Raw genomic sequence first — 144,179 nt, forward strand, 5'->3', positions numbered from 1 at the left:
CTTTGGTATTTGTGTATTCTATCCACTTTTATCTGTCTTCTCTCTTCTCATCCATTGAAAGCTGCAGTTGCCTCCTCCAGAAAAAAAGAAGGAGATTTGCCTAAGGTCACACAGCTAATTAATGGTGACAAGAAGGTGTTCCCAGGCATTCTAGCCCTTGGTGCAGTGGTGTTTCCTCATCACTCTAATGTAATCGTACTTTATTCAGAAAAGTAAAAAATTAATTATGGTTATGCCATTTGTCATCAAGATGTCATTGAGGAAAAATAGGGTCATGTGAGGTCCCTGTAAGCATCTTCTTTTGAGCTGGCAGTATTAGAAAAACAAGGGCAAGATTTCATGGGTGTCCTCAGAAGACCTTCCTGAGGACCATTCTCCTGGGAACGTAACAAAAATTAAGCCTCCAATTCTCTCCACCTCAACTGGGTAACAGAGGGAGCCGGTGACAACTGAGGAAGGAAGGAGACAAGCAAGACTCAAACTTCAAAGGCTCCGCTGCAACTGTCAGCAAGAGGTGAGAACAGCAGACAAGGCAGCAACACTCCCTGAAATAATCAATCTGTAAGGACTGTCATGTGAAGCTTGGAGCAGGCTTGTTCTGAGTGGCTCTAGGAAACAAAATAAGACTCAAGAGGAGAAGCTACTGATAGACAAACTTCAGCCCAATATGAGAAAGAAAAAAACAAAAACAAAAAAATAAATAAAAACGTTGGAACTGTCCAAGGTGCCAAGAGCGGGACTGGGCCAGGAGGGACACTTACACCTACGCTGTGTACCACTTTCTTATGGGTGTTGTCAAAGAGAATCTTGTGCTGGGATGAGTGACATAACAAAGCAAGATCTGGTTTTCATACCAGACCTCATGGGTAAGAGTGCTCTGCGGCTTGGCCTTGTCAACCACACTAAGAGAGCAGTACACAGGTATTATGCCCTTGTTACAGAAGTGGGAATTTAGGCTCACAAAATTTAGGTAAATGACCTTGATCACACAGCAAACCACTAAAGGGTCTGGGATTTTACTCATCCACTCAACCTAACTTTATGGAACACTATTATGTTGTACAGGCTGTGATAGGCATGGTAGATAGAGACTGGAAAGGTCATCCCATGCCACCAAGGAGATGATGAGTAAAGAAGATGCTCATGTAGGCCCATTAACATACAGTGAGTTGAGATGAAGATTAGAAAGTCCAAGAGGCTTATTGAACACAGAGGAGGAACACCTAACAAGCCAGAGGAAAGAAGTGGTCAGAGGATGTGTGTCCAGAGTCAAGTCTTGAAATATCAGTGCATAGAAGTAAACAAGGTGAATGGGGATGGCTGGGATGCTAGTGACGCTAGTGGTGCCCTGCCCAGATCTCCTTTCCCAAGACAGTGTGCCCCTTGTTGGCTCCTGTGAGGGTTGGCCATTACAGTTCACAACTTCCCCTTTCTCAGGACAATTGCTCCTGGCAAATGGGAGGCACTTCACTTGGGAGGTTATACCCCTTGTCTACAGTAACACGCTACATCCAATGGCTGACTGGCATAGGGTACAGGGACCCCTGTCTCAACGTGAGACAATCTCCTTGGTGCAATTCACACTCCAGAGCTCCCTGAGGGATCCAGTGAAAACTCATTTTCCCTTAGCTCGCCCTACCCTATCCTGGTTCCCTCCTTCCCCTTCTCCTGAGGCTACTCCCTTAATAAATTATAAATCCATGTCTCATCTCTGCTTCTAGGAACCCAACCTAAGTCAAGGGGAGGGGTGTTCTAGGCAGAGAGAGAGAGCAATGCGTGTGAAGCACAAATGTGTGCAAGCATAGTGTATTACAGAACAGCAGCGGGTTGCAGCAGGCAGTGAACTGTAGTGTGTCATAACATAAACTCAGGCAAGTGAACGAGGGACACAGTCCTATTTCCAGACATCTAGCCCAGTTACATTCAATCTCTCTATACTGATCTCTGATATTCTACACGGCTCTAAGCTGACCTCTGTTATTCTACAAAATTGAAGAAAGTTTACAGAGGAAAGCATTACAAATAAATTCCTTGATTTATTCAGTAGCATTTCACCAAGCAGGAACAAAGACGAGCCCCCTGGAATTTCCTTATTCTCAGACCACATTGCCTCTATGGAACTCACCACAGACTCCGTTTGAGGCAGAGCAATTATCTCAGTAGGCTATTTTTGTCCTCCCCAGAAATGGCAGCCTCCTCCTGCCCCTTTCACTGGCTCCATCTGCTTTTCTTGTTTTCCTTTCTGGCCTCTATTCATAAGGGTCTTGCCCCTGGGCCTCTGTTAGTACTCAGTTTTCATCCTAAAACTTTCCAAAGCCAATGAAGCTCTTTAATCACAAAGTTGGGCTGCCAAGGAAAGAATGCTAATTGGCAACTTTTATTTCTAGAGGTCCTGGAAAGTTTAGAGATGGATATTTTTCTTTTGTCTGTCATGCCATTAGCACAGAATAGACTCAGGAGAGGCAGAAAATAAAATGCTGTCCCTAAAATGAGAAATTAACTCAAGAAATAATACAATTTCGTAAGCAAATGAGAAACTTCTGGATTTTGAATACCAATGATAATAGCCCTATTGGAGGCTTCTGAAACCTAGTTAAATTTTCTTAGGAGGCACAGGACTGGACAAAGGTAGAGAGAAAAAGACTCTGAGTGCTGAGGCTCACAGTGAGGGTCAGGTCCCAAGCAAGACCCAGACCCTTCATCACTGCACAGATTCAAAGGATAATCTTACCCTGTCACGGTCACACAGGTAACCTTCTATGTCCCAAGCCCCTTGCTAGTCCCTGGAACCACAGATAAGAATAAGACACAGTTCTTTTCCTCAGAACCTAGAAGGAAAAACAGATATGGAAACCAGTATTCACAGCAGAGTTGCTTAAGAAGAGAGAAGAAACATGTTACTGACTCTGGGGTAGGGGTGGAGGGCAGGATAGACTTTCTTTTCATGGACTATAAAGAAGAAAGGGTCTCATTCCCTTCCCAGACATGATACCCACCCAAAGTCAGAACACCAACCATGTGTCAAGATATCATGCTCTTCACTGTTTCCTTGGTTATACCAACAGAACAACTGTGGCTGACTTAGGCCAAAAAATAATCTGTTTGAAGACTCTGTGATGGCTTACAGAATACAAGCAATGGTTGGTTGAAGGACCAAACTTGGACAAAGTTAGGACAAGAGAAACATTGAAGATGTAGGTAGCAGATGTTACTACCAGCTGCTCAGAGTACCACTGCAGAATTGATGGGCTCCAACAGATTTTCCCTATTCTTACCTCACTCTAGGAAAAATAGCAACTGATTGGATGAGCTAAAGGCATAAAACCAAGGATTATGCCTTTGTCTACTCCACAAAATGAATAGAGTTGTTCTGAAAAAGGAAGTGAGATGCTCTTGCCAGGGGAATGGAGGGTGGATGCCCTCAGGTTTCAATATGGGGCACACAGATTACATGGACCTGCCTGAGAATTTTAGCCAAGAAATGCTTTATCAGTTTCCAAAGGCAATTTGTAGATCTAGTACATCAGAGGAGCTCTTATTTAAAAGGTAGAAACTCAGCCCCTTTGCTGGAAACAATGACTCAGAATTTCCTGAATGCAGCCCAGTAATCAGTATCTTAATAAGCAACGAAGTGGTGAAGTGGCTCTACCAACAGAAGGTCAGTGAAGCCAGACCATCTCCTGTTGAGGTCAGCCATCAGAGCTGTGTAGCAGCCACCACTTGGGATGGGCTAAAAAAATGTTTGGTTCAGAACCAAAATGCCACAAAAAAGATGATTTTTTTCCTATCCTTTCTGAACTGCCTATATTTAAATTCATTATAATCACATTACAAGACTTGAGGAAAGCAGGGCTGAATGCCTTCCTACACTTGCCTCATCCTGGAATATCACCTAATTTAGGAAGTATGAGCACAGGGATATGACTGAGTCTCCACTGTTACCCGCAAAGATCCTTACAGCTGCCTGTGAGGACTTCTAGCCATAACCAGCAACACTTGGAGGGCCTTGGTTTCAGAACAGACCTAAGAGTGATGTTGCACCCAAACCTGTTGGACTCCCTGCTACATGTCCAGCACCTAGAACAGTAGCTATTTCATAATAGAATCCCTGCGTATTTGTTGAAGGAAGAGAGGGAAAAAGAGAAGGAGGGATGGAAGAAGGAAGGCAGGGAGGTAGGGAGAGAGAAAGGAAATTTCTGAAACACCTTCCAAAATTCAATTAGAGAATTAATTTGCTGAGTATCTTTTTACCAGGACCCAGGAAAGGCAAGCCAAGAAAACCAATACATCTGGCCAAAACAGCCCCTGACTTCAGAAACAGTACAGTATTTTATTTAACCTGTGAATGTCAGAGAGGTCATATTACTCTTTGTTAATACAAACAAACAAACACAAATGCTTTGTGCCTGAAATTCTTTTTAAAAATGGGCTGGTTCTTTAACAAAAAAATTCAAAACCAATCAGTGCTAGATTATTTATGGTTCATTACTGCATAAGGAAGGGTTTGGTGTTTAAGAAAACATGTTTCCGTATGGTCCTCCCTTCTGATTTAAGCCACAGTGTAAATTGGGGGGCAATTTTAAGGTTTAACAATACTATCCAGCTGATCTTTGCAGGATTGCAAATAAAGGAATTTGTATCCTCCGGAGTGCTATTAGCACTAAGGTCTCTCAGCTCCTATTGTTAAAGAACATTCATTACCAGGCTCTCATATAAAATCCTGAGACGGAAGCAAATATGAGTCTGCAATGTTCTCAGTAGTTCTTATGCAATTGCCTCTTGGGGCTAATTAGAGCTGCTTTTGTAATTCACCAGCTATAAATTCCTTCCAATGCTCTCATAGCACTGGGAGATTGGCCACCCCAAGTCAGGGTTTTGTGCTGATACTATGGACTACCCAGTGACCTGGTGTTGGTGGCAATCCTTTTGATGACCAACTTGTGGTCAGTAGCCCTCAGACCACCTGGGAGAGCTATCCAATTTGTTAATTGTTTTCCTGTTCTCTGCTGCTTGGGTTAAAAGATAACTTTGCATAATGTGTTAGGCAGCACCTGCCTTATTCTCAGCTAATTTATTTTAAATTGGTTTAGTACAGACTTTTTACCCCATGATGTCTATAGAGCTTTAAATTCATTTCCTCATCTGCCCTCTTGAATTTGATCAAGGAATGAAAATGGCTGTAAAGCTTTATGTCAAAACTTTGAAAGAACAGACAGAACCTAACCCAAGCTAATTCCAAAACTGGAAAACAAATATTTCAAAAGGTTCTTGTCTATGGTGGGGAAAGGCAAGACAGGTAGTTACACATAATCTAACATCTGGTGATGTGGAAGAATATATTGTACTCATTTATTGAATTTCTGTAAAATATCTTACCCTTTACATATTTTTTCCCTTTTCAAGTAATCCTCCCAGCAACCCAGTGTGGGTAGATATCTATTAATTCTATCACAAAAAAAAAGAAGAAAGGAAGGAAGGAGGGAAGGAAGGAAGGAAGGAAGGAAGGAAGGAAGGAAGGAAGGAAGGAAGGAAGGAAGGAAGGAAGGAAGGAAGGAAGGAGAAAAGAAAGAAAGAAAGAGAGAGAGAGAGAAAGAAAGGAAGGAAGGAAGGAAGGAAGGAAGGAAGGAAGGAAGGAAGGAAGGAAGGAAGGAAGGAAGGAGAAAGAAACAAAGAAAGAAAGGAAAGAAAGAAAGAAAGAAAGAAAGAAAGGAAAGAGAGAGAGAGAGAGAGAGAAAGAAAGAAAGAAAGAAAGAAAGAAAGAAAGAAAGAAAGAAAGAAAGAAAGAAAGAAAGAAAGAGAAAGAAACTAAGGCTTAGGGAAGTTAAATAACTTGCCCAAGATTACAAAGCCAGTAAGATTTGAACCTAGAGCAATTCAACGCCAAAGCCAGAGGCCTTTCTACATATTTTGAAATCCCTTGGCTTTGACCTACCAAGCAGCTAAACCAGGTGGTGATTTGGGGTGTTATAAAAGGATTCTTTACTTTCTAAAACGATTTGCAACAGGGTTCCTTGAAATAGCCAACTCCCCTATTGTGCTGAAAATATAATTCAAGCTACAAAATTTCTATTTACAGGAAACATTTCTGTACCACATCTACTGTGGAAGCAGAGCAGGGTTTAACAGAGGCACTTTTTTTTAATGGAAGAACCAAAGATGTAGGGCCAATGAGGTCAAGTATCATGAAATAGTGTAAATTTGATGATTAGCATAATGTGTGGCACAAAATAAACTCTCAAAAATGTTATCTGCCATTGCAATACTTTTTTTCAGATGTCTCAAAATGCAGTCTGATAGATTTCAAAAAAGGCCATAAATTCCTTCCCTCCCATCAAGAAATGGAATCTATTTCTTCACCCTTTGAATATCAATAGACCATGTGATTTGCTTTGGCCAGTTGGACATTAGCAAATTTGACGTAGTCAGAGGTTTGAAAGTGCTTCAGCATTCTGGCTTGCCTACTTGCTGAACTTGGGACCCTGAATTCATCATGTGATTCAGTCCAAGCTAGCCTGCTGGAGAACTGAGGCACCCCAGCCAACAGGCATCCAGACCCTGGCTGCCAATCTGCCAGGGACATGCAAGGGAGTCCATTCTAGATCACCCAGCAGAGCTGTCAGCTGATGGCAGAAGCATCACAGACCCAGCCATCATCAGCTGAGCCAGCCCAAGACAGAAGAACTGGACTGTCCACAGAATAGTAGACTAAATAAAATGGCTTTTTTTTTTTTTTTTGAGACAGACTCTTACTCTGTTGCCCTGGGTAGAGTGCAGTGGCATCATCATAGCTCACAGCAGCCTCTCCTGCCTCAGCCTCCCGAGTAGCTGGGAGTGTAAGCACACACCACAACGCCTGGCTAATTTTTATATTTTTAGTAGTGAGATGGGGTCTCAAACTCCTGAGCTCAAGCAATCCTCCCACCAAGAATGCTAGGATGACAGGCATGAGCCACTGCGTTGGTCTAAAATGGCTTTTGTTTTAAGCCACAAAGTTAAGGAATGATATTTTACACAACAAAAATTCACCAACACACAGGCCTAATATGTTTTTTATCTGTTGTATACCTAAGCTGTACAAACAGATAAGAAATCTATAGAATGGCAAAAGTAAAAGCTAGCAAAGAAAGAGAACAAGGTGTCCAAAGTATGAACGAAGTCATTGAAAAGTTAAAGGACTCAGAAAATCACATTCATGGTTAACATTCAGCCCTTTTCTCTCCCAGTTCACTGATCTTTCCACTACACCAATCTCTTTCTTTGAATTTTTGAGCCTAACTGAACCAATTCCATGCTGCCATTGTAGTCTCCAGCCCTGGGGGAAGCAAGGCAATTGGAGTTTTAAGTTAATAATAAATGAAGAATTTTTCCAGTATGCTTCTTCATTTCTCCTTCTCTCTTCAGATCTCTTTTGCAGGTTACTCAAGTCAGCTAGGAAACTAGAGGGGAAAAGTGGATAAAAGGAGAAACAGAAGCTACAGTGATGTTGTATGACTAGAGGGTGTTTTTCACCTTCAAAGCACATTGACCATAAATTACAGGATACACTTTCACAGTTCACATTTTTATATAATGCCTACTTTTGAGTTCCCTAGCAGAGGAGAATATGTTACTTAAAAAAAAGTGTCACACAAGAATGATGAATGATGTGTTCCCTTCAGTGTGAAGAGGAAGGAAGTGAGATACTAAGGAACTATCAGTGATCATGGTCAAATTAGGCGCTCCGCCTTTCACGCTGAGGAAAGCTGAGAGTCTACTGTGCTAAAAGGTGAGAAGTTGGCCTATCCCCTCCCTCAACCATAGTAACCTACACAGTCCCCCCAAAATCAGTTAAGTTTTTAGGTTCAAGCAATATAATTCAGTATCCACCTCCAGAAGCTACTGTTTAGGGCTGGAGCAGATGTGTAACCAGAGCTAATACTCAGCAGGTACTCACTGTTATAAGCTATTCAAATATTTAAATACCTCCATTTTGGCCAGTAAATAGTAAAACTCCATAAATGGTAGGATTAATTAATAATGTAAATTCTAGTACATGTGGTTTATCTCAGAAACCACACATTGCAATGTCAGGACACTCTTTTATTTTGAGTGCTGTATCTGCTGCAGTCCATGATTATTTTTTGAGAAATTTGTCTCCTGGTTCAAAAGCTTTTGGGTGGGAGAAGAAGCCACCTGGACAAGCTGAGGAGGATCTATTTATGCCCACCCAGAAGAAACAGTTAATGCTGCCGGGCTTGGGTAGCAGCAGAAGGGATGGTCAAGACCCATGGGCCTAGACAGACGTCAATGTAGGACTCTCAGGTGAGCTTGGGGAGTCCTACTTTATTTGAAAACCCATCCCTCAGTACCAGGTGGCCATTCCTGGTACTGTGAACAGTCTTGGAGAGGAACTCTGCCAAGGACATCCCAGCAGGTGGCTGTGTCAGCCCCTGTGCCTCCTCAAGCAATCTCTGGGCAGAGGAGCCCGATGTCACCCAGCATTTCTCACCCATACTTCACACTCCCCAGGGCCAAGTGAGACAACCCAATACTAACCCCATAATAACCATGGGTCATCTTTCTCTTTTGTGCATGTTCCTTTTTGTCCCTCCCACTCTTTGTTCTCCTTTTAGAGAGCACTCGAATTAGTTGCCTTCTTGTCCACAGTGCCCACTGTCTTGTGATGGGCCCAGCCAAGCCATTCAGTTATTTGGAGTTCTCTCCATGAGAAAAGCAAACCAAAACTCCAGGTCCTGGCTCCTGCAACCAGGAGGAGCCAATTTGCTCCTCACTTGCTATCCTTTACCCTGCCTCCTTCTCTCTGCCTATGGTGATCCATTTGGGTCCCTACCCTTAAAGAAGCACCTGGCATGGTGCCAGATAGTACCAATCTGACTAATTGTGGGCAAAGACAAGAGAGAAAGAGAAGAGGGAAGGCTGGAGACGGTCAGAAAACTCCATGCTAAGATGGGGGCAAAGGCACAAACCCCAGTCAGGTTCTGACAAGAATCCTAATCTCCCAGTGACAATCAAGGTCATGGGAAGGGTGTTGGAAAAGTCTGATGCAGTTGTCAAACTCTGGCTCTTACAGGGTACCATTTAGCTAGTGAAGTCTGCATCAATCAAAAGGGCATTCTGACAGTTTCAAAAAACCAAAAATACCTGGGGAATGATATTGATGAGATAACATATGGCAGTTCAAAAGAAGTTTTTAGGTTATATAAAGTTTAGTCCAGGAGTGGGGAACCTTTTCATGTTGGAAGGCCACATCAATTTAGCTGTAATCAAATAAGGCCACATTCAAGAAACTTCAATTACATATATTTAAAAGTGTACATTATTTTGTAAAAATCTACTATGTACTTAATAATTTCAAAAAAAATGAAACCTATTTGTTAATTTTAAAGTTAACTGACCTTTTAATGACTTTGTTGTCTCTGCTTTTTGTTGGAAAGCATTTGAGTATTTGGTTGTAGCATGGAGATCCACAGTATCAGTTGATCCTCTAGATGGATATCAGTTATCTGTGACCTTAAGGGCATCTTAATTCGGGTTAAGTAGGAGAATGTAGATTCCCAGCAATAAGTGGTTGAAAAGCAAGAAAGCATTTTTTGGGCATGTTGCTAATGGTGTGGGTTTAGCATTTTTCCATATTGCAATTGGATCTTTCTTAGCATCAAAGACTTTAAAATGTCATCTACTGAGAACTCAATCAATTTCATCTGTAGTTCTTTAGGTGCTTTGGTGATATCAACTAGGTGAGGCTGAAATGCTAATTTGAGTGTGATGTCATGATTCTCAAAGTCAGCAAACCTTTCATTGTATTCTCCAATTAACAGGTCTATAACAGCTGCATATTCTTCACATGATTTGCATATATCATCCTGCTTGTCAGTGACCTTTGCTAACTGGGGAAAATGTTCATCCAAAATATCCCTTTGAAGAAGAAGTGTTTTGAGAAAAGATAGCTTTTTTTCAAAATACTTAGATTTTTTGCGTATCCTATATAGACTTAGTTTTACCTTGCAAAGAAATATTTCAGTCATTTTGATTTGACACGATATCACACAGAAATGCTGCATTCCTATAGAAATCTTCTTTCAATAATTCTTATTGCTGATTCTGTTCCTCATAAAATTTAACTATCTGCTCTTGCAGAGATAAAATTTTGACTAACACCTGTCCCTGTGATAGCCAACCCACATTCCAATGAATGGCAAATCCACACTGAATAACTCATCATTCAACTTTAACGTGTTAGAAAACTGACAATGCCCTGTTGCATTTGCATGAATATAGTTAACAATACTTATAGCTTGTTGCAAAGTGTCACTTAAAATAGAAGGTTTAGCACAAAGATTTTGCTGATGCAAGATAGAATGTAAAGAAATAGAGCATCTGGATCTATTAATACTTTTTTAACCTGTGCAATAAACCCTTCATGTTTTCCTTCCATAGAAGGTGCACTTTCTGCATATACACTCACTAAATTTACCAAATTCAGTCCACCTTCACAACATTTCTCTTGAAAGTTGTTGAAGATATCTATTCCTCTTGTTCTGTTCCCAAGAGTGCCCGAACCAAGTGACTCTTCGTAGCAAAGAAAATCTTCTGTTATGACCCACAGGAAGTATAAAACCTGCACTGAGTCAATAGTATCAGTTGACTCATCCAAAGTGATTGAATAATATATATTTTCCTTTTGAAGTATTGCATGAGGTTGTTTTGTTAAGTTAAAGGCCAATTCATGCTGCCGATCAGTTATGGTTCTCCTTGAAAGAAGCAGTTGTTTGTACTTTGAAAGATTATTGGGCTCTAAGCATCCTACAACTTTGACAATGAATTCTTTCACAATTTCTACATCACTCAATGGCTTCACTTTTTTCCCGACTATATAAGCTACTTTATAAGTTGCTTCAGTGGCATTATTTCCAGGTCTTATTGCTGCTTGAAAGAATTGTCTTTGCTTTTGCTTTTCATCTTTTAATTTCTGCAATACAACCTTCCATGCCTCTCTTGCTAATTTAAAATATTTGTGGTCCTTGTGAGTGCTGTAATGCTGATGAGCATTGAATTTTTTCAATGTTGATACTGTAGTATGACAAAGCAAGCAAATCATCTTATCTTTAGCAGAAACAAGGTAATATTGCAATTTCCAATCCTCTTTTTTTTTTTTTTTTTTTTGAGACAGAGTCTCAGTCTGTTGCCTGGGCTAGAGTGCTGTGGCATCAGCCTAGCTCACAGCAACCTCAAACTCCTGGGCTCAAGTGATCCTCCTGCCTCAGCCTCCCAAGTAGCTGGGATTACAGGCATGCACCACCATGCCCAGCTAATTTTTTCTATATATATTTTTAGCTGTCCATATAATTTCTATTTTTAGTAGAGAAGGGGTCTCGCTTGTGCTCAGGCTGGTCTTGAACTCCTGAGCTCAAACCATCTGCCCGCCTTGGCCTCCCAGAGTGCTAGGATTACAGGCGTGAGCCACCGCACCCAGCCCAATCCTCATTTAAAAAATCATTTTCTTCCTGCCCTATTCTCTTGCTCTTCTTTGATATGATGAGTTCTTAAGCAGACAGAATTCAAAAATACTGTCAAGTTGTGTAACTATTCACAAATTACACTTCAAACAGAAACACAGTGCGCTATTGTCAAAAGCTGGTAACAGATTGGCATACTTGGCCCCCATATACTCTTACCAATCACCCTCATGCCTTAGTGGCGCCAGTCAGGCAGGGGAATTTAGAACTAAATCATGAGTGTAGCAGCTGTCAATTTAGCCCTTATGGCTCACCAATGTTCTATCTGTGCTGGTCAGTCTGGGAGGATTATTAATATTTTGTTGAAACTTATTTTATTTTTTGATATTTTAAATACATTCATTTTTAAAATAAATTAAAAAATATAAAAGATGAACAAAAACATTTTACTAAAAATAAAAGCATTTGCTCTACAAAATTTGGATTCAGTCAGAAGGCCACGCTTAAGGGCTTAGAAGGCCACAGATTCTTCACCCATGGTTTAGTTTATCTAGAGTACATATACTCTATATAGTAACATAAACATAATATAGAATATGTAATAATACTATAGCACATAAGTTTATATAATATAGTAATATGAATACACATATAAAGCATATATAGATATAACAGTATATATGTTATACATAGTTTAGTTATAGAAGTAAAGGGTAATATATTTAATTTTTAATTTTATATTATATACAAATTTTTAAATTTTTTAAATATCTTGGTATAATTAAACTATCTAATTGATAATATATAAGAGATAATGAACTTGTCCCATCACAGGTATGGAACCTTTATTATCATGGTGACTAATTCTCCAAAATTCATTCCAAATAATTAGTCCAAGCCTATCATGGTAATTCCATCCTCTTACCACTTAGTAGTTAGGGACTGGGCATGTATTTCAATTCTAGCCAGTGAGAAACAATATAAGTCTCCTGGGGAGTCAGGAAAAAGACTTCGTCATGTAAAGAGAAAGCCACAGGACAGACAATCCTTCTCCCTCTGGTGCAGTGGTGGCTGGATGACCTGGAGCTGCTGAGGCCACCAAGCCCCCAGCCTGACGACAAGGCCAACACCCTGAGGAAGGCGTAAACTGAAAATTCTGAGAAAGCCAGAGCAGAGCCATCACAAGTGCATCTCAAACTGCATCTACAGGAAATAAGGTTTCCTTCTTTTTTAATTGTTTATGTCAGGAGTTTCTATTCTTTGGTGCCAACGCATCTAATCTGATGTAAGATCCCATCCCTAGACTCCCATGGAGGCCCAGGTAGCCATCTCTTTAGGAGACCAATGGTAATTCCTAGAACCCCACCTTCACTCTTCCTCTTCCTGCACTTTAAGCCTCCTTCCTCTTCCCAGTGTGCCACTTCTCTTGATTATGGCCTCCACCATGGACGGACATCCTGGCCTGTTTTCACTGTTGTTGCTGGTTTTAAAAAGGGAGAAGCTCCATGTCGTGAGGTAGAGGAGGAGGGAAGAGGCCATCACTTGGGTGTGATTTGAGTGTGGAATAACCAAAGCACACCCAAACAACGTCATGCTGTGGGGAGTGACTGTTGCCCTGCTAGCACACCTCATCTACTTGATTATGCTAAAGACAATGTCTGACTGCTTCTTAGGCCTGAGTTACCTTGAAAAATGCTCTCTTACACTTCCTTATCTCTGGGTGGGGGCAGGCTAGTGGTGGGAGTGGAAACAAGGGGTACCATCCAGACACACAAAAAATGAAACAAAATCTACCTCTTTGTGGCACTTCCTTACGAATATCTCCAGCTAGAAATTATCAAGACAGTTAAAGACATTTAATATCGGTCTGTTATCAAGTTCTATCTGTCATCATTTTTCCCTGAGTTATGTATTCTAGTAAGAAATTCTTGCTTTCCCCAAATTCTCCAGAGTCTTGGCACTAATAGACCCTAAAACAATGTGTTCAAGGGACAACTGGAATGTTTCAATGGCATATACAACAGATGTTTTGATTCCTGATAAAGTGAAAAGTACCATTTGAATCTTAACAGCTTCAGGGATTTGTTGTCACTAACATAGCTCTAGCAGCCACTAATGAAGTAGAGACCATTCAAGGTGATCTACATGAAAGGGATGTTATTTCCCAATTTCCCCTGGAAGATTTTGTACATGAGGATAATCAATTTGAGAAGTTCAGTGGGAGGTTACAAAGCTGGAGTTATTTAGACATAATATTTTTAAAGAGGATACGATAGCTGTGACCTCTCCTGAGCAATATAGCTCTCATTGCTGTTGGGGAGCATTATCGTTGAAAGGCGATGAATGCTCAGATGACTTTCCAAATAATAATAAACAATATGTTAATGGAAAATATTTGGAGAGTCATGGGATGTTCTGTTATAAATACCCAAGGAAATCCATCAAGAGTAAAAGGAGATGCCTCTGTCTACAGAAATAAATAGCATTCAATTCAGTCTGAATGGTGGCATGGTAAGTTAGAAATGCTGAGACGTATGGGTGTAAAAGTGATAAGCCCTAGCATCTATTATAACATACTCATTTTCAAAATCCCCAACAGTTGAGTTGTCTCATGCCTACTCGCTCCCACTGTAGTGTCAATCTCCAGAAATAGGAAGAGGGTCATATCTTGAAGACACCATTTGTGGGCTGCTGCGTAGCACACATGCATCCTTCCTGCTTCCAGCTTCTTCTGGGGGAATTGGAAAGAAGTAGGAGTGTGGAATCACAGAGAAGTTAAGCATTTAACCTAGTTCTCAAACCCTGCAGTCTATACTAACAGGGTCATGGACTACTCTGCCCGCTCCTTATCAGGTCATCCTCGGGGATATTTTAATAAAGTGAGAACTGGATTTCCCCAGAAAGAGATGTTTCCTAACTTATTGTCTTTATAGGCTTTGCTTGCAGCAGCAGCAGTGGAAGGATTCATTTCCCCAAATCTATCCAGCAAAACTGTCCCCAACTTTCAGATTTAGAAAGACCTCTAGAAACATTGACAGGGCACGTAAACTTTTTTCAACATTAGTGTTAAAAAATAAAAAGAATTTCACTGCCACCAGGTCCCTGCCAGGACCTTCCACTGATAAACATGAGTAAAAGAAGGAATAGCTGTGCTGTCTCCCCAAACACAGCTTTCACTCAGCAGCTCTGACTTCTGAGAGCTGGGGAGATCCTCACTCCCCTTACGTGAGTAAAATTTTGAAAACAGTCAGAGGTAATGAAGCCACTGCAATGAACAACTCTTCAAGAGAAGAAGGGTGAAAATAAGGACAGGGAGATGGTAGGCCCTGGTGGTCAGAAATCTCATCAGAAAACTAGCCCAGGAACAAACTGCATTGATAAATCAATCACGGGAAAAGAATACTGCTAGATGGTAGTTAGAACACTCCCCCTCTTGCCTGAGAAGCCCACAGGGGACAAGTCACTCAGAGCAGATACAGGCTGACATCGGGTCTGATTAGTGTAAGCCGTGTGCCTTACTCCCATTTAAAGGCTCACAAAGTCCTCAGACCTCAGAACCCCACTGAGTTCTCTACAGTGGAAACTGTAAGATTCAGGGCACAGATATTAAGCTTGTGACAATAAAGTCTCCAGGGATGATGGCCTGTATCATTTAGGGTAATACTAGCTGCTGTAACAAATAAGCCTAAAAATAAATAATAGAAGCATAACAGAAGTTTATTCCTTATTCACATAACAGTTCTTGGTAGAAAACCACTTGTCCTCTCCATGGTCATTCAGGGAGCCAGCTAATCGTGGATCTGAAACACTTGGCTTCCAAGATCACCCTGAAAGTTGTCTCCATTTCCGGCAGTTAGAAAGGATAAAGGGCATGAAGGAACTTGCCTGGAGTTTCATGAGCCAATCGTGGAAGTGGTGTGAGTCACTCCCCGCCAAGTCCGTTGGCTAAAACTCAGTTACATGCCCACACGGAACTGCAGGGAAAGCTGCAGAACGTAGTCTAGCCCTGTGCCAAAGAAGAATAAAAACCATTTTCCTACATAGTTGGTGGTCTTTGCCTCAGGACCAGTCCAGAGACAGTGATCAGCTCAAAACTTCCTAACAGTCTCCTTTCAATTTGGGTGCACCCATCAGAGGAAATAATGCCCTATATAGTCATTTCAGAATCCAGTTTCATATGACATTGCATCTCCGTAAGAGGGGGAGAGTATAACGGTCCAGATCTTTCTGCCTTGGCATCACCTTGTCCAGTGTTCCTTTAAGTCTATTAGCAAGTGGCTCAGGGGTTCAAGTTTCTTTTTGTGTCTGCAGAGAAATAATGTAAAAACATAAAAATATTTTTTCATAAGAAATGGAAAGGTACTATAAAAATGTACATTTCAGAATATGGCAACACTAAAAAATAAAAAAAAACAAGCACAATAAATGGGCATTGTTCAAACATAAATATAATAATGGTACTTATCTTTCAGGCAGACACTATAAACCTGCTATATGTTTGTCATGACAGAAAGTGGAAAGGTCAGAAGGAACATTCTTTCCACTGAGACTATATAGCTTTTTTTTTTAAATTTGCAACATGCTGTAGCGAGAAGAGCTTAGATTTTGGAAAACAGACTAGGCTCTGTGAATTATCAGCTGAGTGACTTCAGCCTTCCCATCTGTAACTATGGGAGTAAAATTAAGACAAATAGGATATTATGCTCGACCCATCATCAACTCCGTGGTGGACCCAGGGAAGAATGGTCATGAGAAGGTCCCTTCTTTGGAATTTGACAAGGTGTGGAAGTGTCGGGTAAAACAATTATACTTAAATTTCAAGGCAGGGAGCAGATTAGGTATTAAAATGAAAGATTCTTTCCTGGCCCCTTTTTCAAATGACAAATTCCTATTTGTCTTTAAAATTCAAATGTCACCTCCTCCAGAAAGCTTTTACAATCCCACGAAGACAGGGCAGGCACCCCTGGGCTGTAGTTCCACAGCCCACTCTCAACCCATGTCTGTCACTGACATTCCATTCATGGAGAGGGAGCCCATTTCGTTTATTCATCTCCACAGTGAGGTCACCTTAGGGCAGGATTGTGTCGTGGTTATTACATCCTTGTCACCTTGCAAAACATCTGGCACTTAGTAGACCATCCGTGCATAAATGAATGACTGCCCAAGCCCAGTGATGCCCCAGTGACATTTAGGCAGTTGTCAAGAGGAAGATGTTTGAGCTCTGTGCAGCACAATTTTCATGCCCACTAACCCTGTTTCTGTCTAAACCAGTCATTAAAGTCCCCATCAGAAAGCTTTTAACCAAGACTTCTGACAGTTTCCTCCAGGATACCATGGAGTAAGACCAGGGGCTGGATTGAGAAAAGCAGGGAGGATAAGAAGGCTGCTGTTCCTTCTCATTGACACTATTGAGAAAGATGCTGGTTCAGTGAAGAAAAAAGATGTATTTATCTTGAATGGAGTTAATTTTTTTCCTTTTCACTCAAAACCTAAATAGGGTTATTTTCTTAATAGCTTGTGGCAGCTTGTTTTCTACAGCAGCTTTTTAAATTGAGTTCATATGGTAATAATTTACTTCAGAGTAACTGAAGTAGTTGAAAAAAAATACTGGATAAGGAAAAAGAGGAGAAAGGCAATGGGCAGAAGAGCTGGTTGGATTTTTCCTCCCTCTTTCTGAGATTATTTATTATTAAAGCACAATATCTTTCTTTCTGACCTGGACAATTCAAACGAAGACTAACAAATCACACAGAAAACCAGCAATTACTCCATGCTAGAAGGTTTATTTCTTATGGTAAATGTGATTTGAATCGCTGAGGTTTTTAAATTCACTTCAGGATACTCCTGGGCCATGCTGCCAGTAACAGGAAAATTCCAAGCTATTTGGTATTCTCTCCCAAGTGAACTGGGCATCATTATTACATGATCACTATTGTTATTTAACACGCAGTGAATATCCGCGGGAGTTAGGCACTGTTCAGATTCACTAAGGACAGCTCCTGTCTTCAATCTGTTTGCATTCTGGAATGATAAGAGAAAGAAACACAGGAAGTGAAATATGTCTTAGACACATGTTGTGATCTTTGCCTAGGATCCTTGACATGGCTTGTGTGCTTGGGTGGGCACAACAACTTCCACAGGGAGAGAAATTTCTCTCCCAAAAGACAGGTGACTCCAATACTCAAGCCATTTTATAGGTGAGTACAAGGGGCCAGGCAGGTAAAGCATTGTCACCCCCAGAGTTATTATAAGTTAGCAATAGGGGAATATCTTGCATCACTTTCATTGTAGAGGCAACACTTGCTATTTTTTTACTTTTCCTTCTGGCAGATAAATGACCAATTAGATTGAGCATTTTGTCAATAGAGACAGCTAAACAAGGCAATCTAATGAAAAACTAAGCAGAGGATAGATGGAATGCCAGGCTCAGGCAGAGCAGGAGAGCCTGGGCAACTTGCATGGGTCACACAACTACTTAGTGATGAAAGCCATCGAGGTTTAGAGTTCATAAACAGCTACTCTTCCAATTTCCAACCTATAGCTCTCCACTGATAACACTTACATTCTAACACCCATACTTTAAATATTAACTAAAAAAGAAATGACATGAAAATTAGAAACAGAGTGAGGGAAGAAAGTAGCAATCTGGAAGACTTCATCCATTTGTTTGCATTTCCTATCTGTGTGGCTCTCCTGAGATGGCAGGGCCATATTTGGTCTCTGGGGAGCTTGGACAAAATGAATTTAGTCTGTCCTCTGTTAGCTTTACCTCATTAAGAGCCAAAACTGGTCTGGGACAGGTGTTTCTGGGTCTCATCTCATTAAAAGTCCAAAATTATCCAGAACAATTGTATCCATCTAGACTTTATCTTAGTAAAAGCCCAGGGTAATCCAGAAGGGAGTAGCTTGGGAAGAAAAGTATTTTCAGAAAGCTATGAAGAAATAGTTTGTCCCACTGATACATTGATAACCATTCTATTGTAGAAAAGTAGAAAAATAATGAATGATACTCAAGGGGCAAAGTTGGAAAGAGGAAGGCAGTGGGCTTCTTTCTTGTTACATAAAACTCTGTAGCATAATTCTCAATTGGGAAAGATATCTCCAGTTGTAGGGTTTGTCCTTCCTTTTGGTATCTAGATATTAGCTGAATTCACTTTGGTTTTGAAAATCAGATAAAATTGGCTTGATCCCATCTCACATGCTATGGGAAATCCACGCCCTGCTCAATATTTCACTGAATTCCCTTGCAGCTTTTGTTCTCAAAGTCATATGAACCCATGTCAGCTGGTGACTCTCCACCTACACATTGCACACTCTCTACTTTCCACTGCTTTCTGGCTGCTGCAAAGCCAGGGGTGGAGCACCTTGACTTCTTCAAAGCACCATTCCCACAACATTGGGTGTTGCATACTTTTACTGATTCTTCAGAGTACAAGCAGGTAAATGTTACATCGCATCAAAGTTCAAACTAGCAGACAAACCGGATTGTTAGACAGCCTCATGCTTAAAACAGTGCCTCAGCAATACCTGCTGCACGTCCAAGACCCACACACCTGCCACATAGGGTTTCCTCCTCAAGCACATCAGACTCTTATTCAGTGCTCTTTCTTTTTCCCAAATTATTTTTTGCATCTCTCCATTTTCAAAGCTACTTCCAACTCCCCAAACTCCTTCTCTTTTCTTTTTTTTAAGCTTTATTGAAGTATAACTGATATATTAAAAATTCACATATTTAACATATACAATTTGATGAATTTGGACATATGCCTACATCCATTATACTGTCATCACAATCAAAGTACTAAGCATATCTATCTCCTCCAAAAATAATTTCCTTGTATTCTTTAGTGGGGTGTGTGTGTGTAAGAACACAACATGAGATCTATGCTCTTGACATATTTTGAAGTGCCCAATACCATATTGTTACCTATAGGTACCATATTGTACAACAGATCTCTAGAACCTACTCAGCTGTCATAACTGAAACTTTCTACTGCATCATTCGTTTTCATTTTTAACACAGGGCAGTTAAGCTGCCTACAGCTTTGCCCTATCACACCTGAGGGCTCACTGGGACATTATTTTTAACAGTTCCTAAAGCAATAAATTTTTCTCACAACCTACAATCTCCAATCCCCAATCACTACCCTAGTGCAAATTTTCATTACTTCACGCCTAAGCAGGATTCTTCCCTGCTTCCCGTCTTTTCCCCTTTTAATTTAATCTGATGCTAGCAGATGTATCTTCTGAAAACCTAATTCCATGTACACCTCCCCCTCAGAGACACCTTTAGGCATTCCTCATTGCCACTCACATTTTCAAAACTTGATTTTCTAAAGAAAAATCTTGAAAGGCATGAAAAAGAGTCTCAATATATCACTACTGAAAGAGAATTAATGCTGATCAAAAAATAAAGCTACAATTAATGCACCATTAAACAGGAGCTGTTAGGTGCTTAGAGGTCAAGAAATCCAGTTATGTTTCCCATGCATAATAATAATTAATAACACAAGATATCTGTGGCACTTCACATGCTTGGAACACTTCAGAGATAGGCTAATTAATTACTCAGATAAAGATATTGCAGGTCTTTCTTTTGATATCAGTGAGTTCATTAAATTCCCCATTTGGTTAACAAAGTAATTTCCTGTACTTCTGAATTCCTGAATAGGGGGAAGGAAAGGAGAGAGCAGCAGAAATGTCAAATAAGAGTTAGCCTTTGTCCTTCCTCCACCTCCTGGGAATCTGTAGGAAAAAGTGTATGAGGCACCCTCAGCCATTGCTCTTGGGGAAGGGGATCCAGCTTTAGCCAACCTCTACTTTCGAGCCCACAGCTGCCACCCTGACACCAAGACCTTGGTGGGGGGCACACCTTGTTCCCCAGAGATACCCCTGCCCAGTATACCATAAAAGGGGTAGAGGTCTTCCCATTTGGGCAATGATCCAGGGTTTTTCTGAGACCGCTCCACATGCCCTGGTTATCAAGTAACTCCCCAAAAGAGAAAACACTGGGACCCACCTGACAGGCCCCAATCCCATTCTATTGCTTTGCCCTCATGGATTGCCTTCCTGCCCATGCACAGTCCTGTGCTTGCACTTTTAAATTCTTCTGTGAGCTCACTCAGGAACCTTGGGTCCAGATGGACAACTCTGGATGTCTAGTTCTGCTGTGACCCACAAGACTGGGGCCTCTGGCCATCCTTGGGAGCTAGGCCCATAAAGCCTAGTTTACCTATTAGACTAGCACTGAAACACTGCACATTCCTAATGAAGACTGTTGGAGACAATCCCCTGCCACCTTTGCCTAATTACAAAGCAGTGTAACAAGGCTTATGCAATGTCTATGCAGTATAACAAAAACACCACCAATGTGCTGCAGGTAGGATCATCACATGAACTTGGTCAAATCATAACACCAACTTCTATATAAACCTAAGAGCCAACATCATATTGTAGAAAGGCTTGAGTTCTTGTAGCCATCTGACACTAGGTTCAAATCAAAAGTCTGCCAAGATGAAAGGAATTGACGAGTTTAAAAGTGCCTGGCACATAGTAACTACTAGGTGGGGTATTTGCTTAATATTAGTAAGTCAGTTGCCTTTACTACTACACTAATCAGGACTATAATTACAATGCCTGCAGTCCCAAGGTAACACAAAGTAAAACAGAGACTTTTGGCTGGGTGTACTGAGAACTCACTTTACTTTACTTCCATGAGAGACAGAGGAAACGATTTCAACATGGTCTTCTCTAAATTGTCAAAGTCAACCCTAACTTCTCCTGCAATTCTACTCTTTCCCAAACAGCTCCATAGTCACCCCCATGATCTTTGGATGTTCTCAGAATGACAGAATCAGACTCTTGGACATACCCTTCCAGGCTTCTTTTTCTCCCCTGGAGGGAGAAATGGCTATTCTTTACCATCCCCTTGTACTCTTGACTACAAGAGACCACAACTGGATTGAATGTCTATTTGTCATTTAGCAGGAAAGGGATGGCATAGAGAAACTTCATTCCTCTTTAAAGTAACAATTCCCAAAGAGTTGCTGGAGGTGGAAGCAAAGTCTCCAAGTTTTCTTCCCCTTGTGAGTCCACTGAGAGTTACAGATTAACACAATGTTGGACTGCATACCATGACAAACACTACCCCTCAACATCACAACAGCCTTATGAGACAAGGTTCTTAATTCTTGTTTTACTGTTGGGAAAACCGAGGCCCAGAACAACAAGAATTCAAAACAGATCTGAAGAGCTTAAAGCCCAGTACCTAACCACTAGACCACAGGGAAATAGTGGTTATTTTTCTCCTCTTCTCTCCTTGAGAGAGAGCCAGGTACCATCGGAGTGCAGTTCCTGACCTGGTGCAGCTGTGGTCCACGTGCTTAGGACTAACTGCATTCAAGGAAGGAAAGGATGAAGCAAGAGCCATGAGTAAGGCCACGGGTGAGCACAGGTGCTGCTGATAAATGTTCTTTCCCCATTTCCAAGCCCTGAGCTCCCTGGGAGAGATCACCCAGCATAGACAAAGGAGCTAGTGGCAGAAACAGTGCTGTGTGTTCACCAAGCCTGTTTCTTTCCTTCTCAGAAATGCAGCTAGACTATATTTCCTGGCATGCCACTGCAGCCAGGCGGAGCCATGCAATTGAGTTCTAGGTGGACAGTATTTATATATGCTACCTCCAGGCTCGATCCGTAAGACCACACTCCAATTGTCCACATGCTCTCTTTCTTCATCTCCAAGCCAGATGCAGAGGATACAGTGAATGTCTGTGATGTCCCTCAGAATGGAAGAACCCTGTGTTCCTGAACAACTGCCTAGAGCAGAGCACAACCCTCCCCCACCTGCATTGGACTATGACATGAATGAGGATAAATATACACTGTGTTAAGCCAGGGGGATCTGGGAGTTGTGTGTCAGAGCACCTAGCACATCCTAATGCAGACCTTCACTCTTTATAATGTTACCACTTAGGCAGGGGTTTGGGCCCCTCTAGCCTTTCTTCTCATCCTTCCAATGAACCCTTATTGTCTTTCCACTGCTCATTAGCACTTCTATCTCAGCCCACATTGAAAAAATTTAAAAAGATGAAATTTAAATCAGTCAATTTTTTCCTTGTTAGCAGCTCTGGTCTTAAGAGAAAGCAAAATAAAAAATAAAAGTTCAATGGACTCAGAGAGGAGGTTAAAATAATTACAGAAGATGAGGCTTGAAAATCATCTGTGGATTTCAGTTTTCTGTGCTCTCTCTTCCCTTAATTAATCAACAACTGGCTCTGTTGCCAGGAAGCACAGTGCCAGGAGGGTCACTCCTGCCTACACATTTGTCTGCGCTCCTTCTGGGTGGTCTGAGTACACATTCCCCATGAAACCTCCCCAGCGTGAACACTGACAGCCTCCAATCATGAGCGGATGACTCCACATGTCACTCTTCAAAGCAGAGTGTCACAGAACGCCATCAATGATGGAAGTGCTAGAAATCATCTAGTCTTACTTAGTCATTTTGCATAGGAGTAAACCAGAGGCCCAGAGAGGGGAACTAATTTTCCCCCAATCACACAGCTATGTATAAGACCAGGCCAGCCTCCCAAGTAAAAGGTTAAAAATATATATTTCAAAAACTTTACAGGAGAGGTGATAAAATAACTTTAATATGCTTTAAAAAGCAGACAAAGAATGTACTAAAATATTAGAGAGGGTATAGAAAAGGATCAGGCATCCCTGAAAATAGCATGGTTCAGACATCATTAAAAAAGAAAAAAAAAAAAGAAGAAGAAGGAAGGGAGGGAGGAGGGAGCGAAGGCAGGAGAGAGGGAGGCAATAACTCTCTGATTCCCAGAACAACTATTCATGTGAAGTCCTGGCCCCTGTGTCAGGTCCCCTGTGGCCTTTGGCAGGTGCACCACGAGGTGGACCTTCTCATGTGAACTTTGAACTGAATCTAGAGCCTAAGAGCCAGGCCCAGTTACACTGTGTGGATTTTATGGTCCTCAAAATTATTATCCACATGAAAATTGACATATAGTGCATCTTGAACCAAAATGACACTCCAGAAGCACTCTCTGTCAGTCACATATAAAAGGAGGACACCATACTCCACTCCAAAGTGCAGAGTTGGCAGGTCGATATGGAAATGGAGAGAACAGTATTGAGTCCTGGGTACTCTTGGTTAAGAGATTTGCCTCCTTCCATCCTTGAGTCCTTCCTCAAGGGCTAGCTCTGGCAGCTGGTTTTAACCCAGGAGAAACCACTTAAATTAAACCCACCCTAAAGACATCCATGATTAGGGTTAAGATCTTGGAGTATCAATGGATCCACTTTAACTGGCTAAATCTCCAGTCAAATCCTCCAGTATTTAGAACCTCCTGCCCAGGACCAGATGATACTGCTCCAATCTATCCCACTCATCCTCACATCCAGCTCTGGGGACACATATTGGGAAAGTGACTCTCCCAGGCCCCCTTTCACTCTTGGGTTCCATTTCTTTTCCAGGGGAAATGTCACTTACCCATTTGTTTGAAAGGGACAAGAAAGGAGGATTGCCTTTAGGAAAAGATTGAACTAAATAGAGTCTGGCCCTCTAGGGTCTCTCTAATCTTTCTCTGAATCACCCTAATTCTCATTTCCCATCTGGATCCCTAAAGGCCCTGAGCCAGCCAGGGTCCCATGAGGATTCCAGACTCATTTCAGATGGCTGAATCAGATAAGAAGACTTTATGAAGAGCCCACTGACAGAGAGAAGTATAGAAAAAGTTAAGAAAATAAACAAGAAATGTTGTAGCATTCAGAGACTTGCAAAGCAGAACACCATGACCCATTGAGACAGTCCATATAGATCAGCACCCCGGGGCACAGAGCAATACAGAGTATGGGAGAATACATAGGATGGCAAACAAAGAATAACTAGCTCAGCTCCCCACCTCATTGTACCTCCCAGGCTTGTCTTTCCTTCTCTTTCCAAATTCTTCACGCTCCAGAATTATCTGTTTCTACTTCTCCAATATAAAACTCACTCTCCTCTTGAAGTGAAGGACCCCACCTGTTTTGAAGAAGAAAGTGACTAGTTCAGACTAAGGTATGAATATGCTTCAAAGCATATTTCAAGTAATAGTTTACCTTGTTCTCAAAAGCCATAAGTGCATACTGTACCATTGCTTCCACCTCCAATTCTCATTACAGACATCCCTCATCAAGTACAGTCCCCTCTCATTCCAAGAAAGTCTGGATACAGCATCAGAATCCTTCCCAACACAGTACTCCAAGCAGTCACTACTAGTCAACAAAGTTTGTATTTGAGTTTAAACATACCTACCTAAATATATCTCTTATGGGATTTTAGGCCCTGTGTTAGTAAATGATTTAAGTTTGTGAATGAAACTTACTACTGCTTGAAAGGAGAAGCTCAGTTTTCAAGGACTCCTTGGACAATGGAGAATGGCTCATTAGACAAAGATCAGGGGAGGACACCTTGTTCAGTGTCCTCCTTTCACCACCACCATTTAATCTTAGAAATGCTTCCTCCCTCACAGCTCCTTATGCTCTCTTTTCCCTCCCGAAACTGCTCTCCCCTCTCCCCAAGGATTGGACTACAAATAACTGTGAGGCATTGATCCAAAATCTCCACCTTCCCCTGTCTCTGTCCAAGAAAACCATCTTCACAGCCAGCTCTGTTCTGAGAGTCCTAAATGTCAGTGTCTCTGCATTCCCCACTCCCAACAGGATATGAGCAGATAACAAGAAGGATCAAATCCTGTGACCAGAAACTTGCTAGCTGCTCCCCCATATGTATGTCCTCCTTCTGGGCCCACAGCTAGACCATATCCCTGCATCCCCCTGCAGTTAGGTATGGACATATGGCAGAGTGACAGCCAGTGGGAACATGAGTTGAAGATGTAATCCTGGCTGGACCCATAAAATCACCCAAAGCATAAGCCTACACTCTCTTTCTCACTTTCACAGCCATCTTGGAAGACCTGCTGAAGAGGGCAGAGCCACAAGAGGCAAGGAGCTCCCTGAATTGTTACTTAGAGGAGAGTAATCCACCAATTATAAGCATCCATGAATGAAAAATAAGCTCCTCTCTTGTTAAGCCTGAGACTTGAGGGATTTATCTGTTATAGCTGCCAATGTTATCTTAACTAATGCAGACTACCTTCTCAGACACAGACATGTCAACCAGTGAAATTCTAGCCCCCTATACTCTAATTTCATGATATTATGCCTGAAAAGCACAATCAACTTCTCAGGAATTAAATATTTGAATAGTTTTATAAAGGCTTTTTGTTTTGTTTTGTTTTGTTTTTTGTTTTTGTTTTTGTTTTACTTCAGCTCTTCATGGGGGTACAAAAGCTCAGGTTATATACATTGTCCATGTCCCACCCATCCCCCTGAGTCAGAGCCTCAAGCGTTTGTTTTCTACCCAGAATTTTTAGGCATCTCAAAGCCAACCCAACTGAAAACACACAGACTTTTAAGAGAAGTAAATATTTTATCCCTGTGATGGTTTTGGTAGTGGCCATTTTGTACAGCCTCCCAGTGTTGGCTTCTTCTTTCTTCAGGAACAGCCCTATTAGTGGGTAGCAGTGGCAGAGATGGCAGTAGGGGACAAACAAAATCTATTCTCACCAATTTCAATTTACCTGACCTAGGGGCTCCACCCTCACTCAACTGCCAGAGGGAGCACGTACTCAAGGCCTAAGCACTGGACACACTGATTGTTTCAGTCGGAAACCTATGAGCTAAGCTGGTTCAATCGGATGGAATCCTAAGACCTGCTGGTAGTGCTGAGAGAAACCATTTCCTTCTTTTCCACTGGACTGGGCCTTATAATGGTGTGAGCCATGGGCCTCTGTGTGGAACTGAAGAATTGAACCAACCCAGATGAAGCAGCACACAAGAATGGTCCTGGTAACATTAGTTAGTTACCCTCAGCCCTGAATCAAAGTGTACCTGAAGACTCTTTAGTTATAGTAACCAGAACTTTCTCTTTTCTATCACCAGTTGAAGTTGCATTTTCTCTGCCTGCAACACTGCAACAGAATCACCCTAAATAACTCAGGTGCCCTCCCCTTTTGACCAGATATCATCCTCTACTTGGCAAGTAGAGTCAAGCTGAATGGCTCTTGTTCTGATTACAGCAGGTAAACAGTTTCTTAAAACTGATACCTGGAATCCGCATTTGTTATTATTGAAAAAATGTCATAATATTGGGCTAGGAAAGCCAATTTCTTCCTTATTATAACTGTAATTGACAAAGGAGAAGGAGTAGATTTACAGAGAAGTTGTCAAATGTCATGGGTCTATTCTCTGTCCTGTGTTGAGAGCTTTACATAACTAATATAAACCTCACAAAAATCTAGTAAGGCAATTATTATTATACCCATTACGTGGATGAGCAAATGGAGCTAATGAAAGATCCTTTAGCTAAATTATTCATTTTACAAATAAATAAGCACTTTATTTATTTGTAAAACAAATACTCAACACTCAGGGTGAAAGGAGGCCTGAATAGGAATGGTTTTAATTTCAGCTATTTTTGTTGCTTCAACACCAAAGTGGTCCCAGGCCACTGCCCTGCCACTGGAGGTGGCTCTTTGGAAAATATAATAGAATGATGTATGTGAAAGGAAATTTACAGTGACCAGATGAAAAACAGGAAGGAATGGGGATATTTAATAATATGTTCTGGTGGCACTAACATAGAGAGCCAGGATATGATGAGCTCTTTCATACCCCTGTCTAGTGAGACACTATTCTGGAAACAGCTTTACAAATGCTGACAAAGGAGGACAAAGTGAGCCTTATCTCCTCCCTCAGCCTCATCACGGGCACACACATACAGATGGTTCCCACCTCCCAGGTTGTCTGTCCTTTTGCATGGAGGAATAGCAATGGTGCAGTAAGGGCAGACCTCCATGGGTTTGAAATCTCTTCTCAGAGTACTTCACAGATTTGTTTAGAGGTGCTTCTCTCAAGAAGGGGAGGACAATCTAGGGGAGCCACGCAATAAGCAGTTACACAAAAATATTATGACAGCTACCCAGCCCTGGCTGGGTGTCTATCTGGCAGACCTGGCATGACTGGCTGGAATCAAGAGAATGCTAGCTGCTCTTAGACTAGTTGAAGCGTAAGACTTACCACACTAGGGAAAAAGAGAGTGAATAGTGGAGAGCAGACAGAACACATGAGTCAATACTCAGTCAATGTTAAAATAGGACTTTCAAGTTCCTATCAAGGCAATTATCATACTGAGAGCAGAAGAATTTTTTATATTTTGTGGGCTCCCAAGAGCAGGGAGTTGAATTGTACCATGAGTCAAGGGGAAAGAGGAGAACTCATAATATAATAAACCTTCACCACATGGGAAGGTCCAGACCTTCTAGGTTTATGCTGAGTATGAAGAAGGAGATGGAGAAGCAAACAGAAATGTGTGTCCTGGTTTCCCTCCAGGCTGAAATCCCAGAGAGCTTGTGCATGGTAGTAACCTTGCAGTTGGAGACCATCACACTAGCAATGCACTTCCTATATCATACCTTGAGAAAGAGCCCTCCACTCGGCATGTCACATAGTCCAAGCTGGCTAGGAAGTGACGGTGCAGCTTACGTGGAGGGATTTATCTAAATACACGGCCTGAGGTGGCAGCCTTGACTCCCTAAGATTGGTGCATGGTAAGCAGGGGACACAAAAGAGTTTGTGTCCTGATGAGGGAACATGGAGGTTCACTCAGCTGGTTCACTAAGAACGCTTGTGAACCAATTGAATCTGCTAAGAAAAAGGGGTCATGGAGAACCAGGACTTTGCAATAAGACTTCAGCTTTAGGTGACAATATGTACCCTGGAAGGTCAGACGAGGCACCCATAGCCCAGTAGACACTTCCCAGTAGCTCAAGAACCAGCTAAATCATCAAGTTCATGGAAGAGGGCAGCAAGAACCCAGAGAAAGCACAGGGATCTCTACAGATGTGTTTGAGAGCCTCTCTCCCCAGCATCATGAGAATACATAAATCTCCCCCCCAAAAAATACCTACATATCATCTTGGGAAGGACAAAGAGAAAAGAGAGGATTAATAGAAACTGACCTATTTCCAGAAAAAATACTGAGTTACCTCAAAAATATAGTTTAAAGCAGAGACTGAGAGAGGATATCTGACAAGAGTATTTTGTATTTAGCAATGGATTGGGAGAAGGGACAGGCACTCACGATTAACATTAGAGCCATAACAGAGAAAGGAAGAAGCTGCACTCTCTTTGCATATTTGTGTCGAACTGTGTGCACATTTAAATCCACTACTGATGTCGCCAAACCTCTGCTGCTTAAAGGTTTCCAGCATCACAGAGGTTGCATTGATTCTTTTCATTATGTTCCAACTTCTTCATTCATCTGCTACTATTACATGCTTCTCAAGTCATTTTCTTATATTCTTTTTTATGTCTGAGGAAAACACTTTAAGTAATTATGTTTAAATTGACTACATAGGTAGTCAGTGTTTTGAGTCCTTGACTTCTCAAAAATATCTTTAATTGAAAGTTTGGATGGAGGCATATTCATAAAATGAGGTGTGTCATTTTCTTCAGAAAGAAAAGATATTTCTTCACTCTAGCCAGTGAAAAATCTGATGTCAAGCTGATTCTCATTGCATCACAGGTAACCTGTCTCTTATTTACAGAAACTTTTAGGACATTCTTTTTATCCCTGGAGTGTTCGATTTTAACTTGGTTGCTTCTAAGTGTGGATGTTTTTTTCTCAGCATGCTGCTCAGTGTGGTTCAGAGCATTACACTCTGAAAACGCTTTCTCACTGCACCTCTGGGGAGCTTTCCTCTATTTTCCATTGGTTTCCTCCACTCCACTATCTATGTCCTCTTTCTGGAACTCTTCATGGATGAATGTTGAACTTATTCCTCAATTGTCTATATATTTTGTTTTTACTTTCTTAATAGTGAAAACTGGATACAACCTATACTTCTAACAATAGGAGATTGATTGAATACATCATTACACATTTCCTGGTAAGACATGAAGTAGTTTTTAAAATGATGATTTATAAAATGAAATCTAGACGGATATGCGATTTAAACAACAACAAAAATTAAATCACAAATGTACTACAAGCAAACATCAGGAAAAAGAAAACTGTAATGTCAGACTAGAAGGACTTTCTGAATCTGATACAAAATCCAGACCATTAAGGATAAATTGGTAAATTTGAATGCATGGAGTTGTATATTTGCTTTACTTTGTGGGGAGTAAAATTTATGAAAGTATAATATACATAGAAAAATGTACTCAGCTGTATTTTCACAAACTGAACAACCTGTATTATCAGTACTTGATCAAGAAGGAGAATGCTTCCAACACCCAGAAGGTCCCTCGGGCCGTTTCCTGTCACCACCACCCGGAGTCTCCTCTTGACTTTCCTGGCTTTTAATACCATAGAGCAGTGCTGTCTGCTTTTGAGCTTTGCATATATGGAATAATGTGGCATGTGCTCTTTGTGGCTGGCTTCTTTTGCTCGTTTGTGTTTGTGAGATTCATCCATGTCATTGTGTGCAGTCATAGTACGCTCCTTCTCCTTGCTGTCTATGTTCCGCATGTGAACATACCGCAATTTATGTCCATTCTCCGTTGATAGGATGATCTCTTTTTGTTTTTCCTTATGGGAGATTTCCTTGACTCATCCCTTCAGTTTTGGTCTTTAACCCTGGATTTTCTATTTCTCAGTCAGTCCTTTGATTTCTTGTTTCAGTTGTATTGAACATATTTTTAGTCTCCAGGAATTTCTTTTTGACTAACTGCTTGATCTTTCTTTTTTTTTACATCTTGTTCTTTGTTTTAATAGAAACAATATCCACCTGCTTCTTTTTCTAAGGATATTAATTAGAGTTTTTAAGTTCTTTTTTTATTTCTCAATTATTTCTGTTTCTTCAACAGAACAGAAGGTTCCTGGGTTTTTTGGGTTTTTTAAAATCTTGATCTTCTGAATTATTGGTTTTCCTTAGTGTCTGATAATTCTTGTTTGAGATCTCATATTCATGAGTAAAGAGCTAAATTTCCTCTGCAGTGAGGTAGGTCTGCTTCCCTCACAGGCTGCTCCGTAAGGGGACAGCTGAAGGCACGTGCTGTGTGGGGGCGAGGGGGGTGCTAGTGACCAGCAGACTTCCCCGTGGGGCCCGTGGGTGGGGAGCTGTCTGCAGGCTGAGTCCCACACAATTGCCGTGTAAAGAGGGCAGAGATTTCATAATGGAATGCTTTCCTGGGTGGAGTTGCTTTGTTCTTGACATCCTTATTTCTCTTTCTAATGTTAATTTTTCTGGGTTAATTTCTGATCTATTCAGCTTTTCTTCAGATCCCCCAAACGACAGGAGGATACCTTCCTACAAAAATCACACATTTTCTTTAGAAACTAGTTCCTAGATTTTGTGCCATTGTCATATGCTCTGTGTATAAAAGGAAGTGGGAGAAAGAGGGACACCCTCGGGGAACTCAGCTGTCATAAGTTCAGTTTTTTAATTAATAACCGTAGTGATCACTCTATAACCAGCATTTTATATATGTTGACTTTGACCTCAGAGCTTTATCTGCTCCCCCTTGGAGAAGACTGCTCTCATTTCAGGTGTTTCAGGCTGCAGTTTCTCCCATTCTTTAGTCTCTGTCACACTGATCACATCTGTCTTTTGTCATCCAGCATTTCGTTAAACTTACTCTTTGGCTGTTGGCTCCTGCCTTTGTCTTCCAGAACTATTGTGTTTACATTATTGTTCTTAAAATTCTCCCTTTGGCCTTTTAGGGGGCTTTTGGAAGACAGGAAGGCTAATCAGTGTGCCATCTTAAACCTGAAACCAGATCTGAATTTTTATAGGTCACTCTGGTGGAGGTGAGTAGAATGGGTTAGGGAGGCACAAGAACAGCTCCAAGAAGACAGGACTGTAATAATCCAGGCATGATAAGACAGGTCCTTAAATTAGAATGGGGCAGTAGCACTTTAGAGGAGTGGAAAGATTTAGTAACAATTATGGAAATGAAAGCAACAGGACTTGGTAAGGGATTAGACATGGGAATTGAGAGTAAAGCTTCAAAATTACCCTTAAAGGCTGGTGCAACCAGTGGACAGAGATTTCTATTAATTGAGGAGGCACTTAGGGAATATTGTAGTTATTGTTGCTACTGTTGTTTTGTTATTATGAAGAGGTGACATTCTAATGCATAAAAACATTCCTGATTACAGTTTAAATATTCCCATAAGCTGAAAGGTGCAAAATGTCCAAGTTGAACCCAGTACAACAGCACTTGCATTTCTGGAGTCATCCTTGCTGATGAGATGCAACTAGAACTCACTGGAGATTTCACCAGTCAGCCTCCAGAAATAGGCAGCAATAACTTCCAGAAAGCTCAGGCCTTTAATTGTTTCTTGAGCTACTAAACTATTTAGACTATGTGCCCTGAACAAGTTTTACAGTAACTTGCATGAATTTTGAGAAACGGAGTATCTTGGGTAAAAGTTTAATCTTTTTATTTCCTCTCGTGTACTCCAATATAATTAACTTCATGTCAATAAATGCTATATTTTTATAGCATACAAAATCTGGGCTGTTATATTTTGATGCTGTTGGCAACCCGTATGGAGGCAGTCTTCAGAGAGAATGCTAATATCTGATTTCAAGTGGAAAGGAAGGAATTAAGAGTGTATTTCCAGAAGCAGGAAAAAGTGAAAACTGAACTCAGAGGAGGTAGTCTCCAAACCTAGAAGTCTTGGCCCCATCACCACATGCTCCCATCCTCGTCCTTGAATGCCTATCAACTCCTTAATTGCTGTGTGATCACAGCAGACTGAAGGGTGATTTGAGGAAGAGCAATTCTACAGTACCAAACATCCCGTAAAAGAAATGCTGAGCACTTGTGGGATATTTGCAGAAAAATGCCAAGACTTGTTTGCAATATCTTGGTAGCAACAGCACAATATAATATTGCAGAATAAGCCAAAGTCAAAAGACTGGAAACATTTTGTTTTCTGTGTTTCAATTCAGGTTTGGGGCATCTAGGATAATTAAAGTATTAATACTTATAAAATTCCAGCCACATTGTAGCATTATTAGATCATATCTATACCTTCTTTTTGGTCAGATTCAGGAGGAAAGTGAACTCTATGAGAGTCAGAGTACCTCAAAGAAGTTATAGACAAGAGATGAGGCTTTGCTGACAGGGAAGAAAAAGGCATCAAGTGCTTGGTTTGAGAAAGGAGAGAAGGAGGGGGAAGTTTAACAAAAGGAGAAAGGGATGCTCAAGACCAGGCCTGAGGCCCTGGTACATGATACCTGCCTCTCTCTTCAGCAAGCTATTAGCGTAAAAATCACTTGCACTTAAATAATTTTATCTTTGTTTCCTGGGACAGGAAAATAAGCCAGAGATCTTAAAGGAAAATGCCCAGGGTTTCACAGCTAGCAGGTGAGGGAAGCCCTCAGGACTCCCAAATCCCAGCTTTGTGTTCAGTTTCCTGCTTTCTTTCCTGCAGTCTTTCATAATTTTACAGTGGCCACAATCATTCAGGCAGGCCAAGAAGCAGGCTTATTGATGTTATTCTCTGCTAAACGAAAAACAAACGATCAGTTCAGTTCAATCAGTCTAATTTAAAGTTGACTTTGTGTAAATGAGGAGGCAAGGAGACAGTAATTTGGATTTCCAGCTAAGATGTTATGGTACATTTAAAATTGCTTTCTAATCACACTGCATTGATTATACCAAAGTAATGTCCACAAAATAATGAGACCCAATGTGACATGAAATTCATAACCATTGATCTGTGGGTCAATTTGTTGTTTGTATATGCACATAACAGAAGGTTACCAGGATTGCCCTGTCACCTCTGCCAGGCTGCTTTGGTTATGGTGTAGATGAGAAAGAGTGTGTGGTGACGAGGGTACATGAGTGAGTATATGTATGTGTCTGTGTATGTCTGTGTGGGTGTGTGAGGGTGTTTCAATGTGCTACAAAGAAATCAATTTTGAGTCTAAAACCATCCTTCTCTAAAATAAAAGGTGAGCAAAGAAAACAAAATAAGCATATAGCTTGCTGAAGTTCCCTAGAAGCAGAGTCTGACACAGCAGTTCAGGAGCTTGAGATTTATGGAGGGGGTGATCTCAGGAGAAAAGGAGTGAGAGGATCAAGCCAAAGTCAGGATACCTGCAATGAGGCCCCAGAATCTATGGTTTTAACGAGCTCACCCAAGTGACCTGGTTATGCAGCAAAGTTTGGGATCTATTTATGGAGACAAGTCAATTTATGGGTCAGGAAGTTGCTGAGCAAGGTTGTGGTCTCAGCTGGAGCTGTGCTGCCACCTTATCCTCCTGGGAGGTCTGGAGCATGAATTGCATCACCAAGTCCCACGGTGAGTCCCACCTTGAAGCAAGAGGACTGGCTTTCTTTACTCCCACATCGTTCAGTCACTGGCTTCGAGCTGTGGTCTGTGGGAAGGGTAAGGTGCATAACATCCTCGGCCAGGTCTCCTGCTTGACTCAAAGCTAATTTTCCAAAGAAGGGGCTACTATGAGCCAGTAGCAGCCAAAACTAACAGCAGCTGGGAGAAAGGTGTGCCATCCCAGTAAAGGGGGTTAGGAGGGCACCAATAGTGTTCACTAGATATTACATTTGTTTTTATTTTTTGAAAAGCAAACTGACCCAGAGAAGAGTTTGTTTCTACTGCATTTTTTTCTTCTGCATATTTTGATCACCGCTATTGCCCCAGAGGTCAGAGATCATTTTGATTAAGAACCAATATCAAGGCTAAGTGAGGTTTGTAGGTCCACTGATGGCTACATACTTTAGCAAAAAGAGACTGGGATAAAAACTGGTGAAATCCGAGTATGTTCTACAGTCTAGCTAACTGTATTATGCCTATGTCTATTTCCTGGTTTTGACGGTGTACTATGGATTTGTAAGATGTTACCACTGGGAGAAGCTGAGTGATGGGTACACAGGAACTCTTTGTACTATTTCTACAATTTCTCATGAGTCTTTAATCATTTCAAAATGAAAAGTTTTTCAAAGGCATAAGATCTGGAGTCAGAATATGAGGTTTGAGTCCTGGTTCCAACAGCAAGGAGCTATACAACCCGCTATATTATAGATACTTTGAGGAAAGAGTTAGCACGCTTTACTCTTCTCTGTATTTCCTATTATATCATTGGGCTGGAGCCCTAAGAAAATATATGATGAAAGAAAAAATTACTCAATGATTCAATGAACAAATAAGTGACTAAATAGTTTACCTTAAACAAATTACTTAAGCTCCCTGAGCCTCAGCTTCTAAATCTATCTCTGGGGTAATTGCAAATATCAAATGCATTCACATACAAACAGTGCTCTGAGTGACCTGAAGTTGTTCTTTATACTGTCATCAGGACTCAGCAGGTGCTGGTGGGTTCAGAATCACCTGGGGAGCAGCTCAGAAATGCAGTTTCTCAGGCCTAATTCAGGATACATGGTGGGAGCTCACCCAAGTGACTGGGTTATGCAGCAAAGTTTGCGATCTGTCTATGAAGAAGAGCCTAGCAAGTTATTAACCTACTAAGCCAGAGGGAAGAAAAAGAAGGTGAAGAAGGAGAAGGAAGGAGAGAAAGAGGAGGAGGAAAACACAAGGAGGTGATCAGAGGCAGAAGTGTTACTTGAGGTGGGGAGCTGGCAGCATCTTCTCCCGCCTTCCTGGGTCAGATCGCCGCTGGCCTGCACCAGGCAGGGTCTCCACAAAGGAACCGGTGAAGCTCTCTGCAGCCCAACTGCCTACGAGCCCACTGATGGGAAGATGATTGTGGACCCCTTTCACCTACCCCCAGGAGTAGGGGTGTCCTAGGAAACTGGGGATACCAGAGTATCCTGGGAACTTACCGGATACAAAATGACTTAGACTTTGATTCCAGAAACATGTTTTTTATAAGTAGGCAATGTTGTTCTCTACATAAAAAGTCTGTCGTTAAGGAAGCATGTCTCCAATAAAGCTCCTTCTAGCAAAATAAAACTCCTCTGCATTCGCCAGCATCATTTCAGAAGAAAAGAAGGAAAGAATGTGTGAGAAAGACATTCCTGTAAAGCTATGGGGGGAAAGATTAAATTTGCGGTACCTTCATACCCAGAATGCATGCCACGGCCACACTGCTAGGACTCACCAAGCAAGCCTTTCCCACCTTCCAGCAGGCTCTAAATCAGACTTCTTTTGCTTTACAGAAAAGTGGGGATTAGCCTTTGAAAACAGCATTTTCCTTTTTTCATATAGATTATAGGCACTTGGTAAATGGTAATTAGCTGTCAGGTTCTTCTGGGGTGTCTGTGTGTCTGTGTCCATGTGTGTGTCTGTCTGTGTCTGTGTCTCTGTGTGTGTGTGTGTGTGTCGATGTCTGTGTTGATGTGTCTGTATCCTTGTCTGTGTGTCCGTGTCTGTCTGTGTGTCCGTGTCTATATTAATGAATGGCTGATTGACCCATAGAGTGAGAGACCATGGCCCCCTCATTCTCTTTCTCTCTTTGAGAAATGATCTCTCTGCTCCAGGACTAAGATCTCCTAACTCTGCTTCTGCCCTTTTTATCCCCTGGGAGGCCTGTTGGTACCTGCAAGAATGTAGCAGCGTAGCCGTAGCCCTGGGCTTGGAATCCGAAGATCTGGATTTCAGGCTATGTATGATGGTGGACAAATCACCCAGCCTTCTCACGCCTGCTTTGGAAACATTTTACCTGCCTTGACCTCCCCAGAAGGAAGTTATGGGGACATCATGAAAGAATAACTGTGTGCTTTTTAAACTCCAAAGCAGGATGCAAATGTCCGTTGTTTTTATTGCTGGACGTGTCTCAAAACTATTACCCAATGTTCCTTATCCTCAGTGACAATTTGGGGAAACCCTCTCTGTGCCCCTAGGTATCACTGTACATAGGATAACTAGTCAAGTCTGGAAAGCTCTGCCTGCCAGGCACTATGCTAAGTGCTTTGTTTGTTTACCCTGGAGGTAGGTATTATTGTCCCATCTTTCAGAAAGGAAATTGAGATTCAGGGAGAGAGAGTCACCGTCCCCATGATCACATAACCAGTGAGCAGCTGAGTGAGTGGCGATCCATGTGATGTGATTCCACAGCCTGTGCTGTCCCCATAAAGCATCATTGTCTATGTCTGATGTACCCTTTTTGTAGGACACTTTCTGGAAGCTTCATTTGCCTTTCCATGTCTCCCACTTGACCTTTGAGGGCAAAATCAACATATGTGCCCAGTTAATTTTATATCATCCAATTTATGAGAAAGAGTGCATTTGTGAGCTTCCACAAAGATCCACCTTTTCATTGCCATTTTCCCCCATTCCAGTACATTCACAATGTGATGCTAAATGCCTTTCCCAATGCAGTCAAAATTCTCAGGCATGTACTTTCGTGTGTGTGTGTGTGTGTGTGTGTGTGGGCATGCATGCACGTCATCAGACTCATTACTATGTTCATCAAGGTCATTGATTCTCTCTCTCATTCACCCAACAATTGATGTAAGATTCTAAAGAACTGCCCTTTTGTTCTAGAAACACAATATAAGAAATCTGAAAAACGCCATCATTTGCATAGTGTAAAACCTAAAAATCTCTGTAATCAGTGCTAATTTGACATGATGACATGTAACACTTTCCATCTCAATGCTCTTAGAAAGAAAATTAATTACCAGTTAATCTAAAATTTTAGAGCATTATTTATTTATTATCTGTGCACTCTGAACTCAGAAATGTTTCTATTTAAAATGTTTCTATTTTTCTACGACTGGTAAACTATTCTATGATTTTTTTTAAGTGGAAAAAAAAAGAGTTCCAACAATTCTCAGAGAAGGACAGATCACAAGTATCTTGTCAGTGAGATGAGACTCAGATTATTATGAGAACTGTTAGTATCTCCCTGGAAAACGCTACACAAATATTCAGTTGGAAGTCTGCTGAAGGAATTTCTCCAAAGTCATGATGCTAATCGGTCTAGAGCAGTGAGCTCTGACATAAGAGAGTGAGTGGTTCTGCCCTTTCTTGCAGAGTCCAAAGAGCTTTTATTCATAGCTGCCCCCTGAAATAGTGCATGGTGGAGAGGAGGCAAATTGGATTGTCCTAACAGGCAAATGAATTATTAAATCAGAATCAGGGAGCAGCAAGGGGAGGGAAGGAAAGAAGGGAAAGAGCAAGGAAAGGGAAGAAAAGAAAGAGGGAAGGACGGTAAGGGGAAGAAGAGGAAGAAGAAAGAAAAGGAGAGCGGGAGGGAGGGAGGTTGCATGCAGTTGGTTTGAGATTAAAGGGACAATGCTAAAAGCATGGATCATATCTATAGAAGAAACATAAATGGCAAAGACTTACTAGGTCTTAACTTTCATTTTAAGGTATAAAAAATAAACTCTTTTCCAAGACCATAAAATGAGCCAGTCAGCTAGTGCCTCATCTGAAACAAGCCTCTCTTTAGCCCCACCTGGTGGTCTTTCTCCTTCAAACCACAAGTTAGTCTATAAGCTATAAAAATTTGCAGAAAATCCCTCAGCTTGGGGCACACAATTAACTGGGAAGATTTTTTTCTAGGGACTGATTAGAAAACACATTTGTCTAGAATTAGGTGTGAGTTCTCTCTCTCTGTCTCTGTCTCTCCTCTGCCTCCCTCCCACCCTCTCTCTCTCTCTGTCTCTCTGTCGCCCCCTCCTTTTCTCCCTAACCTCCTCCCTTTTGCTACAAATTGCGGTTACAATTTATTTCAAAGCTGACAACACAGCTAAAGCCCTGGTGACACCCCTAGACACCTCCCTGTGGGAAGTGGTGCGGGCTGAGCAGGCATGAATTCCTAGCACAGCAGGTACAAGTCTGTCATACGCAGGCTGTAAAAAACCTGCATTTCCACAATGGTGGGAAGCAAACTGGCTGAACAGAGAAATAATTTGGACTTTGAAAGAGGAAGATGGTACATTCTAGCTCTGAGACAGAGTACTGGGACAGTTTTCAGGCAGGGGTGTGTCTTAGCAACAGTAGCTTCCGGGTTATTAGGGTTTTTTTTTTTAGGCAGACATATTGATTGATTAATATTTACCCACAGGGTCTGTACTGTAGGTAGGAGAAAGGACGGAAAAATTCATAAAGTATTTCAGAGATGCCGTTACATCCAGAAATATCAATATCTTATTCTGTGTAACCCTGGACCTCTGATGGGTCCTGGATCTCTGAGGACAATGTGAGGGTGTGACTGCTGGCTATACAAAGCTCTCCGGCTTCCCACACTGCTGCCTGACCTCTGCGTCTCTGGCAGCGACCCTGCAAGCCCGCTTCTCTTTGTGCTAGGGCTCTGTCGGCAACACTTCTGTGGAGCGGGAGCTGGCGCAGCAGTGAGCTGACAAATATCATTTTAAATTAAATAGTATATTTTAAAATGTGTTTCACACGTTAAAGGCACAGATGGTGAGGCGTCCATGCCTTAGGAGACAGCTGTGCCGAAGAGAAAACAGCTGTGGATTGTGGTTCATCATCACACCAGCTTCCTGGCATGATTTCCTCTGAGCAGCCAGTTACCTGATCCGCCTCCGCGCCCCTGGGCTGGGGAATCTTCTGGCAAACTCCAGCCCACCTGGACTATGCCACAGGAGTTCCTGGTCTTGAACTGGGGTTTCTTCCAACTAAGAACACTGTGCAAAAACATTTTACAATGTAAAGGATACATTTTTGTCTTCTTTATTTTTTGTATGGCTATTGCTATTGTTTAGGATCATTTTTGTTGTTGTTTTGATGGTTTTTCTTCCCCCTGCCCCACTGCCGCCTTTGCTTTGGGTAGTGTTATAAGAAGGAGACAAGTGAAAGAAGAGTGGGAGCAGTATGGTATATATTGCCTTTGATCAATGCCCAGATTTTCCAGAAATCCCCAGCCTTTGGGAACCACTGAAGAGCCATGTTCCCCTCCACATTTAATCCTCATGTTGACCTCAAGCAGTGGTTCTCAAAGTGGGGTGTCCCTGGATCTACAGCACCAGCATCACTGCCAAACATGTTGGAAATGCAGATTCTCAGGCCCTGTCCTAGACCTACTGCATCAGAAGAAACTCAGGCATGGGGCCCACTCCTCTGTGTTTTAACAAACCCTCTCAGGTGATTCTGATGCTCATCCAAGTCTGAGAACCACCAGCCTAGGATAGCCACTGCAGGTTTGTCCACGGGGTGATAGTGCCCTGGTCTGGCCTAGTCCAACACCCTGCGTTTAAAGGGGTCTATTTCCTTTTGTTAAACTCACATGGTACTTACTGGCTCAGTTCCCAGGTCTCTTGGGAATTCCTTGGTTTCTTTCTACCCCTGGAACTCTGGTGCATGGTTGGGTCTGGATTTCTGCGTATGCGGAAGGAGGGCCAGATATGAAATTGTGCTGAGGGTACCAGGGTAATGCCATCTTCTAACTCTGTCCTCAGTGTCGTCTTCCCAACTTACCCACCAGCAGGTTCTGTGCTCAGAGAGAACAATGAGTCAGGTTTGGCCCATGGCTCAGTGGGAGTTCACAGTACAGAGGTAGAAACAGCCTTGGAAACAGATCCTTGTAACGCAAACTGATTCATGGTATAGAGAAGCCCGAGCCAAGTGCCTGGGCACATGAAGCAGCCTCAGGGAACTCAAAGGCTAATTCTCCAGCCCCTAATTTCTCCAGCCTTGGCAGAGACCCAGCAGCTCAGGCAGAGAAAACACACAGAAAATAAAATATCTTCCCACATGATACTGTTCCCTATTCCTTCCTTATGAAAGCACAGCTACAATGCCTAGGGTACGGCATGCCTGCCTGGACTCCTGGAAGCAGGTAGGAGAAGGAGGCAGGTGGCCTCCCTAGCCACCCCAGCAGTGCAATCTGGCTCTCTCTGAAGCTCCAGGGCTTGATGGCGGCAGTGCTAGTGGTGGTGGTGGTGGTATGAGTGTTTATGTGTGTGTGTGTGAGAGAGAGAGATGGTGCTTACATTTACAAGGGAAAGCCTGTCTGCCTATCTATTCCTTTCATACCCTTAATTGTTAAGAAGCAACAATTGAAATTAAATTTCTATAATTCTATGACCAAAGTCCTCTCTGTTTGAAGTTTTGCCACTTCCCTTTTGGGGGAGTATATTTCTCAATTAAGTATTCATTAATGGTACCATGATAGTAATGACAACACCAGGATCCCAACCCTTGCTAACCTCAGCAGAGGGGACTATCACCACCATTCTGACCTCTGCTAAAAGCCAGTGGAGCTTTCCTCTGTCATCCGCATTGACTCAATCACCTGCAAGTGTCCTACACCCAGCTCCACAGAACTCGGGCTGGGAACTCTGGGTCTGTAGTCTGGAGAGCTGGACTCTTTCCCATCCTGGTTCCACCTTTTATGAGCAAGGTCCTTCCCCTATCTGAGCCTCCCTGTATCTGCACTGAAAAATGGAGCAGTCCATCCCTGCCAAGCTAGGGGGAATAGGGTGTGGACACAATGAGACATCTACAAAATGGAGGCTGGTCCTGGTGGGATTTGGTAAATGATAGTGTTAGGAAAGCAATTTACAATGTGGATGTTGGTCTGAGCCTCTCCTTTGACTAATTTAGACAGATTCAATGAATCATGGCACTGTGCTTTCTGTTTCCAATGCCAAGTCTCTGGTCTCTGCCTGATGTTCACCCAAGGGTTTGCTGCTCCATGACCATAAGAATCCACAAGTCAGAGCAAAAGCACTAGAACTGGGGAATGGTAAGCCAGAAAAGACAATGAGCTCAAAGAGTAAAAGAAACTGTCTCTGACTGTGGCGTGGGAAGGCACCTGCTTCACTGGTTTCATCTCACCACCAGTGAAGAGCACAGGGCTGCACTTCCGCTTGCACTGGCTGAGTGGAGGGTGGGACCTGGCTGCCTAGCCACTTTCTGACCACTGAGATTCATTAGTGTGTTCAGTGCCCAAAACATCAAAGTGTAGAGGAATACCAGGAGCCAAGAGGGGACTTCAGGAGCTGTGGCACCATCTTCTGAGCATGAAACCCCATCACAACTCCACAGTGACTAAACCAAGATTGACTAAGGCTTCATAGTCGCCAAAGAGACAGTGTATCTGGGGCCTGGCTGGAGGCAACAACCCCGTGCTAGACACAGACCTTACTCCTTGGAGCCTGGAGGATCAGGTTGTGACGGAAAGAAACCACAGACTCCACAGTCACTCAGGGAACTCCACTGGAAAGTTACAAGGGGAAGCAGGAGAAAACAATGCACTAGGGACCCTCCTGTGCTGAACAACAATATTGTCCATTATCCTCATTTTACACATGAGGGAGCTGAGGCAATCACTCAAGGCTACATAGCTGGCAAGGGACAGAGACAGAACCCTGTGTAAGTTTCTTCAGAGACCACTGAACCATCCCTTTTCCTACTGCACTTACAAGAGAGTCGGGAGGAAAGTCATGGCTCCTAGCTCCACTCCTCTTTTTAAGAGAAGGCAGCCCCCAGAAATACTAGTCAGTGTCTGAGCAGGTAAGACTGTGCATGCAAGATGGATTAAGGAGACAGGGTGCCCTGGGCTTAGGACCCAGATCTGCTACTTACATTCCTCATTTCTTGGGTCTGCCAGAATGTCAGAAAGTTTTTCATAATTTTTTCACCAGTTTTTCTCACCCTTGACCAGCTTCCCTCAATACATGGGCTATAGCCCATGGCCCTCCTCTTCCAAAATTCTTGAAATGAGCAAGATTTCCCCCCATTATTTCTGAACTCATCCACATCTCTACTTCTGTCTCTCTCTCTCTCCGCTCCCTCGATGGTTTTCTTTGTTCTTCTCTTTTCTACCTCCATCATCTTCTTCCCACTATCTCCTTTCCCTTGCTTCTCTCTTTTGCTCTTTTGCTACTCTGTCCTCCACTTCCTCTCCCTCACTTCCTGCCCTGGTTTACTCATAAAACCAAGAGCTAAAATGACAAGTCAAAACAACCCACAGCGTCTCAAATGACCTGGAGCGCCTCATCCTCGCACATAAGCCCTCAGCATCAACCTGGACCTGGTGCCTTACAGCTGCCTGATTAAAGCACCAAGGGAGGTTTTGTCTGGAGATGGTTTTATAGTGTTTGCTGAAGGGGGTAGTTGCATTTTGTCTCCATGCCAAAATCAAGCAAAGCTTTTTGGAACAGGAAGTAGAAAATAAAAATCCCCAGCCAGCCCCTTTTAGTATTGTTCAGTGTGCCAGCAACTTGATGCTTTTTCAGTGTGGGAGGAGAGTAACTGCAAATGCCACCCTCCACGCTGGCCCCGGCTTCCTCCTGGCCAGCGTACTCCTCAGCATAGGAAGGGCCGTTTTGAACAGGAGACAGCAAAACAATGGGAAAACTGGGCTGGGAGCCTCGACCCAGACTCAGAGGCTAAAAATGACTTCTACCCACATAGGTAGTGTTATTCAGCATAAAGGGGACAGGAGGGAGCCGAAGCCTTTGTAAAGATGGCTTAGGAAAGGGGAAGGAGTGAGCCAGGGAAAATTTTTATCTATTCCTGCAGCCCACAGCCTTAGGAACCGCCCAGGGGAACAAGAAACAAAAAGAAAAGAGATGTTATTAGCATTTGCAAATCTATTTCAGAAGATAGAATTAAACCCAGGTCTGGGACAGGCTAAGAGTATCTGGTTCCAACCCTTATCTTTATAGACGAGGTGACAGATCCAGCAACTGCAGGTGCATCACCCAGGTTGCCTCCATCAAAACAAAACAAGAGTAGCCACATCAGGCCCTCTGTCAGCTCCCTACCACCTCACACCTCTGCTTTGCAAACAGATGAGCAGTGTCCCTGGCCCTTGGAATGGTCATCAAAAGGTGCTTGAAACTCAGGCCCACAGATCTTGGGGGCCCCAAGGGGGCAGTGGCAGCCCATACCCCTAATGACAGAGTGCGTGCTTTGAAGAATCTGGATTCTTTTTCATAAGATTGGCAAGAGGTTGAGGGTATCTGTCTGTCAGTTCTATTGCATCATTACCTCCAAATATTATACTCTCAGACTATGTTCTTTAATTCTGGTCTTCATATGGGTAGTTGTTGGGAGTATTTTTTCCCCAAATCTTTTATGAACTTCTGTCTCCACCGTTTTCCGAAGGTAAAGCCTAAGACAAGGATTCTGGTGTACACAATATATGATGCACGAACTCCCAGGAGGAAAGGAGGAAGGGAAGCAGGCTAAGACAGAGGAACGGGTGGAGCAAAGATGTGATCTCAGATAGAGTGTGGCCTTGACTTAATCCACAGGAGTTCTGGAGATAGATAAATTACAATGCAAAGTTTTCCCCACCTTTGCATCCAACATTTGGTGCCCCACTATGAGTCCACCATTGACTTTGGGCTTTTCCAGAAGGGGGCAGGTGCAACTTGCAGGACCAACCAGCTGAAGACAATTCTCTGGAGAAGGGGTGTATCTGTGAGCCTTCAGCAGCCCCTGCTCCCAGCAGCTGGGGGATGGGTACTGCAGTGTGATAAATGGTACCTGGACAAGGTGCCAATAGCATCCACTATAGCTGGCAAGCCTGGAGTTAGAAATCTTCACGTAGTTTTTGATGGATCCTGCCTCACAATGCTCTCTACTATACTCCTAAACCAAGCAGAAGTGAAATGCGCCATTCCTTTCTCTCTGCCACCCAATGCCAGACTCAGCAGGTCTTGTCTTCATCTCTAGGGGCCACTGCCCTAATGCAGATCCCACCATCTCTTACCTAGACCAGTTCATCAGCCTCCCCATCAGTTTTTCTGCTTCTGGTCTTAACCGTCTCTAACGCATCCTCCCGACAGCTACCAGGAAAAAACTGGACAATTAGTGCCTGTCACACTCCCTGCTTAAAACCTTTCAAAGGCATCCCATTGTCCTCAGAATAAACCCCAAACTCCTTAACATGGCAAATAAGACCCCTCACAGCTTGGCCTTAGCCTGCGACTCCAGCCAGATGGCATGCTCCATCCTCCACGCCCCCACGCTTTATTCTCCAACCTTCCTTCCTTTCTCTTTCTTTTTCTATCTGTTTTCTTTCTTGTTCTCTCTTTCTTTCCTTCTTTCCCTCCCTTCCTTACTTTCTTTCTTCTCCAATCCAAACATGCATAGTAGATTTTAAGTGTTCTCACCACAAAAAGATAAGTATGTGAGCTAATGCATATGTTAATTAGCTTGATTTAGCCATTCCACAATGGGTGTATATATATATAACTCAAAACATCATGTTGTGTCCTATACATATATACAAATTTCCATTTGTCTATTTAAAAATCAAAAAAATACTTCCTCCTGCCTGAAGCCTTTTCTGACCTCACAAGCTATCATGATACCATGTGTGAGCCTCTATATCACAATCTCTACATTGTGTAGAAGTTATTATTTTATTAGTTAATAACCCCCACTGGACCATGAGTTTTCTGAAGGTTTGAACCATGCCTTATATTTGTCTCCCCTTCTACTTCAATGCCTAGGATATGGTAGGCATCCACAGATCTTCTTGAAAAACTGGACAACTTTATACAAGGACCTGAATATTTCATCTCCATATTTCACCACCAATCCTGAGGAGTTAGGAAATAAGTTTTCTAGGTGGTTGGCATCCTTTTCATGGACTCTCATGATTGAGTGGTTTTCTAATTTCATGCTAATCATACTATTCATAATCATTCATGTCTCTCAGTCATTGCTTAAATGTCCCAAGGCCTTGAAACATTATTTTTTTCCTCTATCCAAACCCTATGCATTATTGGGTCATAGTACAACAGTTATCCTACCAGAAGGGTCCCCCTACTAAATATTAAATATGTGATGTTATTTTCTTTCATTAAATAGAGAAAATTCAAGTGGTACCACCATCTTGGTGCAGAAAGCAAATCTTTTTTTAATTGCTGGAGTAATGTCCCTTTAAACAGTGGGTGCAGAGTGAGTAGTCCCAGTTTTTCTGTGAGAAGAAGACTAATGAAGTTATTTTCTTTTGGAAGTTGTGGTAAATGGTATCAGTGTTCACCAAAACCCACTTCTGAGGACCTGAAGGATCAGTTTTCACAGGCTCTTGCAGTTATCTGGGCCATGCAACTAGATCCGGCCTGTGACAGAAAAGCAGAGATGAAGTGCATCGTCTCAGAGCAGAAGCAGGGAAAGGCCTGTGCATCATCATCCAGCCTCTCTCTTCCCCAGTTCCCATTATCCTGGAGGAGGCCTTGTGTTGAAAGCAGCCTGATTCTCTGAGTCACTGCTTGGAGAAGGGCTGCCTTAGAGAATCACCTGCCCCTGCAGCCAACTTTGCTGTAAAGATAGATAAACTTCCCTTGCATTAAGCCACTGAGACTTTGGGATTGTCTGTTTCTGCAGCCTATCCCTTTCTAACAGGACATTTGGGAAAGAAACTGCCCCACTACCTGTGTGGACAGGATAACTTTGAGTCATAGAGTGGCTAATCCCAGCAGTCATCTTGATCTAGTGCTCCCAGACTGGCCGTGTCCAATGAATGTATCTGTGTATGAAATAGAAAAGACCAACCCTGAAAACCACAGATTCAGGCATCCAAGGGTGTTACGCATGCTTATTCAAGTGTGGCATGGAAGAAATGGGATTTGTTTTTCACATGAAAGACCATTGGTACCTGTGCTAGAACCTGGACTAATAAAAACTCATAGCAGGAGTGAGCAGTTACCTATTGGATAGGCAGGATGGGCAGTGTGGCTGATTCACATCAACCTCCTTGAGTCTGCAGGACAGCCAAGCTTCCCCAATATAAAGATATACTCCATATTTTGTTTTCAGCCCTTGAAAAACTAGAAAGTCCAAATCATTTACATCCTTGGGGGGCTGGAAACATCTCTCTTCAGCATGTTCCTGCTGACCACTTGCACATTGTTCTCAGGCCTTAGAAGATCCTGGATTCCAAAGTCCACCAAAGATCAGCCCAAACTCTCAAGAATTGCAAGAGAAAAGCTGGTCTTCACGGGGTCTGGGAGTTCCAGATCATGCTCTGCCTCTCCACACTGTGGAAGAATCATAGCTCTGAGTTTGATCAGAAGTAGACTAACTCTGGAAACTGTAATTCATTTAACAAATTTTTACTGAATGACTGATGTGATATAGGCAGCATTCTAGATGTTGAGAATTCAGCACTGACCAGAGACATAATCCTTAATGTCATAGAGCTTACGGTCTGGGGTTGGGGAGACCCATAAGAAAACAGATGGACAAATGTTCATATCAGCTAATGTCAGATTGTACTAAGTGTCATGAAGGCCATAAAATGGTGGTGTCACAGAGATGGAGTTGAGTTAGGGATGCCTGCTTCACATTGAGTGGTCAGGAGAGGCCTCTCAGAACAGGTAACTTTAGAACTGACCCTAAATTATGATAGGAATAGCTTACAACGACAAAGCGAAGCTGGGCATGGTGATGCACACCTGTAGTCCCAGCTACTTGGGAAGCTCAGGTGGGAGGATCACTTGAGCCCAAACATGCAAGACTCCATCCACTTTCCCAAAAAAAGGGTCCAAAGCATGTTATATGTATGAATTATCTTAATCCTCTCAACAACTCCACAAAGTTGGTACTATAATTTCTATTTTACTGATAAAGAAACTGAGGCAGACAAGGGCTTGGTTACATACTTAACATCACAGCTAGAAAGAGGGGGAAGCAGTCGTCTAACCCAAGCAGCCAGGCTCCAGCATCTGCTCTTAACCATTATACTACACCGTCTCTTAACAAATGCTGTAAAAATTATGGCCTGAGAAGATTTCAGTAAGAACGCCAGGACAGAGGGTAGAGCAAGCAAAAAGTTCCTGTTTGGAAAGCAGACTTCTGGCCCACAGCAATCTCTGTTGAGACTACTCAGTCATTTCTAATTCTGGCCAGATCCAAAACAACTGTTAAAATCAGGGTAATTTCCAAGGCCTCTCACTATGGTGCCTGATAATCTCCAACAAAATATCCCACAAAGAAGATGTTGCATATTTTACATGATCTTGATATAAAGCCCAACATAATTACTATTTAAAATATTAAAACCCTGCTATCTGGCTCCCCCAACCACCCGGGGCCTCATAAAATCTTATTTCATCTTGGCAAAGCTTCTTGCAAGATAAACACAAGCCTATTCAAGGAAGTCTTAACTCAGTAGCATTCAAAATATGTCGGCAGTTGATCAAGGCAGACCTAGAGGTTTGACAGAGGCTTGATATGCTTTGAGCACATCCATTCAGCAGATATTTACTGAGTAATCCTCAGAGTGCTAAAGCCATGCTGGACACAAGAGGAATACAGAAATAAGGATATTGATAATAATATTCAGGATCTCGACTTTAAAGATTACAATTATAGCAATTGTTGGTGCCCTGCTTGGCCTGGTGAAAAGTTACCCCAAATTACTAAAGAGGGGACAGAATTTTGGAGCTGGAAAATGAGGGAAAGACTGGTATATACTCTGAACCTCAGATCAGGGAAAATACTCAAGACTATTAGAATGTTCAGAAATATTTGAAAAGTTTTTTTCTCTCCATTTTGGCAAAACACAATCATTTCAAAGACTAACAGTATATAAAATACAAAGTAAAAGGAAAAGTACAATAAAGTTTATGCCCCATAATCCAGATGCAGGGCTGTAGGAGGGCTGAAAGCAAGGCTTCCTCCTCTACAGGCTGAGGCCTTGCCAAGTGCTAAACACCACAGGTGTTCGTGGGCTTGCACAGGTGAGAAGAATAAAACACTATCACTGGGACATGATAAAGGTTCCACGACAAGGTGGTCATCTGCTGGGGATGTGGGTAGAGATTTCTGCTGATTTCTCAATCTCAGGCAGGTGGGCTGTGTCCAAAAAGCAGGCCAAATGTGAGAGTAGATAATAGTAATGAGAATCCAGAGTCTTTTGACCAGTGCTTATCAAACTTGCATCTGCATCTAAATCACCTGGAGGGCTTGCTCAAACACAGATTCCTGGGCCCACCCCCAGAGTTTCTGATTTAGTAGTTCTGGTGAAGCCTGAGAATTTGCATCTCTAATATCCCAGGTGACACTGGGACTCACCACCAAAGACCCTGCTTTCCTGAAGAAGGAAGGAAGTCGTGCCTAGAACACACGCTGTGTGCAGGCACTATCCCACGTGCCTCCACAAGAGCCATTTTACTTAATCCCACAACAACTCTATGAGCTGAGCATCATGTTCCCATTTCAGATGTAAAAACCAAGGCCCTGAGAGGGAGACAGATGAATCAGAATTCGAATCTCTCAAACACAAAAGGACAAGCTCTTTCCTACGGCACATTTAGCATTCAGTCGCTGTCTTTTGTGACATTTCAAACGGGCACATCAATAAAATACTAAGGAAAATTACCAAGATAGTTGCAATGCTCAGTAAACAAGGTCCTTTCTGGTAAGTGGACTTGTTTATTCAAAGCAGCAGTGCTTTAGGAGGCTGCTGCAGTCTTGAGGACTATCAAAGGGTTGCTTTACTGGGTCCCTGAGAGACTGCTATCACGAAGCTAAGGACAGGATGCCAGAAATCTTCCACTCAACCATGAGGATCCTGCCACCACCTTCACCTTCACTGTCAGTGTCAGCCCAACAACCACTATGGGGTGTGCCATCCAGTAAAACTAACGAGTAGCAACCAGGAGCTGCTATTTCTACAACACTAAACCAGCGCGCACGCTCACACACATGCACGCACCCCTTACATAAAGCACTGGCTTTGGCCTAAGCTTTTGTGACACAGCCCCCCCTTTTATCTGTTTATGGACCCTGGGAGAGTTCTACTGCAGTGCCTCCTCCCCTGACCACTGCAGGATGGTGAAGGGCATGAGCCTCACGTGAGTACCTATAACTCATTTTTGCCCCTTCAAGCTGTTCGAGTCTGTTATGCCTTACAGGTTCACTTAAAGCCAAATGCATGTGTGGCAGGAGATCCATCATTAAGTAAAATGACCTGGACACATCACAAGTGCTCCATGGATCAGGGGAGATGGGCTCTGGAGACCATCAGGGTTCTGTTGAGCAATGCTCTCTTCTTGTCCCTGTTATACTGTTTTCTGGGGCCTTTGCCCCACGTGTGGAGTACAGTAAACACAGGAAATCCTGAGGATGGAGTCCTGATGGTGATGAAGCCTGTGGAGTCCCATTTCAGGGATGACTCAGACTTCCGTTTGGAATATTTCACAGTTTTGCTAAAACTGGGGGCTGTCACTCAGAAATGTCCCTAACTATGTGCTCTTTGGGCAATCTAAGCATGTGGTAAGTATTTTTCCAATCATGATTGGCAGGACTCTAGGTAACAGGAAAAGTTTGGGATTGGCTTTATTATAATGACCAAAAGAGTTGGCATCATAAGTGGGCAAAGGAGGAAATGCCAAGATTTGGGGGGTGTTTATATGTGTGCTCAGCTACTGTAATGCGTTTTTGTGGGCTACCTCACCCCACCCTTTCCCAAGGGCATACATAAACATATTTTGACCCATTATTGTCTATTAAACAAATATGTCATAACATTTAGAAGTCAACTTGACAGTGAGAATCTAAAGCCTTAAAAATGTTTATATCTTGGGGTCCAGTAATTCCATTGGGAATCTAGCCTGAAGAAATAATTCTAATGCATGAAAAAGTTTTCTGCACAAAGATATTCATCATAACAATGAATCAATTGACACAAAATAAATATCCAACTCTAGTGAAAAGTAAAAACCTGATATTCTGAGTTTTTGGTTTGATCTTGTTGGGAAGAAATCCCTAAAACTTGTGTATCTAAAATTCCCATACTTGAATATGGAAATTAAGGTACATCTGTGCTTTGAAGTGTGTAGTCAATAAAACTGTTTTCAAAGTGTAATAACATGAAACATGCTTACAATGTTACAGTAACATTACATAAATTGAGAAGAAGGTCATTTTCCTGGAATGATTAGAAGCTGCCATATTCTCAAACAATAATCATTTGAAATGTCCAGTATAGTGAATCTTGGGAAAATGATGGAAACTGGAAATAAAGATATGCAGACAACTCTGCATAAAGATGGAAAATTGAAAACATCTGATTTTCTTCCTTTCCAAAACCCCACTAAAGCTATGGTGAAGGTTTTTTTGTTTGTTTGTTTGTTTGTTTGTTTGTTTTAAGGTATAGTTTCACTAAGATGGAAAGAACAGGGGAGGAGATAGGAACAAAATGTTTAAAATTGCAAAGCTAATGGAAGATGAACAAGGGGTAATTGACCCTATAAATGTAGAAATCTGAATTTTAAAATGGCAGCAGAGAATCCAAAGTCAACTGGAGGAAGACAGCAGAATCTTCAAAAAGCTTAGGTACTATGAGCTGCAAATATAAGTTGATAATCTCCAATCCAAAAATTCAAAATTCCAAATGTTCCAAAATCCAAAACTTTTTGAGCACCAACATGATATCACAAGTTACCCCAAACACATTATTTTTTCACTGCCCTAATGGTATGTCTTATTTTTTACTGCTAAGTATTTATGTGTGGATAAGTGTAAGAAAATGATTGCTTAACAGTAGCACATAAATCAGAATCAGGAAAGGTGGTGATGTCAGCAAACCACAGATTGTCCATGTGTGTGGCTGAGATAGTGACACCTTTGCTTTCTGATGGTTCAATGTACACAAACTTTGATTCAGGGACAAAATTATTAAAAATATTACACAAAATAACCTTCAGGATATGTGTATAAGGCATACATGAAACATAAATGAAATTCATGTTTAAACTTGAGTACCATCTCTCACATATTTCATTATGTAATACATAAATATTTCAAAATCTTAAAAGGTCTGAAATCCAAAACATTTCTGGTCCCAAGAATTTTGCTTTTTTGCTTCTTTTTTTTTTTGGAGGGGGAAAGTGGTGTTCAATCTATATCTCTGGAAATGATGGGGTAAGAGAAAGAGAAGCTGAATGAAAAAGGATGGATGAAAGCTGTTTAAGAAGCAGTTAGGCAGAAGTCCCTGCACTGGTACAGATGAGGGTGGGGAACCATCCAAAAGTAGTGGAGTTAGGTAAAGTTATGGATACTGAAGGCAGAGGCCAGGCCCCTTTCCTCTCTCAGCTCTCAGAACATGGGCAACCATGACTTTATCCTTGGCCCAGCCCAGGAAGCAGGACCTAAAGACAGTGACATCAGGGGGTCCCCTCTCTGCTACCCTACAGTGATACGTACCATCTTCAGGCAAACTCATTTGCTCAGGGTTTCCAAGGTTTTTAGTCCACATCTCTCATAGATGAATACAACCCAAGAATCACCAGCCTTCTAAGAAAACCTCTAACATAAAATATAAGAATCAAAACAAATAGGGGAAAAAAGGCAACTCAAAGGAAACAAAACCTCTGCAAAAAGAAAACACTTCCAGAAAATATATATTGTCAGTCATCTCAGAGAAATGAGAGAAGACAATGCATCTATGAAACAAGAACAAGATGTTAAAGAAAAGGAACATCTGAGAACAAAGATCATATAAATAAAAACTCATGAGCAAAAAGTTAAAATTCCACAGAAGAGTTGAAATACAAAGTTGAGGAAATATCCCTGTAAGTAGATCAAAATGAAGTTATATGGAAAATAAGAGAGAAAATATGGGAAAATTAAAGAACCATTCCAGGAAGACCAATAACCAAACAGAAGGGAGGAAGGGAGGGAGAAAAGAAAAAACATTGAAAAAAGAGGGAGGGGGTAAAAGAAGGAAAAGAAAAAACAAAGGTAAAGAATCATTAATGGAATCAACAAGAAAAATTTCCAGAAATAAAGGACATCTAAAGGACTACCAAGTGCCCTGCATTTCATTGTGAAATTTCAGAAGACTGAACAGAGAGAAGATCCTATGAGCTTCCAGAGGCAGCAAAAACAAGTCACAAACAAAGGATTGAAAATAAGAATGGCTTTGAATTTCTCAACAGTATAACAGAAGCAGGCAAACCACAGACTGGTGCCTTCAAAACTCAGAGGGAAAATTATTTCAAACCCAAATTTCTAGTTACAACCAAATTTTCAATCACATAGGAATATAGAATGAAGAGGTTTTCCCTTCAGAAAAAAATAGGCCACAAATGACTAGTGAGTGCTAGCATGGACAGCTTATTTGAGCCCTTGATTTCAATAGGCTTTTCAAAGCTTGGAAAGGGACTGCCTGAACCATAGAAGAGGGCACCACAAAAAGACATGAAAGATCTAGAAACATAAAAGTGGAGCATCAAAGAGCAAACTTGGTAGAGTTTACCATTTTTTCCAGGACTTCCTTCCTTTTTTAACTCCTTGACTCTGATTTTGGCCGTAATTTAAATTCTAGAAGCATAAGAAGTATATCTTTCCTATTCTCTGTAGGAGCCAGAGTCCATGCACACACAGAGTCCAACATTCCATTGTTGACAACACTACAGCTACTCTAGCCAGTTTAGGCAGGATATAGTCTATCAAAAAATACTATGTAGATACAGGTATAAAGCAACTAGAATGCTCATTCAAATCTGTTATATGGTATCTACTGAGGCAAGATCCAGTATTTCAGATTCAGTTCTCCAGAAATAGATGCTGAGATGGGGTTTAGCATTCAGGCTATTCATTAAATTTCACACCATGAAAGAAAGTGGAACAATAAAGGATTGAGCTGACGGAGAAGGTGGGATGCGTTTCAGACCCAACAAACCCTTGGTCAGCCCCATAGATGCTCCAGAGCATGTGTGGTGTATTGCAGTTGTTCCCTCACTACACTCAACCGTAAGGGCTATGCCTTAATACCTCCACCTCAGTCAGTAACTATTGTGGATTATCCCAGGGAGGGCGTGGCCTCTCCACAGCTGAGGCAGACCCTGAAGAACTTGACAGCTGGGACAACAAGTCTTCCCTTGAAAGCAATTCTGGATGGCTCTTCTCTGTGCCCACCACACCTAGAAATTCCACCCCAGCAATATACCCAACAGAAATGTGTATGTGCATTTTCAAAAAGAAATGTACACAGGCCATGCATGATGGCTTACACTTGGCAGGTGGATTGCTTGAGCCCAGGAGTTTGAAAAACCAACCTGGGCAATGTAGCAAGACCCCATCTCTAAAAAAAAAAAAAAAAAAATAGAAATGTACACAATGTTCACAGCAGTGCTATTAACAATCACCCCAAGCTGAGAACTACCAGATGCCTATCAACAATAGAATGGATAAATGATTTGCGATATACCCATACAATGGAGCACTGTATAGCGATGAGAACAAACAAATTAAAACCACATGCAACAATATGGATGAATCTTACACAGTGTTGAGCAAAAGGAGCCAGGCATAGAAGAACATATAAAGTATGATTCTCTTTACATAAACTTCAAAAATAGGCAAAACCACTCTAGGGTGTTAAATGTTGGAATAGTGGCTACTCTTAGTTAGGTGGTGACAAGAATGAAGCACACCTCGAGAGCCTTCTGCGTTTCTACTTAATCTGGAGGCTGGCTACACAGTGTGTTCTCTTTGAAAAAATTTGTGGAGCTGTACACTTATGACAGATGTACCTTTATGTATATATGTTATATATCAATAAAAAAATTAAACTTACTGGGAAGGTCAGAAAAAAAAAAAGATAAGATGTAGTTCACAAAATCTCTACCTCCAAGTTTATTGTAGATATAACAACATGGCAGAATCCAGGTCACGTAAAATCTTAGATGTGAGGGAGTCTGGGAAATGTAGTTTTTAGTTTTCCAATCTCTATAGCAAGCCAAAAGGGGAATGGAGCGGGTGCTGATGAGCTTGTCTCCATTATTAGCTACAAATGGTGCTTTTACTACCATGGTAATATCACTCTTTTGAATTAAATTCCACCTTTAATAGTTTTTCACCCCTATTACCTATATACATCATCAGATCAAACTCAAATTCAAATTTCACTTTTCCCACAGAAAATACAATTTAACTTTCAGCAAAGTCAACCATAATCATGAGAGAATTCTGAGTATAGTTAAAATTCCCAGGAAATTTTTCCTGATTCCTACCTTCTAAGAAAATTAGCACCCATTGGTAAAAAAAAAAAAAAAAAAAAAAAAAAGATAGGCTTTTCTGATTCACTATTTTTTTTCCATTGCCTTTTGCATTTCCTCCTCTTTCAGAAGACTTCCAGGAAATGCAAAAGACTTTCTAGCTGAAAAAAAAAAAATGTGTCAATTCCTACAAATTTGGAAGACCAGCTGACATGACTGTGAAATATAAATGTGGTATAGATGGAATATCAGATGTTTGTTTCAACAGGTAAAAAATGATCCTTTTTGAATCAGCAAATCCAGAGGAAGTGAAGAGTTTTGGCTGTGGCAAAGAACAACTAGTAACCGGGTAGCCTTGGACTCCTTTCTTCTCCAGCCCTGCTCTGTCCCAGAACCCCCAACCTGGTCTTGCTAATCCTGAGTCTGTCTGTACAAAGCCACAAGGTGTATGAACAGCCTTGGCCGTGCCACTCAGTGGGGATCTAGATTTAATTGTGCAGCCAAAGACCTAAAATATAATGACCCAAGGATGAGCCAAGGCTATCCAGGTCATCACAGAGCCATATTTTCCTCTGACCATGCCATCTTTGCCCTGAAGACAGGCAGAGGTGCCTGATTCCACTTGGCCATTCCTGCTAGAGCCCCAGCTCTTTTGGCTTACCCACACGTCACCCCCCTGCCCACCCTCAGCTGCTTCCCGGGGTCCGCTCATAGCTTCTGGTTAGCAGTGTGATGTTAGTCCCTAGCCACATCTTAAATATCATTCGGCTATTATCATATCTTGCTGACAAACTGAGTCACCCAAACCAAAGCCACTGCCTTGAAAACACTTTGAGATCCACCCCTGCAGCCAGATCAGACACTAAACTCTGATTTCTCCTTCTTCCTCTTCCCTATGAACCCATGAAACAGAGGTCTCAGCAGCCATTTTGAAGGACACCACTTGACTATAACAATAGAGTCATTGGCTCCACAGGGACCACATCTGGCTGGAATGGAGGAGGTGTGGGGTCAGTACGTGACAGATTTTCACCTATTTCCTTCCCTCATGTTAAATAGCAGCAGCAGTAATAGCTCCTATTTAGAAACAGTTAGCTATGTGTAAGGCACTGACTTAAGCGCTTCACAAAAATCAACCCACTTAATCCTTGTGACAACCCTGTATGGTTGGTATGATTGCCCCTCCATTTTACAGATGAAGAGACAAGATCCGTGAGGCCAAGTGACACAGTCAAAGTCACACCAGAAGTTGAAAGCATTTTTGTGAAACAAAACCACACCCTGAACCCTATGTATGCATCTCTTAGATGACCAGTAGGTACATTTTCTGTAGTATATTGACAGGATTTTCACAGTGAGCCTTGCAAAGCCACTGAATTAGGGGTGTGCCCAGGAAAAGGGGTCATTTCTCCCCACATCCATTTCCTGAGAAATAGACGCATCCTCACATAAGTAATAGAAACCGAGGAGTCAAGCTGGAGGCAGACAGAAGCTTTCATGTCGCTGTTTTCTCTTGGACCTAGACTGGATCATTTAGTAGAGTGTGAATGAAAGAGGCGGCTTCTTCCCCTGCTGCTCTGCACAGGAGCACTGTCTTCCTTCCCACCTCATTGTGTCTTTCTGCCTACAACAATCTCTATTTCCTCTACCTATGGAAAATTACTTCTTTTGAGAAGCCTGATCCACCATCTCCCTTGGCCTTGGAAGAATTAATCTTTTTTTTTTTTTCCTTTGTGCTCTGTCAACACAGTGCTATATTATAACCAAGCGTTTACAAAAAAGCAATGTCATATTGTGGGAAAAGCTTTGAAACAGGAGTTTCATGACCTGGATTATGGGACTGTCACTTACTAGCTCTGTGATCTTAAACAAGGCTCTTGTTCTCATCTGTAAAATGCAGATAACACTGCCTCATCTGCTTTGCAAACAGGGCTAAATGAGATGTTTGTGGAAATGCTTATAAATTCTCAAGCCTAGTACCTGGGTTGGTGTTTTTTGTTTTTGTTTGGGTTTTGTTTTGTTTCATTTTGGTTTTTACTTCTCCTTCTAGACTGTGAGGGTGGAGACTTGTCTTAAGGGGCTTTTTATTCCACTTGGAGCCCACGGAGAGTCTGCTCGCTACAGTGCTCAACAGGAGTGGGTTTTAAATATGTATTTATTGAAATTAAAATAATACAACTGTGAAAGATGGGATCTCTCATCCTCAACACACAAGATTTAATGTCACCACACCTCTCTCTTTCCTTCCCTGCATGTGTGAGTGTGAGAGTGTGTGTGTGAATGTGTATGAGTGTGAGAGTGTGTGTGAATGTGTGTGTGTGAGAGTGTGTGTGAGTGTGTGTGTGTGTGTGTGTGTGTGTGTATTCCTGATGTCATCCTTTTTTCTGAGCTGTGGCATTCCAGCCCTGCAGAGAAATTCTGAGGCTGATTGACAGAGCCAGACAATGAGTGTGAAAAGAAGTCTTTCTCCATGTTTCACACTGCCAGCGGGCTCTTCTTGTTGTTATTGTTCATCTGGACCCACTGTGCCCAGCCCTGCACCTTTTAAACGGGGGCTCTGGAGAGCAGCACAAGCAAGACCTGAGGTTCATAGCCCAGCCATGTGGGTCAGCTCCAAGCCAGATTCCATGAGCCTCAGCACAGCCTACACATAAGGCTTCTGTGCCTGAGAGAAGTCAGAACGCACAAATAAGACTCAGTCATTCATTTCTGACATTCTCTTTGGAGTGATATGGAGAAACAGCTGGCACTGTGCAAAACAGAAAGTTTTCCAATTCAGGACCAAGTCACAACAATAATTCCAAGGTCAGTCAATAGATGTATAGGTGAGAAATCTGCAAGATACAATGTACAGTTTTCTGTATGGATGACTTCAAGACATCAAGGATGATACCTCTCCATCCCACTGATCCAGTTTCATGGTGAGGAGAAAGAAAAGAAAAGAAAAAAAAGCAAGCTACTGAGACAGACCTAGATTCTAATATTAGCTCCACATGTATGTTCTTAGCTGAGTTGTTTAAGCTCTCTTCCTCCCTCTCATGTCATAAATGTTTATGAAATATCTTCCACAAACTAATTATTCCAGTAAACACTGGGTATAGACTGGAACAAGAGAGGCCCCAACAGGAAGGTACCCAGAGCCTAGTGAATGACTGTCTGTAAAAGTGTCTAGCTCTAGACACATAGCAGGTGCTCATTCTATGACAGGTTTTTTTTCTTTTCATCCCTGTCTCCTTTATTACAATCTCAAGCAGATATCTGATACATTACTATTAAAGCTTTATTTCTTTAATTTAGGAGTCTAAACTTTTCATCATTCAGACTCATTTTTAATTTCCCCCATGAATCACATCTCTGATGGATTTTTGAATAACAAATATTTGGAATTTATAAATTATTCTTTAGCACATGTTAACTCAAATGACCACACTGAGTTGATAGAATTAAAGTTCAAACAAAGAAACTATTTATCTGCTAAATGGCTGTTTCACGGGTAAGTGTTTTTAAACTTTGAAATAGTTCAAGGATCTCCTTTAGTATTCACACAGAATCTCGGGGGCCACATACCCTAGGTTGGAAGCCACCACTGCCTGTGCCTTTGTTTCCTGGTACTACACATTCATCCCTATAAAAAGCATTTCTTTCTCCAATTAGTTGCCTACGTTTTGGTGTGAATCAGTTTATGATTCTTGCCTGATAGCAAACTTTGAGAGGGCAAGAGAGATTATACCAGTTTAGGAGCCAGTAGTAACTTCAGAGTTCTTGTAGTAAGGAACATAACAAAGAACTGGCAGTGTACTAGTTAAAAACAAATTTTACAGATCTTAATTTTTCCCGCAGCCAGCTCTGAGAACTTACTAAAGGGTTTTAGATATTGCTACCCAGATGAGTTGCTTATGCTTATCCAAAAAGTAACTACAATCACATTTACCACTCTAAGTTGCCTATCACAAAAAATCCTTCAAGAGAAGAACTTAATGTGCATAGGAAAAAAATGTAAATGGTTCTGTGTTTATTCATATATATTTCTGAAGCCTATCAGGGAGCATATAATCCTAAGAATGAGGGTCTCCCTGCCTAAAACATCATCACCCCATCACACCACCAACAGAGTGACAAATACAAATAGTCATTAGATGAAGTTTCCTTGAATGTTAATGGTCTAGAGAATGCAATTTGAAAGGAAGTGAGAAAAGATGTGCAGAGCCCACCTTTCTTCAGGATAATTTTATTTAGAGACTTAATCCCCCTTGCCCAGGTCATAGTCCAGTAAAGATCACCCTCTCCAATGAAAAGCCTAGAGTTCCACCCAACACCCCCACAGAAAGAAAGGTGGGGTTTGCGTTAACCATGGAGTTCATTTCCCTATTATTAATGTTTTTACAATGTCTTCTGTATGGAACAGTAAGAATGCCTCAGTTAGCTACCTATATGTAATAACTAGCCCCTTGTTGTTTCTACTTATGCCCAATAGGAGAAAGTGGTCTTTTTTTCAAAGACAAAGTAACCAACTCTAAGGATCTGTACAGCCCAGTTATAACTAATGAGAAGCTCAAGTGACATTGGAAGAAAACAGGAGAGAGATAAACCCATAATGTACTGGCAGGGTCAATATTTGAAGCCCAAACTCTGAATTCTCCTTTTACACGTCTGCGTATAATACCTTATGCTATTGAAAATCCTGAATTAATTTTAGGGTCTATTTTAATCACATCATTTTAAAAGAAACTTCCATTTTAGTTTCTCTTGCAAAATACAAGTAATGTGTATCTATCAAGCTTCTTTCTTTGTTCTCTTTTATCAAAACAATACCTGACAAAGAAGTATAAAGATTGGGCTTGGGCACAGCATATCCTTAATATTTTTTTTTAACTCTATTTTCATTGGAGGCATTTTCAGTGAAACTATTTTCAATAACATTCCACTAATCTTTTCTTCTAATTTCTTTTCCCTTATAAAAAGTTTTATACTTCAGCCAAAATGTTTGTGAATGTCCTTTTAAATTCAAAGAAAATGAAGTCAGGCATTTTTGGTGCAGAGAGCAATTCCAGACTCAGTAGGAGAGCGCTTATGACTGAACAAAAACTCCTCTCGCACACAAAATGTGAGCTCCCTGCCTGGGGTTCACACATTAATGACTGTATGATTCATTATTATATATACCTCCAAAGCTGAGGTTCTCTCCTCTGCTAACCTGCTCTGTACTGCAGATGTGGAAATGTTAACTGTGGGACAGCAGGTATGGCTGGAATTGTTTTTCTTGAGGTCTTTTGTGCATCCCTGCTCCGAGCCCTGTGATCCAGCTAACACCAAGTTACAAGGTTACCCAGAAGTTTCAGCTGATACCTGGCATAAACTCCACTCCCATTAACAAAATCATGATTCTTCCCAAGGGTACCTCTTTCACCTCCTTCTATCTTAGGGAGCAGTTGATAGTAGCTCTCCAAATGTCAGACGGCTTATAACTTCTGGTTCTGTCTCTGATTTTCTTCTATGAGCACTATGTGTTTCCCGAGGGCTGAGCAATTATGGGGTTTGGGGGGGGGAAATTTAATGTGAAGGAGTAGAGTTGGAAAAGTATAAACTTGCTGTATAAAGAGACCTAGTTTCAAACCCCAATTAAGCCTTTAAAAGGTGTTTGATGGTGGGCAAGTCACTGAAAATCCCTCAAGCTCAGTTTTCTCATTATGAAGTAGAAGGAAATTGATTTTGTGTAGGTATTCGGGAAGTGGGAGATATGGACAACCTGTGGAAAGGACTTGACATGGTACCTGCATGCAAGAAATACTTTGGATAGATTGATATTTTAGCCCCACTTTTTCCTCCCTCCCTGATTCCATCTCTTGTGTGATTTTTGCAGTCCTTTCTACCTGGGGCAGACTATCCTTTATTCCTTGATTTGGGGCTAGGTCACATGGCTTGCTTTGGCTAAGGAAACCTGGGTCCAGGTGTGTCAATTCCAAACCTAAGCATTAAGAAACATGTGTTTCTTCTTCTTTTTTTTTTATTTCAGCTCATTATGGGGGTACAAAAGTTCAGGTTATATATATTGCCCATCCCCCCATCCCCCCGAGTCTGAGCTTCAAGCGTGTCCATTCCCTAGACAGTGCTCATCGCACTCACCAAGTAGGTATACACGCACCCTTTCCCCCCAGCCCCCACTTCTGTCCGATACCCAATTGGTGTTATTCCCAAATGTGCACTTAGGTGATGATCAGGGAAACCAGTTTGTTGGTGAGTACATGTGGTGCTTATTTTTCCATTTGGGGGATACTTCACTTAATAGAATGGGTTCCAACTCTCTCCAGGAGAACCAAAGAGATGCCATATCACCATTATTTCTTATAGCTGAGTAATATTCCATGGTATACATATACCACATTGGTATCTACCCAGAAGAACAAAAGTCATTCTATAAAAAAGACACCTGCACCCGAATGTTTATAGCAGCACAATTCACAATTGCAAAGATGTGGAAACAACCCAAATGTCCATCAATTCATGAATGGATTAGCAAAAACATGTGTTTCTCTTATCTCTCTTGTACCTCTTTCATCACTGAGAAGAGCTTTCCTAGATATTCAGCTTGGGCTCTAGAATAAACACATAGAGAGCAGGCGTGAGCCCAATCCGCAGTGAGAACTTAGCCCAGTCAGACTGACAAGCCAAGCACAGCTGTCCACCCAAACCCAGCCTAGGCTAGTTGATGCTTAGCCAAACAAATAATCAATAACATCCACCATTTTCTTCTAGAATTCTTATAGTTTCATGCCTTAGGTTTAAGTCTGTTATCCACCGTGAGTTGATTTTTGTGAGAGGTGAAAGGTGCGGATCCTGTTTCAGTCTTCTGCACGTGGCTATCCAGTTTTCCCAGCACCATTTATTGAATAAGGATTCTTTTCCCCAGCATGTTTTTGTCTGCTTTGTCAAAGATTAGATGGCTATATGAACAAATTATTAGTATTATTGTAAGTAACTGAATTTGGAGATGACTTGTTACATGGAAATAGCTGCATGATACAATACTTACAAAAAGTGAGTCTTCTGGTTTAAAATCATATTTGGCTAACAGCTCCAATACATGCTTTCTCATCTATCTTCTCACTGAAATACCCATAAAAATATAGCAAGAGGTAAAAAAACAAACAAAAAAACACTGTCACAAAAATAGGCTAAAAGGCAATCCATGAATCTGGAAAGAACAGGTATAATCCAGAGAAAACTCCATATAAAATTAATAACAACAGAACTAAAAATTGAAGAGCAATCCTTCTCTACTGCCTATCCCCACTCCCAACTATTCTATAATGAAGGCAGAATATTAGCCCCCCTTCACTACCCACTCCCCAAATGCTCCATAACCATGCGCTATTTTCCTACATCCAAGATAATATTGTAATACTCAGAAAGTACCTGAACAGGAGTTAAGGCAATATGTGTTTAGGTAAATTGCCTATCTGGGGCCACGTGAGCTCTATAAGAAAATTGCTGTAGGCAGGTACAGAGGCAAGGAGTGCCCTGGGGGCAGTGCATTCTAGGAATTGTAGATTTTCACATACAACATTCAGGGCCCAATAGTGGGGATGAGAGACAAAGGCACCACCCCAACAGAGAAAGTAAAATCCTGCGAGAAATAAGAACGCGCACTACCAACTATGCATATGTATCCTCCCTTTAACTGAACACCTGTGATAAATTCAGCCACTGCACAAGTGGATAGAGAATGTAACCAAAAGCTTAGCTGTTGAAAGAGCCCAAGTCTAGCCTGATAGAAAATATAACATAAAAATAGGATTTATATTACAACAACAAAATCTAACAAAATTATATAAGCATTTTCCTTTCAATTCACCAATCCCATATCTCGGAATCTACTCTAAAGATATTCCTCCAAGTACTAGACAGTATGTTTACAAGCTCATTCAGAGGACTGGTTAAATAAATTAGGGTATCTCCATGCAGTGGAGTGCTCTCCTGCCATGTAAACAGAATGAGGAAAGGTTCTATGCACTGATGTAGAGTAATCTCCAAGATAGATTATTCAGTGACAAATGCAGGATTCACAGCAATATCTAGAGCGTGATAGCTTTTGTGTAAGAAATAAAAATAGGAAATAACACACATACACATGATCATTTTGCCAAAAGAAACATTGGAAAGATAAGCTACAACGAGTAAAAACGGTTACCTATAGAAGTCAGAGGTAATGAGAAGAGTAATTCAATGAAAGGGAGAAGGGTGGAAAAAGAAATTCCTGAGTATTTGCTCTCATGTATTTTAGACTTTCGAACCATATAAATGTTTCACATATTTGAAAAGAAATAAAGTTAAATATAAAAGGAAAAATGCAATGTGTGAAATTGAAAATAGAGACAATAAACAGTTCAACTGACATTTGAAAAGAGTCTTCAGACTGCACATCCTATAAAATAATATAACAACAAACTGTAATGTGTGGGCCTTTTTAGGATCCTGACTCCAATAACTCAACTTCAAAAGAAAATTTGAGACAACCAAGTAAATCTAAATATGGAATAGAAATGAGATAATTCTAAGAAATTATTTTTGTGAAATGTTGTAATGTCATGGTGGTTACATGAGAAAAGTTCTTAGAGATGCATAATGAATTATTTAAGGATAAATTGATGCGATATCTGAGAATTGCCTTAAAAGTTGTCAACAAGGAAGAAATTGTTGTTGCAGTACGTTGAAAGATAAGTAGAACAAACAAAATTGGCAAAATATTGACAATTGCTAAAGCAAGATAGTCGGTACATGCAGGTTTACTTACTAATGTACTTTTATGTATGTGAAAATGTAATAAAAAGTCTTGCATAAAAATGTCATAAATTATGGAAGAATATCATTCTTAAAAAGGAGATACTAAAATGCAATATGTAATATGTGAATCTTAATTCAATTCTCTCTTGAAAAAAGCAGCTTTAAAATATATTTTGAGGATAACTGGGAAAATATGAAGTACTAGCTCATAATAGGAAATTATTCTTAATTATTTTAAGTAAGATAATAATGTTGAACTTATGTATATATTCTTAGGAGAATTAGGCCAAAGTAGTTAGCAATGAAGTGTTGTGATATACACAATTTAATTTCAAATGGTTCAGCAAACATAATTATATTATCAATCTTTTCTATTTGGCTTTAAAAGTTCATAATAAAAATTTTGGGAAAATATTAGTAAGCCTAACAAGAAATTGAAAACAATTTTAAAACTCTCAGAACATAAATATAGTATTAAATAAGTGGAAAGATATCCATTGTGCAGGGATAAAAAGATGCAAAACTGTAAAGATGCCAATTCGCCCCAAACTATTTTCCTATGCTTCTAAATAACATTGGTGGTGCTTGTTGTTGCTATAGAGATGGGCATTTGGGGAGCAATGGGATAGGGAACCTGGAGAAAGTGATACTCTCTTATAAGCTGCTGGGGGGAGCATAAATTATTTCAGCCATGTAAGAAAACTATTTGGCAATAGCTAGCATGGCTGAAGATGTATGTGTCCACCGCTCAGCAATTCTACTCCTTGAGAAACTCTGAAGTACATACACCAAAAAGAAATATTTAAGAATGGTCATTACAGTAGTGTGGACAATAAAACTTTAAAAAAAAAAGATCTGGAAACAATCCAAATGCCCATAAATGGAAGATATAAATAAATTGTGATGTATTTATGTAATGAAATATAAATAGCAGTAAAAAGTTAACATAGATACATATCATAAACATTGAGCAAAAGCACCAAGTCAAAAAGAATTCATTCAACAAAATAATTTATACACAGTTCAAAAACAGGTAAAGCTAAACAATTCATTGTCATATGTGTAAACATGTTTTAAACACAGGTTCAAAATAGTGTTTACATCTAGAGCTGAGAGGAGGGGACATACAGGACCTGCTAAGTGATACTTCTAAGGAATGTTCTATTTCTCAGGATAGTGGCATCACAAGTGTTCATTGATCATTATTTATTACTGACACTTATGATAAAATATTAATTTATTCAATCTTTAAAATCTTTTAAAATTAATTTAAAATTAACTAATAAGCAAATGTATATATTTAACTTGGAAAATAATTAAAAGTATGAGTAATGAAGGGAAATAGACATACTAGTGAAAAGAATTATAAGCTGTAGCAATTTGCCAGTACCCACCAAAGTGTAAAATACATGTGGTCTTTCCCAAAAGTTTCTTTCCTAGAAATACATCCAGAGATACACATCACATATACAGAAAGTCATGATGGCATTTATCACAAAATTTATGTTACAGAAAAAATTGTACTACCAACACCTTAAAAATACTTGAATCTTTGACAGGAGGGGAATGAGTAAATAAATTTTGATTGATTCATATAATAGAATTCTATGGAGCTGTTAAAAACAAATGCAATAATTCTATTTGTACTGACATGGGAACATCTTCAAAATATATTTTTAAATGAAAAACAAAAAGGAGTGAACAATGTGAATAACATTTATCTTATTTGAGTAAAATATATGTATTTATATGTATGTGCCCTTGTGGATGCATAAAATAACTTTTCTAGTGTATACCATGAAACTGTTGAGAGTGGTTACTACTAGCGAGGGGTTAGATTGTGGAGGAAGAGATTCACTTTTTATTAATATTTTATACTACTCTATACAGCTTGATGTTTAAGCATGTGAATATAGCACTTTACTAATATAATTTTTAACATGTAACTTTTAAAAGAACCAGCAAAAGGATAAAAAAGTGATTCTAGATAAGTTTTGTTTTTGTAATTATAAATAAAGAGAAAGATAAATACAAAACTATTTTTAAAAACCTATAGAAAAACAAAAAAAGAACACTCAGAAGTTGCACAATGTCCCTAGAAATAATCAACCAGACAGTTCAGAATCAAATTTCCTGTAAGTGTTCAGTGACCATAAATGGAGAAGGTGGAGGAAGCCTGGACTCATCATGGAGTGAGAAAAAGTTGCAATCAAAATTAGCAGCAGGATGAAGTGCGGCAGGATGAAGGGAAAGATGTTAAGAGAAGAGCTTGTTTCAAGATAACTCAATAGAACTCAATAAAAAATATTGAAGGCAGCAAGGAGGAAAACCAATGTTATAGGAATTGACTCTGTGCTACAAAGGACAAACTTGAGAAGTTGAGAAAAAATCCTGAAATATAGAGGGAAAAAAAGATAAACAAATATCAAGTATACATCAACATAAATGAAATAGAATATAGAACAACTCACTAACTACCGGAAGGTAAATAAGATCTGCAGTCGTTAAGGGATTGTGTTAGAAATTCTATATGCTACAGTAGACTGATTTGCTAAAATGGTAATAAGTACCACCTTCTTTTATGAATCCCTCTTTGCAATGTGACTTCACAGCATCTCCCATTAAGAGGTGGAGTCTATATCTCCCCTCCTTTAATCTGAGCTGGTTACCTCAGTCCCTTGCTGTGGACCATAGAACATGTCATACTGTGCCAGGTACAAGCCTGGACCTTAAGAGACTTTGCATGCTTTCGTGCTTCTCTTGGAACCCTGCCCACCTGCCGTATGAACAAGCCTGAGCTAACCTGCTGTAAGATAAGAGTCCACAGAGGACAGACCCACTTCAGATGAGGCCAGACCCTAGACAACCTAGCAGCTAACCACAGACGCATGCATGAGACCATCTAGACCAGAAGGACTTTCCAGAAGACCTCAGCCCAAATTGCCAACCTGCAGAATTGTGAGCTAAATAAATGAGTATTTTTTGTCACTAACTTTTTAAAAAGTGTTTTGAATTGACAAGGAAAAGTTGTATGTATTTATGGTATGCAGCAAGGAGTTTTGATATATGTATACTTTGCAGAGTGGTGAAATCAAGCTATTTAACGTATGCATTACCTCATATACTTATTATTTTCTTTTTATGGTGAAAACACATAAGATACATTAAAATTAAAAACTGCTCTCTTAGCAATTTTCAAATATACAATATATTGCTGTTGACTGTAGTCGTCATGATGTACAATAGATCTCTTGAACTTATTCCTCTTTCTAACTGAAATTTTGTGTCCTTTGACCAACATCTCCCCAATCCCCCTGCTCCTCCAGCCTTTAGTAAGTTATTAACTTGTTTGTTTGTTTGTTTGGTTTGGTTTTGGTTTTGGTTTTTTTTCTTTTATATGTTTTTTTTTTATTTCAGCATATTATGGGGGTACAAATGTTTAGGTTATATATATTGCCTTTGCCCCACCCAAGTGAGAGCTTCAAGTGTGTCCATCCCCCAACAGTGCACACTGTACCCATTAGGTGTGAATATTCACAACCCCCTTCCCCCTCCCACCTGCCCAATGCCCGATGAATGTTATTACTATATGTGCACTTAAATGTTGGTCATTTGTCAGTTAATACCAATTTGATGGTGAGTACATGTGGTGCTTGTTGGTGTGAATGCTGAGAGACAGGAACACTCATACACTGCTAGTGGGACTGCAAACTAGTACAACCTCTGTGGAAAGTAATATGGAGATACCTCAAAGAGATACAAGTAGATCTGCCATTTGATCCAGCAATTCCATTAGTGGGCATCTACACAAAAGAACAAAAGACATTCTATGAAAAAGACATTTGCACTAGAATGTTTACAGCAGCACAATTCACAATTGCAAAGATGTGGAAACAACCCAAGTTCCCATCAATATATGAGTGGATTAAGAAAATGTGATATATGTATACTATGGAGTTCTACTCAGCCACAAAAAACAATGGTGATCTAGCACCTCTTGGATAACCCTGGATTGAGCTGGAACCCATTCTACTAACTGAAGTATCACAAGAATGGAAAAACAATTCATTAACTTTTAATATGGCTTTTTAGGCATCAATTGCTAATTGATACATTCATATTCATCCTTGCTGTCATTTATGTGGGAATATAAAGAAAGATAATCTCAGGGATAAAAGAGGCCTGAAAATATATGCTCTTTAAAAATTATTTGAAGATGGACATAAACAATGGAGAAGATAATGCAAAATTAAAAGGTCAAAACAGGAAACATCACAGTATGAAGTTATTAGTAGAGACTAGTGACAGCAGCCAATATAATTTGGCTAAATTTTTATACATATGATTTAAAACAATACAAATAATAACATGCCCATGAAAATATATAATGTATTAATAAAAATATTTATGAAATAGAAAAAAACTAAATTAAAATGTAAGTTTGTATAAATAAATGGAAGAGAAAAAAGAAGGTAAGTAAAAATATGCTCAAATTTTAATTTTAAAATATAAAGGGGACTTGACACCAGTTGTAATATAAAATAGTTAAATATATATGTATCATGGCATGTTTGGAAAAATTTTAAAGGCTTAAAAATATGATGTTAAAATAGACTGCAAAGTATGCAAACCACTGGACAAAAGAAAAACAATGCATGCAAAATCCTTATAGCAAAAAACAGAAACAAGAAAAGCATGCACATCAACAACCAAATAAAAGCAAATTGATAGAAGTGGGAACAAATATATCATTTATTGCAATGAACATAAAAGGGATAAAATTCCATATTAAACATGATTGATACAAAAAGAATCCAATTAAGCAAAAAGCCTAAAGTTGAAAAAATATGTCCGACAAATACAAATAAATGGAAAGCTAAAATTGGAGTAATAAAATCAGACAAGGCTGAATTCAAGGCAGTTATATTAAAAGGGATTTTTTAATGATTTTATAATTATCATTTTATAATGATAAAGAATAAAATTCACAGTTGCATTATAAATATCCATGAATATGCATCAATCAACATTCGTTCCATATATAAAATGAAAAGAAAAAAAAAACAAGATTGTTAAAAGCATAGCTTTAGTGCTATTGACAGATCAAAGAGATATAAACAAATACACATAAAACAAAAATTACAATCCTGTGGTTGTTAATCTTTTTAGACTCTTGGACCCCTATGAGAATCTCATGAAAGCTCACTCCTCACTCAGAAGTATGGGCATATTGCCTCTATGGTGGGGGATTCATGGATACCCTGAAGCCCAGTCATAAACTTCTTTGTTGCTCCCTGTGGTTTACTAATACTAGATAAAAGGATTTGAGTTAAATAATTAATAAAGTTTGGTTTAATAATTACCAAACTTTAATTCTATGGAGAATAGATTTCCAGTGCCCATGGCTCGTTCACATAAATCCATTATGTGTTAGACCAGAAAGACAACCTAAAGTTCTAAAAAACATACATTTTGCAAGCCATGTCTCTAATCAAAATGCAATAAAACTAGAGATTAATGAGAACATATTAACCCTAAAAATAAAGCCACTTTGAATTGTTAAAAATTACTCTCTAAAATGACTCTTCGGTGCTTCTTGGCTATTAGTCTACCTTCTTTTGAGAAGTTTCTGTTCATGTCCTTTGCCCACTTTTGGATGGGATTGTTTGATTTTTTTTTTCTTGCTGATTTTCCTGAGTTCTATATAGATTCTAGTCATCAGCCCTTTATCGGATGTATAGCACACAAATATTCTCTCCCATTCTGTAGGTTATCTATTCGCTCTAATAATAGTTTCCTTGGCTATGCAGAAGCTTTTTAATTTGATCAGGTCCCATTTATTTATTTTTGTTGTTGCTGTGATTGTTTTGGGGGTCTTCTTCATAAATTCTTTGCCAATGTCTTTTATAAGAGTTTTTCATTTTCTTCTAGAATTCTTATGATTTCATGCCTTAGGTTTAAATCTGTTATCCACCATGAGTTGATTTTTGTGAATGGTGAGAGGTAAGGATCCTGTTTCAATCTTTTACATGTAACTATCCAATTTTCCCAGCACCATTTACTAAATAAGGATTCTTTTCCCCAGTGTGTGTTTTTGTCTGCTTTGTCAAAGATCAGATGGCTATATGAGGATGGTTTTATATCTGGATTCTCAGTCCTATTCCATTTGTCTATTTCTTTGTTCTTATGCCAGTACCATGCTGTTTTGGTTGCTATAGCCTTGTAGTATAGCTTGAAGTCTGGCAAATTGACGCCTCCCAATTTGTTTTTTTTGCTTAAGGTTGTTTTGGCTATATGGGGTCTTCGATAGTTCCATGCAAAGTGTAGAATTATTTTTTTCTAGATCTGTGAAAAATGATGTTGGTATTTTAATAGGGATTGCATTAAATCTGTAGATCACTTTGGGTAGTACGAACATTTTAACATTGATTCTCCTGATCCATGAGCATGTATAGTTTTCCACCTGTTTACATCCTCTGCTATTTCCTTCCTCAGTGTTTCGTAATTCTCCCTGTAGAGGTCTTTCACCTCCTTAGTTATATACACTCATAGGTATTTTATTTCCTTTGTTGCTATTAAAATGTAGTGTATGTATACCAATGAAGTACTAGTCAGCCATAAAAAATGATGAACTACTGATTGTATTATCCTGGATGGAGCTGGAGCCCATTCTTCTAAGGAAAGTATCACAAGAATGGAAAAACAAACATCACATGTGCTCACCATTAAATTAGTACTAATCGATCAAAACTAATGTGCACATGTGGGAAGTAACATTCATAGGGTGTTGGGCAGGTGGGAGAGGGGAGGAGGAGATGGGTAAATTCACACCTAATGGATGTAGTGCATGCTGTCTGTGGGATGGGCATGCTTGAGGCTCTGACTTAGGCAGTGCAAAGGCAATTTATGTAACCAAAGAGTTTGTACCCCTGTAATAATCTGAATTTTTTTAAAAATGACAATGAGATACCATTTTATATCCATTATAATACAAAAATTAGAAAATGATAAAGATGTAAGTAAACAGACTGCTCTGCTAGTACTGGCAGTCATATAAACTAGTACTGCCCTTCTGGAAAGCCATCTGGCTGTCCTTAATAAAATCAAGTATGCACACACCCTGTGATCCTTCAGTCCCTCTGCTGGGCTTACATCCTAGGGAAATTTTCTAGCAGGTTAGTAAAGAGACATTTTAGAAGATGTTTTTAATGCATGTTTTTGGTATTGGAAACAACCGGGGTATCCAACAATTGGGGAATGGGAAAGTAAAAGGTAGAAAATATAACACAATCCTATTTAGCCTTAACAGTAATGAATGAGATGCATTCAGCACCATGGACAATCATTTAAAACATACTGGGTGAAATGGTTAAAAAAGAGAGATTTATAGCACAATACCATTTGCACAAACTTTACACACATACACACAGAGCATTATATTTTCCAAAGATAAATGAATTTGAGAATATATGTGAAGTGCATTAGAACAGATACCTTTGGAAAAAGACAAATGAAACACTGAAACACAGATAAAGGAGAAATTAAATAAATGGGTTCATACAAGAGAGGAGCCTTACATGGACGTATGGCTAGAATGTGCTCTGATTAACTCAACTTTCTGATCTATATCCACTTTTCAAAGTATATTTTAAAACACTAGCTGCTTATCTTTTAATTTAGATTCAGTTAGCATTTGCAGAATGTCTACTAGCCAAGTACTTTCACACTCATTCTTTCATGTAATGCTCACAAGAAACAGGGATGTTTGCTGTGATTGTCTACATTTTGCCCAAGGGAAACAGGCACCTGGATTTAAGGAATTTACTCAAGGTCACAAAGTTAGTAAGTTGGAAAGAAGGGATTGAGAGCTGGATCTTTCTGACATGCTCCATGGTTCCTGTGTGTGGTGTTATAGTGCTTGAAACATCATTTAAACTCATGAATAATAACTCTTACTTCTAGACACTATAGATAACAGACTGGATACTGACTCCTAAGAGCAATGAACAGATATTGATGCTGCTGTGATGACATCAATTACAACACAGCAACACCAGGATACAGAAATCCTGCCATGCCCTCTCCTGATGGGGTCCTCACCAAAGGAACTATACAGAAGAAACTAGAGGGGCTTTAAAAATGCAGTTGAAGGTTATGACTCACATCTGTGGGCCTAAACTGAGCTTCCTCCATACTCTCCCTCAAATAAAGATAACCAGGCCCTGAATCTACTTAACCAGAATCTTAACCTCTTTGAAGGCAGGTAGGAGCAAGGAGAGTCACTGAAACATTAGGTCATCCAATCTCTATCACAAGGCATAACAGTATTTCTCATACTACTTATGTCTTTGTACAGGAGCTTCAGCTGAGACTCCAAGGCAGAGAAAAATGGCTAAGTGTTTATGACAGAGCCCCACTGATATCCAAGTCCTCTTCCTCTTCTCGATGTACTGCTAGACTACATTTTACAGTTTCCTTTTACACGTAGGCAGAGCCCGATAACTAGATTTCCACAATGGAATATAAGTGAAAAGAACTCAGGTGGTCTCACCAACCACCCAAGTCAATTAAAAGAAGGGGTATCTTCCCTGAATCAATTAGTTATTTCTATGAAGCAAACCACCCCAAACCCAGTGGCTTAAAATAACAATTGTTTATTTAGGTAACAATCCCACAGGTCAGCAGCTTAAGCTGAGCTTGTTGGGTGGTTCTTCTCATCTCACTGTGACTCCTTTTTGTGTCTACAGTCAGGTGCAGGTCAGCTGGCCTCTCTGCTTCTGGGATTTGGCTGGCTGTAGGCTGAGGTGACCAGGCAGATGGACTCGTGTCTTTCATTATCCAGGCTTGTTCATAACACAGTGGCAGGATTTCAAGAAAGAGAGCAGAAGTCTGCAAAGTTTCGTGAGGCCCAGGCTCAGAACCAACACAGTGTCATTTCTACCATACTCTATTGGTTTTTCCAGACTACCAAAGTAAGCCATGGTGCAAAATAAGACCCTCCACATAGAAGATAGCAAAGATACTAGTAGAGGTCTATATACTAAACAACTGCATAGAGCAGAGCTCCCTCTACAACCACCAACTCGCTTTGGTTGATGACATGATCAAGAAATATACCCATATTGTTTGAAGCTACTGAGATTCCTGGGCTGTTTGTTATATCACATAGCCTATGCTGATACAGTGCTTGACATATCCATGCAGTCTGGACCACTAAGCAAACCCATTCAGCCCATCCTTGACACTCAACCTACATAAAAGAAGACTTGGTTTAATTAAAGAGGGAATTATTAGAGATAATTCTTACCTCTCCTATTCTACAACAACTGAGGGAGTCCCAAAAAACTCATTTTAGGAGATTGGCATTGTCTGATAGGAGGGACAAGTAAAAACTTCCTCCCTGGATGAAGGTGTGTGGAGCAAGAGAATCTCGTGGTAAGACTGGAATGTGAGAGAGCTGCTGGAAGAAACAGACCAGGGTTTCCTAGAAGCTGACTCTGAAAAAGCCAAAAGCAGCAGTGTTACTTGGGAAGCAGGAGGGACAGAGAAAGAGAAAGAACAGGCCACAATCTCCCCCTCTCCCCTGCTTATCCTCAAACCACCAGTTTGGTCTGACTTTGGAATAGGGGGAAATCTTTGAATTGGAAAGTATGAAGTTTTTTTTTTTAATCTTTTTTTTAATTTTTTTATTTCAGCATATTATGGGGGTACAAATGTTTAGGTTACATATATTGCCTTTCCCCCACAAGAGTCAAGTATGAAGTTTTGATGTTAAATTAGACTGGACTTTTTAGTCTTGCAAATGAAACTGTTCTAATATACCAAGATGACTGGAAAAGTAATGGAATCTCCCTGCAACATCATACAAGGAGTAGAAAAGGAAAATTCTACAAAAAAAAAGGTTTGTCAGAGAAAGAATAAGTCCTATTTATGCCCCACTAAGCCCAGTGACAAGAGCAACCCAAGCCAACTCACAAAGTCCACCAGAAGATGGATTCCACATCCTATAGCCCGGTTTCCTCCATGCAGCTGAGCTGGCTGGGAGAAGCTAGAAGGCAGCAGGGCTTCATATGGGCTTGGCAGATGACCATACCCTTGGAAAGACAGTTGGTCTTGTGCCATTCCTAAGATGCTGACACTTGCAAGATCAATGTATCCCTTTTCACTCCAACTCAGCTCTTCTCAATCTCAGACATTTTCGGCTACCAAAATTTATCTCATAGTTAGAAAAATATCAAAACTCTGCAGTTTCTTCCTCTGAATATGTCTATGACTCCAAATTTCTTATTGCTAAGATATATATTACTTCTTAACCAATAAATACATTCATCCACTATGCTCTCCTTATACCAACAAAATATATCATATATAAAAAATAAATCCAAAGACCAGATGCACGATCACATACAGAAGATCCACTCTCTATATTACTTTACCTAATATAATAACTTTTCCTATTTTAACGTGATTAATTACTCTTCTAATCAGCATTACCCACATTAACTACATTGATCTGCCACCAAGACTTGTTAACAAGAAAAAGGACAAGAGGAAGACCTGAATTTGTTTAAATCACATGTAACAGACCGTGTAGATGCCCCACCCATAATCTTCAGGCCTTGCCATTTTAGTGCATGCAGGTAGACTTCCAGCTGCCATTGTCTGCATCTTTTTTCCTGAGGGCTTTCTCCAAAACTCTGAGCCTTGGAAATGCCAGGGAATTAACATTTCCCAGAGCAGCCTTCAACTAATGATTGGGGTGGGGTATGTCTGAGTCCTGTATTCTATACAGTCCTCAGTCCTGTATTCTATACAGCTCCTTTACCCCAGAGATGGGATACATCTGAGTCCTGTATTCTATACTGTTTCCCAGAGTTTCCCTATGCGATTGAACTCCACTTGCCCGCAGTGGTAACTGGCTTGTCAACACATCCTTTATTGGCTGACTTCCCTTCCCTGTCTCACTTCTCCACCCTCTTCTTGAGTTCCTTTCATCTCTCCAATAAAATATAATTTATACTCAAAACCTGTCTTGCAATCTGCTTCCCCCAAACTAAAACAGCACAGTAACCCTGCCTGTTAGTTAAATGTGGCCTAAAGAATACTCTAGCCCCCAAACAATCTGATTGGCTTTTCCTCCCTAGAAAGGAGGTAAGTGGAGGGGCAGATGTGAGAGGGGAGAGAGCAGAAAGCATTCCACAGCCCACCCAGTGCAGTGAGAGACAGGCCCACGCCTTCACTTTGCTTATTCTGCATGGAGCTGTCTCTGAAACTGCCTACAGTAGAGCTTTTTCTGCCTCTGTCCCCAGGCATGGGAATCTCATGCTTTGTTTTAATGAGAATAGACACATCTGAAGGAGAGAGACCTTCTGAAGCCAGATGGGTTTGGTCAAGCATTCTGCTGCATTTTGCATCTTTCTGAAAGCATTCCTTTGAAAATTTTTGGTGTTTGTTAAGAAGGTTGTCATTATCCTAGAGGAAAATTTTCAGAGTAGGAGAACAGATGAAAGCATGTGACTGTCATATGAACCATAATGCCACATGAAGCCAAAGGTAAGTAAAACACTCAGATTCAGAATTAACTGTGACAGGAGGTGCTTAAACATCTTCCTCTGGTGGGAACCATACAACTGTTCCACCTCCTCATGGAGGGCTTCCAATCGTCTCTCCTCCCCACCAAGCTCCTCCACACTTGCCTCCTTCACTGTTTTTCCCTTTTTTGTAATCATAATCCCATAATCACACTTATCCTCTGGGACTCCTACTCCCCTGTAGGGCCATCTGACTTTCCATATCTTTGTCTCATCTCCCCTCTCAAAAATTGGCTTTCAACCCCTCCTCAGCATGGCACCAAGAGTAGACATATTTTGTTCTGTAGACCTTGAAGAGTCTTAAATCCAAATCATGACATCATCTTGAGTCTAGAGGATTATATTAGGTTTTCAGTCATTTAAAGATGGGCTTCAACTTGCTAGTTTGCAACAAAAGTCATAATCATTGACATAATAATATGATCATAAATTATAATAAAAATATACATAGCAATTGCTATGTGCCAAGCCTATTCTAAGGCTATAATCTCATTTCCTTTTCAGAATAATTCTATGAGGTAAGTATTATTTTCTCTATTGATACAGAAACTACAGCAACAAAACTATAAAGAGAATTGTGTAAGTTCACAGAACAAGTATATAGCAGAGCCAAGATTCAAGGCTCATATGGCTCAGCAGGTTGTACACTGCACTAAACCAGGAGATACCATTCACTTCAGCTGATACACAGCCTGCACAACTTTACACACCAGGATCCGAACCCAGGCAGACTGGCTCCAAAGTTCTATGGATTCTCTAACCAAGGGAGGAGTTAAAGCACAGCCCAAGCTTTATGTATGAAGATGTTTATCACAGAATTGTTTATAATAGCAAAAAAAAATACAAAGAAGAAGCAACAATAGAGGAATGACTAGGCCATAAATTAAACTCACTTTATAAATTATTTTAAAGTTATTAAAAATAATGTGTACAAAAATGATATAATACTGAAAGAGATGCCTTAAATTATAGTAAGAGATGAAAACAGTATATAAAAGTCTAAATCTAATTCAGTGGGGTAAAAACAGAAACATACTACATCTTGAGCTCCTGATATGATACCACACCTTCTGGGACCAACCAGATATTATACCTTATGGCAAGCAATTATATTTTACTCCTGTCATTGTGTACAGGAGAGCAACTTGTCCTCAATGGAATAAAAATTGTTTCTAACTTTAAGTTTTCTTTTCCTGACATTATGCTTATTCTAGCACATCTGTGATGTCCAATCAGGCTATCTCAAATGACATTATGCCTGGCAATGGAACTCACTTCAGAGTAAAAGAAAGCAGGTAATGACTAATACCAATGGAACTTGCCAGCCTTACCCTAACCTTATTACCCAGAAGTAATTGGCCTTATAGACTATGAAAATCTTTGCTTTCTCCTCCAGATCACAAAAGTGGTTGACAAAAAATTATTTGTAAAACACAACTCTTCAACTTCCAACCTGGACAAGATGGCATAGTCATGCCCTCCCCACTCTTCCCCAATAAGTACAATAATAAACACTGCAAATAACTCAAGAGACAACCAAAGCAGAACTCTGAAAGATGGACAAGAAAGGTACATTGGTTTATAACCCCAAGACTGGAGAAGCAACATAGCAGCAGAGCATCACATGACCTCCCAACCTACAGGAGAGGTCCAGCGTTCCTGATCTGAGTCTAGCAACAGAAGGCAGCCCAAGTAGGCTAAGTTCTCCCCCAGACTGAACAGGAGTTCACCTACAACACCATGTGAGCACAGCAAGTACGATGGGTCAGAAGCCCCAGGGTAACAGGGCATCAGGAGAAAGCTCTCTCCCTCCCTGCTGGGCCTGAGACTCCCCTTCCCCACTCCAAGACACCATGCAACTGGGAGGCACCCAAAAAGGAAACACACCGAGACAAGAGGGCATCATGACTAACTGAATTAGTTTTACAGACAGTGATGAAACAAATAATAATTTTTCTGAAGCATTCACTTTGCCATCATGCACAGGCAGGTCCACGCAGACATAACTCATGCCTAGAGAGACCTTGGAATATACAGCTACAGATGGCTCATATTCTTGCCACTGGGGACACAGGCAAGAAGGTTTGATCTGCCAGACTGCACGTGACCGTGACTCAGGACTGCACAGCATCCCTGACTTTGTTTAAAAGACAACATCCTACATAGATTTTGCAACTGTCCTATTTTTCAGGGCCTTTTTCAGTCATTTCATTTTCAAGAAGCCCACTCTTACCTATTCATCCCCTTGCAGAAACTTGTTTTAAGCTGGTAAGAAAGCAGAGAAATATTTTACAACATTGAAGCAAAATAATCTGACTGAACCAAGCTTCATAGGAAACCTGGGGAAAGAGTGAAGAACCAGGCTAAATAGATAAACCAAGAGACTGACGTTGTAAGACAGTTTGGTTTCAAATTTCTAGTTTTGCAAAGTCACATCATAACCAAGAGATTTTCCTCTGCGCTGCTATGCAAACCACAAGTAAGCCCAGAGGTCACCAGGGAGCTGCTGGGCCCTGCTACCTACAAGAAGCACTTTATCTTTCCCAGAGAATGACCTTACAAAGCAGTCACTCTCGGGATGTTTATCAAAAGAGAAAAAGAATTCATGTATATGACCTGAACTTATGTACCCCCATGATGAGCTGAAATAAAAAATAAATAAATAAATAAATAAATAAAATAAAAAAAAAAGAATTCAGTACCCCACATTTTTCATGGGTTTATGATCCCTTGCTCTTCTGCTGGTTTCCAGTTTCTGTCTGGATGGCCCACTATGAGGCTGCTCTGATCAGCAACTTTCCATGAACAAGGGGCTTTCAGCAGGTGACAAGAGAGAAAGGATGGACTCCACTCCCTTTTCAAAGTGGCATGTTATGGTATGTTTCTTTGTATCCCATCCCAGAGTATCAAAATAAAATAATTGCACTAATGCCAGAAAGAATTTACAGGAACATTGTAGAAAGAATTAGCAGAGCACCACACCTTTGTTCACATATTTAACAAATAATTATTAAGCAATTTGTACATGCTAGATATTGTTTTAGCCACAGGAGACACAGCAATAAAAGAAACAAAATCCTTGCCTCAGAAAGCTTACATTAAGGTGAGAGGAATCAGACAAATAAATAGACATATAATGTCAGAGGGTGATAAGTATTGCAAAGAAAAATAAAGAAGTTAAAGGAGGCAGAGCCAGGAAGATAGGGAATGGGGATACTATTTTATTTTTAAAAATTCAAAGATGATCTCTCTGAGGAGGTGATGTTTGAGTAGAGGTGAAATGAAATGAAGGAAAAGTATGTACACGTGTGAAAGAAAAGCATTCCAGGTAGAGAGAATTGGAGGTGACCAGGAAGGTGCACACTGATGGAGAGGAAGGAGGCAAAGTGTAGGTGCAGAGGCTGCGCAGGGAGAGCAGGCGGGGAGAGCAGGGTGTGGGGAGCAGCCAGCACAGCACCTGCGACCAGTGGAAGGATCTGACCTTCACTGTGCACAATACGAGAAGCCATTGGAGTTTTGACCAGAAGTGCAGCGTGAGCTGGCCGAGGTTTCTAAAGGGTCATGTGGACTGCTGTTGGAATAGGCTGTGGAAGGGGCAAAACCAGTTAGGAGGCTACTGCAATAATCAAGATAGAAGATGGGGTGGCTCGGATCAGGGTGTGTGCAGTGGAGATGATAATGTATGGCCAGATTCTGAATAAATGTTGAAGGAGACCTGACAGAATTAGTTGATAGGGTGGGTCCATGGGCTGGGAGAGGGAAACAGGAATCAAAGATGACCCCAGGACTTTTGACCCAAGAAACTGATAGAATTTACTGAAAAGCAGAAAACTGTAATAGAGATAAATGAGGAGTAGGCACAAATAGAATTAAAAGTTTGATTGGGGATGTATTAAGTTTGAGGTACATGTTACATGCCCAGGTGGAGACGGCAAGTAGCCAGGTGGACTTACAACTTTGACACTCATGGGAAAGGTTAATTACTGGAGATATACATTTGGAAGTTATTGGCCATATAGCTAGTAATCGAGCCATAGAATTGAAGCTTACGAAGACAGGAACCTTCTTCTGCAAGCCTCCTGGATTTTCATAATTGACTGTATTTATGCAATGGTAGACAGGATCGATAATAAATAGAACAATTGAAATCTGTCTCTAGATCCTACATAATCAAAGTAGAATAAAAGAAACCTCAGGACCTTTAAGACTGCAATGAGTTTACTAGCTCTGCTCAAGGAATCCAATGATCACAAAATATGAGGATGACCAAAGAAGGCAATTTAGATGAAGATCATCAAAAAGTATTTATGGAATGTATCAAAAGGACATCTGATACACACACACACACAATGCAAGATAGATTGACTTACAGTGGGCATATATGCTTAATTATCCATAAAGAATAGAATCAAGTTCCATCAGTTTTTTTTCAATTCTCTCTCTCTAGCTCTCCTTTTCTAACATAAGACTTTCAAACCTCCTCTCTCTTTTTCTGTCCCTTCCCTGCTCATCTCAAATCAAAATCCCAATTTATTAGATCGCTCTTACCAGACCAAACAGACTTGGGGGGAGCAGCATTTTTTACAAACTAACTTGGGATCTGTTATCATTTTTAAAAGATGACACTTGATTTCTCACCTGATGTGCTAAAGAATAGCAGAAAGGAAGCCTCTAGGGAGGGAATGAGATTTTCATAGCTTGAACACTAAAAATAACAGCCCCATAACACTGAATCTCATTACTGAGCAGCGAACGCTCTTGCCTCTCTCTTCAACTGTGCTGTTCACGAGATGCCTTTCAGAAGCCCACACATTCATTTACACTCGTGCCTACTCACCACCCCACCCCCACCTCTCTCTCTCTCTCTCTCTCTCTCTCTCTCTCTCTCACACACACACACACACACACACACACACACACACACACACACACACAGACACACACACAACCCACCAGCAGTGACTCTGTTACCTCTGGTAAACTTGGAAAATATGTGTCAGGGCTAGAACCTCCGTTTGTCATGTTATCATGATTTACTGGCCGGGAAATGAGCCTGTGGCTGCAGACCATTTTGCTCCTTATGTGGCAGATTTGGGCAGAGCTGGTGACGCTAATGAATGCAGCTGCACGTCCAGTGTGCAAGAAGGATAGAGACTCAGACCCAGGGTGAATTAGAGAAAGAGAAAACCCAAGTGAGAGGCACGACCCAGCTCACTCAAGCTTTATCAGTCACTGTTTACATCATGTTCACCCATAAAATAGATAATGACAATATTTCCACATATATTTCTAAGCTGATACTCTCTGGGGAAGTCTAAAAGTTCATAGTGGCCTTGTAAAGATGCATCAAATCTTTAGCAGATAATAAAAGAGATGTGAAATCAGCATTTTATCAATCACTGGACTAGACCTTCCTATGCCTCAGGAAAGGGACTATATGCAAGGCCACCAAAAAGCAATGGGCTTTGTCGTACTCTAATGTTTTGCCCTTAAGTCCTGTTGTAAGTCTCTTAGGGGACACTGTACCTCCAGAATCTTGCCCTGGAGTATTCCAGAGGAAAAATGTCAGCACAGCACACCATACCACACCACAAGGAGGTCTGCCTCCCTCTCTCTTCCTGCCTGACCAAGCCCCTTCTTCAGTGCCTTCGGAGAGCTGCATTTTTTACCCTACCAAAGACTTGAATTAGCAGAATACAGGATTATCCCTTGATGTACTAGGCTTAACAAAGCCATCCCAACATCCATGGGGCACTTTAGAGTTTGCAATGCCTTCATAGCCTTTACCACAGTGAACACCTTCAACAAGTCTCTGGGAGAAGCAATGTGGGTGTTACTCTCCCATTTTACAATTGAGAAGGGAAAGCTCAGCGTTAAGGCCACATACAGGTCAAGGTAGGTTAAAAGGGCTGGCAACAGGCCACCAACTGGAGGCCTCTGAATTGAGATCCACCTGAAGTTAACTATATTAACTTATCTTTATGGGGAAAAAAGTTCTGGAGTTGGACAGACCTGACTGCCACTCAGGCAAATGTATTAATTCCTCCATGCCAATTTGTTCATCTCTAAAAGTGATTCATTGTATCTGCAGAGGCTGCTATGATTAGGGGAGATCAAGAATGGAAAGCCCCAGGCCGAGAGCCAGGTCTGTGTTCTGGGGATGTTAGTTCGCTGTGTGCCTCTTCCCTACTCCCCCTGCCCAAGCTTCAGTACCCACAACACTCTCGTCATTATTGTAATTGTTACTAGATGTGATCGTACCTAACCTGTTCTGTGTGCTTACTACGTACCAAGCACTGTGCCAAATGCATTCCAGGTACCCCTATACCTAATCCTCGCCACCACCCTATGAAGTAGCACTATTATCAACTTTATTTGAGAGCCTAGAAAAAATAAACTCATTCTCAGAGCAGGTGTGCAGAGTTGAGAAGCCTTCTCCAGTCTGTCGGACTCCAGTGGCCCAGTCTCAGCCACTTTGGTATACTGCCTACTCAGGTCTCCTGCTCAGCCTGCTCACATAGCCAGCTTGGAACATGTGCCCTCTTCCCCTCCATTCTCATGCCCTGAGCCTCATTGACCCGAGTGACCTTGTACTAGACCAATAAATAGCTTCTAGGACCTGGACCCTGGTACTGTTCACAAGGTTCTTATCTAGGGTTGCCAGATGTAGCAAATAAAAATATAGAATGCCCAATTAAATTTGAATTTCAAATAAACAACAATTTTTAGTATAATTATGTCCCAAATATTGCATGCTATGCTGACTTGCATGGGACATATTTATACTAAAAATTATTCATTGTTCATCTAAAATTCAAATTTAAATGAGTATCCTGAATTTTATCTTGGCAACTTTAGGGATTTCCCAAACCCAAGTAGCCTTTGCCTATTTTGTATGTACCATGTCTGTAAACCCTCTTCTTCAAACCGTGCTGTGGTGGTCTGTTACATTAGTGGATTTTGAAAGACCATACCTCCACTACTCGTATCTTTGTAGAGTTCTCTCATCTTGAATCTGGACTGACCTATGACTTGCTTTAGCAAAAATACAGTGAAAGTGATGCTGTGCCTGTTCTAAGTGTAAACTTTAAGAAGCCCTGGAGTTTCTGATTTTGCACTCTTGGGATCTCTGAGCTCACATGCAAGGAAGTCTCACTACCATGCTGGAAAGACCAGATGAAGAGGCTTCAGAAGAGGGAGAGTCCCAGAAAGTACATAAAGGAAGACCAAGGAAAGCAGCCAACAGCAAGACAAGGCCAACCTTGGGATCTTGGCTGAAGCATTCCAGCCAGCCCCCAGCCATGTGAACCATCCTAGATCAGGTATCAGGCATGAGTGAAGAAGTTGTCTTGGACATTCCAGCCCCAGCAGACACCAAGTGAAACAGATATTCTATCCCCTCTTGTGCCCCTTTCAAATTTTAGACCCTCAGAATCATGAGAAAGTAACAATACTTTCTACTACTAATTTTTCAAGTATTTTGTTATGCAGTCATAGATAACCCATACACACACACACACACACACACACACACACAAGCATTATTTTCCATAAAGTTTAGGGGTTAACATCATAAGCATCTAGTTAAATTCAGTTATTACCGTGGACTCCTCACAAGCCAACCTTATAAGCTCTGATTCTAGATATAAGCTGCCTCTGTCGTTGTGACTTTAAAGGCTGCTGGAGTCCAGGAGTCGATGCCCATATTTCTCAGTTACGGCTGGAAACTGAGACGTGACAGGACACAGCAGGCAGTTATCTCGTTGTGCTGCACAACACAAGCAGCACGGGGCCAGCCCACACCCGGAGAGACATTAGCAGAGCAAGGCTGAGGGAACAGTGTCCAGCACCTGCTTGTTCTCAGCTGGGGCCCCTGCCAATCCCATTAGCTTTGTGCTTACATAATCACAACGTCCACCTACACATCTTTCAAAAGAAAAATTCCAGGAACTGTGGGCCATAATATCCATCTGAATTATTATCTGGGTTGGTACTCTGAGGGGAGAGGTGATAAAAGCACAGCAAGGAAACTATGCTAGCAGCATCAACAGAAAAATATAAAAGGTTATAATATTGATTCGCAGTTTAAAAAATAACAATGCCATCATTTGACCCCAAAAGTGGTTAAATCATATCCTACTCATTATTCATATTTGATGTCCAATATAATGATTAGGCTTGATTTTAGTGGAAGATTTCTGCATAGGAAATTAACAAGAGGAATTCATAATTCCCCAGAATTAGAGTTGATGTCACTAGGCCCTTAAAATATGTATATCATCCGAAAATGAATCAAGTGTAAAAACCTTTTGACAGAATTAGTTAAGACTGCTGGAAAAAATAAATCAGAGGCTCGACACTAAATAGAGAGAGCATTGTCTTGAAGTCTTTGCATTAAGCCATGATATAGGTACTAGAGTGTAAGAAATTAACTCAAGGTATGGCAATTCTTTTTAAGGACTCAGAAAATCCCTTAATTTTGACTTAATTGATTTCTCCAGAGGGGACTTTTCATGAAGGAAACTGCCCTGTGGCGGATCCTTTAACTGGAAGTATATTTGTTTGAGTACCTATTATGTGCCAAATTACTATGCTAGGTTCTGCATTTTGCAATAAGTAGCACATGGTCCTGATCCCCAAAGAGCTTACTGGCTTATACAGGAGCCATGAGTGAAAGCAGACTCTTGAAATAAAGCCCTAACAAATGGAGTAAATAGGTAGGTATGGCACAGGTTAGAAGAGGAAGAGGAACAGTTGGCAAAAGTGTCATAGAGCTGTAGGCCAATTCTGCACTAGGCCTGAGACCCCAGACTTACTCAATTCCTGTTGATTCAATTCAGGAGACAACTTTCTCCTGAGAAAAGGCCTTGTAGTTTTCAAGGAGAACAGCTTGATCTAAATGCTGATTGTTTTTCATGGCATTCAGTACTTTGGGGTCAGACAGAACTGGATTCACATTACAAGCTATAGATACATTACTAGCTTTTGAGCCTCAGTTTTCTCATCTGTAAAATGGGGATAATAACATTTATTTTGCAAGGTTTCTGTGAAATGCAAATGAGAGTGGGACAACTTAGATCAGTTTTCTCGGAAGCAGAAATCAAGACAAAGTTTCATGATTCAGATACAAGTGATGTATTTAAAAAATGCTCCAGGAAACCAGTATAGGAATGTGGGAAGCAGGACAGGGAAGAGGAAGACGCCAAGTAAGGGTGTGATCTCAGGGAGAGTCCCACGCACAGTGGCCTCAGCCTGACCCCAGAAAGGAGCTCTAGAGAGTCAGTCAGTCATGCCTCAGAGCTCGGTCCCTGGAGATAAGCGAGCTGGGCATTCCTACTGCTGCATCTGTCAGTCACCAACTAGGGGGTTAGAAGGGAAACTTCCACGGGGGTTAGAAGGGAAACCTAAACTCACAAACACTTCAAACTCTCTGCATATGTGGGCAAAGCACTCCAACAACTCGAGCATAGGCCTCCAAAGAACAGTTTCAAGGGGCCAGCTGTTTGGGAGCAAATGCCTATTGAAGCTGGGGGAGCCAGGAAGAGACATGATAAAAGATTCAAGGAGATCTGGGGGAAGTTCCAACAGCATCCACTTCAGTCTATAGTTCTTGGCACATAGTATTAATAGTTAATAAATGGGTCTTTCCCTTTTTCCTTAGAATGGAGGGGTTGGGGGGAGGAAACATCCCAGCCTTCTACACAATGGAGTCAAGATACATCTTTAGGTTTTCTCCTACTTGCAACTCAGAATCATGTTTTCTTGCAATAGACTGAAACTTCCGGGGGTGCAGGGAAATCCACCCAGGACCCAGGAAGAAAAGGAAATATAAATCCCTGACACACTCTAGTGGGCTGTAGCCCATTATTTCCTCAGTTTCTTCTCCAGCAGGTCCTCATTAGACCAGGAGAATCTCTTTCACCCCTGTCTTACTTGCAAAACAGGGAGTAACTAAATAAGGGGGCAACGTGGGAAGTGTGGCCACATCCCTGCCAGTCAGCAGTTTCTCACCCAGTGAGAGGCCCTGGGTCTTGGGTCAGTGCACCACAGTGGCTGGGCTTCCATACGAGAGGTGGCCTTTGTCTCCCATTCTGTGCAGGGACAGTCGCCAGGCCCATTCCCTTCTCTCAGGGGACACCTCCCTCCCAAAAGCTGGACCAGATGACTTCTCATATCTTGGGAGGAGCTGGTGCCCAAATGAAGGATACCTTTAAGATCCACCTGGTCTAACATAACACATAGTTCAAGGAGCCCTTTGCCTTAAACAAGGAGGGAAGAGAAGGTTCAGCACAAATCTAGGGTTTCATCCAAGGGGCCTGAGGAAATCTAATGTCTATTGGGCATTTGGTATGGGCCATGATCTCTGCTATTCAAGAATTTAAAAACTCCTTTTAATAGCTGGAACCAAGCATTCTGTTATAAGAGAATTATTTTTTGCTTAAGGAAAATACTCCCCCAGGCTGCATTGACTGGAGAAGTTGAAACCCCAAAAGCTTGGTCAATAAGAAGACAAAAAAACTAAGATAACTCCATCATTCTGCCTAATAGGTTAAGTTTTTGGAGATTGGAGTGAGTGGGTAGAGAATGGGGTGGATTTTAAAAAAGAAGAGAGGAGCTAAGACTCAATTCTAGGAGTCTACTCCTCTCTAGGACTAATCAATGTTAATCCACTTGTCTCTTCATCTTTAGTCTCTTCTCACTGGGATGTCTTCTACCCCTAAGCCTATAAATATGATCACTTCCCTCCCAGATGTTCCTCCCCAGTCCTATTCTCCCCTCCTTCCGCTTTAATTTGGAGCCTTATGATTCCTGTCCACTCCCCGTTTGAGCTCCTTGAGTAACCCTTGAGGCAGCCCGGGCCCTGGGCTTCATTGTATTTGGCCAAGGTGCCCAAGCTGCCCATCATTCCTAAGCAGTGTCAGGAACACCACAGTCCGGGTTATGCACAGTCAAGTGGCCTCCCAATTATCCAAGTCCTCATCTGTCACTCTTGACACCTGGTAAACTTCTAAAGAAGCCCCAGTCATCAAGAAACAGGGCAAATGCCTCCACCTTTAACATCACACTAGGCTAGAGCATCGGCAAGGTCTGTCTTGTCTTCCTTTCCACAGCACCTTGAGAAATGACTCATGTCCAAGTCCTCCTACAGATGAGCAGCCTGTGTCTGTCTTCCTGCTGACTCTCCAGTATTGATATTTTTATTTTGCTGTGCTTTAAAATGAAGTGTTTATAAAAAATGTGTCTAACCCAAAGACTCTAAGTTGAGAGCATGAAATGTATTGTTTTCGTCTCTGCCCCTGCCACAGCCTTTATGCTGTCAGCAAGAGACGCTGCTCCCAGGGCAAGCTAGGGTCTTGGCCCTGCTCTGAGTAAGTGGAGTCACTGATCAAACTGACATCTTCTTAAATTCTAATTCCATCTGATGGTGGGAATATGGGGAAATGGGCACGATCATACAAAACTGGTGTCAAGTGAATTAATTTTCCCTCTCTAGAGGTGCTCGCAATAATTATCAAGAGCCCTAGTGCCCGTGCCCTGTGGTCATATAATTCCACTTTGGGAAATGTACCAAGAGGAAGGCACAAAGTGCCATGTGTAAGGAAATTCTCATAAGAAAATATTCATAACAGTGAAACCTGGAAATAGCCTATATGTCCAATGATTTGGGTATATCTATATGATGAAATATATTATAGACATTAAAAGTAATGTTTGAAGAATAATTATTGATATAGGGAAATGTTCACTTTTTACATATAAATATATATGCATATTATAATGTTATCTCTCCAAAAGAATAAATACACCAAAATGTGAGATTATAAATCATCTTTTCTTATTTTCCTTATTTCTTACAACTATGGTAAATATAATATTGTTTCATAATTAAAAATATAAACATTTTCAAGTTTTGAACCAAAAAATTAAGCCTTTGGGTGAAGGTCACCAATAGGCAAATATAACATTTATTCAACAGCCAATTATTGAGCAGCGTATACATGGCCAGGCACTGGGCTTGAAGCTGGAAATTCTAAGATTAATAATACCCACTTTCTATTTAAAAGAGTTCACTTAGTACGATGGGGATTCATTTGTCATCTGGCAATGACCGTAAAATGTGGTTAGTGTAGTAGGGGCACAAAGGAAGGAATTCTGGCTTTGTTGAAAGAAGGATAAAAAAAAAATCTTCACAGAGGAAGTGATACTCCTTCAAGAATTTTCATTCACTCATTCATTTATTTAATCTGTCAACAACTATGTTTCAAACACCTTCAATGTCCCAGGCACTGTACTAGATGCTGTGTGATGAACCCATTACTCCTACCCTCAAGGACATCCCTACCTAGGGTGGGATTGAATGTCTTCAAGAATGAATGGTCATTTGACTGATTACAAGTGTCCGGCTGGTGTCACCAGTGCCCAGTTCTTCCCACCATACTTGCCTTTGTATCCAGGCTTCCTTCTTGGTATCTAAACTTCCCCTCCTCCATGTACCACATCTAACTAAGAGTTCCTGTCAATGACAGCTCCATTCTCTCGCGTCCCATTTACAATCCCTGGCCCCCAGCTCCATTTGGTGCTATACTACACATGCAGTCATGTCCTTTCCATATAGCCCCATTCTACCTCCTGAGAGAGTCGCCCCCTGCAACCTGCTGAATGGGCAGGGGGCATAAGACCTCACCCTCTGGTTATATCTGATTGGATGGAAGAAGACCCCAGATACAAGCTCACCCAATCAGGTTCTCTCTTCCAGGGGTTTGGAATGGAACCCACAGACTACAGATAGTCTCCTTTGAATGTTCATCCTCAAGAGTGCCATTCAGTCAGGTCTAAAAGGGCCTTTTTTTGCCTGAGCACTGAGTGTTGGAGAAACCAGGTCCAAGGAAAAAGAAAGGATTGAAGTAAACATCCAGAGAGCACAGCCCCTGGTAGAGAAACATACACTAAGCTGTTATCTTTGGAAAATTTCTCCCTGTTTCCCCTCCTTTTAATGAAGTTTGCTTGGATGGGTTTCTCCTTCCTGAAAACAGTACTATTTGATTAACACAGTCTCCAAGAGAAGGCTTCCTGAACCCTTGGGGATCCCACAAGCTTACTGGAGATACCCTGTGGTTGGATCAAGACTGGGTCATTCTCCAAGCCTTGCAAAAGTCAGATGCTCAGTGAATAATTATTGGTTGAATGAATGTAGAAATGAAAAGCTGCCCCAAAGAGTCTTCTCTGGCTGCCTGAGAGTCATGATTTACCTGTCTGATATCCACAGTGACAACAAGGAAAGTGGTCACACGGGCCCATGCACAGCTTGGATTCTCTGTCTCAAACTTGTTCCAGGAGTCATTTAACACCTGTTTTCTTTGGCAGTCCTAGTTCCACTGAGCTACACCAGTGGATATTAGAATTCTTCCCTGTTCCCTGTCTCCAGTGAGTGATGGCTTTTGTGACCATGAAAATGCTCAGTGTTCTCCTGAGTCCCATCAGTAGTGAGGGCTGTAAGGATAGGAGCACAGCATCAAGCAGACAGGCCACTAGTGAGGACTTAGTTCCTAGTTAGCAGGAACAGGCTTCACAAGTAGTTCTGGAAATGAAGTCAAACCCATTTGTTTCCAGATGGTCCCAGACAACCAAAAAAAATGCAAAGGGTAATGGAAAAATTTCCAAGCATCATATGGTCATTCATCACATCTAACTGGCACCTTGATTCCTGAAATGCTGGATAAACCTGTCTTGGACATTAGCCATGTAGCTGTCCCATACAAGTAGACTTTATTTTTTAAAGTAAAGTAATAACAACTTTTTATTCAAGGATTCATAAGCCATACCCCCTATACAAATTAATCTCTCTTTTTCCACTGCAATTCATTTTCCCATTTTAGCATTATTTTTTCTTCCTTGTATTATTCATTTAACAATATTTGTGGAGCACCTACTATTTGCCAAGCTTTTAGGGACATAGGAATAGAATAGTGAGCAAAACAGTCCCCTAGCTTCATGGACTATATATTTGAGTTGGGGTTTGGGGGAGATAAATAATAAACAAACAAAAAAAGAAGAAATATATAAGATATATATTATAGCATATATAACATATATATTATATATGTCAAATATATAATATAATGGTGATTAGAGAGAAAAATAATTCAAAATTATGGAGATACAGAGTTCTAGTGGTGAGAGGAGTTTGCCATCTCATATAGAATACTCAGAGAAGACCTCACTGAGCTGGTGACATTCAAGGAGAGACCAGAAGGAAATGTGGAGGTTAACCTTGCATGTATCTGGAGAAAAAACATTCTGGGCAGAGGGACTGCAAGTGCAATGGCCCTGAGACAAGAGATGCATGGTATGTTATAGGACAAGGAAGGAGAACAATGTCATGAGATTGGAGTGAGTGAAGGGAGGAAGAGAGTACATGAGGTCAGACAGGTGTATGTAAAGACTTTCTACCAGACTCAAGTTCTAAAAAGTTAGGATCATGTCTTATTCATCTTTATACTCTTACTAAAGCAATTGGCACATAAGAGTGTTTTAATAGATGTTTTTTGTAATTATAGATGAACGCATAGTTTATTTATGCTTTATGTAATTTCTAGTGCATTCCTTTCATAATTATAAAGAAATTAAATCTAACTTTCATTTCCATCAATATTGAACTAGGTTTAATTCATTAGTCAGTAGATGTAATTCCATTAGATAATGGATAGATGCATGGAGAAATGCATGAATGGACCAACAGACTTAGATACATAGATGTCACTTTGGAGTAAAACCGTAGATCCTGGCCATGACCATACATCTTTATACATACCCAGGATCCAGTGAGCCTCTTGATTTATCTTTTTTTTTTTTTTTTTGAGACAGAGTCTTGCTCATTTTGCCCTGGCTAGAGTGCCATAGTGTCAGCCTAGTTCACAGCAATCTCAAACTCCTGGGCTTAAGCAATCCTTCTGCCTCAGCCTCCCGAGTAGCTGGGACTCTAGGCATGAGCCACCATGCCCAGCTAATTTTTTCTATATATTTTTAGTTGTCCAGATAATTTCTTTCTATTTTTTAGTAGAGATGGGGTCTCACTGTTGCTCAGGCTGGTCTCGAACTCCTGACCTCAAGTGATCCTCCCACCTCGGCCTCCCAGAGTGCTAGGATTAAAGGCGTGAGCCACCGTGCCCGGCCTTGATTTATCCTTGACTTGCCTATTTGCAATTTTCTCTATAAAGTGATGCAGCATGAGGAATTTGAATACCCATACTAAGTGCATAAGGTTAGGGTTTACTAAAGTGCTATGGTCCCAAGCTCCAGAATGTTGCGTTGTTGCTACTTAACCATAAGCCCAGTTCTGGACACCTTTATCTCAGTGGCCTTGAATGGTTACCATTCTACCTCAGAGATTCTGACTTATCTCCTGATTGCATTCCTTCCTTTTTCTCACCTTCCTGGGTGATTTACAATTAGTTTCAGCCTATCTGTTCCAGCACAACACTAACAGGTAGGGCTCAGCTGACAGTCACACCTGAAGTCCATAAAAGCACTACAGGCCATTGGGATCCACCAGGTTCTTGGTCAAAATTTCATCCCTCGTTTCATTTGCCTGGGTGCTGGCCAAGCCTGAAGCCATCCTTAGCTAACATGGGACGAAATTAAATGCTAAATGGAAATGTGAACGAGCAAGCCTCAGGCCTCAGTCAGACCTTTCAAGGAGAAAATAGAGACCATCCATTAAGCTGAAGTTGAACAAGTTTTAGGTTAGTTTTAAAATTTTTACTCCAGTATTTCCAGAAGGAAACAATTGACTCAGTAGCTAAATGCAATTGTTTCTTCCATAAGGTTGGTAAACACATTTACTCATGTAGTTATTATAACAGATCTAAGGACATTCATTGATAAGTTTCGTTAGAAAATGAGTTCTCATAAGGATGCCAGAGATGAATACAACACATTCTCCTTCGTAGACACTCTGGAAATGCTTCTGTCTCACATACGATATAAATTCTAATTGGTATCTTTCGCCAAGTGTTCATTTACGCCATGTCGAGTGTGGTAGAAGTTCCCTATAAACTGTGACCGCTGCCCAGATACAAGACTTCTCGTGATAAATTCCTCTTGGCTCTGAATGCTAGGGAAAGTTTGTATTTTCTGCATAGCTGGTCTACTTATTTTCATCTAACAATAATAACTAGATAAACTATTGGATTTCTCCTTTTTTCTTCTGGTCTTCTAAGAAGTTCAAAGCTTGAGCATTAAGCTCCATTTTACTACCCCTGACCCCAGTTTCCTAACATAATTACCCAGTCCCCGCTGACATTACATGATTTCTGATCTTCATTTAGCTTTATTTCAGCTTTTCCAGTGTTATAAGCGTTACACTAATGTTCAGGGAAGTTTGGGGGATGCCTCCATGAGAAACAGGAATAATATATGCTGTTAGTAAGCAAAGATCTATGTGACTTAACGTCTTTAAAACATGGTTTTTAAAGTTATATAGACTTGAATTCAAATATCAGCTTCAACACTTATTAAAAGTGTGAGCCTGATGGAGCAAACTGCTTAAATTCTCTGAACTTTAGTTTCTTCGTGTGATAAATAAGGATAATGATAAAATGTTGTGAGGATTAAATAAGATAATGCCGAGAGAATGCTTAGGACCGTGTCTAGCATTTTGTATGTGTTCAATAAGTGATATCTTTGTGTGAAAAAACAAAAACCATTGAGAGACAACTTTGATTTACACAATATATTTTTTAAAAGTGTTTCTTGAATACACTGGAATAGCTAAAGGTTCAGCCTTAGGAACCAAGTTGTGTGGGTTCAAACCCCAGCTCCGTTATTTGCTATCTGTATGTAACCCTGGGCAAGAATCATTACCTCTCTATGCCTCAGTTTCCTAACAGTAAATGAGGACAAAAACAAAATATACTTCACAGGGTTATTTTAAGGAAGTAATACAGCATAGGTGCTTTAAAAAATTTCCAGCATGCAGTAAGTGTTCAAATGCACTACAGCTGTAACCATTATTATTATTATTAGTTGACCCTAGACTCAAACTAAATTCTCAGAGACATCTACTCCATTTTTCCCGCTCCCCTAAAAAACTTAAAATAATAAAAAATGAAAACTGAATTGATCTGGGAAGTCAGAGGTATTTTTCCTGGATTTATTTTCACTTCCACACTGAGAGCTTTGTTGAAAATAACATTAGAGTTAAACATTTGTATGGAAGTAGATGTACACCATAAGCCCAGAAAGGGACACATTGTGTCTTGTTTATAGAAGAAAGGGAGTCTCTCTTCTACCCCCATGGAGTCAAGAACCAAGTGAACTGAAATAGCCCAAACATCATCATTATTGATCCCTTGTGTTTTTATTTCATTTTACTTTTTGCAATACTATTTTAGGTTATTAAGTATGAAATGTCCGATTTCCTTAAGTACTAAGTTTCACAGGTGATATCTCTGACATTTCACTTTGACACTTCTTGTTTTATTTTTATTGTGAAAGTACATCCTCATTCCTTCAAATTCATGGTTTGGCTCATGGTTATCTTTCAAAATTTTTTTAGAGTAATTTTTGTGAAACCATGGATAAGTCAAAAATTCGAGTTATTTTTGAATATGAGTTCCATTGTGGAACCAATGTAGCGCAGGCAGCTTGAGATGTCAACGAAGTGTTTGGGAAGGATGTGGCTAATCAATGCACAGTATGTCAACAGTTTAAGAAGTTCCATTCTGGTGATTTTCATCTTGAAAATAAGCCACGTGGGTGACCTGAGACCAAGGTGGATAATGATGATCTGAAAGCTGTAGTGGAAGTGAATCCATCTCAACCTACAGGCAAATTAGCAGTAAGGTTTGACATTACTATTCAAACAATATTGGACCATTTGAAATAAATGGGCAAGGTAAAGAAGCTGGATAGATGGATACCACATGAATTACACGAACATCAGAAGAGAAATCATCTCTAAGCTTGCCTTTCTTTGCTGTCACGACATCAAGGCAAACCATTTTTATACTGTATTATTACATTTGATGAAAAATGAATTCTTTTTACAATTGCAAATCTTCAGCACAAAATTTGGGTAAAGAAGTGCTGAAACACAGCCCAAAACCAAATATTCATTAAAAAAAAAGCTAATGGTGGCCGGGCACGGTGGCTCACGCCTGTAATCCTAGCACTCTGGGAGGCCGAGGCAGGTGGATCACTGGAGGTCAGGAGTTCGAGACCAGCCTGAGCAACAGCGAGACCCCGTCTCTACTAAAAATAGAAACAAATTATATGGCCAACTAAAAATCTATATAGAAAAAATTAGCCGGGCATAGTGGCGCATGCCTGTAGTCCCAGCTACTCGGGAGGTTGAGGGAGTAGGATCGCTTAAGCCGAGGAATCTGAGGTTGCTGTGAGCTAGGCTGATGCCACGGCACTCATTCCAGCCTGGGCAACAAAGTGACACTCTGTCTCAAAAAAAAAAAAAAAAAAAAAGCTAATGGTGTCTGTTTGGTGGTCCAGTGCTGGTATTGTCCACTACAGCCTCATGAAACATGGTCAGTCAATTAAAGCGGATGTCTACTGCGACCAGTTGGATGAAATGATGGGGATGCTTGTGATTAAGCAGCCAAGATTGGTTGATAGAGACAGTCCAATCCTCTTATAAGATAATGTTTGACCACAGGTCACACATACAATGCTGCTCAAACTATAGAAGCTGGACTTGGAAACTCCTTGTCATCCACTGTATTCACCAGACTTTGCAACAACTGACTACTTCTTGCAGGCTTTGGACTACTTCTTGCAAGGAAAAATATTCAATTCTCAACAAGCTGTGAAAAATGCCTTTCATGATTTCATCACCATTCACTCTCCAGGTTTCTTCACTGCTAGCATAAACAAGCTACTCTTAAGTGACAAAACTGTGTCAATAGTTCAGGCACATACTTTGATTAATTGTATTGTTTCTTGTTTGAGATATAGTAAACTAAACTTTTGATCTGAAATAAGATATTTCATATTTAATGACCTAAATATTTTCATATTCAGCCACAATCTCTTTTGATCCTCAGAATGAGTCAAATAAGAGGGTAGATCAGGTACAGTTGTTATCAATAATAAAGTGATGTGACTATCTCAGGGCCATCCAGCTACTAAGTGATTGATCTGGATTCAAAATGAGTTGTCATATTCTTTCCTCACACTACACACATTGCCCTAAATCAGACTTCCACATTAGAGCCATTTAATCTGTTAAAAAAAAAAAATCATTCTACATGACTACTGGGACATCTACACAGAAGACTCTGGGATACTTCAGCTCCTCAAGGGAAGTGCTTCTTTTTGCACCCCTCAAGGGAGGGAGCATTGGGAGCGCAGAGTGCCGCTTCCCTTTCATTCCTTGTGCATTGCAATTCAGCGCACAGCCCTGTCATCCCTGAGCTGTCCACTAAGCACCACAACCAGCAATAAAAGAGGAACCTCCTAACCCCTAGTACTTCGAATGGAAACATGAAGCACATAATCACAGGGTTAGGAAGAGCTGAACCTAGGGACTCTGAAAAACCTTTTAGAACAAGTTACCAAATGGTTTTGCTCTTTGCCAAAACATCTTCTCTTTTTATTTAAAACTTTCCAAATTATAAGAGAAATGTAATTAAAACCATGATTTTCTCTACTCAGATGAACAGCTTCTGCTGTCTAAGGGGGAAAAAAGGAAAGACTCAAAAATATGCCTGTAACTATTCTAGCCCTCGGCAGGAGGAAAAGACCCCTTGAGTCATCCAGACTCAGAGCACTTGGAAATTGACCATGCAGGTAGGTTGGGATCTGGGCTGGTTATTAAGCTATTGTCTCCTAGCACCACCCACACTTCTGTTCTCTGTTTTATCATTTTGAGGCTAGACTCCACAGATAAAATTTCTCCTTTGCCATCTGGCTTCCTGTTAAAATCTGCCAATAAAGGGTGTTAGAGGGAGACGCAAGGCTAGAGGAAAGAGAAGGGATTTGCTCCTTGCTGTTTGCTTCCTGCTTCTGTCAACCTCCCCTCAGCAATGGTTCTTCACCCTGGCAGCAGCTGTTGGTTCCAGTCCTCTTTTTCCATATTCCCAGAACCAGACTCACTGGGTTCCCTTCAGAGACACCAGCACCAGCTAAGTGGCATCTCCTGTTCCATGCTCAGCTCTGTGGGGCCCTTCATTCAACCTTTCAGGTTCTACTAATCCCCTCCTCCCCTTGCTCCCCCGCCCTAAGGGTAGTAGATTCTTCCTGCAGTTACTGTATCTTTCTGTAGTTACAGCTCTCCAAATATCTGTTTAGCAATTCAATTTCTTATATTAAATTATCTCTGTTAAAATAATTGGTGTGGTTCTTGTTTTCCTAATAGGACTGTGACAGATACAGGATCTAACTTTATTTGTATATAGGTGGAAATGGCCACCTCCTCCAAATTTTTATTGATTAATTCAGGAGAATGTATTACATGTCTGGTATTCTGCTACAAACTAGGGAAAAATATGAATACACAATCCTTCTATTAATACAGTCCAACAGACTATAGAAATACTCAAATAAATGCAATATCTCTCATAAGGAGAGATATATAGAAATTGCTACAGATTTTTTTTAAAAAAGGAAGGAGTGTGTTTAAGAGGATTCAAAGACAGCTACCTAGAAGAAGCATGCTGAAAAGAGGATTGAAAATGAAGATTTTAAAGGGCCATGTGACCTTACAGTAGCAAAAATTATTTAAAAACAACTATCAGCACACTTTTAATTTTAAATTTAATTTTAATTTTCACTAAGTGCTTCTATAATTTAAAAACTGTGTCAATTTGGCCCATTGAATAATTGCCTAATTTCTTCCAGGCACTAAGATTGCATTAATTTGTAATGCATGACCTCCCATAGGAGTTATGAGTATTTTGTATTTTATAACTCTTCCCCAAACACACACACACACACACACATACACACACTTGCATGCATGCACACAAACACACATACACACACACAAATGATAAACTCATTAATTCTTCCATTTTAAGGAACGCTCACTCCTATAAAATAAAATATTCAACTATAGATCAAGTCAATGAAACCTAAAGTACATTCTATGATACATTTCTTCATTGGGGGGGACATTAGTAAGTAGTCCATGAATAAAGGGCACAATGTGTAAATAACTTTGAGAAATGCTGGACTGAACAGTTTTTCAAAGGTTTTAATATCCTAGTATTATTTGTGAATCCCAAAGATGGAGTTGCAAATTGCAGCCATCCCTCAGATCATATTTTTTATTCATCTTTCCATTTACCTTCTATATGCAATCAGATATTTAAATTCCTTCTAGCCTCTTCCTCCTTCTTCCTTCCTCACCACATTACTATCTGAGTCTTAGCTCTCAACATCTTTATCTGCCAGCATCCTACCTGACCACCTTGCCTTTCTTCTCATCTCCCAAGTCAGTCCTCCACAAAAGGGGTAAGAAAACTGCAGCCCATGAGCCAATGCCAACCAATTCCCTGTGTAGTCATAGTTAGCAAGCTAAGAATATTTTTATAAGGTTACATTTGAAATAATTATCTAATTACCTACATAATAGCCTCAATTTTGCATCTTGGCTTAAAAAGTCTAAAATATTTACCATCTGGTCCTTTAAAAGAAAGTTTGCTGCCCCGTGCTCAACACTCCTGTCAGATGCATTTATCCTAAAACACCAATATTTTTTGTGATATCTTCTCACAAGTTGTAATGGCTCCTACTTGTTTAGCCTGACTGTTAGAAAACTATGAACATGGAAAATCTTCTCATTCACCAAGTGGAGAAGTGAGGTCCTTCTTTTAGGTTTTGGCAAAGAGAAAAATTGCTGTCATCTTCTGACTTCAGTACAGAATCAGGGAACACTTAAAGTGTATAAAGTCTCTTTCTAGGGATACAATAATGTGCACCAGACAGTGGTTAAACAGAAAGAGTGGCCAATTTTGTCAAAGCAGAATCACCAGACAGGAAGCAGAAGATACAGACAGTGATGTGTTGACAAATTTTTCACAATTGGCTTTCCAGATAGATGTGGGTGGGAGTTGAGAAGCCCTGGTGTGTAGCATTTTCCAATTCCATGGTGTAAATGCCATGGTGTAAATGCTAGAAACCATACTGGTCTCTAGTTACCAGTGTGACATCACTGAACACAGAGTTGGGAAGAGACACACACAATCAGCTTTCACCCTAGCATGGCAGGAACTGAGCAGGAACCAAAGCAAGACCAAAAAGATTAGGGTTCCATTTCTCTGGGCTTCTGATCACTCAGGAGAAAGACCAAGCCACCTGGGCTGGTGGTTGGAAATCAAGTCCATGGCTGCTCCTTGACACCAGCCTGAAGTTTAGGAGAGTGTGTCACCTTTTCCTTCTGTGATGTAAATTATTCCTGGGAGTTGAGGAGGTCCACCTTGTCCCTAGGCAGAAATTTCTTCAGTGTCTTCTACAATCAGAAAAACTCTAGAGAATGAAAGCAAGGAAATAAACGCTTATCCACCTCACAGGCTAAATGCCTGATGTCAGGTCCTTTCCTCAGGCCATGTTTTGTGAGGAAGTGAGAGGTGAAGAAAACTTGAAGATGGTAATTCTTGAGAGGAGGCATCAGAAAGAGGAAATTAAAGAAAGGGGATTAACCTCTATCCAGTGTTTACTTTCTGTTAGGCAAGAGGTTCAGGGCTCCGTAGACTTGGAGGAAATAAAATTCATCTTTATTTTCACTATTCTTTAAGTAATATTTGGCTTTTTTTTTTCATTTATGAATGTAGGCTACAAACCCACAAAGGGACTTGTCAACAACAGAAATCACAGATATTCATGTACAATATTATACTTCGGCAGATAAATCAAAATATCATTTATGTTTTGCTACCTCAAAATTATAGTAGTTATCAGACTCTCAGCTTGATCTTTTAATTTTTAATACTTGAACAAAGAAACATATATTACATTCTAGCACAAATTTTTTACAAATATTTTGATAACTGTTTTATAATGTTTCTTTTTTAATCCTACATATTTTCTTTTATCAGTTTAAAGTAATTGTTCTGAGGAGTCCTTCAGCTTTACCAGACTACCAAAAGGATTCATGAACAATAAAATATAGAGCTTCCATCAGAAGGTATTTTAAATATGTTATTCCATCTAACCCTCAAAATAATGTTATGATAGGTTTTCTTCTTCTCTTTTCATTGGTGAGAAAACTGAATATTGAAGAACTTAAATGATGACACCAGTTTATTCTGCCATTCTATGGCAGAACCAGTAACTGAATCCCAAAAGGCCTGGTGCGCTATTGTGCTTTCAGGCCCCTTCTCCCTACTGCTTGCTTCCTGGGAGGTGGAGTGAGGGTCTGCCTAATGATCTTGATCAGGGCCTGAGTTTCTGAAAGTCTCTTGGCTGCTGCCAAGTCAAATGGCCCTGGAAAGTAGGTCAACAGGACATTGTATAATAGAATGGGTACAGGGAAGGGCCCCTCAGTGCTACCATTATCCCCCTTGGAATAGCTCAGCTAAATTAAGCCAGCCTCAGTGACCCAGCCCAGCTGTGTACAGAGGTCTGGAGGGCATGTGCATCTCCGTTAGAAAGACAGGCCACATGGTTTTGGCTGCAGACCTCAGCTCAGTGTCAGGCAGGTGGCAAGAATACCATGAGAAGAAGGATTTCCAAGGGAAAAGATGGGAGAGAAAATGATTTCTCTCTGAGCTTGTGCCTCTGTCCAGCAAAGTGACTTTACTTCCATTTACCAATCATTTATTAGGTACTCTATGCCCAAACTATCTGAGATGCTGAAATTCAAAAACTAACAAGTTGCAATTTCTACCCATAGGAGCTCATGGTGTAGGGGCAGTTACATGTCCTGCTAGCTCATTCCAGGGTCCTTTGATGCTAATTCAGATATCCTAGAGAGAGTTCAAGAAGAAAACAACCTCAGGACAGTGAAATAAGGGTTGTAATATGAGGAAGTGCAATGAGGATGGCAAAGAGGGATTTTTACTGGTTGCTCAGGTGGGCAACAGAAATTTTCATTGAGGGACTGAAAAGATGAATAGGAGTATTCTCCAAGAAAGTGGAGGGTAGAATGGTGACCAGGCAGAGAGAAGACTATGTGCTAAAGCACAGCTCACTTTCAGCAATAGCACTTGGTTCAGATTCCTCCAAAGGCAGAGCTGAGACAGGGACTTGGGTACAGGTGGTCTATTTGAGAGGGTGTAAAATTGAGGGTATAATGAAAGTAAGACAAAGAAGAAAGAAAAGCTAATAAAGAGTGCATTTCTGAGTTGCTATCACTGTGGGCAAGAAGAGCTTAATCTGCTGGGGGCCTGCAAAAAAACCATGGAGAACTTACCTCAGAACTGTTCCACTGGAGGAGTGGGAGACTTGAGTGGTTGGGCGGAGGTTTGGTCCCAGGAAAGCCAACTTCATCATACTTCAAGTTCTACCTGTGTGCAGCTGAGCAGTCTTTGGTGGCTTTGGCAAAAGTAGAGAGCTACCCCTACTCTGCATGTTGTGATTCGGTCTCCTGCGTGGAGCTGCCCACCTAGCGGTGCTGAATCAGATGGGCTGAGGGCATGTGGGACGTCCCAAGCATCTGCTACTCACAGCCTGTGGCTCCTCCTCCCTGGACCAGAGAGAAGGAAAGGAATGAGAACAGAAGTTGGGAATCATATAAGAGACAAATTCTTGTCAAACTCTTCCTAAAATTTGGGCTGCGAGGAATTTATAAAACAAAACCACTCCCTTTCAAGCCTTGTAAGATGGAATAAACTGCTTCCTAAGAACTGCAACATTTTAGATAGAGCAGACCTTACCAGTATCTAAAAGGCTAAATGAAAGCCCCTCAACAAAGTATCTTCCCCTCAACAAGCCTAAACTTTTTGCTTCAGTCCCTGCCAGAAATCCTGTCAATTAAATATTTATTCCCATATATTCCTTTTTGAACATCAAGCAAATTATGACAATTTCATATAGTTTCAGGGAACAAGTGCAAAAGGCTTGAGGAATTGTCCTAAGGAAAGGAATAAAAATTCCTTTAGAGTATAAAGATGCTCATTATAGTATTTTTATTTTTTTTTATTTTTGATGTCCATTTTTAATGAGGTATAGTTTTTACATACAATAAAATGCACGGATTTTAAGCACACAGTTTGATGACTTTTGGCAAATTAACACACCCTGCCATCATAATCACCCCACAGTCAACAAGTAGAACATTTCATTACCCCTAAAATGTTTCCTATACTTCCTTTGAAAATAATCCCCTTACCCCAGGCACCAGGCAACACTAAAGTACCTTTTATAACTACAGATTTATTTTGCCTGCTCTAGAATGTCACATAAAATCACACAGTGTGTACTCCTTTGGGTTTAGCTTCTTTCATTCATTATAATGTGTAAAATTTATTCATGCTCTTGTAGGTTTCAGTAATCTATTCCTTTCCAGTGCTAAATACTATTCCCTGAATTAATACACCAGAAATATTTATCCATTTAGATATTAATAGCCATTTGGGTTCTTTCCAGTTTGGGCCTATTGTTAATCCAAGTTGCTGTGAATATTCTACTATAAGTCTTTTTGTAGACATATGCTTTTATTTATTTATTTTTTTTTTTGAGACAGAGTGTCACTTTGTTGCCCGGGCTAGAGTGAGTGCCGTGGTGTAGTGGCGTCAGCCTAGCTCACAGCAACCTCAAACTCCTGGGCTTAAGCGATCCTACTGCCTCAGCCTCCCGAGTAGCTGGGACTACAGGCATGTGCCACCATGCCCGGCTAATTTTTTCTATATATATTTTTAGTTGTCCAGATAGTTTATTTCTATTTTTAGTAGAGACGGGGTCTCGCTCAGGCTGGTCTCGAACTCCTGACCTCAAGCGATCCACCCGCCTCGGCCTCCCAGAGGGCTAGGATTACAGGCGTGAGCCACCACGCCCGGCCTATTTTTTTTTAATAAATACCTAAGAGGTGCATTACTTAGTCATAGGATAGGTGAATGTTTACCTTTACAAGGAGTGCCAAAACTTTTCCAGAGTGGTTTTACCAGTTTCATACTCCCACCAGCAATGTATGAGAGTCCCAGTGTTTCCACATCTTTAACACTTGCTTGGTATTGCAAGTCTTTTTAATTCTAGCCATTCTAGTGGATATGAGCTATAGCATCTCCTTGTAGTTTTAATTTGCATGTTTTCAATGACTTCTAATGTTGAGTAGTTTTTCATGTGCTCATTATTTTATATGTCTTCTTTTTCAACACGTCTGTTTGATTCTTTTGCCCATTTTATTGGGTTGTCTTTCCCTTATTGATTTATACTTTTTTTAGAGAAATGGAACTACCTAAATGCCAAAAAATAGAGATCGTATATACAGCAAACATTTTAAACCTTCCAACATGATATGGCAGGTCATCCTTACATGATTTATAATTGTGCTTGGAGTTGAGGTTTTTCGGTTAAATGCATTTATTCAATAAATAGATAATGGACCATGTTGTTTTATCAGTCTTATCAACATTCTATAATGTTAAAAGAAAAATTTCAGACAAATTAAATTTAACAGAGTTTAATTTAGCAAAGAATGGTTTGCAAATCAGGCAATCCTTGAACCAGAATAGGTTTAAAGAGACTCCACTGCTGCCACCCAGTCAAAGAGGATTTACGGACAGAAAAAGGAAAATGATGTACAGAAAACAGAAGTAAGCTACAGAAACAGCTGGATTGATTACACCTCAGTGTTTTTCTTATTTGAACACGGTTCGAACAGTTGGCCACCTTTGAATGGCCAAAACTCGGCGACTGGTACAAGAATAGGTTATAGTCTGTTTACACATTCAATTAGGTTACAGTTCACTATATACACAGAAACCTTTAGGCTGAACTTAAATTATGTAAGGAGGCAGCTTTAGGCTAAACTTAACAATAACTTCCCTTTGTTAGCTATTGTTTTCCTCCTCGTCCTTAAAATAAATGTCAAGATCTTGAGTTCCAGAGTAGTAGTCTATGATTTGATAAATTTTCTCAGAGTCAGATTCGACCATGTTCTCTAGTTGACATGCTGTGATATATGGAACACACACAAGAACACATATACACAAATATATCACTTAGAAATATCTCATATGGTCTCATCTTAATCATTCAAGAGGATTAAGCATTATGAGAGATACAGGAGATATTTACATTGAAATCTTTGTGGCTAGACTGACATTCATTGAGTAAAAATGAATTTTGATATTACTAAATTAAAAATTGCTAGTAAAGAACTGTCCATAGGATACACATAAGCATGAACACAAACTATTCACCACTTAATTAGGACTTCAGAATGACCAGATGAGTGCCAGGCGCACTGTCTGGAGAATGGACACGCCTGAGGCTCTGACTCAGGGGGATGGGCGGGACATGGACAATGTATATAACCTGAACTTATGTACCCCCATGATGAGCTGAAATAAAAAAAAAAAAAAAAGAAGAATCCACAGGCAGAGGTCATGGCTGGAGATTTTTTAATGGATGTTTAAAAGAGAGATTTTAGAAATGATATGGTTACAGATGGTGACAAAGCCCAGAATTTGTCACAGGTGTAGTGGCTGGACAGCTTTGTAGTAATAAGTTATGGTGGAGGAAATGATCATTGGAAGCCATCAAGAAACCCAGAGGGTAAAGTGTTTGAAGGTTTATGCAGGTAGATGCTGATGTTGCACATAATATTTAGAGTTAGAGAAACTTGTTTTTGCCCCCTGATCTTCCTCTTATAAACCACATAATCCTTTTTCTCAATTATAAAGTGGCAACAACATAATGATGATGGTGGTGTCTGGCAATGATGATGATGTCTGATGATGATGATATTGGTGGTGATGACGATGATGATGATTGATTGACTTGCCTATTCACAGCCTTAGGATTTACTAAAGATAATGTCCATGAGGGCAGTTTGTAAACTATAAAGCACAATACAAACATAAGGTATTGCTTTCATAATTTGAGGAGTCCCTTTGTCACTATATAAGCCAGGTTTATCCAGACAAACAGGATCAGCAGGTGATATATATTAAGAAATTTATTGAAGGAATTTGCTTATGCAATTATTGGGACTGAATAGGCATGTCCAAAATCTGACAAATCAGACCATAAGAAAGGCCGGCTGAACTTGCAGGCAGAAGCTGAAGCAGATTTTTTTCTCCTTCTGGGAAGCTTCAGTTTCTGCTCTCCAGAACTTTCAACTAATTGAATCAGGCCCACTCAGATTATCTAGCATAGTCTCCCTTACTTAAAATCCACTGATTATAGATTCTAACCACATCTATAAAATATCTTCAGAGCAACACCTAGATTAGTGTTTGAATAACCAGGGACTATAGTTTGGCCATAAAACTGACCATCATAGTCACGTACTATTAATATTTTGTGCTCATGAACCAGTTATTTAGCTTCTTTGAGTCTGGTTTTCCACATCTCTGAAACAGGAATGACCATGTGACGTATACCTCACAGGGAAGTCATGAGAAATGATCTGTGTTTAGATAAATGTTAACTATAGTAGTCCCCCCTTATCTGCAGGAGACACATTCCAAGACCCCCCTATGGATGCCTGAAACCATGGGTAGTACTGAACCAAAGAATGCCAAGGTCACATTTTCACTTAAAGGAAGCACTTTACGGCTTCTCCTTGGCATATCCAAATTGCCAGCATCACTACTCTTATCCTTTGGGACCATTATTAAGTAAAGTAAGGGTTAGTTGAAAACAAGCACTGTGATATTGCAACAGTTCCTCTGATAACTGAGACTGCTACTAAGTGACTTAAGGGCGAGGAGCCAGGTAGCATATACAGCTTGGATACGCTAAGGGATGATTTGCATCCCAGGAAGGATGGTGCAAGATTTCCTCATGCTACTCAGAATAGCATGCAATTTAAAATTTACGAATTGTTTATTTCTGGAATTTTATATTTAATAATATTTTCAAACTGTAGTTGAGCACAGGTAACTGAAACCATGGGAAAGCAAAACCACGGATAAGAGGAGACTATATAAGGTAGAGTGACGATTAAGGGGCTATCTCCACTAGGGAACTGGATTTAGCTAGCTAACCCTTACAGGAATGAAAGCTAGACCCTAGGCCTCCCTGACACCATTTCTAAGCAGAAAAAAAGTATCATCTATCTCACTGATAATGTATATAAATTTGCCAGCTACCTAAAAGATTGAGTGTAACTGAAAATAATGTGATTCACACCACAGTTCTTTAAAAAAAATAATTCTCATGTAAGCAATGTTTCAAAATATTTCACTAACAGCAGCCTGTCATCCAAGCTGACATCTTCCCAAGGTCCTGGACAAGGCTCTGTTCCCTTGCTTTGTCCTTGGGGATCTGAGTAAAACAATTGCTTTGACTGAACCAATTCAGCTTTCTAATAATGATATTTAAATCAAACTCACTTTGAGTAGATGGCTGAGCCATCTCCTTCATGCAGGAGAAAAATCCCCAGCACATATCATAAACCCCACATAAACCAAGCAATTTTAAGGATTCAGATCATAGGTGAATAATCTGCAAAATAAAGATTTCTTCTGCATGTGCAATAGTGGTGCTTTGAATTTTTTTTCCAAGTATGCTCTGTAGGCCAAAAATAATTGCAAATTCATCCTAGAAGATTGAGAGAAATTCAGGGATTTAGTCTGAGAAAATACTTTTGTGGTTTGTAGAGGATGGCATTTGGGAGGATATTAGGTTCTGCGGTAGTTAGGGTGAGGCATTAATAGCCACTTGTAAGCAGAACCAAAATAACACTAAAGCTGATGGGAGATACAGCCTTTGTCAGTTCTCAAGAATGCCAATCTTCCCAAGTAGAATTTCATTCACCTGCCCAATTTTCACTGGGTCGGATCACATCAGATATTTTATAATCATCAATTCCCAGACAGCCAAGCAATTGAACATCATGAAATCCTTAAAAGTCTCCCTCGCCCATGTTCTATAATTCAACTCCATCTTTTTCTCTCTCTTTTTTCTATATGCTTTACCTATGCTTTTCTACTATATGCTTTTCTATATGCTCAAAGAGCAATATGTCTTAAGTATTTACTCAGCAACAATCTTTGAATGCCTACAATGTGCAAGGCACTTTCATAATAAGCTGAAATTATAATAAAAATAAAATAGGATTCTTGTGGTTTATGGCACTAGGGCAGGAGATAGATAATTAAACAAATAATTATAATATAATATGAGATGTGAAATAAGAGAGAAATGTGCAAGTGCTCTAGGAGCCCAGAGGTAGAAATACCAAATATAGCTGAGCAGGGGGGGGAGCAGAAAGCTTGAGTTGCTCCTTGAAGGTGAGGAGGCATCATCCAGACACACAACACATAATGAATATTTACTACATGTCCTAAACTAGGCTGACTGCTTTATGTGTGTTAAATAGGAACAATAATTATCCTCACTAAGAGACAGGGGATGCATAACTTGCTTTTAAGGTCACATACAGTATGGAGTGACACTCAGATAATCACTGGAGTACACTGAAGTCCTCAGTGTGGAACTAGGTAAAAGACCAGGCTAGGAGCTTTGATCAGACCAAGAAGTAAACAGCAACAAAGTAGAAGCACAGTATGAAACATCATGGTCAACTGGGAAGCAGTGAACACCTTGGGAATCCTGTTCTCTGAAAAATATGGAGTAAAAACTCAGTAAACACTTCAGACCTTCGGAAACAATTCAATCTGTTTGTCATTCAACTGAGTTAACATTTCCCATCCTTGTGTTTTTTCTCAGACCTTGCAACAGCCATTCACTCACTCTGTGGATATGTCCACCCTGCCCATCCCTGGGTGGATATATCCATGTCATTTGATGCAGATCAACCTATAGGAAGCAATCCTTAAGAAGAGAAACCGTGTCTTAAGGATCTTCTGTATGCCCTGAACACCAAGCCCAGAGATAGAAACAAAACAGGACTGAGTACATATCTCTGTGAAGCTCAGCACATGACCAGTATAAAAATAGTTTTTAAATGTTTTGCCAAATTAATTAATCTTGGACCTTCATAAAGGTCAAAAATAATTGGGAAATAGCATTTGGTTGAAATTGACTCCAAATAAGGGTGTCACAAAAATTTCTCATAGAAAAGTTTAGGGTATTGTACTCATTTGCTAGGACTGCCATAACAAAACACCACAGACTTCGTGGATCAAACAACAGAAATTTACTTTCCCACAGTTCTGGAGTCTGGAAATCCAAGATCAAAGGTGTTAGCAGGTCTGGTTTCTCCTGAGGCCTCTCTCCTAGGATTGTGCACGGCCACCTTCCCACTGTGTCCTTACTTGGCCTTTTCTCTGCTTGTGTCTTCCTCTTTTTAGAGGATTAATCTCCAATAATCCTCAATTCATGCATGTCAAATAATCATATACTCTAAGTAAAAGCAGTGTACTCACTCTAAGCAGTTTCAAAACACACCTCCTTCCAATCAGAATGCCTCCTCTAAAGCCCAACTCATAGAAAATTTTAAGCCACTACTTTTCAGTCACCTGTGACTCAGAATACCACAGGAGCAATCTACTCAAGAGAGAAGACTAAGTGCATGGAGTTATCTCCCCCCAACACGCTACAAAAAAATCCCATTAAAACCCCAGTGATTATAATAAATAAGTTAAACAGTGAATAAACCCATATTAACACTAAAAATAGGGGACAGAAGGAGCACCGGCAGATCTGAAAGTTCAGCAAAGTTCTGGAGCAGAGTAAACATATGGAATCTTAGTGACAGATAACACAGGATGAGGAAGCTGAATTGAGAAAGGAGTCTCACCTGTGTACACACTCTGCTCCATGCCTTTAAGTGAAGCCTGTTAATTGTCATGACCCACAGACCTTACAGCCAGCATGAAGTAAGGAAGAAATTTTCCCGGAACTAAAGTAAGAGGCAAGCTCCTGGGATAAAAGCCACACCAAATGCTAAGCAAAATGAGCAGAACACATCCTCATAAACTGGAGCCCACCAAGCAGGGCCACACCTCTGGAAGTATAGGCTGCACTCTGTACAATGCCACCTAGCTAGCGAGTAAGCGGAGGTTAAATCCAGCCCACACCTGCCTTATCAAGCCAGGCTCTGTGGCGCAGGGCTGCAGGGCTGCACCTTCCTCTGCACCTTTGTACTCCACATAAATATGCTTTAAGAACAATCCTAGTATCAAGGAAAAAGAATATGTCCTAAAGCTTGTAGAAAAAGGAAAAAAAAACAGATTTTTGCAAGAATACCATGGTTCAAAACCATGGTAGACATAGAGATACATTGCCCTGATCCCCCTCCAAGGAAGACTTGCTGCCCAGATTCATGGACTAGAGTCAGTACAGAGCCTCCAGCTCTCAGCTCCTTTAGGATCAGCCTCAGCTGCAGAGATCTGCCTCACCAAAGAGCATTCCCTTCCCAGAGCAGCCTGTACCTGGTGACTGAAAGAGGGGAGAGGGAGAGTATAAAGGTCCAGCCATTTCTGTCCAACACAGGACATCCACCAGCAATACTCACTCCGGAGCACCTGCCCTGTTGGTGGGGCTTTGTAGGGCCTGCATCTCAGTTCAGCTTCTCAGTCAGCCCAGTGTTGCTAGTGCTGCCTTCCTTTCACAGGTGTCGATCCTTAATAAACACCTGTTCCCCAAACTCCATTTCTGCTTCTGTAAAACCTAACCTGCAACAAATGGTTTCACAACTCTGTGGGAAAAATAATCTCTAGTTTACACCAAATTGTCACTCAAATGTGAAGGCTAAATATTAAATCATGCAATACTCATAGTTACTTCCTCATACACCCTCATTGGAAAAAGAATTACCTGAAGATACACTTGAGGAGAACAAAAAATAAAAAATTCAAGCAAATAGAAACCATGAAAACAGTAGGCAAAAGCCAGTAGTGCATTGAAAATGAAAACCAGAGGGAGAACTATGCAACTGACCATGAAAAATAAAAAGCCCCAACAAGAACATTAAGTGAGAGTTCCAGGACAAAAGTCTTCATAAAAGGTAGATTCCAATTTGCCAGGTAATGTGATGAGGCAGGCACATCTTTGTAACGTGGTGAAGAAATTGTATTTCTTTTCAATAAGAAAAATAAAAGAAGATTAGAAACATTAGATAAAACAAAAGCTGAATAAAAACTACAAATATGAAATAAATTAAAATGTCATGATTTTGAAAAACTGAAGGAAATTAAAATAAATTTTGGATGTTGAGAAGGTGATGGCTATAAGGTATATATGCTTTGTTTTGTGTTGCTCCCCACTCTCAGAAGGGCCAGTCACTCTACTTGGTCTTGGGGTGAATATGTATTTTCTTGCAAATGATCTGAATTCGTGCTTGAATTTTAAATTCAAGCTATAGGCAAATCAGGGAAAGCTTAAACATATTTATAAAATAGAATGACAAAGTAATAAACCTTGATGATGTTTAATGATGTAGTTGGAAGACTGTGGGAATTAGAAGGAGGAGGAAAAGAAGTTCAGGGCTTCTAATTTCATCTTACCTCTTACCTCAAATTTGACAGCAGCAAGTCAAACTTGTTTAAATTTGATGGATCAAAATGTAGGGTTTGATGTATACCTTTTGAAATTATCAATGTACCAATAGAAGAACCCAAACTAATAAACTAAAAATATAACTATGAAAAGTAGAATGAGGGGAGAGAAGATCGGAGAAGTTAAACAGTCTTTATCACTCATAATTGGTAATCTATAGCTGATGTTTAAAATTGATAATTGGAGAAATAAAAGTCTCTAATACTATTTAGAGTTCTAGAGGTAGTCACTGGAAGAACTAAAAGCAGAAATGGCCCAGCTGTGGGAAGCGGATCAGGGGAGAGAAGGGATAAGACAAGGAACAGTTGATTTTCATTTTATGCCCTTCGGCACTGTTTGAATTTAACTTTCTGTGTAAATAAACATTTCACCTGGCTTCTGTTCTCCCTCTGCCTCTTGGATCAGCCCTCTTTTATGACTGTCTGTTTTAGCTCTGACATTGCCCTCACCTTCAGAACATAGTGTCCCCTTTGTGTCTACCTGTTCCACACAGCACAACCCCAGGACCCAGGAAAGAGGTGGCTTAGCCCTTCATCACCTCTTCCCTGCCTGCCAGCAGAGGAGAAGCTAGCAAAGTCTTGTCTCCCTAGCTGTCTCTCAAGTGCCTTGATTAACTTCCTCTGTGTGCCTAGAAAGCCCAGCATAGTCATACATGCATGAGCCAATTCATAGTTCTGGACTGCACTGAACCAGTTACTAGTCATGTGACCGGGAGCAGGCCATTTCACCTCTTAGGACCTCAGTTTCCTCATCTGTAAAACGGACAAGTCTAAGGTACAAACTTCTGTGAGTCAAAGACCAATCTGGTGCATGTGGGTAGACAAGATGCAAGACACGCCCCTTGAAAAAGAAATGATGTATCTCAAAGACATTTTCATTATCCACCTAATCACAAGTCAGAGCAGGATGTGAAAAAAAAAGACTTTGGCAGTTAAATACCTGAGCGTTTTTCTGTCACCTGGAGAACCTGGTAGAGTAAATTTTGCCTCAACTGAACATCTATCTTAGAGCTGTGTGACTTGGAACAGGTCACTTCACTAATCTGGGCCTCCGTTTCCTCATCTGCAAGATTATAGGAATGAAATAGCTGCTCCTTGGGATCCCCAAACAAGTCTAGGACTGTGGAAGTCTGCCTGGCCAGGCTCAGCATCTCCCAAGTTCATGGATCAGCAGCATAGCTCCAGTGGTCCAAAAAAGAAACCACACCACCTTCTCCATGCCCAGCATTTCCAGGATCTTTACGAAATCTGACTCCAAAACACAAGGTAGTGCTTGTGTTCTGCCCAGTTCTCTCACTGATCCTTCACCCCATGCCCTGTATTTGCTTCTTACCTGCTTCCCTGGACTCTGAGCCTCAACCCATCCCTCCTTCTCTGGCCACTTTTGCCAAGAACAGGAGTGCCAGCCCTCCTTGGCTCCATGCCCCAAGCCATGGGCCAGCCACAGGGTCACCCTGCAGGGAAAGTGAAGTCCTGACAACCCTACAATTACATTAAATTAAAGCTACTTTTCAAACAACAAGAGTTGCAGTAAAATCCCCATCCAAAGAAACTCACAAGTGCTTAATATATAATTGGTATTATCATTAAAGGTCAAAAATCAGTCATCAGTGAGGAATGGAACAATTATTTGGAATTAAATTTCCACCAGCCCATAGGGACCAGGAAAAGGTGTCTGGCACACCATCAGGGAGTCATTTGGCCTAGAGATCTCATTCTGCTGGCAAATGAGAATTAGATTCTAATTATCTCACTGGCAGATTTCAGAAATTTTTAAAATATACTTTCTACAACTGTCACAGTGTCAAAACAATTATTTGCCTGCTTGAGCAGGTGTCAGGCATTATAAAGTGTATATGTCCTTGTAAAATTAAACAGGAAACTTTCTGAAATTGGAGGTGTAATCTGGGGCCCTAATTATAGCATATATAGATACCTAAAGTTGGGAAGCAAAGAGAGAGGAATGCTGATTTTCCTTTTTCTCTTTTTTTCCCTAAGGCACTGAATTCTGAGTGCACACACACAGGTGAAGGTAGAATATGCCACCTGAATTTCAGGGAAAGATTCCAAGCCATTTTGCCTGCCAACCTTGCCTCTGAGCCAACATTGGTTCTTAAACACGTATTAGTTTTTTCTGCAGTCTGTGGATTTCACCTATATTGTCTACCTTGACCCTCAACAATAGCACTATAAGTTTAGCCAGGCAGCATCTTTGTCCCATTTTATAGATGCACAAGCTGACTGAGTGGTGCTCCAAGCCTCCTGAGTCTAAGAAACCCACTCTTTCTTCTACATGGCCCCCCATGTAAATGCCTTTGTTCCTGGTCCAAGAAGTAAACCTCTGCTAGAATAACCTCAATGCTCACCTTCCCATTGCTATTTCATGGACTCTGAGACTCTTGGACAGGTGGCAGGAAGTGAAACTGGCAGCTACAAAAACAGGGCTCCTTGAGCTATTCACAAATAATAGACATTGTATCAATGTTGAATGGCTGACTGAAGTGAGAACACAAAGAAGGGCTCCCCAAATTTAAGGAGTACTCAACTCAACAGATGTTAATTACTGACCTACTATGGATAAGGCATTGTGTGCAATGCAGGGGTGTTACAGATAAAATAAGGCAAAATTTCTTCCCTCAAGAGGCTCACACTCAAGTCAAGGAGACAGATATGTTCTTATTTTCTGAATATTATGGCAGCCCTCATGAAGGTACGAAGTGCTCAAAAATCAAAAGAGAAAGGAGATCATCACAGCTTGGGGACAAGGGACTCTTCATGGAGGAGATAAAATATGAGATGCTCCTTGAAGGATAAGGAAGATGTTGACAGATGGCAATGTGGGAAAGAAAAATCAGCATTCCTCCCTCTTTGCCTCCCAGCTTTAGGTATCTGTATGTTCTATAATTAGGGCTCCAGATTACACCTCCAAGTTTGGAAAGTCTCCTATTTAATTTTACAAGAACACATACACTTTACTTTCTGCTCAGGGATACACCTTCAGTCCTGCTTAACTCCTTCGCAGATGGAAACCTTTCCTGGATCCCCAAAATCTGGATGAGTTGTCCCTCCACTGGGCACCCCTCCATCATTAGCATCCTTTCAGCATGGCTCTTCGCTCACATGTCTGTCTGTCTCCCCTACTATATAGCACTCCTTGATAGTCTGCACCTGCTGGACACAAGGCTGGGCACACAGCACATCTTTTCCTAATATTTTATCAATGATTAAAGGTCAGAGTCAGTGAGTCAGATACACAATAAATACACATGGAGGGAGCACAGTAGTATATAACACTCATGAAAAAGTCCCTGTCCTGTTGAGAAATAATGAGTACTCAGTTTTGTCGAGGCAGGGGGCATGTAAGGAACACCAATAGGAGATGAGCCTAGTAAGGCACGTGGTGCCCACTGTGGATCTTATTGTATAGGTAATAAAGAAAGAGTTGAGCAGAAGAGTGATCTGATCTAACCTTCAGTTTAGAAAGAAACCCCTAGCCACCACGGGGAGGAGGGTATGGGGCAGCAATCATCCAAGCAAGAGAGAGTTATTTAGCGGCTGTTCAGGGAGTGGCAGTGGAGGTGGCCTGCAGATCTTCCTGTAAACAAGATAGGCAAGAGTGGTAGAGGGGTGGCAGTGGCTAAATGTTCTTGCTCATGAGTCTGGCATTGCATTGGATAAAACTCACAGGCTTTGGAGACAAATCCAGAGGTTACTCTGTTCCACCTAGATCACATGTATCAGTTCCCTAACTTCTCTGAACTTCAAAGATGACTTTTTAAAATTCCTTTATTACAAAAGCACTTTTCTTTTGCATTGTAACATACTTCTGAAATAGGGATGGGTCTTCAGTGACTCAGCTTATAGTCAATGGTACCTTAGAAATACAGTGGTACAGAGTCCTCCAAATACTGAAATGAGATACCTAAAGTGCCAGGTAAGGGTTATATAAATGTCTCCTTCTACTTTAGCATCGTAAGTGTTACTGTCCTTCTCCTCTCCACTCTGGACAGCCAGTGGTGCTCTTGGCTATGATAGAGAAAACCATGTTCTTGGATTTTACCACAGAATCACCCCACTTTCCCTTGAACACTTACAGGTTGTAGGAGTCAGTTATTAATGCTCTAATAACCCCGCAATCTCAGAAGCAGTTATCAGCCATCACAAGAGGGTAACTTCTCTGTACCTCCAGTGATCGAGGTAGACGTGGGAAAGGGTAGATTCCAAAGAGGGGGAAGTCAGGAGAGGAGAAGTGAGCATCAGGACAGAAATAGGAGGTCAACTTTGCCTGCTTCTAATACTGACTAAGGCTGGCCCAGACAAGGAGTAGTAGAATATCCAAAGATGATAACAGGGCCCAGAAATCTGGACTGTGGCCCCATAATTGCCATAAGAGAGCCTCATGGTCCCACAACTCCAGGTTCACAGAGCTGTTATCAACAGCTTTAGAAAATGCAGACCCAAGTCAAATCCTGCTCCACCTGATGGCTTCTTTCTGAAGTCAGTCATTCATCAAAACATAATATGCTGAGGGTTGAATCACAATACAAGAAGATACACACTTACACACATATTCTTTTGCTCTTGCTCCCTCTCTCACACATACACACACACACACACACACACGCACGCACACCTCTTAGAAATGGGCAAAGATGAAGCAGGCTAGAAACCAGTTTCTACAACAGAAGCCATCACATGCATCATAGCAACAGAGGGCTCCTCTTAGTCTCACTCGAGCAGTTGCTAGCTCAGCACATGCACTGTCTTTCTTATGAAGGTCCATGTGTGCTATTAAACCCATTTTACAGATGACGGTGATCAAAACAATAATGAAAGTAACCTATGGTTAAGTACCTCCTATGCATTGCATGTTTTAGGCACATGTGCAACAATCTTTACAACTATACAAAAACAGAAATGATCCACTAGGTCATCCCAAACCCCAAAGTCATCTTTACGTTTCAAAGGGAAGTAGTACAGATTAATTATGGAATAGTGAATGCTGGTGATGTCCTGCCAGAGCCACTATACAGGCTGGTACAACTATTCTCCAGATACTGTGAGTATTGCCATGAGCTAGCTACCCACTGGTCCCTTCCTTCAGAGAATTGTCCTTGACTAATGCTGTCCTGAGAGTGCATGTCCTCACTGCTGGCGATAGCTCACAGCAAATCGCTGAGAGGAGTTGAGTCTAACCCTTGGCCTCAAGGTGGGGACCACTTCATGATGTGGTCTGTGCTCCAGGGCCCCCCTGTGGATCAGGACAAGGCTGTTTCCTGAGACCAAATCGTTGCTCACCCCTTCCCTTTTCTTTCCTACACTGTGCCTCTCTTCAGGTTTCTCCTGATAACACCCCTCTAAAAATCCCATATACCGAGATCCCTGTCTCAAGCTCTGCTTCTTGGATCTAAAACAGTTACCTAATTCTTTAGAGTTTCATTTCCTCATCTGTAAAACTCTGATAATACATAACTAGTTGTTGTGAAAACCAGGTGAGATGATGTCATTTAAGTTCTTTGTAAAATTCCTGGGCTTGATAAATCATGGCAAGGATCTTTTCCTCTTCATCTACATTTCAAGAGAATTTCTGGTCTCGGGGATATAGGACAAAGAGACCCCAGGCTGCAGCATCAGGTGGCAGCAGTGGCTGCGGGACCAGAAGCAACTGGGAGTTTGTAAATGCAGGAGGAGCCAGTCAACCCACGCACACTGATGGGCCAGTGAGGACTTGTGCCAACCAAGTGCATTTTGTACCAAATTTACCACAACAGGTGGGGGCGGGGAGCAGGCAAGGAGGTCGTGGGAGGGGACAGGTGGCAGGGCAGTGGGGTGCCATTGGAGGAGTTTCAATTCAGTACGTTTGTAGGTTAGCGTCACTGTTTACCTTTTAAGCAGAAGGGCAAATAGATAATCCACCAGATAAAATGGCTCTCTCTGAAATATTGCTTCCTGATTCCGCTGTTTCATCTCCATTGGCTCCTGCCTCTCTCCACCCTCTCCTTTCAGGCTGGGTTCCCACAATCACTGCAGGGTGAGCTCAAGCTGATGAGGGCACCTGGCTTTTGCGGCAGCTCTTCAAAGCTGGAGGTCAGGTGTGTTTCTAGGATTTAATTAAGCTGGAAATGAAATCCAGCCCTGGAGTGGCTCATCGTCTTTATTATCACATTTCTTACCGCTTGTCAGGCCGCAGTGGCTCTGGGTCTTGAAAAGGAAGAAGCGGCACGCGTCCTAGGCAGGGCTCGGTTAATCTATTTCACACGGCATTTCAGGTGCCTTCCTCCATTTTAGGTTGAAGAAAAAAGACAGCATTCTCAGGGGCCTTTCTGGGGAAAAGAATTACCTTTAAATGAACAAAGGAAAATGTACATTTTCTTGTTGTAATATAATATGTGCCCACTATAAAAATGTATAAGATATAGAAAAACACATAAAGAATAAAAAAAAATCATTTGCAATCTCACCAGCTAGAGATAACCACTGTTAATATTACAGTCTCCTTCCTGCCAAGGACAGGTATGTGTTCAGGAGCTTGGAAATGTGGGCTGTGAAAGACAGAGGAAAAAAAGGAAGAGTTCTGATCCTGTAGGGGTTCTGATTCACTGTACAAACCAACCATATTTTTTACTTGCATATAACTCACTAACATTAATTCACATAGGACGCTCGTTCACTAAGGTCAATGGGGTTTTTCTCCTTTCAAGCAATATGGAACCGGCAAAAAAAAAAAAAGATCAGGACTTAAAAGAAGTTTTATGCTCAGTAATACTACACACTATCACATTGCACTCATGTTTTTTGTGTCTAATAACATATTCTGTAGTCTCTCAGATTAGTCAAATGAGATGAGGGGATTTATACACTGCTGTGCACTGAGAAGGGGGCTTAACAGTCTCTGAAAGTAATACCATTTGACATTCGGAGCTATTAGACTGTAACTCCAAAGGGTATCCATTTTTTTAGCCTGATTTGTGTTCGGCGGGTGGCAGTCCCCTTCATGTCCCCTTAGTGTGGTAAGGTTTGGCAGCTACAGGGCACTGACCTTTCTAACTCTGGAGATGTGATTGCTTTCACACTGATTGCACAGAAACACTTAGCAAATCTCATACTGTTAACTTCATCCCACACCGGCAATACTGGCATTTTTATGACTGTCATGTGGCATTAGCCAGCTGAAAACTCCCTAGGATGAGGAAGCGGTGCTGAATTAATAACTTCTGAGGTAGTAATTTAGTCGGTTTTCATGAAATTAGTAAGTACCACTTTGGCCAATGGCAAAAGTCACAAAATCACAGACTATTGAACATGGAAGTAACCTTCGAGAACGTCTAGTCCAACACTTTCATTTTACAAGGAAAGGAAACTGAGGACCAAAAAGCGGAAAGGGTTTTTATTTTCAAAGTCACAGAGCTAGGATGGAGCAGTAGATTTCAACCTGCGTGGTAGCAGCATCAGGTCTTAAAGGAAATCCTGTATCTATACCTGCAATGTATTAATGTATGAAACATCTAAGAAAGAAGCACCATGATTGAAGCAGGCTGGGAACCTAAAGCCTCACCAGCTCCTCAGCCATTTTGGCTCTCAGATATCTTGGAGAACCTCTGAGTCTCCATGAAGCAACAGATCAAACCCACCTTCTTAGGGCATGCTGGCTCCAGTTACATTTCTCGCACCTCCAAATATTCTTTAGGTAAACAATCAATCTCTATTATACTGACAAATAGTTTAAATTGGAAGAGTGTGATCTCACAGTTTTCTCATTTGTGAAAGGCAGACAGTCATGGTCTCTGCCACAGCAAATGAAATATCCATTAGAAGTTGAATAGACAGTGGAGTGAGTGGACATTGTGATAATCTCCCCCAGCATCAATTTCAGCCCTCGTCCACTGTACAACTGCTATGAGCTTTAGGCAGGACTCACTCTAGTCCCAGCTCCATGAGTGGCCCAGGATTGTCCTAAATTAGTTAGCTATAGTGACCACTGAATTGGCAAATGTCAATAGTACAGTAAGAATGTGATGGTTAATTTTACATATCAAGTTGACTGGGCCATATGGTACCCAGATATTTGGTTAAACGTTATTACTGACTGTGTCAGTAAAGGTATTTCTAGATGATATTATAATAACATTCAAATCAGGAGACTGAGGCTTCATCCAACTTGTTGAAAGCCTGAATAGAATAAAAGGTTGAGTAAGATGCCCTCTCTGACTATCTTCAAGCTGGAATATTGGTCTTCTGCCTTCAGACACGGACTCAGACTAGGACTTATACCACTGGCTCGTCTGGTTCTCAGACTCAGACTTGAATGGAACTTATACCATCCATTCTCCCGGTTCTCAGGGCTTTGCTCTCAGATGGATCTATACCATCAGCTCTCTCGGGTCTGGACTTCTCAGCCTCCATAATCATGTGAGCTAATTCTTTATTTCATTTATGTATTTATAGATACACACACAAACACACAAACACACACACACACATACAAACACACACATGCTTTTGATCTTTTTTTCTGGTGAACCTTGACTAATACAAAGAACAAACACTGACCTTGGCTTGGGTAAATCAAACAAGGTTTACTAATTGAAAAAGTACAAAAGGAAGTCGGGGTAGTAAAAATATACAGCAGGGAAGTCAAACATACTCTCCAAAAGAGTTAAAAGCTTCCAGATCACAAACATTCTTAACAATAGACCCACAGTCGCAGATGATAAATTTGAGAGAGTAAGATCACATTGGACTTTCTAGATACTCAACCATCCCTCTCCATTAATAAGGCTGCAACTGCTCTACAGGTCAGCTAGTCTGAATAAGTGCTGGGAATCCCTTATTTGGGTCAATTGCACACCATCACTTTTGGGGTTATATAATATATAATATAACTAAAGAGGATGGCCCAGTACAATATACTTGGACACAAAAATAGTCCTGTTTATCATTTTCAGCCTTCCCAGGATAACATAGCCCGGTCTAGTGAATCTCTGAACTCAGAACTACCAAACCAAAATGGGGCTCAGTCCCCCAGGTCTCCTTAGCAGTCAGGCCAAGATGCCATTAGGGCAGCTATGGGCTCTTTCTTGTAGTGTAGTTGTAACTCATAGCCACAGTGATTGGTTCAAAGGTAGACATTAGACCTAATTGGTCCAATCAGAGAAAAGTTCAGGATTTTTGTTTGACAGCTTAGGTAGCGGTATTCTCTCCCAGGGTTATTAGCAAATAAGCAGGTAATTTTCATTCCTGCTGGCAGCCTTCCTGGAGCCTCAGAGGGAGCCCATCTTAGGATAAAGCTAACACCATGGAAGTGACAGCAGGAAAACAGAAGAAAATATTGCTTCTTGGCATCATTGAGCTGCTTGACCAACCCTCACCTAAAGTCAGTGTTTTTGGAAATTCTATTGCACAAGCCAATAAGTTGCCTTTGTTTAAGCCAGGTCGACTTGGGTTCTTTGACACCTGTAATAGAGAACACCCTTATTGATATGCAAACATATGATTGTTTCCTAAGTTTGTGAAAGCCTGAGATACCTAAATGCATCCAATTTTATGAGGAAAATTCACTTTAAAAACTCTGCAGTATTAAGCCAATAAATCCAATTCTCAAAGTCAATAATTTATGTCAAAAAAACATGTGGAAAACTACTCTGTATCAGAACCTGTGATGAGCAGTAGATTAAACAAAATCCCTGCTCCAAGACAATAACTTCTTACCAAATATTGACAGCAGCAATGAGGGTGGAGGGGTCTGCAAGTGATATTTCAATACTTCAAAAGGCCTGAGAGAAAAACCACATATTTAACCAGAATAACACTGGCTAACTCTGTTTGGGCTCTAGTTACCTTTGAATATGGTAACCTTGGTTATTTCAAGGTGTTAAGTTCTGATTGGAAATTAAAAATTGAAAAATAAGTTTAAAACTAAAAAATTGTGTTTGATATATCTTCTTTTAATGGCAAACAAATTCTAATATACAGAGAAGAAGAACAATGAGGAGAAAGAGAAGGAGGAAGTGGAGGAGGACAGAGAATGCAAGGCAAGGAAGGAAGGAAGGAAATAACTAAATGATTCATTTTGTAATTCAATCACTTTCCCACTTGCTAAGGTGTCTTAAACTTCATTCTTCTGAACTGTTTCATTTTCACTTCTGCTGACTTGCAAGAAAAGCTACCTTTGGAAACACCTCAAAATAAGACACCAGTAAAGATGAATAAATATCTTCATTTTCCCTCTACTTTACAATACAAGAATAACATCATTCAAAAAAATATATACTGAGCTCTCAAAAGAGGTACTGAATTAGTTTCCTAGGGCTGCATAACAAGTTACCACAAACTGGATGGCTTAAAGTAACAAATATTTATTCTCTCACACTTCAGGAGGCCACAAGTCTGAATTAAAGTGTCAGTAGCACCACGCTCCCTCCAAAGGCTCTTGGGGAGAATATTTCCTTGCCTACTCCAGCTTCTGGTGGCTCCTAGTGTTCCTTGGCTGGTGGCAGCATCACTCCAATGTCTGCCTGCGTCTTCACATGGCCTTCTCTGTGTGCGTTTGTGTCAAATCTCCCTCTCCTTTCTCTTATAAGGGCTTAGGACCCACCCTAAATCCAGAATGTTCACATCCAGAGATCCTTAACTTAATGCCATCTTAAAAGACTCTATTTACAAATAATGTCACATTCACAGTTACTAAGGGTCAGGACTGGGACATATCTTTTTGAGGGACATTATTCAAGGTTCCAAGTTGGTGAATGCGTACTCCTCATGTTGACATCCATTTTTACGACTGCCTGAGGAAATCACCACCTAAACTAACAGCAGTCCCTCAAAAGCAGCATAACTGAAACTGAACAAATCCTGATTCCTCTCAAACATCTTTCTTTTCCTAAGTCGCTTAGTATTAACATCCCACATTGAATCAGTTGCCATACTCCATTTCACATCTGAAATTTCTTTTGCACCCATTTTCTTCTTCATACCATAGCCATTATTTCAAGTGTTTGTACTTCTTCCCGTGTACCAGGTTCATAGCTGACCTCCCTGACCCTGGCTTCACCATCTCCTACCTCTAATCTATCCTTTTCACCACTAAAGGATTGATTTTCCTGAAATAACAACCTGCTCAAAAACCAACAATGACTTCCTCCATGGGCCTCTTGTGGAACCCCACACTTACTTCAAGGGTTGTTTAAGCCACTCACTCCAGGAAACTTTCTGTAATTTCCCCATGTAGAAGTTTTCTCTTCCCTGAGTACCTGTAGTTCTTCTTCTCTGCTTCACATTAGTAATATTTTCATAATTGGCAGTGTAGGACAGTAATCTACATTATTTCCATCAATGTCAGACTTGTCTTTGCACTCTTAGCAATGCTCACAAGTTGAGACATTTATCAGCCACTTCCTGAAGATTCTCTTTACCCCTGCTTCTCTGAGAGCTAATGCTCACTCTCACGTTGGGTCCCAGCATGATTCTACCTTCTTCGCTCTGCCATAGCTGATTAGACATAGACAAAGTTTGGGACAATCAGATGCTCTTCCTTGGACTTGAAATTAAAGCTGAGAAGTTACAGTTCCTTCAGGGATGACTTAATTTGAACAGAACAGAAATTTCCTTTTGTTAATGTTCACACTGGTGTGATCAGTGGATTGTTTGTTACTGGTCTACCACAAGAGAAGTATAAAAATTGAAAGTAAGCATTTAGAAATTTTTATGGCAATCTGAATAATTGCAAAGAGTAATTTTATGTCTGTTGACACTAATCATTAAAAATGTTGGGATTGTATTTTGAATCTTTTATTTTAATTTTTAAATAACTTATTTTTAATAACTTTTTTGAAATAAGACTCACAAGAAGTTGCAAAAATAGTACAAAGAGCTCCTATGTACCCTTCACCCAACCTCCCCCAATGATAATATTTTACTTAACCGTAGTTCATTGTCCAACCAGAAAATTGATATAGGTCCAATTCTAACAATTCACTTTTATTATATTTGAGAAAAGTATCCTTCTTTGAAAGCTTAGAAAATGTTTAAAACTGATTATTCGCCACAGATAATTTGGAAAGAGCTAGTTTACATCATCTTATTCCAAAAATAATTGATGGTAGCAAAAGAAACTGATAAAAAGTGGAAATGCCACAAGCTTGGGGCCAGCTGACTTGATCAAGCCCCTATTCATTCCCCACCCCAGTGTAGCTTATGGGCAAATTTATGTAGATTTATGGGCAAATCCCATAACCTAGACATGGGGTTATTATCTATTAACTGGAACTTGGGGAAAATAGTCTTTATCACAGAACTATAAGGATCAGACAGTATAATATTTGCAAAGACACATTGAAAAATACTTTCAAATGTAAGCTTGTGTTCTTTGTATACTAATAAAGCAACATAAATGTCCAACTTACATGTGCCTGCACAGAGTCAAATAACCAAGGCAAGTCAGTGTTGACAGGGGAAATCAGGTCTTCTTTCTCTGAATATGGTTTCCATTCACTTACCCAAATCCATGTGCATATGGCAAAAACCTAAAGTTAGCTCAACTCTGCAGTAATCCCAATACCAAAGGAAAGAAAAAGATAATTTGTGCGGATTTTATAAGTCACATTGCTAACTTAAAGACCTAGTTGAAAAAAATAGTGTTTTATAATGGTTGGCCTTTGTCATACATGCTTTCCTTCCACTTATATGTACTTCTGTCCTTTTCTTTCCCCTTTCCCAAAAATGGCACCATAGAGGTTGCTAAGCAATTGTCCCTGACAAGGTCTCAGCGCCTGTCAATAAAATGGAACATTCTCCCATTCTCTGTTCCTTTTTAGTACTGAGGAGTGTGTCAATCAAAGAACATCAGTGAACGCTGGTTTCTGAGAGAAGGCAGAAAGGCCCTGACAGGCAGGGAATAAAAGATGACTATTTTTAAATGAAGAAGTGCTTTCTTAAAGTAAGGCAAGTTGAATAAGAGAAAGACAAGTTTCACTACTCTATTTGTCTGGGAGGTAAAAGGGCTCCTTTGGGCCAAGCCACCATCTGGATGGGAGAAGGATGCCTCGTTTGTCCAGAGAGTAGTTTTCAATGATGTGTTACTATTCTTTGTAAATTAAAGACAAAAACTCTTCAACAAACAGATATCTGAAAATAACATTTTGCCAAAAAGCTCAGGGATTTTAGAAGACTCAAAATCTTGGTCATCATATTTAACTAAGGCAAAACCTTCAGAAAACAGAGAACTGAGGTACAGGGTGGGTATATATAAATAGTATCAAACTCATCAACCTGTGTTTATACTCCATAAATACAGTCCAAGTCATTGTGTACATAACTACACAGTGGCTGTCATCTTTGTGCACCGTGTGGGGCTATACAAAGACAAATTCACAGAGATTAAGATAAAGAGAGGCCGGGCACGGTGGCTCACGCCTGTAATCCTAGCACTCTGGGAGGCCGAGGCGGGTGGATTGCTCGAGGTCAGGGGTTCGAGACCAGCCTGAGCAAGAGGGAGACCCCGTCTCTACTAAAAATAGAAATAAATTATCTGGCCAACTAAAATATATGTATATAGAAAAAATTAGCCGGGCATGGTGGCGCATGCCTGTAGTCCCAGCTACTCGGGAGGCTGAGGCAGTAGGATTGCTTAAGCCCAGGAGTTTGAGGTTGCTGTGAGCTACGATGACACCACGGCACTCACTTTAGCCAGGGCAACAAAGTAACACTCTGTCTCAAAAAAAAAAAAAAAAAGATAAAGAGACATTTGCTCTTTTACAATATGGACTAGTTTCACAGAGAATTAATATCTGAACACAGACCTGCAAGGTGGAGAATCTAGTCAAGTTACAGAAAATTTATCTCATATTTAAGATTGATAATCAATCAAACCACTATTCCACCCACCTCCCAGAAAGGAAACTTTCAAATTGTCTTGCCCAAAACTGACCTAGTTCTCAGAACACACTGCTGTTACTTTAGAATGTACCAAGTTGCTCTTGAGCCCCCACCTGAATCATTTTTCTGAATAGACTCATTAACCTTTGCTCAAACACGTGCATATGTTCCTAGCAGGTGGCAGCATTCTTCAGTCCCTGGTAATAGCAAGATAATTCTAGCGCAAACACAGAAATGTCAGTGTTGCTAAACTTTCAAATTACACAGCCATATTACCTTCATGTACAGGAAATGGCACACTGCAAAGTTCTACTTCAAATAGCCAGCACTGAAAGCAAATACATGACAGGAAGATGGTACCACGGACTCAGCACAAAAGCCTGTGAGGGTAGAGCAGTCAGATCACTTCTACTTGGTGAGGCCATGACAAGGGAGGTGGTAGGAAATAGTGAACCCAGTGATAAGTGTTGAATTCTTTACCAGAATGGCACAGAAGATAATAAAAGAAATTCCCCATACCTATGCCAAGCCCAAAAGTGTGAGACCAGCCTCTAGGGAGCAAGAAGCATGGATCACAGATTTAAAATCTTTACCTTAAAGAATAGGTAAGAGATCTGCTCGAATATGAATTTTTCTAAGGGAGAAACAACACATTCTCAATACTATATATGTTTGGTTATTAGTTTTTAATCTTCCTGGCATTAAGCATCACTAAAGACTTTGAACCCATCATTCAACTCCTACTGTCCTTCCAGCGCATTCCCCAGCCTCCAGATGCACACAGAATTTCAAATAGCATCCATAATCTTAGGACCCAGGTTGAGATGGCACCTTAACACAGGTACTCAAGTTGGGATCCCTGAGGCTGCCTGGTTTCATTCCTAGTCCCGGTGTATCACTGGCATGTCAGGGAATTGTATTCATGCCCGTTCCTCTACTGAATGTAATCTGTGTGGTGCAGTAGAAGGAATGAGAGCTTTGAGATCATTGATCCAACTTTTGGCTCTGCCTCTTCACTCTGAACCTCAGATGTGTCTTCTATAAAATAGGGCCCCTGTAATACAGTTGTTACAAGATATGAATAAAATAATTTGTGCCACATAATAGGTGTTTAATAAATACTAATCTACTGCCCTCCACTTGAGTGTGAGGCAGGTGATTTATTCATTATTGTATCACCAACAGCACAGAACTTAATATATTGTAATGTGCGCTCCATTTAAAAATTTATTTTTCATAATAATTCCCATCATACTCAACCCATCCCCCAATGATTTCTGCTTTCAATGTAATAGCCAAAAAAAAAAAAAAAAAAAAACAGAAAATGTAGTAGAGTGTTGCTAAGCAGCTAAGTGACTCTGGAAGATAACAATAAAGACATACATAGTTAACTTCATCCTTGACATTCAAAGATGGCCACAGTGATGGTATGATGTCACATGAGTGAAAATATTGAAACTTATGGAATGTTTATACTGTCCAGATTACCCAAAAATGAAGACTGCTCTCTGTGTTGTGACATAGCTATTTTCTGCAATGCTCAGTAACTCTATATAATGACTTGTTTTAAAAAGGCCAATCTATTACCCACAGTGATTCCCCAGCATGCTACAGCTATGTCTGTGCATAAGCTGGTGGGGGCATTGAGACGGTGTGACACTATGGGGGACAAAACCATATGCAAATACCATGCCCCATAGAATACCAATGCACCTGCCTCATTGTCCCTGATGTGACTGCGCAATTTGAGCAATGTATCAGTCTTAGATTTAGAAACACATCTCATCTAACAGAGACTTCCAGACATTGGGTGTGGGAGAAAGAAGCCAGAATTAAAAACATAAAACTGAAGGTGAAGACTACATAAGGTTTCCCATAACTTCTCTCCATTCTTAGAATTGTTCATAAGTGCATGGGTGAAAAGGTATCTTTAAAAAATTGCAGATGTTCTTCACTTTGTCCTTGACCTGTGCTTCTGAAAGAGTGATGGGCCCATCATTTTTAAAATTGAATCAGGTTCCAGTATAAATGCTTCTTCTCCTTTTGAAAATCATACAAAAGCAAAAATGAGAAAGAATGAAAGCCTGTAATTCCATTTTCAGTGATATTAGGAAACATATAATCTGTAGACTCCAAAATTTATGTAAGGGCTCCCAAAAGCAACAGAGACAAAGCAGACACTGCACTTGAAGAAGTAACAAGGAAAGGCATGGGGTGTGGGGAAAGGCCCAATAGTGGCAGATGGCAGAAAGTGCCTGTAAAAGGTCACTTCCTGAAGATGAGGAGCTCATCCTGAAGTAAACTGTGTCTCATTTGCCACAATGAGTGTAGGAACTGGGGTAAATAAAGCTGGTGGAAAAATCCCTCTAGGACTCAGTTTGATTTGGAATGGCAGAGGAAATGAGGCTGTGCTAAAAAATAAAATAAAATTTAATTTTAAAAAGTTGCACAGATGAGGTATATTTTTAGGAAGCAAATTGTAGCATGAAAGACAAAGAAAGCCCTTAAATTGTGCAGCCTGGAAAACTAGTCTAGGCATCCTGTATCCTCCTCCCACCATCATCAAGGAACAAACTATTATATAAAGGTTTTCTTTATCCAAGCAAAATTGATTAGAATATGAATAATAAAAATATATAGGTAAAATACTAATATGAACTTACTATAAGAAAAACAGGAAAGAATTGCAAAACTTACCAATGGACAAAAACTCTTACGAAAAAAATGGTGCCAGGAAGCATATCAAAATTGTGATCAACAAAAGACATATCTTTTGGAAAATCTTCAGTTTTCCAGCAACATCAGATTGATGTTGCCATATTTCCACAGATTATTTATGCAAAAAGGGACCACATGTGGAAGAAATGCATGGCTGTGTAAGAGTGTGTTCAAGGATTGAGCTCTGAAAGGATAAAGCCATGTCAGCCACATAATTAGGGGTGAACATACCTTCTAGTTTCCCTAGGACAGTCCCAGGTTACTTCTGCTGTTCTATTGTCCCAGGAATTATTAACAGAGTCCTTATATACTCTTGAAAGTGCCCTGGTTCAGAAGATAAAAGATATGATCACCCTAGCTATGTTCCCATGTGTAATAAATTTCTACACTGAGTCTAGTTTCATGAAAAATACTATGTTTATTAACATATGCCCTTTGTTCTCTGTAGTAGTAAAAATTTTCTCATTTTCAAATTAGTAATAATATTACCCACAAGTTACCCATTTTTATCTTAGCTGAGAGGAATGTTAAATTCCAATTCACAGTCCTAGTGCTATAATCTGACAAGTGCTAGACAGAACCTACTTCTATCAGATTGGCCCTTCCTCTTTATCTTTAAATATTTTATCTTGAATTATGCCTTAAAGTGCCTCAAGTCCTTCCTAAAATAGAAAGTATATTATGTCATAATATGAATAAATACTTATGACATACAATTAAGTAAAAGATCAGAATATAAAAATGTGCACATAGACTCATGACATATGTGTTGGGGGAAACGTTATGCATATAAAAGAGAACTAAGAGGAAAAACATCAAAATTTTAATGATTGTACTCAAGAGATGCGATTATGAATAATGTTTTTCTACTTTTCCTTGTTTCCTAAATTTCTTCTTTTCTACTTTTTCATTGTTGATTATTAACAAAAATGAATCACATATAATATTTACTATTATTAATTAATAATAGTCGTAATGAATTATACTTAAACCAAGAAAAAAATTGTGATCAAGCACTTTAACAGGATTTATATTCAATATTAATGAAATAAATACTTCCTTGAACGAGGACCAGAATGAAGAAATATAGAAATTCAAGGAAAGCAACAGGAATATTGTTTCCATGAGCTCTTCTTAAAGGAAATGACTAAGATACAAACCATATGATAAAAGTAGAGGCACACTTAGCAGCACAAAGGAAATACTTTCTAACAGTATTGACTACTAGGCAATAGAGAGAAAAAAGAGAAAGTTTTAGGATATGGACTTATGCTGCCATTTCCTTATGCCTTATGCCATTTAGGAAATGGCTTGGAAGTATCTCCTCTAAAATCCAGATATTACCAATATGACAGTATTAAGAGGTGAGGCCTTCAAGAGGTGATTAGGCCATGAGGCCCCCTCCCTCATGAATGGTATTAGGAGCCCTTATGAAAGCCCTTTACAGAAGAAGTTCATTCTTTTTTGCCCTTCCTTTCCAGCATGTGAGGACACAGCACTTCTCCCCATTGGAGGATGCAGTGCACGAGACACAGTCTTGGAAACAGACAGCAGCCCTCACCAGTTAACTGAACTTGCCAGTGTTTGACCTTGGACTTCTCAGCTTCCAGAACTGTGAGAAATAAATTTCTGTTGTTTATAAGCTACCCAGTCTATAGTGTTTTGTTATAGCAATCCCAATGGACTAATACAGCTTGTTTAGCTTAAAGCAAGTTTTCTCAACCTGGGCACTACTGACACTTTGAGTTGCTATTTCTTTGGTGTGGAGAGCTGTCCAGTGCATTGCAGGATACTTAGCAGCTTCCCTGACTTCCATCTACTAGATGCCAGTAGTACCCTCTCTGGTTGTGACAATCAAAAATCCCTCCAGACATTGTCAGATGTCCCTTAAAGAGCAAGTTTTCTCTCAGTTCAGAACAACCACCTTAGGAGCAGAACCTCTGTTGAGTGGTTGGACAGCTCTGAACATCTCATGGGCAAAGGCATTTCTCACAAAACTTTAGTATAAAACATTCCATGGAGATGCCTACAGCATGTATTCACTCAATTCAGTGTAATCATGACTTAGTGAGTAAGAGTCCAAAGCTCTCACTAAGGACCCCTTTTTCTCATCCCTTTTAACCATGAGACCTAAACCCTCATACCCAGGTCTCCTAAATCAAGAAAGAAGATTTTATTTAAGAAATCAAACCCTGTTCTTATGCTTAATATTTTTATCCAGCACCTCTGTTATTATCTGACTAATTATTCATTCCTACTCTAAATACCTACATATAACATAATCAGCATTTCCACAGCACTGCTAATCCAGCATTTGCAAACTGTTATGGTAATAAAAGAGTGAGATTCTAATGAGTGCAGATCTTTACCCAAGCTCCTCACTGACACAGATGAGGATTCATGCTGTGGGGAAATAGACTTCATTAAAATGGTCCAGCCAAGTCTCTATACAAATAAACAAACAAACAACAACAACAAAGTTCCAGAGAAGGTGAGGGAATCAGTAACCATATCACTATAATATATTCTCTAAAATGTACCATTTTGACAAAAAATTATGAGAAATGCAAAAACACAGGAAAGTGTGACCCATACATACAGAAAAAAAGCAGGCAAAAGAAACTGACTGTGAAAGAACCCAGTAGTTGGCTTAAGAGGCAAAGACTTTCAATGCAACCATTGTAAGTATGTTCAAAGAACCACGGAACAACATGTCTAAGAACTAAATCAAAGGATGAGAATGATGTCTAACCTAATAGAAAATACTAATAAAGAGATAATAAGTATTTAAAAAGAACCAAGTAGATTGGTTCAACAGCAGATCAAAACTGGCAGAAGAAAGCATCAGCAAATTCGAAGAATGATCAATTGAGATTATCTGGTATGAGAAACAGAAAGAAAAAAAGAATGAAGAAAAATGAACAGAACCTCCAAGACCTATGAAACATCATTAAGTGTACCAACATATACATAATATGAGTTAATAAGAGGAGAGAAGAAAGAGAGGGGGACAGAAAGAATATTTGAAAAAATAATTGAAACTTCCCAAATTTGATGAAAAACATTAATCTACATATCTAAGAAGCTCAATGAACACAAGTAGGGTAAACACAAAGTGATCCACATTCAGACACATCATAGTAAAAATGTTGAAGACCAAAGAGAAAGAGAATATTACCCCAATACCAAAACCAAAGACTTCACAAGAAAAGAAAGCTACAGACCAATATCTCTTATGAATATGAATGCAAAAACCCTCAACAAAATGTTAACAAACTGAATTTAACATATAAAAAGGATTATATACCATGAACAAGTGGAATTTATCCCAAAAATTTAAGGTTAGTTTAACATCTGAAAATCAATTCATGTAATATATATCATTAAGTTTTTTTAAATATGGCCATCTCAATAGATGCAGAAAAAGCATTTGATAAAATCTAACACCCCTTCATGATAAAAGCCCTCAAACTATAAATAGAAAGGAATTTTCTCAGCCTGATAAAGGGCATTTGTGAAAAACCCACAAAAACCCACATTATACTTAATGGTAAAAGACTGAATCCTTTTACTTTAAGTTCAAAAACAAAACAAAAATATCTGCTCTCACTACATCTAACATTGTACTGGAGGTCAGAGCCATTGTAATTAGATTAGAAACACTAAAAGCCATCCATATTGGGAATGCAGAATTAAAATAAACTCTATTTGCTGATGATATGATCTTACATAGAGAAAACCCTAAAGAATTCACTAAAAAACTATTAGAAATAATGAAGATGTTCGGCAAGTATGCAGGATACAAAAGCAATACATAATAATCAATTCTATCTCTAGAATGAAGACTTAGAATGAATAATAATCAATCCAAAAATGAAATAAAGAAGTAATTCCATTTACAAAAAGCATCAAAAAGAAAAACAATACTTAATAGATTTACCAAAAGAGTGTAAAACTTATACTCTGAAAACTAAGAAGTATTTTTGAAAGAAACTGAAAAAGACATAAATAAATGGAAAGATATGCCATGCCCATAGATCAGAAGATTTCATTTGACTAAACTAGCAATATTCCCAAAATTGATCTACAGATTTAACATAATCTCCATTAAAGTTCCAGATGACTACTTTGCAGAAATTGACATGCTAATCCTAAAAGTCAAGGGACTTAGAGTAGCCAAAACAATCTTGGGAAAAAAAAGACTTAAGTAGGAGGACTCACACCTCCCAATTTCAAAACTTTCTACAAAGCTACAGTAATCAATACAGCATGGTACTGCCATAAAGATAGACATATAGTTCAATAGAATAGAATTTAGAGTCCAGAAGTAAACTCTTAGGTTTACAATCAATTATTTTTAACAGGTCTGTCAATCCCAAATGTTGACAAAATGTGGAGCAATAGGCTCTTTCACCAACTTCTGATATTATAATTTGTTACAATTATGTTGAAAAACTGCTTAGCATTATCTAATAAAATTGAAGACAGCCCATTCTACAACCCAGTAATTCTCCTCCAAAGTATATACCTAAAGAATCTCTAGCAAGAGACTGTTTTTGCAGATAGAGACTTGCAAAAATGATCATGGGAGCAGAGTTCACATTTAAAAAAAAAAAAAAAACCACTGGAAGCTCTCCAAATGTCCATTAATAGCAGAGTGAATAAATAAATGATTTATTTATGCAGTGTATTCATACATGTAATGTGAAACTATGGTTTTATGTGTCAACATGTGGGAAAACTCAAAATGATGATGCTGAGTGAAAGAAGCAAATCACACAAACATATGTTTAGTATGGTTCCACTAACATAAAGTTCAAAAGCAGACAATACTAACAATATATTATATATATATTATATATATAAATTATATTATATATATAATTTAGGGAAATATTTATGTATTGTAAAAGGATAAAGAAAAGCAAAGAAATGGTGGCCACAAAATCCAGGAGATGGAATTCTCTGAGGGAAGGGAGAAAATGTGATCAATAAAAGAATCTTAAGGAGTTTCTCAGATTCTGAAAATGACTATTTCTTAAAGTGAGTAATGGGCATATTGTTTTCATTACATTATTTTTTTAGCTGTACATGTTATGTTCTATTCACATTAAATTACTAGAGAAGTAGTGATATATGCAACTTCAGTGAAGATTACACTAAACCTCTGCTCACTGGGAAGACCAGAATGCCAAAATTTGAAAGGAAATGTATCCACGAGAACAGAAAATGTAGATTTAACAAGAAGTTAGGGCATAATAAAAACAGACTGAAGTAACTTGCTGCCTTAGTTCACTCCTCTCATCCCACTCCTACATGTTCAATAAGCAAATCAAAGGGCCAAACAAAAGCACCCCCACTAAAAGATGTGTAATCATTAGAAGTGAAATAGCATGGGCCGCTACATAAATATTCCAATAAAAATTAGAAGCACTGTAAGAGCAAAAATCAGGTGTGATATAATTCAGAAAAAGAATTACTCTAGAAAACAGATGGGGAAAAAAATTTCAGACTCATTACTCTTCATTTGCAAATAAAGACAATAAAAACTCCTTGAATAGAAAAATGCAAGAACCGATAAGAGGTAAAAGAAAATAAAAGACAACAGAAAACATGGAGAGTTTGCTGGCAGCCCTCAGGAAAGAGAGCATTTGGCAGAATGGAAAATTCATGACCATTGAAGTAAGAAAGTTGGAGTTCAAATCTAAGTACTATCATCTGCTAGTTGTATGAACGCTGAGCAAGTGAAATCCCTCTCTGTGCCTGTTTTCTCATCTATAAAATCAAGTTAAAATCTACTGCAATGTTTTTTTTAAGAATTAAATAAGAGAATAACCTAGCCTAGTAATAGACTCACAGAATGTACTCAAAAAATGTCTCTCCCTTCATCCATCTGTTCACCTCTGTTTGTCCCTGCTTTCGTCTATCCTCTCCATCTGTCTGTCAGTCTCTCAATTTTTCTCTTTAGTAAAAACTACACCTAACTCTTGCTTATCTATGCTAATGAAAAGCAGATGAATAGGAACATTTTTAAATTTGCAAATTATTTAAAATACTCCCTAAACCATTAACTTCAATCAACTTTCCTATCCAGAATTTTTCCCCAATTCATAGCAGTACTGATGTACTAAATTTGGATATTATACAAAGCTAATAAAAGAAAGGAGTAAAGAAAGCAAAAAACAAAGAAAAGAAAAGAAAACCTCTAAATGTGAGCTCATACCTTTGGTTACTGGGGAAACAGTACTCTAAAATAATTGAGTAAACATGACCCATTTGTACCAACTCCAATCAAAGCACTAAAAAATGTAATAAGATGAACAAAGCCAGAAGAAGGTATAAAACATTCTGACACATTGTTCTACAAAATGGACCATTGACTTAATTGCTTGGGTCATTCCCTCCTTGCTATGCCCTCAGCCAGTGCCATCCAATAGAACATTATGCAATAAGGAAATGTTGTGTCTCTGTGCTGTCCAAAATGGTAGCCAGATAGCCACATGTGGTTACTAAACACTGGTAGTGTCACTAGCATAACTAAGGAACTGGATTTTTAACTTTATTTAATTTTGATTATTTAAATGTATACATAAATAGCCACATGTGGCTAGTATCTACCATTTTGGACAGTGTAAACCTGATCTAATTAAGTCATATCATCTGATAAATGGAAATAATTTCATTTAGACTCATTTTCTCCATCTTAACAAGTCTCTTCTCATTAATGATTATGTCCCCTCCTGATAGTGACTAATTCACAGTAGTGGTGGATCTCACTTTTCACTACTCTCTCTTCTCCTTCACATACTATCATAGAGGGACAAATAACCCTAAAATGGCAACATTGGAGGCATTATCAATGAGCAAGGATAGAATATCAATGAAGTAATACACTTAATAGATTTTAATTTTTCTCCATGCTTTGCATTATATGATAAAAGACATTTTTAGGCACCTTCTCTCCACCCCAACAATGTGTTTCCTAAGGCTGTTTCCTCAACATAAGTTCATGAGTCACCACATAGTACACATCTTTCAGGAGGCCATTATTATTCAATCCAGAGTCATAGCTCTCTTGGATAGGGAAGGAAATATTTGCATTTCAAAAGAAAAAATTAACTGTACAACCCTAGGAAATGCATGTTGGACATTGTTTTCTCAGGTATAATTTTAATAATTACTGGACAGCTATAAATTCCTGAATGCACTCCTGGAAAGTACTTGAACACAAACATCTATGCTGCCATGTAAGTGCAGAGCTGTGATCCTGCATAGACAGTCAAATTGGAAATGAGAACCTGTTGGGAAACGAGAAACCCAGCAAGGACTCGTGCCTGAAGGGAACAACCTACCTCTTCTGGGAGGTAAATCACACTGATTACCTTACCTCACCTTAGTTAATGCTACTTTGCACAGCTTCTGACCTCCAAGATATTATGACATTCTTTCCCAGTGGTGAAATGTGCTATCCATATATGGATGGTTCTTGGTTGTAAGTCACCTTTTCCTGTGTGAGTATTTTACCCTGGGATTTAAAGCAAATGCTGCATAAGGAAAGAGACCACCTTTGTTATAGAATGTCTTTTGCACCTGAATGTTTATAGTAGCACAATTCCCAATTGCAAAGATGTGGAAACAACCCAAGTGCCCATCAATACCTGAGTAGATTAATAAAATGTGGTATATGTATACCATGGAGTACTACTCAGCTATAAGAAATAATGGTGATATAGCACCTCTGGTATTTTCCTGGATAGAGCTGGAACCCATTCTACTAAGTGAATATCCCAAGAATGGAAAAATAAGCACCACATGTACTCACCATCAAATTGGTTTCACTGATCATCACCTAAGAGCACATTTAGGAATAACATTAATCAGGTGTCAGGCAGATGTGGGGGAGGAGAGGGGGTGGGTGTATACATACATAATGAGTGCGATGCACACTGTCTAGGGGATGGACATGCTTGAAGCTCTGACTGGGGGGCAGGAAAGGGCAATATAGATAACCTAAACTTTTGTAGCCCCATAATATGCTGAAATTAAAAAAATAAAAATAAAAAAAGAAAGAGACCATCTTATTCTGTTTATTGATAATGCCTAGCACTGACCTTGTATATAGTGAGGGCTCATTAGATGTCTGTCAATTACATAAAGAGAAACAAATCATAATTGATATAAACAGAATTCCAACCATGTCATATTACCCTTGGATGATTTAAAAGAAACTTTTAAAATGTGTTTAAAAATAGTAATGCTTAATTTACATGGGCTCTGCAAATTATTGCCATCCTTAATGAAAATGATATATCAGAACCAGAGCTTCTCTCTCAGGAAATATTTCTTCTAGTGTTTTCTCTTGACCAAAATAAAATGCAAAGTCAGTCTCTCCCTCTATAGTTTATTTCTTCTTTAATTAATTCTTATTTACAGAAATAGTTCCCCAAATTCATCTTATATTAATTTCCTTTCCCTATGAACTAATCTCTAGCCAATGAATTTGCTAATTCTGTTTCACTGTTGAATGTCAGGTCAGAGTAAAGTAGCTCTGTTCAGAGGAGTTTTATGTGTCTATAGTTAGGATATATGATGACTACAAGAAGGTCAACCATTAGAATAAATGTGACATATGAGATTTATATTAATGGAGGAGATTGACAATGGACCTAAGCTTCTAATAGACTTCAGTTGGCCATACTTAGAACACTAAAGAGCAGTGCTTTTGGGGACTAATTAAGGTGACTAGGGTGTATATTTATATAACAATAGTTTAAACAATTAAATTAATGAATCTTTAAAAAGGAATAAGAACTCTACAGAGTTTAGGAAAAGTGGCACCAAAAAGCAAGACTGTTGGCATAGTTATGTATCAGATGAGATTATTCTGGTCACTAAAGTGGCATATGCTCACCTGTGGACTGGACAAAACACCCACATGGTCACCCAATTCCATTCCTTATGAGTCTACTCGCTAATAAACCTTCAGGTCACAAAGTCCATATAACCGTTATCTTAGTACCAAGAAAAACTTCATTACGGTCATAGGAAATAAAATTGTAGTGTACAAATTAATAAATAGATAGTCTATTCTATCAGTTAGTTTCCTGAGGCTCATCAAATCTGGGGCACTGACAAGTTTCATTTCTGGGCCCAGAAAGAGACTTGGATTGACCACTACAGTCTGATATTGCAAACCCTCCCCAAGAAGTCAGCCAGCCTCTCTTTAATATCTTCAACTCATTATCTTTATTCTCAACATCCTATGTCTGAAAACACCTTGACAAGTCCCATTCTTTTCACTACACTTGTGAATGTATTCTTTTCTCTAAGAGCCAGAGAAGTGATGGAAGATGGATATTTGCCAACTGACGATAAATGAGAAGCTGAAACTTCTCATTTCTTGACTTGTGAATAACTCCTTTGTTTTACCCCTTACATTTGGTTGTGAAACAAAACATCTTCTGAATCAAATTCATTAACTCTATAGATACCTAATGGAAAGAGAACACATTTAGGGGCTAAACAGACATGGTTTGAATTCTAGATCCACCATTTGCATTTACTTGGCATATGAGATTAGTCAAATTCTTAACCTCTCTTACCTTCAACGTCCTCATCTGTGAAAATAATAATACTAACATCTTAAGATTATGAGTATTTAAGAAGACAATATATACTTAAGTATCTGGCACTTAATGGGTATTCAAAAGTATTCATTTTCTTTTCCTCAATTTAATCTTCTCTGTCTAATAGCTTTGGAATTCATTATTACTTGCAGGACTTGTAATATCTTACTGAAAGGAATAATTCCAACTACTATTCCAGCCACTTTTTTCTTAAATTGCAAGTCATAATTTATTGTCCTATGTCCAATATTAGTTATAGCTTTTTTATCATCTATAAATACAGAGGCATGGGTTTTATTGTTATTTATAATGAAACCTTCTTTCTACAATCTTTTAAGGGGTACTTGGATTCATTACATGCATAGTCTATGTTTGGACATCTAATGCAGGAACTAGCACAAAGCTAACCCTCTTTAGTTCTAATAATTACCATAATAAAGTTGTTAATACCCAGAAAAGTTGCATGTAGTTGAATATACAGTCATATACCACATAACAGCATTTTGGTCAACAATTGGCTGCATATACAATGGTGGTCCCATATTATAATGCTGTAATATGTTATAATAATTACAACAATTATAATATTGTATTTTTACTGTACCTTTCCTATGTTTAGATACATAAATACTTACCATTGTGTTATAATTGCCTATGGTATTCAGAACAGTAACATGCCATACAAGTTTGTAGCATAGGAAAAATAGGCTAAACCATATAGCCTAGGTATGTAGCAGGCTATACCATCTAGTTTGTGCAAGTACACTCTATGATGGTCACACAGTCATGAAATTGCCTAACAACACATTTCTCAGAACTATCCCTGTCATTAAGTAATGCATGACTGTATGTAGTTAAGCCCAAGAGAAAGCAAAGGATTTGACCACCTATACTTATTACCATATTTCCCTTGCTATTAATAGTTAGTTCCACTTGAAATCTGTTCAATAGCTCAGATCCTGGATAGTCTGTGCCCAAACTTTGGAATCTAATTCTAACTTTTGACTTACAGCCTGTGTCCTTGAGCAGAAAAGACTGTAGAGTATAAAATGCATAATAATGCAGACGTGTAGATAAGCACAAGCCCAAAATCCAAGAAAAAAGTGGGTCAGAATGGAAAGAGATTATATTCTGGGAAAAAAAGTACATTTCTTGCATTAATTTGAGATTTCATCAAGCCCTGCCCTATCCTTGCTGCCAACTATGTTATTTCTGAGTAAGGCACTGGGATTTGTGGGGAAAGCCACCAAATACTTTACAGGGTAATAAAAATGCTAGAAGGCCAAAGGATTCTTTAACCTATCTGGAAGGCAGAAAGTCAGACTCAAAGGTCTTATTTCTCAGTAATTTGGCTAAGTCAGCATTGCTCCAGTACCCAAAAAAGATGTAAATAGAAACAGTAATCCCAAAGGTATACAACTTTAAAGGAAAAAACTAACCCAGAGGTTGGCCTGCAACTTGGAGACTCAGTTAAGCTTCTCGTGACTCCCAATTCTATTTCCTGTAACAGTCAAAAGCCCTTCCCACAATATCTTCAAGCTCAAAAGTTCATTTCCTCCTGCTTCCATTGCCTCTGAGTCCCTGGCTGTATTTAATTCCACAGTACCCTCAGTCCCTTCACCAATTTCCAAAAGAAAATCATCACTGAATTAGTACATTTCATGATTTGGAGAGGCTTCCTGAAAACTTGGGCTGGCACATGGTATGGAGAGGGGTTACCTCAGAGAACTGACATCCTCCCAGAGTCTCCTGGTTGAACCCTTCGCATCTCTAGAACAATCAACAGAATCTCATCCATCACCCACACAAAGCAGATTTAGGATGCACCCTGACTCCTTGGGGCAAAGGAGGAGGGAGATCATAACAATACTCTAAACTCTTATAAAAATGCTTTTCTTCAAAGAAAGCTTTCACTGTCTCAGAAGAATTCAGTGAATATCATTTTCCCCAGCTCATTACATGTGACATTCAAAATGGTGGTCTCAGGCAGAGATGGAAATCAACATCTGTGGGTGATTATTATGTGCCATTCGCTTTATGTTTACCTCCTACATCCCTCAAAAAGTGGACCCTATGCCATCTGCATCATACAAAATAGGAAACTTAGGTTCAAAGAGGCTCAATAACACTTCAGGTCTCAAAGCAAGCAAATGATAGAACTGGGGTTCTAATTTAACTAGATAGACAGCAAAACCTAAGCTTAGCCCCTCAAACTCTAACTGCCTCCACACTTAACCTCTCATCAAAGACCAGCCATTCAAACACGTTAATTAACGCCTCTAGCCACGGAATACACTGAGGAGCTAGAAATGTAACAGATGAAGTCCAAACCATAGCAAGGGAGAGAGAGCACCTTTCAGCTTCCTTTTCTCTCTTCATAAAGAAATCTCAAATTCCAAGTACTTCTGAGCAACAGTGCTATTGTCTTGTGAAAAGTCTGCAAGTTACTCCAGCAAGGAATGTCAGGAAAAGCATATAATCTACTAATTTTAACAGTAGATAACAAAAAGCAAGTTAATAAAAAAAATTAACAAAAAAAGTGAGTCCTTTTGTACCTTTTACTTGAAGGCAAGAGAGAAAGATTAAAAGAGAGAGAGAGAAAGCTTCATCCATGTAGATACCATTTTAAATCTCCATTTTATTTTCTCCATTTTATAAAACCTAAACCAACGGGCTAACCAGCCCATTTTTCTTCCACATTTATGCTGACAGTTTCCATTTGCAAAAACCATAGGGGATATATTTACAAATCCAACCAGTGAGGAAAGAAAAACTTTTCATGTTTGGCCTAACCTACTTCCCACGGCATCTTTAAATATTTCTTTCGTCAGAGGAGCAGATGTTGCAACCCTGCACAAAGTCTGAGAAGGCAAATGCCTACTCCCTTTTGAAAGCATCTAATCTCAAGATCCCATGGCCACCTTCTGCATAATTTCCCCATGTGTTTGTATGTGTTCTCCCATTGAATTTCTGTGTGTGTGTTTGTGTATATATGTGTTGGGAGAGGGATAAAAAAAGAAAAAATACTTCCTATTGGAAATGCTACTGGGATGTGCAAAAGACAAGAAATTACAACAACCAACAGCCAGCCTAAATCATTGAAGCACTATCTTTAGAAGGTGATGCAGCATGATTTGTACAATAAATGTAGGAAATGGTTAGGTCATTAAATATGAAATGTCTGATTTGAAATCAAAAGTTTAGTTTATTATGTCTCAAACAAGAAGCAGTACAATTAATCAAAGTGTAGAGCTAAACTATCTACACAATTTTGCCATCTTAACAGTAGCTGTTCTTCAGCAAAGAAGCCTGGAAAGCGAGTGGTGATGAAATCATGAAAGGCGTTTTTCACAGCTTGTTGAGAATTGAATATTTTTCCTTGCAAGAAGTGGTTCAAAGCCTGGAAGAAGTGGTAGTCAATTGGTGGAAGGTCTGGTGAATACGGTGGATGACAGTTTCCAAGTCCAGGTTCTGTAGCTTGAGCAGTATTGTTTGTGCAACATGTAGTTGTGCATTGTCTTGCAAGAAGATTGGCCTGTCTCCATTGACCAATCTCGGCTGCTTAATCACAAGCATCCTCATCATTTCATCCAGTTGGTTGCAGTAGACATCTGCTGTAATCAACTGACCAGGTTTCTTGAAGCTGTAGTGGATAATATCAGCGCTGGACCACCAAGCAGACACCATTAGCTGTTTTTGATGAATATTCAGTTTTGGACTGTGTTTTGGCACTTCATCTTTATCCAGCCATTGTGCTGAATGCTTGTGATTGTCAAAAAGAATCCATTTTTCATCACACATAGCAATAAAGTGTAGAAATGGTTTGCCTTTATGTTGTGACAGCAAAAAAAGGCAAGCTCTGAGACGATTTCTCTTCTGATGCTTGCTTAATTTATGTGGTACCCATCTATCCAGCTTCTTTACCTTGCCCATTTGTTTCAAATGGTCCAATATTGTTGAAATAGTAATGTCAAACCTTGCTGCTAATACATGCATAGGTTGAGATGGATTCACTTCCATACAGCTTTCAGCTCATCATTATCCACCTTGGTCTCAGGTCACCTATGCAGCTCATGTTCAAGATTAAAATCACCAGAATGGAACTTCTCAAACCATCAACATACTGTGTGTTCATTAGCCACATCCTTCCCAATCACTTTGTTGGTATTTTTGAGTTGTCTGTGCTGCATTGGTTCCACAATGGAACTCATATTCAAAAAAAAACAGGAATTTTTGACTTATCCATGGTTTCACAAAAATTGCTCTAAAAAAAAATTTGAATGATAATCTCAAGCCAAAACATGAGTTTAAAAGAATGAGGATGTACCTTTACAATAAAAAAAGAAATGTCAACGTAAAATTCAGAGATAACACCTGTGAAACTTAGTATTTAAGGAAATCGGACACTCTATACTTAATAACCTCAATATCAACAGGGAAAGCAATAAATTACAGTGCAATCATACAATGAATCTTATGCAAACATTGCAGATAAATAAATTAGGGCTTTATATCAAGGCATGGAACAATGCAATAATATTTTGGTAAAAAAAAAGTTATAGAATAATATGGATTGTATAATCCCATTATGTTAAAATGTATATCATATATTAATGAAGTTTGTTATAATAATCATGTATTATGTTATATTGTATACAAATGGGTCACATGATTTATGCTCAGTAAATGAAGTTAGAAAGCTGTTAATAACAATTGTCATTAGATGGGATTATAGATGCCTTTTGTTTTCTTCTTTTGGCTTGTCTGTATTTTGAGTTCATGCTATAATGAATATGCATTACTCCTTTAAAAAATATCTTATAGTTATTTTTACATTAAAGTATATGCACATGTGAGGAATCTTTCGGCATTCCAGCAGCATCCAGAATTAAGAGCATGTTCTTCAAAGGGTATTTCTGAAAACCCGAGTGTCTTTGGGCTGAGACTCCCACACTAAGCAGAAGCCCTCCTCAGGCCTCTCAGATCATCCAGCCAATTAGGGGCAGTGTCACCTCGATGGCCATGGTTTATGTTCCTGCACAGCCAACAGCAGGCATGAGCTTCATGGGGCAGGGAGAGCAGCGGGTTGGAACCCAGATGACTTTGGGTTACCCATATCAGTTTCGTAACTGAGAACGAAGTCCAACTTTCTAGACAAGTACACACTGTTTCCACATTGTTTCAGTTATCTACTGCTTTATAATAGACTACCACAAATTTAGTGACCTAAAACAACTACCATTTTATTATGCTCACAAATACTGTGGGTCAGGAATTTGAGCAGAACATAGCAGAAATGTCTTGTCCCTGCTCACAGTGTCTGGAGTCTCAGCTGGGAAGATTCAAACAGCTGGGGGCTGACACATCTAGAGGCTCCTTCAGTCCTATGTCTGGTGTTCGGGCTCAAGGTCTAGGCTCCAACAATACTGTCTGGAAGCACTGACACGAGTCCCCTCCATGTGGCTTGAACTTCTCAGATCACGGTGCAGTGACTGGGAATTCACAGGGGACTGTCACAAGAATGAGCATTCCAAGAGAAGCAGGCAAAAACTGCATGGCCTATGTATGGCTTAGCCTTAGACTCACATAGCATCACTTCCATCATACTGCATTGGTCAAATAGTCAAAGCCTATCTAGATTCAAGGAGTGCGGACATAGACTCCACCTCTTGATAGAAAGGATGTCAACAAGCATGTGGCCATTTTCTCAAAGCCACCACACACATTATGCTCTGTGACAGCCACTGGATCTGTAGCTATAAGAAAGGAAAAACAATATTGGGGATCACAAAGCCTTGATAGCCCTCTTTCTTGTTTCTCTAACAACTCACTGTCTCAGCTATAAATTCCATTTCTTCCTCAGCAAGATAGAAATATTAATATTAGGTTAAACCATATAAAATTGCCAATTCTTGACCATTTCTAATCTTAAAGAACTCGTAATTCACTCAATCTAATGCTTGGGTTATATGCTTCAAAGAAATATAAATCTAAAAAATGATAAAAGGTGAAATATTCTTGAAGGGGGAAAATGTTTGATGATCCTTATTTTTTGAACTTTCATAGGCTTTTGTAATATTTCTACTAATTTAAAGAGGAATTGATATTCTCTGCTGGTTTTTTCTCAATAAATAATCAATTTCTAGTCTATTGCCAGAATATATGCCCTGTGATTATGTTTCTGCTCCCTGTATCCTGTAAGCGTCTTTTCTTTTTTTTCTTTTTTTTTTTGGAGACAGAGTCTCACTCTGTTGCAGAGGCTAGAGTGCCGTGACATCAGCCTAGCTCACAGCAACCTGAAACTCCTGAGATCAAGCAATCCTACTGCCTCAGCCTCCTGAGTAGCTAGGACTACAGGCATGCTCCACCATGCCTGGCTAATTTTTCTATATATATTTTTAGTTGTCCAGCTAATTTCTTTCTATTTTTAGTAGAGACGGGGTCTTGCTCTTGCTCAGGCTAGTCTCGAACTCCTGACCTCGAGCGATCCTCCCTCCCCGGCCTCCCAAGAGTGCTAGGATTTACAGGCATGAGCCACTGCGCTCAGTCTAAACGTCTTTTCTAAGACCTCCTTGGGGTTTCATTTATGGTACTACAACAATGCTTACTTTTTATTAACCAAATTCTTAATCCTGGCCAATTTTCCATTATATGTGAATAATGTTCTTTCAAATGTTACACTATATTAGTATCTAGTGTCCTCAGTATTCAATGGATTACTTTCTGTAGTTACTAAGCCACATTGGTGGTCATTGAACACTTATAATCAACCAAGTTTTCTACTGTTATAGATACATAAATACTAAAACAAGTTTACATACAGAATTAGTCACATATAATATAATAGAGAAAGGTAAGCAGGAAATTCTTTTCGGCCAAAATTAGAAGAGTGAGAGTGGTGGAACAAGAGACAAATTACTACAAGGTAATTTTGCTATAAAATATAGCTGCAAAATGAAGTCATGAGAGTTTGTCTCCTGACTGGCCCTGAAAACTGGATCTAGTGACAAATTCCAGCATTTAGAGTTTCCAAACACATTTTGAGCAGTGGACTAAGCAACCTCTCAAAGGCAATTTTTCAAAAGGCACAAGCCAATATTGCTAACATTTGGTTTGCTCATTCTCTTGCATAGCTCTAAATCCACTGGTGCAGTAGCTAGTATGCATGTTCAAAATAAACAACTAAGTAGAGCCAATTAACACAGCAATTAAAACACTGTATATACCAGGGGAATCTGTGGGGAACAAGAAAGTATACTGTCATTGGATCTGAAGATTCAGAATTGAACTTACTAATAGGGTGACAAACTCATCCCACTTTGCCCAGGACCATCTTCATCTTAAAACAGAAACTCCCGTGTCCCAGGAACTTCCTGAGCCCCAAGAAAATAGGGACAGTTCATCAGCCTACTTACCAGGCAACCTTGGATAAATCATTTTTCCTTTACACAATTCAATTTTTTCAAATGTAAAATGATAAAAATAAAACCTAATTCGCAGACTTGCTGTGAAAATGATGGAAATAATGTTTCAAGGCACATTTTTCACTATCTACAAGCCTTTTGTTACCTTATCCACGAGCACCTAGAGAGCTGCCCAGTCCTCTAGTGACCTTGTGGTGTTGGTCACTAGCCTTTTTTTATCAAGATTTCATAAGTAAGAGAAGGATGCTGCTGTCCCTCCTTCTTCCAGAGGGGCCCTGAATGCTGCCCAAAGTCAGATAAGCCCATCAGACACAGATCCTAGGAAAGATGACCCAAAAAAGGTGACTAGGAGGAGCCCCACATTTTTTTTTAAGAAAATGTGTCCTATGAGGACTTGCTTTGTACTTCTCTTGCCAGATAAGAATCTCATTAACCATGCTTCATTTTAGAAATGCACCCACTTTTCCTCCCACCCCAAACAAAAAGCAATAGGAGGAAAGGCAGAGGGAGAAAGTATAAAAACTCTGTCTTCAGCAAATTTTGGAAATACTTTCATTCCAAGACCTATCAGACACATTTTATTTTCCTAATGCAAATTAGCAATCAAAGAAGAAAGAAAATGCTTTCAGACTATTACACTAATAAAGAAGACATTAAGCCACTACAGTCAGAAAGCTGAGCAGTAATAATAATGGAATTCCTCCAGCCTCTCGTTTAATTAAAAGTTGCCAAAAATAGCATATATGCCCCTCTCTGGGCTCAGTGGCAGTTGAGCGCCTCCCTCCTGCTTCCCCCACCTCCCTTCCTGCCCTGCCCTCTCCTCCCACTGCACCCCCTTTCCTTTCTTCTCTCCGGATAGTCCCCTTGTCTCCCTGCGCCTCTCTCACACCTGGAGACAACAGCGGTACGCAGCTCCAAATGAGCTGAGAAAATGAAAATTACCTTCCTGGAGGAAGGAAAGTGCATTTGACATCTCCCTTGTTCCAGGCCTTGAGAGACTCTGATATAATTACCTCAGAGAGGCTGCAGGCAGATGGCAGCTCCGGCAGCCCCAGGTCCTCAGTCAGCGGGACACTGCCGAGATGCTCTCCGTGACATTTTGTTCAAGATGTTTCCAGCACACGAAGCCGAGTGCTGGCAACCAGGAAAGGAGCGTGCAGAGCGTTCGTTAGCCTGAAATTACGGCCATCTCACACTTCTGCTCTGCGCCCTGAGCCGCCATACCTCTGCCCGGCCCCACAGGCAGAGATCAAGGACATGATCAATGGCGATGTACCTTCCGGAGAAGCTGGAGCCTGAACATATGGGTGGGATGGAGGCGCAGCAGAAAAATCGGTGAACAGTGTGCCATGCCTGACTCTGGTCCTCCTGGGACTTCGTTCTCTATTTTTCAGCTGTGAGGGTCATATCAGGCAGTCAATGCAAGTTGTGAACCTCTAGACAGATGTTTGGGATTATTAGGAAAAAGAATGTGGAAGACCAAAAACAGAGGCAACAAGAGTGTGGTCCTACCAAGTATGTGATGTCTCCCTCCCTTGAATTCCCATCTCATCGACATCCCACCTTTCAGGAATTTCTCTGTCAGTGCCCATAGTAGTCAGGGTAACTAAGTAGCTGCTGTAACAAACAAATCCAGATCTCAGTGGACTAATATGACAGATTATTTCTCACTCACGGCAAAGCCTCATGTAGCAGTCAGCCTCTCCTCTAAGAGAATCTATGTCAAACACATGCCCTTGGAGATCACTATTGAAGGGGAAAGCAAGAGCATGGACAATTGCATGTCTGGAAATGTACTTTGAATGTGACAATACTAGGAAGTTGCTAGTTGCCTTGATAAAAATAAATGAGGTTGAAGGCATTAAAAGCCAGATAGCAAAGTGATAAGTATTCATGATTAGTATTTTTAAAGGCAGCTAAGAGTTTATTAATTTGTTCTCTGCTAATGAGGACTTTCTAATAACTGAGACAGAAACTGAGCTTACTTTTGTCAGCAAATTCCTGCTAGATGCAAATTAGAGTGTGAATCACACAGAACAAGAGGACACTGGAATATCAAAGAGACCATTTTTAGACAACTTCAGGGTTCCTCAAATAGGAGATCCTCAGAGCTCAGGTCCAAGTCACAGAGTGTGATATTTGTCTTTGGGAAGAGTCAAGTTAGAGAGTGAGCCTGGGGTCAAGGACGGTC

The 144,179-nt window shown here is 40.1% G+C and overlaps 1 long non-coding RNA gene across 2 annotated transcripts; it reads right to left on the bottom strand.

Annotated features, from left to right (window-relative positions):
* Positions 1–17,228: 17,228 nt before the first annotated feature.
* Positions 17,229–82,511, bottom strand: LOC123627568. 2 transcript variants are annotated; one of them, XR_006731352.1, is made up of 4 exons: positions 82,366–82,511; positions 39,715–39,907; positions 38,992–39,104; positions 17,229–17,477 (listed from the first exon to the last, which is right to left on the bottom strand). It is a non-coding gene; the product is annotated as an uncharacterized LOC123627568 (long non-coding RNA). The 2 variants fall into 2 exon arrangements; XR_006731351.1 differs by lacking the exon at positions 17,229–17,477 and having other exon boundaries at positions 38,880–39,104.
* Positions 82,512–144,179: the final 61,668 nt, after the last annotated feature.

The sequence above is a fragment of the Lemur catta genome, chromosome 1 (assembly GCF_020740605.2).
Source record: "Lemur catta isolate mLemCat1 chromosome 1, mLemCat1.pri, whole genome shotgun sequence".
Lineage (NCBI taxonomy): Eukaryota > Metazoa > Chordata > Mammalia > Primates > Lemuridae > Lemur > Lemur catta.